We start from the raw sequence: 130,289 nt of genomic DNA on the forward strand, positions 1-130,289 counted from the left end.
GGGAATACCACGGCCCGTCGCCTTGATCCATCTCTGACTTGGCACAGCTTGTGACCATTTGGCATTTCCAGTGGAAACACTCTGAGCCGGTGCCAGCAATGGCACGCTACCAGTGCCCGCATGCTTTCTCTCGCAGGGTTCAAGTCGTCTCTATCATCATAGTTTTACTCTTTATTAAAAGTTAAACAATCATCCAAAACAATAAAAAATGACTACTCGCTACATTTTATTGGCTGTGAATAAAATGGCATTTATTAAGCACCTGCTTAATTACATTTTCATTCAGACCTGCACATAACTCACTCATTATTAACATTAGTCTAAGAGTAGGTGATGTTTATTTTAGATGACAAGAAGAAAAGTACTAAGCTTAATACATTTAACTGTACTGCATGTGTTTTTCTTTGGCTCCAGACAGATTTTCACTGTCCCTTTGTGACCTGACTGTTGCTCGGGGAGACAGGGTCTGTGACCGCTGACTGTGGCCTGTCGGGCTTTGCTCTCTGCAGATGTTCCTAAGCTCTATTTGACTGCTCACTCACAACACTGCCTGCCCTCTGTCACCATGGGATGGCTCAGGCGTGTTCTTTCATTGGGTAATCTCGGGAGGCCATTACCTGCAATGGAGGTTTTTTTTTTTTTGAAGGTTAATGTTTTCCGATACAGTCGGAAGCTACAAGCCAAACTGCGGTTCCAGAATCTACTTTTGGATAATTTTTGATTCAGTTTCATCAGGACCGAGTTCATTTCTTTTCACTGCTGTGGTTGGGTTCATTTTTATTTGTGAGATGGTTCATGCTGGTCAGTATTTTGTGATGCATTTGTTTTACATTTATCTAATGTTTCAGGTTGTGGAGGTTTCTAAGCTTTTTTTATTCAAGAAATCCTATTGCAACCTCCGGACCAAAGACCAAGTTCCATGTTAGGAAGATTAAGATATACTAAATAATAATCACACAGCAAGCAGACAGATATACAGATTCAGTCCCAAATGTTATTAAAATATTAGCCAGGAAACCGAAACAATGAGTGTAATTACATGTAGTTTCTAGCTGTAGTATTTGCACAAAAAATACCAGTATTGATCCTTATTGGACACCGTTTTCAGTATTGCAGAATCGGGATGAGGTAATTATTCTACTTACTATTATTGCTATAATAACACAATTTCCTGTATATTTTTGCAAACGACCACCATCAGTTTTTGTCTCTTGTTTGGATATTAGACGACGCCACGGTTTCAGGTATTTGCTATGTAAAATTTGACATCATGTGTGAAGTGATTCCCCAGTGGGGGAAAAATTCTCAAATTGAGCCTGGATTTGGACATTTTGATTTACAGATGTCGGAAACTTGTGAGGAAATAAGTAAAAACGTGTTTAAATCCAAACTCTAAAATGCAGTTGTTAAAGTAATTTAGGATAAAAGTGGTTTGGCAGGGGAGAGTCCTGGGCCGATACTGTAATTGTGAAATATATAAAAACCTCTATTATTGCATTTTTATAACATTACAGGAATATGTGTTCAAGTCACAGCCTTTGTTGTGTACATGCAAAACTAAGAGTTCAGACAGAAGCTGTATGTCTGGATTTCCAGCTCAACTCTTGCTGCAGTTACTTTCCAGGCCTTTAGGTGGCCAACATGGATTGTGTGTGTGTGTGTGTGTGTGTGTGTGTGTGTGTGTGTGTGTGTGTGTGTGTGTGTGTGTGTGTGTGTGTGTGTGTGGAACTGCAGGCTGAAATGTGCTGCTGCTGTGGCTCTGTAAAAGGACATCAAACGCACTGTATTTCCATAAAAAAATAATTATAGTTCCTCTCATTATGTTGTGGTTTCCTTTTCCTCATGTTAACAGTCCTTATAAAGTTAGAAAAGATGACTCGGATTATATTAATGATATTATCAGAATTAGGAAGCTGCAACATATGTGACAAACTGAAAGGAATTTATGAACATTTTAAAAATAAAGTTTCACACTCTTTTGTCTTGTGTCATGAAAAACATTTTAGTGCAGACGTAGACTTTCATGTGTCATCACTATACTCACTTTACAAAATGTACTTTACCCTGAAGTTATTTCCTCATTATACTCAGATTACTACCACTGCATACGCACTAAGTCGTATATCAAGAAGCTGATCTGGAGTCTTCTCGAAAGGAAAACGTCCTGTCACAATAGCCACAGTAATATTGGGCAGATCTATTACACGTGTACAAGCTAGTTGCAACTCATGCGTCATTAAGTGTTGTAAAAACCCCAAAACATGTGTGGAGGTGAAGCTTTTATCAATTAGATGGAATGTAAATAATTGTTTCGTGGTTAAAGTAATTACACAGCGCCTCGCTCACCGGTGAAGTTAAAAGCAAAGTCAGGACCTCACAAGCTATTTAAGACACTGCGGGCTATGCCTGCACAAACTAAACTCTCAGGGAGCCAAGCACTAAGGAGCCAGTAAAAAAAAAAAACACCCTCATTTAAGAAGCAGTTACTTGGTTCTCTGCCTTGAGATGAAAACATGCCGCTACGCCCCGCCAATCTTATGCAACGTTGTGCATGTACAGTGTGCGAGCTCGGCTAAATGTAAAGTGAAGTCAGCGGCGCTTCTCTGAAGAGTCAATATAAATTACAGGAGGCCTGAACACAACTATAATCATTACGTCTTGGCAGCGGTAAAGCAGCAATTTAGCACTACTGAGGCCTATTTAGCAACTTTGGCCCACACTGACAGGAGAAAATCGATATTTTATTTGCCATGCAAATATCCAGTGCTCAGGGACAACGAAGAGCACTTTCTAATGTTTGTCTCTTTGTTTGCCATTGCACAGATTACCAGCAGTTTGTGTTTGTGGCCTTCTTTAACCTCAAGCTCCAGTGCCTACATGTGGCAGAGTAATTTCTAAATCACACTGCCATTACTGAGCAGCTCTTTTTTTTGCAAAAAAAAAAAAAAAAAATGGATCCACAAGTTCTTCCATGTTACTTTAACCTACTCCAGCTATTACCTGGGGAGACAGAAGTCTTTGATTTCTTTACAGACAAGGAAAAGGTGAAGATTCTTTTTAATATTCTGTTTTTAATCGTTTTTTTTTAACTAGTTTTATATTAAAATGTTTGATCTTGTCGGAATCTGACTTCAAAGACATTTGTGTTTGAATAGAAAAAAAAAACCCCACAGTAGTTGTTACACTATTAAAAAAACACGCCGTGCACTAAATGCCAGATCTTCTCAGAACAAAAGGTTAAAGAAAAGTAATTAATATTTCAAATTCAGGGGTGTGTTTGGTCCTTTTTACATCACAGGTTTTTCTATCAGAGCATGAAATCCTGATTGCAAACATCTCAACTGGTTTCGACAAATATTCCCAGTGGACAAAGTGACATTGCCTGTAATGAACAATTCCAGCCCAGTTAACTGAAATGATCATCTTTATTGAACAACCCCCACACCTGAATCACAGTACTGAAAAATATATGATGCAACTGTTTCAGTAACTCTTACACATTTTGCAGAAGCTGTGTGGCCAGTTTTCTATTTCTATTTAAATTTCAGCATGTTTTAATGGAAACATGAGGTGGAAAGAACATGACGTCTCCACATAGAACAGCTTGAGATACCGTAAACTGCAGCATTGTCACGTAACAACTACGGTATCTTTGGATCTTCAGACAGCAGTAATCACTTCCTAATTGTGTAGATTCTGCGTCAATTGTGCAAGTATCACTGTACACCGAGCAAATTCGCCCAACTTCCCGTATGACTTACTGTTTGCAGACATTGCAAAAAGAATTGAACAACCTCCACAGCTAATTCACAGTACTGACAAATACATGATACATGATGTTTCAGTAACTCTTACACATTTTGCAGAAGCTGTGTGGCCACATACTTTCCACTCAATTTTGCTTTCACAAATGTGGACCGGTGTGGACCGGCTTCTCCTGTCTGCATGCCAAACTGTCCATGGGCAAGACCCTGAACCCCCAAGTTGCCGCTGTCAGGTTCAGATAAATCCCCTTGGATAAAACACGTCTGCCAAATGACTAAATGCAATGTAAATGAGTTACCTCACACATTCCTCACAGCCTTCAAGTAATCACAGCTGAAGACATGTGCCAACTCCTGTAATTTCTCTAAGCAAACCTCCCCCATCAACTACTTCGAGGAACACAGCTGGTGATCAAAGTCAAGCGCACCCCTTACGATCAGCCTTCATGTTTGCCGATGAGATGCCACCACAGAACATAAACCGAATCGGGAAAAATGTAAAAGCACGGAATTTAAAATACAAGACAGAGGCCGACTTGGTTTAAAAGATTAGAAGCACAGACAAACCCTTGGCATCTGATGCTGTCCTTGGTTTCCTTTCCAATGTACACATTGCCCACCATTATGTTTCAGAGATGGTGGTATGTTCAAACCTTGTCCTTTCTGCCTTAAAAGGACATCAGTTGGTCTATGTTTATAGGGTTATGAGATGGGAGAGTTTATTTTAGCTTCGCTCAAGACTTTAAAATGCTTGTCCACTTTGTTTTGGGGAGAGGAGCTCTCATTAAACGAAACAGGCTATTTCAGGGCTGCCTTTAATTCCTAATTTGTGCAGTGTGCTTGGCTGATTTTAAGTCAAGACAAACGTTTGCTTTAGATCGGGGCTGTGCTGATGCTATCAGGGATGTTCACTGGGCCCAAGCATCATTATGATTGATAAAGTGCTGAGATTTTCCTGAAGATGAATGACTGGAAAGTCTCCAAGGCAGAGGACACCCACTGTCATCAGCCAAGACTGGTTTCCTATAGAAAACCTGTGCACTACTAGAGTGAAAACTGACCCTGTCTGTCATGTTTTTATTTTGTTTTCTTTTCCCAGTGACCACATCAGTGGAGTCATTTTTTTACATTTTTTTTTTTTTTTTTAGGAACTGGCTCAGCAGCGCCTGGACATGAATGGGACATTTAGAGGACTGTTGACTGGGACCTGTGTTGAGCCTCACATGTGGTCTGTGACCCTCATTTCAAACAGTGTTGGAAAAAAGAAAAACAGGATGCGTAAAGCGTTTGACTCAGCCCATTTGTGCGTGAGAGTAAAAGTGAGGCAACGGAGCAAGTCCAGGCATGTCGAAAAGAAAATAATATGGTGATGGTCAGAGTCTCCTGTTCCTGCTGGGTTTAGTTCATGATCTAATAACGCTCAGCTCTACAAACACAGAGAAAACTTTAAATGTGGCCTGTTAAGTATTTCTCAACCTTCCTGTGAAACCAGGATTCTTACATCTGTATTCTTTTTGTTTTACCACCGTGCGATTCCAAACTGTTTCTCTTGTTTCTAAATTGTCTTTAAACTAATGTTCCACGACACAAATTATACTGTCTGGTAATTGAATGACTTCTGAGAATGTTTTAGGTAACAGCTAAGATTAGTTCCGCTCATCCATTTTACGTTCATGCTTGAATGAAAGTTAAAAATAGTAAAGTGCTGTGTGTATTTCTAACAGTATGAAAATCTACAGATCATCCATGTGAGAAAAAGTCTCTTCAACGAAAGCACTTGGGAAACTCTACACCCATTCAATACCACATCACCTCTTCAACCTTAGAAAGAAACACAAAGTGCCATAAGAAACCATCAATCTCTGTCTAAAGCGTGACAGAGCCCCTGTGTTTCGCTAAATCTAAAAGCTAACACGGGGCAGCGGTGAGGTTTCTCTCTGTCTATGGATCATGTCCCGACTAGCAGAAGGAAGAAGGCTGTCATTTGGCTAAAATACCAGGTGAAAATGACTGTGTGGGATAGTAACCTACTACAAAAAGAAGGATCTTTTGCTTTGTGAACAAATTTTATAAATGTGCGTCTTTCTTTTTTTCTGAGAACTAAATTAATTAATTAACAGCTATAGCAAATATAACACATCCAATATACAGGATATGAAGAGTCTCTGTATGTTGTATATCTGTCAGTGTGACGGGATCGAGGTCCGCTGGCCACCAAGGGGAGCTCCCACTGAAAGATTACCCACAGACCCCTGGGGGATTATGTGACCTTTATCTCCTAGAGCCATATGGAGCACACATCTGTCACCTGTGCACCACCACATGTTAGTGTCCTGCTATGACATCACAAAGTTAATGTGCAAACTTTCTCTTTGGCACTTTGGCATCCATCACTCCATTTAGCGTGCAGGTACAACAATGTCGAATCAGCACATTAATCTTATCTAACTAGGACGATCGAGAGCTGTGTATTAAAACGTTTCACAGTCTGGTTTCTTATTTTACGTTTAAGCAGCTTCTTAGCGTGTGGAGACACATCACATTAGACACAACTCAGACACAAACCTGATAACATTGTGGAGTTTAAAGACTCTTTTCTGTTGAATTTTGCAGTTTGAGTTTTCAATGAAGTCGGACACGTTTATGTGTTGAATCATACACAGTATCAGATCACACTGCCTTCAGGTCAACATCTGGTAAAAATAATACAGTTTCCAGTCATTATTCCAAATTGTCTAGTTGTTATTTTAGTAGCACGGTGCTGTATTCAGACAATTCTGCCTTCACCTTAATTTTTATACGTGACACTTTCCACTTTCACTTCGGTGATTGCAAAACCCAGAAACCATCACAACTCGGTCAGTTTGTCCAACTCATCAAAATGAACCTTTTCATGTGATGCATTTGTGAAAATGGTTTATTCAATTCGTGCCACTGACTCACATTTCTTTGTAAAGGAACATAATCTCTTCTGTTTAATCAAACCATGTCACTTTGACTGTTCTGGCTTGGAGCCCAAGCATCTTCAGTTTTAGTCAAAGAAAATACTTAACTCCCTGGAAGTTTTATTTTTGCTCCTCAGAATATTAAAATAAAGGACTAAAATAAAAAGAGGTCTGCCTTCCTCTTAGTGTGACTTCATCATCAGAGACGCTCAAAGTGTAATTCCAGGCTTAACGAAACACACTACCCACAGTCAATGACATGGGCATCAGTGACTTTTGCCCTTGTGTTCTGTTAGGGATGCATTTCCCTCATGGCCATTTGTGAGGGGGTTGATGTTAGCAGCATTAGCTGGCAGAGGCTTGTCCGAGTTAATCCTCGACTCTCCGTACATCTACAGCCCCACGTGGCCTGTGGTATGACCATGTGGTGGATTGGTTCTATATAAATAAAGTTGAATTGAATTGAAAGAATGGAATTGTAGGAGATATTTTTTGACATTAATGTGCTTTCTCTAGCTTTCAAGTGCTTGAGCGTGAGGTATTCAGTCAGATGGCATCTACTGTACTAAGCTCTTTGTCAAGGAACATGATACATTTGAGGAAGAGGAGGTGACAACTTCTCACCTGATAATATCTTTGTACAGATGATTATTGAATGCGATACGACTGTCTCCAACAATTAAGAGACAAACTGCAATCACAATGTTTTCAGAGTGCATTAGGTTAGTAACACAATGAGGAAATGTTGACAATTCACGTGACTGGCCAGTTACAAATGTAGTCTGTCGACACCGAACATATCATCCATCCATTATCTCCCACCGCTTATCCTATTTGGGTTGCCGCGGGGACTGGAGCCTACCCAGGCTGTCATTCAGCGGGAGGCGGTGCACATCCTGGACGTCCCGTTCTCGGTACCCAGCCACATTTTTGCATTTCATTCATTCAAAAATAGGTTGTATTAGAGCGTAACGTGTTTACAGTTTAGTTGCAGGAGACAGGGCTGACAACTTGCACGGTGACTTATACAGCTGTTTCAGTATCCTTTATACTGCAGGACGACAGTTTGCCTGTGATTCTCAGTTTTGGATAGTTTTTGCTTATCCCCTACTCTGACATAATTGATGTACCTATTTGGATGTTCGATGTGCAGTGGAGTTCAGGAAAAACCTTTTATCTTGGTGTGATCGTGTGAAGTGGTTGAAAACATAACGTAAGACGGAGGCTGAAATGGGAGACATCTGTCAGATTATTAAACTGGTGGTATATTTAACAGGGAAGTGGTCCCTGCTTTGTAAATGGCTTCCTGATCCATAATTATTACTACACTACAAGTCGAGGGGCCTTACATTCCCAGCAACAACAGCCGGTTCTCTCCAAACCACTCCTGCAGCAGCCTATAATTATCAAAACATGACATTGCACTGGTCAGTGTGGCCTTTCCATCAATATATGGTGGATCAATTAGGGCTGCTGGGGATGTCATCTGCGAGGAGCTGCTATATTTTTCCCATCGGTCGGCGCTCAAAGACCCCACCCACATTGAAATGTCCTCAAGTTGCGATCAATCCAAGCTGCATGTTGAAATTTATAGCCAGTGGCCAGTTACAGGAGATGGATGTTTGCAAATGTGAGGGCTTTGCAGTAGTTGTAGTGAATCTTCTAAGATTTCCTTTAGGAGATACAATAATATCTCTTGAAGCAAAAACAGGACGGAGCTATAACGCTTTCTTTTTATCTGCAGGGATACTTTGACATTTTCAAATATAGTTGTTTTCATTTTACACCAGACATCTGTGCTTTATTGTGTCTAAGAGGGCTTGTTGACATCATTAAAATTCTGCATACAGGCACAGTTAACTATCTGCTTTCAGCAAGGTGTGGCCCATGGTTTTATTGGGGGCATACAAACAGCACCTCCAAGGCCCTTTAGGGAAATAATGGAGATTAGATCCAAAAATATAACAACAAGTAACATTCCCCGATTTCTTGAGTGAGTTGGAATCATGATGTAACCTTTTGTGGTAGGTTGTGATTCATATATTTGAAGATACTGCTTATGTGGACTTACTTAAGAGTGTTGTCTAGGAAAAGTCAGCAGTGATGTGAAATGACAGAGATAAGTGGAAACTTCCAAACCACTGTTGTTGCTGCCATCGGCTAAAGTGCTGGTGGTTGAGATTTGAGATAGGGCCAGAGGGGTTTTTAGGCTCTTGGGAACGGACAAGTATGACAGATGGAACGCGTTCTCAATATTGTGCGACGCAAGCAGAAAGAAAGCAAGTGAGCAAACGTCCAAACTTGGATTTAAAGTGCAGACACCAGCCACACATGTATTTGTAGTCTGAAGTCACTGAAAGCTTTTATGACTTAATAATGTGAGAAATGCACAAGAGCCAAACGTTACTAATGCCATGTTAGTAGTCAGCAGCTTAGCATAGTTTAACCCCCCAAAAATGAATTAGTAAGCTGTAGATGTACCAGTAATATATATTTCATGTCAACAAAATAGTGAGTGATGTGTCCTTTTGTGAAGGAACCATTAGAACATTTTATAATTTCTTAACATTATATGTATGGATGTGTGGGATGTTCCCTCTTTTCTTCTTTACAGATCTGCATGTGAAAAGGCCAAATGAGCAGTTTGTTCGACCTGTGATTTGGTTTAGTAGGAGGTGATGTTGGAGATGAGTGTTAGGCTGATTCACGTGTAGAAAAGGCAGAGAGACACTAACTGTGCCTCAGTTTTCTGATGAGAGCAAACGTCGAACTGCCAAACGCACTGAAAGACTTGTTTTTGGTTATTTTGGAGACACCTGAACTGTTAATCAGCTGCTGGTGTAGCGTTTGCACCATCATGGGAAACACAGCTTCTGTTTTTTGGCTTCGGCTCATTACTACACGCTTCCTTAGTTAAGTGACATCTGAGGGTTTGTTTTTCCCAAACAAATGTAAATAAAATTAATAAATAAAAATCGCACCAAGATGCTGCAGTCTAGTCCGACAATCGCCCCTTTGGTTTCACAGCCACGGAGGTAAAGAGCAGAGGGGCATGTGAGTGGAGGGTGGAAGCGTCAAGTGCTGGACTGTAGTTACATAAATATATAAAACCCCCCCACACACACTAAAAGCCAGACCGAATGTCCATGCTGTGTCACATCTTGTGCCAGTGCAGTGAGGTTTCCTCTGAAGAGAAACACTGCACCGTCTAAGGAAGGCAGTCTGTTTAATATTATAAAAACCACACTGGGAGCCGGCGGGTTTATGCAGTAGCATCTGGCGTCACCGCAGTTGCCTGCCGGGGCGCACATTAGATCAGAATAATTGGCCAGGACAACAGCGTGAGATGGACAAATGAGAACCTCCTCCTGGGTGACCTAATGGCCGAGGGGGAGAATGAACGACACTGCTCAGTGTCTAATAAGGAGCACGGAGAATAAAGAAGAAATAGATAAGGCTTCCAGTTTGAGGTTTTATGGAACACTTGTGATGGGGAGGAAATAAAGAAAGCGACTTACAAGTGTTACACTGGGCCAAATACCTTCAAATAAGCAGGATGTTTAGTGCGGATACTTTTAATTATTACGCATGCCAATTTATAAGATCTGGGTTGAAAATCTCTGTGTTGTATTTTCTGGTGTTGAAATATTTCATGATATTGGCGACACGTCTTGACTTGTATCTATTAATAAAACACTGTTCCACAAGTGGTATCCAAGCAAGGCTAATTAGGATGGCGAATATTTCAATGTCTAACTCCAGTTTGATCCAAGTTTACTGTTAATGCTCCTTGGCAATGAGTCTTTATGCAGTATTTGCCTTTAAGATATTTCCCAGATATGACTCCTGGACCTAGTTTGAAGGAAGCATACAAGTCATTTCTGGTATCAACAATAAATCTAGAGTGACGTCAGTGGAAGAAGACAGTCAGATATGACTAACTCTACACGAAGATGTATTTCACAGCATATTGCCTTCTATACTTCCATCGACCCATCTATTATCTGGTACCACTTATCTTAAGTTTTTAAACTAACATCAAATTGATATTAGTGGAAGCTGGTTTTCACAATTAGTTTCAAGAGTCTGGTTTGCTACCTTCCGAGTTTGTTCATCATTCCCGATACGTGTACCTCTTATTAGAAATGGAAGACTTTATTTTTGACGTTCGGTACAGTGAAATACACAAACAGTTGCTGCGAAAGTAGAGATAAATAACTGTTTGATACAGAACAGGAAAAGCAACCATGAAACAGTGGAAACCTAACAATGAACAATGGAAATGCAGGCTAACAATACTGTAGTGACAAATGTTGCAAACATGGGATTTTGGCCCAACATTCCCTTTCATTAAACAAATAAATATGTAACACGAACAATTTCACATGTGGCATGAAATGCTTGATGCTAGGCATTCCTGAAGCACTCGACACTGCGGAGATGGTTTAAATGCATCCAGCTGTGCAACATTTGAGCTCATTACGAATTTCTGGTGAAAAAGTACAAAAAACAAAACAAAACAAACAAACAAACAAAAAAAAAAAACCAGAAGAAATGTAAATAGAATATTTACACATATAACAGTCTCGTTAGTGATCCATCTTAGTGATACAATGGCTGCGTTTAACCGCAGATCAAATCTGCAGCAAAACAAGAGAGAAAAATGAAAAAGCACTTTTCTTTTTCTTGATGGTAATAATAGAGGAGCAGAGGGAGGGAGGCAGTCAGAGCCTGCTCGCTTTTAGATATAAGACAAACTCAAACAAAGAAGCTCCCATTTTCCATGACACTATCAGCCCACGCTGGCTGAACTTTAAAAAAAAAAGAAAAAGAAAGACCTCAACAAGAACAGGAAAAACTGCCTCAATGTTCTTATCTCTGAGGAGCTGAAGAAAATGGTCTTCAGAGCATATAGGTAATAGCGCAGATCTGCTCCAGTGAATTTTTGTCTCTCTAAAATGCACTCAGAGCACGTACTCCACAGCAGTCAAATCCATTCAGAAGATTTATTAGATTCCAGTCTGTTCTGCTTCATCCAATTAGGAAAGGACAACAGGATAAAAAGAGAATCTTGTTAGCCCCTAGTAGAAGTGGATGAGATACAGAACTCTGCAACAGTGGCAGAGGTTCATTTTTAATGTCCCGAGTGAGTCCAGTGGCAGCTAGTACACGTGTGGGGTCAGTCCAAGTCATCTTTACACTCACAGGCACACTCCTCGTGGTGATCCAAGGGCACGTCAGTCATGGACTTCTGCAGGCCTTTTCCAGCACTTCTGTGTCTCAGCAGTAGAACCTGGTGAAAACAAGGATGCTGTAATAAAGAGCTTATCATCAAACAAAAGCATATCCAGGTGGTTATTGTTTATACCGAGCACTGATTGTTTTTTCTTTTACAATTTTTTAAAGATTTTCACTGAAGCCCTAAAAGGACAAATTTGACTTTTTGACCCACTGAATAGTTTTTATAATGTTTTCAGAGTTTTCATTACACCGACGACTTAATCGAATTTATTTACTCATTAGTAATACTGAGACACATTATGCATCACTTTCAACTTTTTTTTAAATACAAAATGCTACATAATTTATCTTAATGTGGAGAGGTACAGTTGAACCCTTCTGTAACACAAATTTATTGAACGGCACCGGCAGCAGTGCAGAGGAATTTACTTCTAAAGGCGGAATTATGTTTCATAAATGTCAACGTGGACCTGGGCAAAGAAGAGGATTATGGGTAACTGCATGCTGCAGAGGCTCGCAAAGGCCCCGGACCAAAAACAAATGAAACGAAACGAAAACAATGAAGACAACGCAGAGACAGGAAGACAGATGAGCAGTTAGAGGATCGGTTAGCAGACAAGGTTAGAAAATCTAAGCACAACTTGCCCGTTTTGTTTTTCTCTCCATTTAATAGTTTAGTGTAGTAATGGGGTAACTTTACTTTCCACTTCCTGTTTGCAAAATGTGACACTGCCCCCTTGTGGGCGCGTATATCTGCCGTGCAAGTCTACCAGAAACATGCGATTGTCTTCAAACGTAACAGAATGCAGAAGTATAAGTCTTAGTCTTATTGAGTGAGGTTCACCCCTCTAACCAATCCGAGAAAAGCAACAATTTCTGAGTGATTAGTATGTTTTGACACGAAAGAATACTGGCTACATTTTTTGTTTTTTGTCATTTGTAGCTTAATTTATAAATCTAATAATTTAGCCTAAGCGTAGTGCAAGAAAAAAAGTCACTGCCGTTCATTGTCTTTTCTTCTGGGAGGAAAACTGTTCTAGGTTTCAATGAGCACAAACGCTGTGAAATCACGTCTCCTTGTTTTATCATTTTATCATTTCATCATATTATTTTGTCATTTTTTGTCTTAAATATTATCCATTTTGAGTGTCATCCAACTGCTTTAGTCCAATGTACCAAATTATTCAGGTGATATTGATATTTACCTCATGGTATTTCTTCGTGACCCTGGTGGGAACACACTGGCAGTCGTAGCAGCGGTGTGAGCAGCAGGCACAATTTCCACCGCAGCGCTTCACCAGGACGCAGCTGGGCCAGAAAATGGCATCTGTCCTCTTCAGCTCCTCACGCAAGGACACCGAGAAGTTGCGCGGAGTGCAGCTGTACAGTCGAACTTCCTCCCTCAACACATTGAGATCGGCTCCACCTCAAAGACGCGCAGAAGACTTTATCAGAAACTCTTCACGTTTAAACAAATCTCTCACAAATCTCGGGGATTTGAGGCTTTTCTAACATTATAAAACTATTTCTATTATATTTGATTGTGAATATGTAGTTGGATGCTTTACTGTGTTATTACCTTTCAATGGTTAAAGTTAAAAATGTCCTACCTCTGGCTTTCCTATTATGGATGAAGGATTTCCCTAGGACATGCCATGTGGGTTTGTATAACTCTTCCATATCCAGCTGCCATCGCTCTGGCTCCAGGTACTTCATGACCTCCTCCACAGTGTTGAGCTCTGCCACAGCCTCTGACAACTCCTCAATATCCTGCAGAGCTGGAGGAAGCACCACAGGAACCTCAGGGTCTGATACACTCTGCAGGAAAACAGAGAGAGAGGACACAGAAAGGTCATTTATACATGCAGAAACAGAAATATGCATTAGGCTACAGGTCGAGCTTTAATAGGGTCCACATTTGATGGACCTGTGCACTGGACAATTCTTTAAAATGTGTCACATTAGATACGCAATGCTGCCCCAGCATCACAAGGTTTTGCCACAGAGACACTAGGTAGTTTTCACACCCGAAACCATGTTATTGCCACAACTGCCTGAGGATGCTTACAGGCACTTTTTCTGACATTTAAGAGCTTGTAAGGCCGCTCCACTGTAGGCTGCTAAAAGAGGAAAATTACACAGAGGGAACGACTTTGTCAGCAGTCACATGAAGTGTTTATGTCTATGATGTGAAAAGCTGTTAAGGTATAAAAAGAAAGGGGAGTTTGACTCCAACTGCAACTGTACATTTTCTGTTATGGTGGAAATTGGGTTTCAGTCTCATTAAATGCCCCAGTGGTTTGGACTTAAACAGGGACCGTGACATTCGGGGCCAGCTGGGGTCCAATTTAAACTCTATGTGTTAGAACTGGTAATGTGTGGAAGTGTGACTACAGCCCCTGATGATCACTGGCAGCTATTTTACATGAAAGCCTTCACACACTGGATGTACTGGATTGGAAATTTGATAGCTGATGGAAAAGCTTCTCCTCCAGGAGCCAAAATTAATATTTTAATCTAATATTCCCCTCAAACTCGGTTGACAGCTGCAGCCGACATTATGGAAATGCTGAGTGCCTCCCCACCTCATCAACATTCCCCAAAGGTCCAACAAGTCCTCCAACCTAACAGCCATATACAGACGTCATTTGTCCCTACTCTGACGACTCATAGGAGTAAACAAGCCACAACCATACTGATGACCTTCATCATTGTGGTACCACTAAAAAACATGGCTAGGGAATGGCTGGAAACTGGAATATGTTGCTTGACCAGATGAACCTCGGGGTTACTTTTTTATAGGAACAAGTGCGTGTTTACCAAACACAGCCCATTTCACATCAGAAGTAACATCAGGCAAAACCATATGAACATATCCCCGCTACACAAATGCCAACATGTAATGCTGACCAAACACTGGTACATTTGTCAACTGAATTATTTTAAAAGCAAACCCGCACATGCTTCGTCACTACATCCGTTTTATAAATTCCCATCTGACAGGAATATGTTTTTTACAGTTGTCCTCACCCTTTGTTTTTGTAAAATTAAAGGACAGGATTCTGTGTTTAAAAACAAAAACAACAACAACAAAAAAAAAACCCAGCAGTGACGTCATCCATCTAAATACCAGCGAGGTACCTGTTGCATACACTGCTGTTGAGGGGCAAACGTGAATTAATGGCATCATGTTTTAAGTTGTCGGATGTGATCACATCTGTGTCACCTCCTCTGCACACTTTGCATGACAACATTTGTCCCTCAAGGGCTTGTAGGCGTCTGTATTATTATTATTTTTTTTTCAAGTTCCCAACTCTCCAGGCTCCGGAGCGCAGTCACAAAGAAGATTGATACCTGGGGTGTTGGTCTTCCCACGAGAGAAGAGGCTAATCTGTTAAACCTTTCAGTCCTGTGATGCTGCATTTGTCCAACATGTCAGCTCGCTGGTCTCTCTAATCTTTTGTGACTGACAGGTAGAAGGCAGCACTGTGACACTTACAAAAACTGCAGCTTGTGGAGCATTAAAAACATGTGCCGCTGGGCTTAGCAGAAATGTTTGAATATAAAATAAAAATGAATCAAGGCATTGGTATCTTCCTTTTGATGAGCTATAGTGAAGAATTCGAATGGAAGTCAGTGAGACATCAGGGTTGGGGGGGTATTTCCACATCACTCACACAGCAAAGGATATGTGGTTAAATTCCTATTTACTACTTATTCTAAAAATGCTGGCATTCATGGCAATGCAAAACCACAACACGTTCAAGTTTATGCACAGGAATACGGATGTCAAGCTGCAACTACTCACAAGTGGAGACACACTGAAAGTAGTCCAGCGTTGAGAAGCAGCAAAGATATTTCAAATGGCTAAATTTTCTTTTTTCAGCTCATCTAAATACTTTTAAGTCTAGGCTTAAAACCTTCCTCTTTAATAAAACAGGAGACGTTCCGTGGTACTTAGAAGTCCCTTTGGTTCAGACTTTAAATATTGTAAAATGCCAGTGGTTTGACATGGCGGCACCACAGACTACAAAAATACAGCTGATGCACAGCTGGGTTCGACAGACTTGACTCATTTTAACAAGTCCACCTTAGTGGCTTTTTAACCACTTAAGCATATCTTTGGCTTATTTGGCCCCTACTGAGATAAACAGACACAAATGTAAATGGAACAGCTGTGAAGAAGGAGTCATCTTCTAGAACCACAGAGTTGCAAGCACAAGTGAACTGAGCAACTTCTTCTCTGAGCAAAAGCTGTATTTCCAAGCACCAGATGAAAACTGTGATTCTCGGTAGTCGAGCTTTGGCAGTGGCAAACAGTGCGGACTGGAAGCCATTAACAGCTTGCGAATGTCGACGGTGCAACACTCCCCCCCCCAATTAGTGGCGCTCTGCAAACTTTGCTTCGTAAGTGGAGGCCAAGCAATCCTTTAGAGACACATCAAGATGGTGTGAATAAGGGTATAAGTAGCAGATGAGAACTCCCATTTACGAAATTCGGGATCAGGGGATTTAAACGAACCATCAACTATAACAGGAGGAATTTTAGAGCAACGTCTGTTTGTCCAGTTTGACACAGAACACTTTGTGTAAATCATAGTTTGCTACTGAAAGAGGTCATAACACATACAAAACTAAGTTCAATGATACAGTGCAGAATCACAGTAGTGACTAATGCTCTGAGTTTCAGTACGAATTATTTAAAAGCTGTTCCTAATCACCATAACTAACTCATGATGCCTTTATTTATTGCCATGAGAGGTCATGCCATCGAGGCCAGTGCCTCTGAAGTTATTGTTCTTATTAGTTGTTTATGAGAGCTCAGTTAAAAAGACACATAATTATCATGAAGCAACCGCAAACAAATTTTCCAAAAGTAGACACAAACCATCCACAAATGTAACACAACCACAAACAGACTCAACCCGCCCAAAGGAAAGGGGAAGGGGCGCCTTTTCACTCTCTGTGTCCAGGGACCCCCATTTTCTCCTAATTTGCCCAGACACAAAAACAGGAAGGAGATGTGGAGATGGCCGATGCACTGTGGCCCACTGAGCCCCACTGAGCCCCAAGGTCAACCCAGGTCCTGGTGCAGGTATTTTTATTGCGTCAAGGTGTCTGACAGTACGAAAATAAAGGCTCAATCATCACTAAAGCAAACTAGTTGTTTTCTTATAACAGAAGCTCACTCACTGGCAAGTGCATGTGTTTTACGGGTAAAGAAATTGTCTCGAACTCAACTGTCCCCTGCGTAAATATAGTGTGGTTGCAGTGTTGCAAGGACTGGGGCTGACTTTGTGCACGTACAGACTTGGGTTTTTTTTTTAATCTAAGAGTTCACAACAGCACAACATGAAATTTAAAATGTATTTTTAAACATGATTACAATTTTTTTTCTTTTTTACATGATCAAGAACCTAAGGAAAGTGTGTATGACTGTAGACTGCATGTGGTGACTGTAGACCGAAGTCCTGACTTTCCACTGAAGTATCTTAGAGCAAGGAAGAAGGAAATTAAAAATGCATCAAGAAAAAGGACTGCAGTGCAATAACCGGACTGCTGTATGCAATGTAATATCAAAAGAAAAGCTAAATTAAGCACAAATGTCAAATCGTACAGTTAACGACATGATAAGTCTCTAACCGGAAGGACAATTCAAAACCACTGGCAGTTTAAACTCGAGGTATTAAACATAGACACAAACTTGCATGTCTTATGTTCTTTGGCTGCCTCACCTACCAGGAGTCTCCTGTTAGTCGCAGTTCACATCAATCTTTTATTAAAAAATAGCTGAGCCAACAGCCTGGGGCTGTACTATTCAGAGACACAGCGGAGAGTTCTGTCCTCCAACCAATAAAATGAAATATGTGCAATTATGAATCTCAGTACAGAAGCAGACACTTTAGATAATGTATACAGACGGCGTCGTAGAATGGCCAGATTACAGTGTGCACCCGGGTTATGCATGCTTTGCAAAGAGCACTTGGGGGAATACAACACAACAAAATAGCGTGAAATTTTGTAAGGCACCTCTTATCACTACAAATATTTATGAACCCCCTGTGCCCCGAAGAAATAACCTTGTTTTCAAGCTGCGATTACCTCATTTTTCCATCCCTTTGTTCTTATGAAGCGCAACCACGCGCTCTTATTTCTGGTAACTAAAATGACAGGTTCAGCTAACTATGTTGAGATGACAATTCTGAAATAGCATCTTGGGAGAGGTCTGGAAAACAATGTCTTCTCTTTCACATGGAGCAGCAAACCACTTCCTTGCACAAGAGAGTTTTGAGTAAGCAGCATGGTCTTTTGTGCGTGAAAAAGGCATTTTTCCCTCTCTCGCTAAATGAGAGGTTGGTGTAAAAACAGACCTCAATTTCATCATGGCAGCAGTAAACTTCCTGCATGGTTTTGCTTTAACTAGAAGTTGGTCCTCACTTCCTCTGTCCTATCACGCTCTCTATCAAACTCTCTGTGGACACATTCATGCCGTATGTACAGTATGTAGCTCCTGCTGTTAGCCAGACAAACATAGCAGAGGGAATGTGTAAACCTCTCTTCAATGCATAGCTGGACTTCTCCATGCCAAAGTAGTGAAGCAGTTTAGTTCTGAATTAAGGTCTCACACAGACAATGATATGTGTTTTGTTTCCAGAAAAGTCCCAGAAAATGAGACAATTACAGTGTTTGAAAGCATTTGAAGCCGGTATTGATAGACTCAGGGACAGGGTTGGAAATCTGTAACTCAAGGAGGAGGCAGACGAGGGACTGAACTGTTCCAGGGTCCATTACAGGAAACGCCCATTTTAATTCCTCAGGAAAACACAGGTATTGTTGTGGGTTTGTCTGCAAATCTGGGACCTTACTTGCCACTGTAATTTAGCTCTTCTTTGTTTGAATGAGATGTCTCGGTTTGTGTGCATCTTCATAGCTAAAATAAACGATAGCACAGGTGCCAGATGTTCCAAAGTGCTTAAACATAATTCCTCTCCAGTGGTGCTTAAAACCTCGGGAACACCAAGGCAGACATGGTTGATTGCAAATTAAAGGGACATGTTATGCAACAAGCAAATTATTTTAATTGTGCTTACAGTACATGGAGAGGCACTGCTCACTGCTGTATGAATTCCCTGAGGTTGGAGATGAAGACATATTAATGCTGCAACAACTAAGTGCTCAGCTGCTCACAGTGGCCATTTTTCAGCTGCTGACCACAGATACTGTACTTACCACAGGCAGAAGGGAGTAGCGGATGCAAAATCCTGGCTCGGAGGGAAAGTACTCATCAGAGATGAAGCGGATCCTGATCTGACTGCCTGTGGAAGTGTGACTAGTGGGCATCGACTGTGACCCACACCAGCGACCCAAGATGGACTTCTCAGTCAGATCCTCAATCTCCACAAAGTCGTACCTGAGAATGAGGCACAGATTGAGCAGGACGTGATTATTAGCGCCTCTCTAAGACATCACTCATAGACAGTGCTGCATTGTTAGGATACTGTCTCCTTACATGTTGGAACCCAACTCGCTTCTACATTTTCTATTAGAGCTTCCATTTGCATATTACTTGTTTATCCTTTTTTTTTTTTCTGTCTGTCAGCGCCTTTGTACAACTCTGCTTTACCCCTTTGAAGGTGAGACCTTGAACAGCAGTAAAGGTCCCTGGGGAAATAAAGGTTTCACCTAATCATAAAAATGAGAGAATAAATATATTTAATAGCCGGTTACAGTTTCTCAGAGGTGAGAGATGAGATTAATCACTGTTATTTACTGCCTGAATTAAATAATAAAAAGTAAAGATTTCCAGTGTACTGGGAACTAATCTCAAGTTGGCTGACAGTGCAGCATCAGTGGCTGCTCTCATTCTCTTACTGGGTTCTGGCAGGTTTACACCAATGCTATGCATACTGTCAATGAAATATGTTTTTTAATATACATTACTGTATGTCGATTGTAGGACAGCTGGAGTCACATTGGTGTTTTGCGAGCAATTAGGCTTTTAGTTCTTCATGTAATATTATTCATTGAATGTCTGAGTCTTCAAAAATCTTTTTCCACTTTCACTGTCAGCAGATCCTCATTGATAATAACAGAAATAGCCCACGTAATTGGACTGCTACAGAGTGTCAGGGCAATTCTTTCTGTAGGTTTGAAAAAACATGATGTGATGATTCATCTCTGGTTTAGTACAAGCGGCATGGAGAGAAGAGTGCAACTGCGTGGATGGTTTGTTCCTGTAAAGGATCATCAGAATGTATACATTCAGGTCAGATGGAAAACACAGTAAACTATGTAAGTTTGGGTTTAGACTTTGTGTACACTGCAGCTGCCGTCCATTTAGCCCCTCGCTGTCCGCATGGCTGTGACCACCTCATAAGGGGAAACACTAACAAATATCACCCACAGCGTAAGTCTTGGTTTTCTGTGTGACCTTCTCCTGTTTCCTACCAAAAGAAATCTTGTATTTATATTTGGACATAAAACATAAGTTCATGCATGAAAAATCAGAATGTTTATTTTCTTACAAGAGTTTAAATTATGCAGTAAATTATGCAGTAATATTGCAAATTATGCAGAGATATTTTATTTACTGTGTTTTGACACAGCACATTTTTTGCCTTATCCGTCCTTCAACTGGCTTTTTAGGTTTCAAGCTTTTTTTCGGACCTGGTTTGAAGTGGCTTTTATTGGAAACGCATCTGTCTGTCAGTGGCGTCATGTGAAAATTGTTTACATGAATTCACACAGCTACAATGGACCATCACACGCTTGGAAAAGGGACTAGGCAAAAAAAAACAATTTGAGAAAAGTACGAGCTAAGGAGCCATTGAAGTTGTTGTAGGGGACAAACTTCATGACAGTCCCCCTCGCTCTCCACTGGTCACGCTGCCACATCACAATACCAGTAAACATTATGAAGTGCAGAAGCATATGGCCATGCTCCAGTCTCCTTTGCTGTGCCAAAGCTAACAGCATCCATCCTCAGCACTTAAAACACGCAGTTCAGGAGTTCAGACTTTATTATTTATACCCGTGTGTGTAACCAGTGGCTGTACTGAACTCAATAGTGCCTTGTTTCAACTGACTCTTCACAGTCTGGGATTAATCACTTTGCCATTTGCGTCAACAGGCACGCTAACCTCTCATTCAGCGCTGCCAATTCGGATATTTGCATTTGAAGGACATTGTTTACATTTTGCACAGACTTCACAGATTCTGTTCAAGCTGGTTTCAATAAAACAACACGGAGGGACATGAGCACAACTAAAAATGGGTTTTCTGTGATGTTAAATAAACTGAAGAGGGGGGGTGATATATTTACTGCCTCTGCTGACTTTGATTTGAAAAGCTCTACAGGAAGGTTGTAATCTACTTAAACAAATTTAATGGGAAAATAAAACTGGAGCTGTTCTACAAAACTTTACATTCAAATTTAAAATGTACAGATGTCTGACAGCTGCATGAGCTTTAAAATATATATTTTTATAAATTAAACTGGCATTAAATTTTTTTGGAAAGTGATAAAATATCAATTTAGCTTCTTTCTGTTTTCTTGATGGAGGTCGATGAAAAGAGGTTTCCTCTCTAAAAATCAGCCCTCAGACAGCTCCAGAGCTTTGACAGATGGCTCATCAATAATGCAGGACTCCCTGATTATTACACACGGCCATGTGCTCAGAATAACCATGTCGAACAGCAGTTTCTCAGATTAACAAATGCACTGACACACATACAAATCTGTATGTACAGTCACTGCACACAGTGAAGGAATCTGATGTTCTATATGATTCTGACAGAAATAATCCGCACAGTTCAAGGAAAACTGTGTTTCATACTCAATTCTTTCTCTCGCATAGTTCTACATTAATAATAGAAACAATATCCAACAAGGAGATGATGCAGATTAGCAACACAAACACTGCTTTTCAGTTTTCTCCTTTCAGACTGAGGCAGAGAGCATACGTAAATGCCTCTCTGAGAACAGTCCTGCCTGTGAGCTGTCAAGCACGACTCCGCTGCCATGCCAACCGGCAGCAAGACCAATCCCTCTCCAATAAGCCTCCCCTTCAGTGGATTTGGTAAGAATGCTTTTCATCGTGCCACAGACAAACAGAATAGTAGATGAGCATCTCAACTCCACAGCCTCCCTCACATCTTAGTGAAGGGTTCTTGCTCCGGGCTTTCTACCAGAGCCGAACACATCTCTCACCGTTATTTGTTTTATCTCCAGCCGATGCTGTAAATTACTGGACAGGAGATTGCAGTTTTATTTGCATCGCAACGTGCAGTGACACAAGGGTAAAGGCAGCAAACACTATGTGTGGATGTTCACATGAAGGGTAGAGCTGATATGCAGACTAGGCCAGGGGCATATGTGTGAGTACGGTTACTACATGTGGGGTTGACAGGGTTTGTGTGGGTTTGAAAGACAAAAGAAGGAGAGAGTGTGAGAAATAAAGGAAAACGGGCAGACTTGTGAATGTGTGTCTGTTTCTGCTTGTGATTGCAGGCTGCATTCATCTGACTGCCAGCCCTGCCAAAAGTGTGTATCTTGGGACCCGATCAAAACCTGTTGGGCCTGGGTGGGGGTGGGGGTGGCGGACGAAGAGAATGAAAAATGCGAGAGCTGGAGTGGTAGACGTGGCGATGACTTGCATGACCCTGGAAAAGGATGTTGTGAATGTCTCTCACCCTTCTCCCTTAGGTCGCTGACTAGTGCAGTCTTGTAAAGGCAGGACGATACAAAAGTTGTCAGTCTGCACTGTGCCCCACTGTGGAACTTTCCCTCACAGGGTTTTGACAGCAACACTAACCTCATTTGTCAACGGCGACCCGGCCCACATGTGCTGGGGGGCTCAAGTTACTTGCACTTACATAGAGTTTCTCGACAACAGCTAACACAAGAGAGTACAATCCAAACAATCAGCTAAAACCCATCGCTTACAGGCCACACTTAGAGGCACAATCTTGAACAATTCATTTATCAATGAACTTGGTTTTCAAGAAACTGATACTGGAACAGAAGCTAAGTGATTCATAGCCACAGGTTCTTTAAACTCCCTAATATGTTCAGATAAAATACTTTATCTTTATAGGTTCAACAACTACACTTATCAGCTCTGTAGAGAAATGCTTCTGTTATTTACCTTGTGGTCCATTAGGGGGCTCTCTAGGAATGACTACAGTCACACTCCCCCAGCTGTTCTCCACCTTCAACTGATTGGGGTTCTCCACACTAACCAGTCAGTTGTGATATATTGACAGCAGGGGATTGAGCATAATGCACAGAGTAAATCGATGGCTGGGGCTCAGGATCACCATTTAAATTGAACGGGCAACGGATGCAAACCCAGACAGTGATTGGAAGAAGGCTCCTCGGTGAATGACAGCACGGACAATATATACTGTAAGTGTGTATGTTTATGTATTCAGAGGATGAGGTGCCCGTCTCTGAAAAAAGTCAGGTGAGCAGTTAAAAATATCAGCTACATCAAGTAAAATGTGCAGGTCTGAACCACGTCACAAAGCCTTCTCAGGCAAAACAAATCACTCTGCTGCCGGGTTTTCAGTATTCACAAGCTGCCACAGTGGACCAAAGGCAATTTCACACACACTCATGACCACACGTTGATTCTAAATCTTTAAAGATAAAGACTACAACACAGGCAGGATATGTCCTCAGCTCAGACCCACACATGTCTGGAATTCCAACTGAGGAAGACACATCATCTGATGAGAGCTGGCTAAGCAAGCGCAGGGAATTCCTAATGAAACGCTGCACAAGTTCTGCTTCTAAATGCTGTAGGACCTTATCTTTTTCATCAAGTGTAAAGACAACATTCTCAGATGATTAAAGATGTCTTTTTCTTATCTTTTGAAAATCAACTTTTTTGGAGTTTGGAGCATTAGTATAATCAGTGAGAGGCCCCTTGATCAAAATAATAAAAAAGAAAAGATCCATGTGTACCAATCCCTCTGGTGGATGCTAGCCCTTTGGCACATATTTTATTAGCCCTGAAAGTCAGCCCAGCTGGAGGACAGGAACAAAGAAAGGACAACAACACGTTGCCAAATATTTTCATACATCAATAGTCAGAAGTGATTAGTTTATTTTAATTCCCTGCTATCAGTCAGGATGTCAGCAAGGAACAAATCTTCTCACAATTTCTTACTTTTGTAGGCAGAAAAGGTATTTTCATCTGTGTGTATTAATATTGACATACTAATGTCCATGTAGTATCTGTGTTCTTACTTGCATATGCCATCTTCAGGGTCCTCCAGACCAAACCTCTCATCAAAAATGAGCTGGAGCCGCATCTCGCTGGGGGCCACTAATCTCCAGACTAACTCAGTATTTCTAGGATAAGTGTTTGGGAAGTCTGGACTCTGGATCATTCCCTCTCCAGACACTGATATGATCTTCTCCTGATGGGACTCTTGAACTCCTAAAACAAAACAAAAGAAAGAAACATAACATTATTAAAGAATTGGCCACCTTCATAATTTTCTGCACACACACAAAGCATGCAATAACATACACCCTTATTTGAACCTTTCCAAGAAACTATAAGTGTTAAATACATTCATATTACATTTTTATGAATTGCATGATGGAAATCGCACAAGATTATGTCTGATCATGGTGCGTGAAAAGAAACCTGATCTGCAGCTCAGTCTCACTCAGTGCCCCAATAAACACAAGAGGCTGATGGGCAGATACATGATGGCATGAGTAAGGGAAAGTCTGAAATGGGTGAAAAGTTAAAGTTGTTTTACAGCAACAAATCAGGCTGCCCAAAAGTCAGTTCACAGAAGGAGCTGAGATCATGGGAGACACGAAAGCCAAAAATATCCCAGTCTTTCAAAAGTAACAGAACTTAAAAAGTCTATTACAAAAAAATTTAAAATCCAAAAAACGAATACAGTATTCCATTATCTATAACATCTTGTGTTTAACTGAGTGTTGTTATCGTGGCTCCATGAAACTAAAACATAAGGTCAATGCAAACTATAGCACTTTCTAACAGGATGCTGCCTGATGGGCTTCTCCAAGGTCCTCTGATCAAGCCATTAAAGCCCACTGGGAGCAGCTGCTGCAGGGATTTCATCACAATGACAAAGATTGTCACTCAGTTCCTCCAGGCTCCAGCAGGCCCTGCTCCTTTCAAGAGAAAAATTGCCAGGATGCCTCCACCTGAGACTCACAATCCTTGGAATGACAACACCGGAAGATTGCTTTAAATTAATCTGGTATACATAACATATTAAATACAAAGTTAGCTGTGCTCCAGCGCAGGGCAGGGCTCTGTTGGCAGAAAATGTGCATTTCAGCAACTTTGTCTCATTAACTAACAGGCTAATCACCAAGTGTCACCGAGTTTTAAACAGTTTTATGAAAGTGAGTAAACAACCAAATTCACCGTAACTGCAGGACTAACTGACTTCTAACATCTGTTGGTGATAAAGGAACTTTATTACGTAAGCTAACTGCTCATATTGTCAAATGTCAATATGTCATCTTTTCTATTTCTACGCACACGGCGTGTTTAGGAGTTCATTTAATGCACTTTTGCCAGAGCTTACCATCGCTGCCTCCAATGTGTAAACCAAGCTATTACATAAATATACAGTGGATCTGAAAATGCAGTGCACAGACTAACGGGCGACAAAACCCACACTGACGTTTTAAATATAATTCCACATCCAGCACTTATAAATACACCCACAGAGTGTATTTAAAAAATAACCAAAATTGACAGCACAACAATATGCTAATGTCAACACTGGCTAAATAAACTGTTATTTGTATCAACATGCTGTGTTGAAATTTTGATGACTTTCTTAGAGATTACACTGATGCATTTATCCCACATCAAGCCAGTCCTCTGTTTGTTTAAGCTCTATTTAGTTTTGTACCACTGATGAGCATGCAGTATTCATAAACCAATCCAATATGTCTAGCCATCAGAGGACCCAGCAAGGGTTTAATGTGCTCAGGAGCAGGAGTGTGCCACTGCAAGGTTGTTAATGCATTAAATGGATGAGTAACTGTTTCCCCAGTGCGGCTTATATAGACAAATGTATATATGAAACCCATTTTGAAGTTGATTACCCTTTATTTTGCCATAAATTTGATTTAAGGATATGAATCGTGCCCAGTGGCATAATTTATTCTGAGGTTACTTGCTTGCAATAGAAACAAAAACACAAGCAGGTTAAGTTTGTGCCATGTCCTCACCCTGTATGATGTCAAATACCAATTCCACAGCAACTCTGACTTTCTTCATCATGGATCCAAGGACAACAAATCTGTCTAAAGGAACGGTCACTATAAATATACGAGGAAAGAAGGCTGGTGCCTTCTTAAATGTTTCTTATTGCTTATTTCTTATTATCCATAAACAGACTAAAACTAGCAGTGCGTTGGACTACTAACTATAAGGTCTGTGAATATAGAACGTGGGTCAGCTCTGTCTGAAAATGAATAAAAACGCATCAGTGAACACACACCGTTACGCTGGGTTAATGGGGGAACTACAGTTCTAACAGCTCCACAGACTAATAACAGCCGTCATTAAAAACAGGCCACTGTTCTGACACATGCTTCTGTTTACATTAATTTGCCAACCCTGTCTTCGAAAAATTAAGTTTTTCTACAACTAAACTGCAAATGTAATTACAACTGGATTACAGTTCCTATGAACATAATGAGTTGTGTTGACATTTAATGTAAATGGTGAGTTGCAGATACGTTCTTATTGAAAATAATAGTAAAATGTTACCAGACGCGTATTTTCGAACACTAAGACGTCTGATCTTGGAGTAATACTTTCTGTTTTACGCTCCGCTGAAATAAGCATTCTTGCAGTACAACATTAAAGTATTTTATGGTTTTGTTTACCACTCACAGCGGCTGGTCAGGGTAAGAGAAAGATCCGTTTTTGTTGCTTTTTCAAAAATCGTAAAAAAAAAGTTTTTGCTTGAACCTAAACACACGATGACAGTCCTGCAGTTTCCAGGAATTTTGTTGACTAAATTAGTGGAAATATTCATCATCTATAATAGACTTTCCCTTCATCCATCCATTCTCTGTAACTGCTTATCTTTTTGCGGGTCACAGGGAGAGGGGATCTGTCCCAGGTGTCACTGCGCAAGAGGTCTGGTACACTTGGTACAGGTCTCCAGTCTGTTTAAGGCACAACACAGAGAGACATGCACAGACAGACAAGCCTTTACACTCACATTCAAACCTATGGGAAATTTAGTGTCACCAATTAACTAACATGCATGTCTTTGGACTGTGGGAGGAAACTGGAGTATCCGGAAGTATGCTGCCTATTGAAAGCTGGTATTGCAGTGGGGGATTTGGTTCTTGGTTTCCTTTTCACTTTTCACAATAAAGCTTTTGATGTTTTTAGGAAGGTGTCCAACTCCAATTCATTAAGTCAATGGAATCCAGAATTTTTTAATCAAAATTTAGATTGATGACATCTGGACTTTCCCTCCTGGCATAACAACTAATTCCATCTATCAATTAGAGAAAGCTAATAAAACAACAATGACACTTTTTGACAAAACCCTCACCTTAGATTACACACTACACGCTTTGATGTTTTCACTTGAGTTTGGTGGCAAGCCAGGTGCGAGCAGGCAGAATGATGTGCCAGATGCAAAGAAGAACACAGCCCAGGCATGACTTCTCACTGATCAGGCTCTTTCATAACTGTGTGAGAAGTTTGGCCTCAAGTACAAACTGTCTTACAAAGTAAAAGAAACTTTCTCTTGGCATACATGCAATGCTTGCAAACAGAACATCCTATTATTTTATCCAACATTGGATTAAAAGAAAAATTAGGCCTAAAGCTATATTTTGTGGTTCAGGATGGCACATTTTGTCGTGGGGTTAATAGCAGAATGATACTACGTAAATAACTCTACCTAGCATGTCGTTTTTGCAGTTATTATTTCTTTGATGTAATTGCAAAAAAAATCATGGGAAAAAAAAAAGATTTATTGCTCTATTAATTCATGATGCCAGTTGCTACACACACATTAGCTTTTTATATATATTTCCTGAATCAGGAGCAGGAGCCAATGGCTTTTATGCTATTAAAAGCTTGACCCTCCATCACGACGACATGTTTTTAATTACATCTCCATTACTGTGGGCTGTACTGTAACTGTAACATATATGCTCATTGCAAGTGTGATAGTATGTGTAAGCAATGCATTACGTACAACGCAAAGCCCATGTCCAGTAAAGTTGCGACACTGCATTCTCTTTAATTTATAAAATGATTTACAAATCCTTTGAGTCATTTTTGCATTGTCAATAGTTTAAAGACAACAATTGTTGGAACTCACATATGCGATATGCTTTAAAAAAAAATTAAAAATTTCTCATTTTAAATGTAATGCCAGCAATTCGAAAAGGCTTGGACAGGGGCTACAGAAGACATCAAAAGTTGTGTAATGCTTGTAAAAACACACCTGCAGGATAATCTCACAACTACTGAGGTTATTTGGCAACAGGTTGGTATCATGAATGGATATAAACAGTCAAGTTTTTCTCAGAAGTTGAGGATGGAGTGAGGTTCATCACTCTGTGTTCAACCCATTGAGAATAATGTTCGACAGTTTAACATTGGGCGCGAAATCATACGTGCCAGATCCTCCATATTGGTGACGAGAGGGGAAATTTGACTTTTCATCAAAGACAACATCTGTGATGGCATTGGCACTGGCATCATGGGCCTTGAGGGAAGACTTTGCTTATTAAAGCAACACAGAGCCAAAGCACATTATGAGCGTGCAGTATTGAAACAGCATGAATCCATAGTCCAGTCTTGTTTTGTTGCGACAATTGTCAAATATAGCTCTTAAAATCTACATTTGTAAATCACAGCATTGTCTTTTTTTATTTACATTGTACATAGCATCGCTACTTTGCTGGAAATGGAGTTTGCAGATATCTGCTTTTAGGCCTCTAAATTCACATAATTCCTTCAGGAAATCTTTTAAATGTTGACAGAAAGACATCTTTGATATGACAGTAATTAAGCAGAGAAACTAAAAGGAAAATCTGAGCTTGGTGTTACAGAGAAAGAGGGGAAAGAAGACAAAAAGGCCTTGACATGAGAGCATTAGGTCGTGATGAGAAGGTATTCCAGAGATCTGCATGAATGAAATCACACTTAATCCAGAAAGTCTTCAAATATCCAGCTTAATCCTTACACACTCAACAAGTAATTGCTGCGAAGGTGGGGGAACAATGTGTTTCCTCTTTGGTTCATATCTTTGCATTTGAAGCCTAAGAATTAACCATCTGAATGATTCTTTGCTGCCGATCTTTTGTTCACTTGCATCAAAGCAGAAACTCCTAAAGTGTGAGCTCCTTCAGAGTACATCAGCTGAAAACCAGTGTTTGAACAAGGCAGAATCCAAAAATCTGCCTCCTCCTTTTTCCTTACAGGTTCTCTTTAAAGATTTTATAAACAATACTCTTTTCATGCTTTTCTCTTTTTACCTATCCCATTGATATTTTCTTTCTCTGATTTATCCTCTGTGTACTGCACAGACATGCTACCGGTAGGGCCGGATTCTGGGTGTAACTCTGACTTGAAAATGACCTCACTCTCAGGGTTAGCCATGTCATCTAATGATCAGAGAAGCAGACCCCTAGAGTGAATTACCTCAAACATGACTTTTCCTTGACCTACTTTTTTCCTCTGTGAGGAAAGTAGAGCCGCCTATTAAGGGAGGAAGTGACTCTGAATAAATAGGACCCTATACAGTGCAGCCATTGTGCTTTGTTCACACATTAGTGGGTGAACCATCCATGCTGTTAAACATTAACCTTTACCCTGCCAAAACAAAACCTGAACGAGCGAGCAGAGAGACATGGACATGTGCACACTGTTCCATTAGTGCACACAAGCCTTGGACAGCTATAATGTCAATATTACTTCAATTAGTACTAGTACTACTACTAGTAATCATAATAAGGATATACAACAAGGAAATTAGCAAATGTACGTCCCTACGTCCCTATGTGCATACAGTACATGTACATAGTACATTACATTATTAGATTATTGCATTAATAAATATTGGTGTTCAATAAAAAAACATTCAGCAATATATATCTTTGATATGACATCTACATATATCATTATCATCTATATCTATATCTCCATCTACCTCTATATCTATCTATCTATCCATCTCTCCATCTATCTATCTACATACATACATACATACATATTTCACACTGCATGTGCCCTTAAGTTTGGAGTTTATCTGGGGGTATCTCTTCTCTAAAATCAGGAACATTTACAGTAAGTCACACCACTATTCATCCCTGGGAAAGCAATATCTGGTTGCACTTCAGATATGAGGTCAGACAACATGCCTATTTAAGGCGGTGCGATATTATTTTTCCTTTTATCTGTTTTGGACTAAACTAAAAAAAAAAGAAAAAAGAAAAAAAGAATCAATTCTCAACCGAACTTAAATTGGTGTGGATTACACTGCCACAGGGGATGTATTTTCTCAGTAACTTGGCCAAATTATTATTTTCACACATTAGAGGCTAAAGATTATTCTATTCCAGGGTTCTCCCAGCAGCCTCATGCATCAAAGATAACCATTTACGACAGGTATTTCCTGCCGGATAATTGATGGCTGAGTCACCGTGACAGTAAAACCAAAATGTTTTTAATTTCAGCCTGGTTACATTTCTGATCAAAACAAATGAAAGCCCCTGAGCCAAGGCATAAAAGCCGCTTTGGCCAGGTGATGAAACTGTACCCAACAAAGACTTCCCTTCTTTCAATGCATGCCGCTCATACTCGATGCAATCGCTCCGACATCTGTTGCTTATTAATACGGTGCAGTGGTTGGTGCAGTAAATTCCTGACCCTGCTTAGGATATTTATTGCCTTTTGGTTTACAGTCCATCAGGCAAAAAGGAGGCTGAAAATGGCACGGGAATCTTTCATACGTTTAAAATGTACTTACGTTATGTGGGACCCTTCTGTACTCATTTATTCATCCCAGCATTAGTATATGCATTGAGGTAATGGTCGAAGTGAATGCAGATGGATAACAGAGGTTTTGGACGTACATTTTTCTTTTAAAACGCACACTTCTTATCACACTAATGACTGTTTTATTCTTATCAACATAGCTGCACCTTGTTAAGTTATGGGATCATTTATTCAGTGGAAAGATTTACTGTGAAACAATGTAAGCTATCAATTTTCACATTCATATGAAATGTCTGTGCACTTTTTGTTGTTTTTTGAAATTAATTATTCATATTTCTCTGTGCGTTTAAAGATTTCCATAACCCAGTTTAATTGACAGCATGATTAAAGCTGCACATCCTTGCTCATCTCTGCACATGACTGGATCAGAGACAAGAGGCCATCTCATGGCAGAAACTCCCTACACATTTGATCACACACACTATTGATCATTACAACAATTAACAATCCCAACTACTACAGAAATAACTGGTAGTAAAGCTGTTAACGTATAATTGGTTGGCTTAAAGAGAAGCTCCATCACTCCATCATCATTAGTCACTTGTAAACATCCATGCTTTAAACTCAATTGTGGTGTTTATGTCAAATAGGTCTTAAAACCTGCAGCAGCAGATCTATTAGACATGCAGAATGTGCAAAAGCAGTTGGGCCCCCAATCCTCTAGTGGGCTCGGCAACACTTAGTGCGCTTTTATCCACAGCCGCAACAAGAGCCCTCGACAAGCTGTTTCATCCCTCTGTTTTCATCCCAACAGAAGACCAAAAACGGGAAACATCAGATCAGTTTGTTATTGTCACTTGTTCACCAGAGTACAGAACCTGCTCATGTCTGTTTCACTTTTTAACCTCTTCAACAGCAGCTCCTGCCACCAATAGGTGGACGATTATAACCCGTGAAAGCCATTTAAGTAAAGAGGTCAAAGGTCACAAGAACCCCTTTGGTATACCGTGCCCAGGCACTAAAATGTGATACTGTATTGATCTCTTTAATTAAATGTTCCATTTTCCTGCTGCTGGCTGCATAAAGCGCTAAGCTCACATGACAGAAAAGTGGTCACTCTCTGACCTGACTGAGGGACATCTGTCTACACGTGCTGCAGTAGCAAAGCAGAACATCTGCATCTGATACTTTTAGATACTACTAGTTTGGGCATGTCATGTAATAACTACAGGTTCTCCCGTGGAGGATATGAAAGATAAGTATATAAAACAGGAACAAGACACATTTTGGAAAACAAACAAATGGGTAACAGTATACAGTGTGAGTGTGAGATAAAGCTCTTCGAACTCATCGTTAAAAAGGTCCTTTAGAAAATCTTTATTTCTATATACATATATGGATGAAAAAGAACAGTATGATGAGCCTTAAACTAAACTAAAAACTAAAATACACACAGAGATCCAGTTAATTCTCCCATGAAAATAGCCTGTGTTGACTAACACAAGAAGCCCTGAAGCCCCGGAAGGGCTTAACTTTTATAACTGCTATGAAACATATCCTTAAAAGTGTTATCTAAGAAATGATTACAAATTGTGATAAGGTTTTCTAAAACCACAGCTGCAGGCTGTTAATGATAGCAAAGGTAGTGTGCCAGCACATGTGAAGCTCTGTGAAAAGCACACACACCAAAGCCTTCCAGCCCCTCAGGCTGTGGCCACGTCCAGCACACCGACTGAAACTTGTCACCACACAACAGATTCTTCTCGGGTTACGATGGTTCCCCACCCTTGAATAATTTCTCAGGGCCTCTAATTAGTGCCCGCACTTGTGTTTGGCACCATGAAAAAAGGGAAGATTGAGTGTCAGTCTTTTCACTATGGCCGTCTATTTGTGTTGACCCTCCAGAATTCTGCGTCTGAGCCCTTGAGCCTGGATTTAGTTATGATGGAAGCGCCAAAATCAGTCCTAAAGGGAAGAATAAATACATCAAAGCTCGGTTTCTCTCTTTTTCCTTTATGAAATTAAGTGCGGCAACAACTGCAAGCAATCGTTGTACTGTAAATTGTTCTAATTTAAGATAACAATTAAAATGATTATCATTCACTAGATCACTAGTGTTAGTCGATGCTGCCTATGTTTGTTAACAAAAGCCCCGGCTTTCAACAAAAACTTGTAATGTATGTAAATTCATATTTAACTTTTTGTTTGACTCAGGGTCCACACAATAACGTGAAGACATGTAGATGCCTGTATGTCTGTTTCCTTCTTCAAATGCCAATCAAGCCCTTTGCCTTCATTAACGCAGGATGCCCCATCTACCTCAATTTCCTTGTCAGCTGTCAAACTCAATATCATTGTTAATTATTGTTAAGTGGGTGGACTGATAGTTTAGCACATAAAAAGAAAGTAAAAAAGTCTGTGAAATGTCTCTCGCAAACACTGGGAGACGGGCTTAACCTGCCCTCCTGGCAGGAAACCAGGCGTTGACAGATGAACCACATCTTTTTAAAATGTCTCTCCGCAGCTGTGGACGGCAGCTCCAGGCTGCTTTGTAGTCACATCTGTGAGCTGGGCAGCTGGATGTTTGGAGAAAAATTACAGTTTGATCTGTTGCAAGGCAGATTGGAAGACAGATTTGCTGTACCAGATCCAGACACTGCGATTAAGACAGATCAAAGATCCAGGTTTTGCAATGAACATAGCTGAGAGGATTGATAGCTGATCATAATCCACTTTGTAGCTCCCTGGCTTCAATACAGAAACAATCAAATCTGCAATGAGCAGCTTGGAAGAGGTCAATAATGTTTTCAATTATTGGTTTCTAAATTAATCTGGGACCACAATCTGCGATGGAATCTCAGTAAAGCGTGGCCTGCAACTTGGATAACGGCCAAATGCACACACACTGACTCGTACATCTTCCTCCTGGTGTCAGTTTTTACCAGGTTACTGTACTAAATCAGCTGGTTCTTTTACATTTTCAGAATTGAAACCACTGTAAATTAACTGTTGTTTTCTAACACACAAATTAATTAATTAATTCATTCATTCATTCATTTCAAGTTCTAATGTGATTTGCAGCCATGGCAATATGATTGGATCTAAAGCATCAAACAAAGCAACAAGTAAAACACCATTTTAATTCTGTTAGTTTAAGAATAAAACTCTGTGGTCTAAGAGCCCTGGTTCCACATACAGACTGATTTCTTTGCACGGGTTTCCCTAGATCTATAATTATTGCAACCACACAAAGTCTTTGTAACCAGCTGGACTCAGCTGCTGTGGAGAACCTCGGGTAATGAAAATATATTCCTTTCAACCTCTGTTTACCAAGGGAGTGTTTACTGAGCACAACTCCTCTTTTCCTGCATCATCCTGTTCTCGCTCACACAGATACAGGTCTGATGTTACCTACAACAGAAAGCAGTGAAGAATTTGATTAATTCAATGCACTGAAATTCTCACAGGACTCAATCTGCTGACCACCCCCCAGTCAAAAGCTTGCCTCCCAAACAATTCCGCCGACGCCACTCATGCACCCAGTGGATGGCTTTTCACCATTAATGCCAAAACTAAAAGCATGTCTTTGAAACTCCAGGGAACGATATCTGTGGACACATCCCAGAATAACAACTTGCCAAAGGGCTGGCTTTGCTAAACCAAGCAAGTTTGTACCTGGTTGCTCAGAGCCGAGGAGCAACAATTTGAGGATTAGAAAATGGGAAAATTAGTGTTTCTGAAGAGAAATGTCTGAAAGTGAGGGCAGTGACTTAGTGTCTCCAGGTTAATTCCCAAAAGACGGGGATACAGTTACTGTATAATTGCAATGTTGCTCACTGAGCAGCTCTATGTGGATTCATTCATCCAAGGGGTACCAAAGGATTTGTATTTCAGTCACTATGGCAGCACTGCTTAAGGAAACGGACTTCAGTTCTGGAAAGCACATTAATGACAAGTGAAAGTCAACTAAAAATTCTCACCTCACTCTATCCTTTGTGCTGCCTTAGTCATACTTAACTTAGTAATGGCTTTAAGTCTTACATTTGGTTGCTTTGCATTATATATATATAATTTTACCACAGCTTTAATTGAAAAAACCTCAGGGCAACATCAGGGATTATAGCAGAGGGACATAATGAGTTAGCAAAAAAAAATTCAATCACGTCAATAGTATGAAAAGGACAAATGTAAACTGCTCATTGTAGCCCCATTCCAAAGTAAAATTGACTAAAATTGGCACAAAGTCAGCCTTAATGAATGACGTAAAACTAAACGGCACCAAGTCTGAGAGTATAATGTCTGTACATCACCTCAGCCGGACATCTGATGCAATTATGTGTTGTCTATGTAAGGTGATTACGTCCAAATCATTCAGGTAAACAACAACGATTCTTGTTAGGGAACGAGCCGCCTACATATAAATACCTACAGGAACCCAAATAAAACCCAGCTGCTGTAAAATAAAGAAGAGTGTGATTACAATTTATCTACAGTGTTTTTTTTAGTTAATGAGCTGCTGTCTTGCAACTTATTAAAGCATCAGTTCCTTATTGCACAGGGTGTAATGTGATGTCCCTTAATGTGCCTAAACTGTCAGCATCTCTTGTCTGACCTTCAATCACTTTTGCCTCTATCCACAAACCACCATGACAAATATCTTGCAGGACTGCTGTCATGCTACTGAACTCAGGGGGTCTCATTTTTATGTGCTTGTTTGGAGAATAGTTTGATAAATGCCAAATAAGTGAAGAGGCAGAGCACTTAGCACCCAGCTTGCATTTTTAATAGTCTACACAGGTCATTAAGTATTTCAGTGTCCATCATTTGAGAAAATGCCTCCCAGCAATCCTCTCTGACTGCTCATAAAAAAAAACCTCTCAATCATCTGTATCCATTTGCCACCAAACGTAACCCTGTGGTTCGATGCAGTCCTTATTATGGAAACAGAAACAAGAAATGGAAGTACACACCCAGCCACTTAAAAGCCTTATTTTATCTTTGGAAACTGAATATGCATAAAGCTACGTTTTAGGAACAATAGCCATGTAATTACCAGTGGAGATAAATGGTGGCAAAACAAAAAAAAAGACTTTTTCACCACTTTTTTGTAGAAAATCGTCGTGTGTCTGGGTGATTACTTGTTAAAACAAAACTTATCAATTCCTTCCCACAATTGATGGAATGATAGAAACCCTCACCAGTTTTAAGCATGTGATGAACTACAGTATAGGAACGTGGACACGAATCATAATAAATGATGTTCTACAAATTCTCTGTGGAAGTCAGGATAATTATACAATTTTTTTTCATTACAACTGTCAAGGATCTTTAGTTACAGTTACAGCTGGTGTTCAACACTAGCCCATCACGGAATCATCACGCCTTTGGAATCGCTGCTTCCTTATCGTCAAGACATATCACATGACATACTGTGTGTCACATGGCTGGTTACAATTACAGCAATTGCTTTTACAATACAAAGTCCTGCGTTTGTTGACCAAACTCTCCTCTTTACAAGTGTTTGTGGGTCCAAATACTTACGTTTTCTACGTTTTGTCTTGGGGTTGATTTTGGCTACTGGTACCCATGGTAACGACCCACATAAACATATTTTACAGGAAGAAAGACTCAAATAAGATGTCATAGAAATGGGTTTACTTTTCTCATTTACACTAGTTCATTAAGGTATATTACCTGTTGACTAATCACTCTCAATTATTATGCTTCCTTGGTTGCCACCATTAGTGCAGATTACTTCTGCTGCAACAAACATTATATAATTCTTAATGTAATTTCTGGTGAAATAATGAGAACAATTATCATCTCATCACTGCAATGTGATGTGCAAATTATAGGCACAAATGAACACGACTCATTTGTGTTGTGTAAGTACATGACAAATTCATTATTGAACTTACAATTATATTTGTCATGGCAGTCTTCAGTATATGTAGCATATATTGATTAAATATTCTCACAATAAAACAAAAGTCGGGTAACAAAGTAACACATTTCAACTGTGCTGTGTGTATTGTAAGCTGAGACTCTTTGTAAGAGCAAATTGACAAACCTACTCTGCTCAACATATCGGAAATACTACCAGCAAAAGTGTAGTTATATTTTTTTTAAATGAAGCATGCATGCAAACATGTCAATGATCTGCCTGAGAAAATCCGTCAACACAAGCGTTAAATGACACAAACTGTACCGAACGCAGGCCAACCTAGTCACCCACTTTAAACCTCAGTTAAAGCCTGTCAACAGGTGTGAAGGGAGACAAAGTGTTGAACAAACTTTGGCTGTCAAGGCAGCAAATGAAAGATAGACTTTGACAAACTGACTTGTGCATGAAAGATCTGCCTTGTCAATGGCGTCTAATTAGTCGGTGTGGTTCCAGGCCATTTTAATGCCATCGTCTGTAAAAGGCCTAATTAGAGGCAGCTGAAAAAAATGCAAGATGTGGAGGCAAAAAGAGTAGGAGAAAGAGAAGGAAGAGGCTTAACACCTTTTCCACCAACTTGTTATCATACTCTTCTTACAGAGTCACTCTTACGCTCAGCATTACTCATTCAGAATTTCTCTTTCTTGACTGTTTCACAATCTTCCCTGTGAAGAAATGATAGGAGTGAGAATATCTGAAAAAGGTACAAAGTGGAAAATTTTTAACACTGTGGTCAAACCAATCCACATAGTTAGATGTATTCTGTAAAATAGCCTGCATGCACGTATGTTATTAATTTAATGTAGGCAGATATTGTGTATGTTCATGCATGTTTTTACTGCACTTCTTACAAACCTAAACACAAACTGTGTTGTTTCCTGTGATTACTGTGCACCTAAATGGAGCAGAGCCATAATTAAGATGCTTTTCCTGCTGCGACAAGTCAACATGTCTTCGCTAAGAAATGCTATCCAAACCCTCCAGGATTAAAATTCTGCTTATTATCAGTTGTTTCTGAGCAGTATAGTCAAAATGCATAAGCGAGCAGTTAATTACAGCATGCCCAATACTTCCTTTTAGACTATGACATATTGCTGATGACATGTTTGTGCTGGCCTGGGGAAAAACCTAATCAATTTGCATTTCTTTCAGTTGTAAGCTTGTTTAACATCCTCTGATTACACGGCCCAGTCCCTGTGTGCTCTCCCAGGTCCTTTTTAAACATGCCTGTATTTTCAACACTTGACTGACTTGGTCATATGTTCCATCTCTCATCTAATCCATTGACTACTCTCTGTACACAATGCCTAACCTCAACGACAATGAGTTCCCATTTTAATCATCAAGCAAGTTAGCAAGCAAAAAGCATGGCCAGGGTTGCAGGAACAAATCAGCTACTCACTGAACTCACCGGCACATAGTGCACGAACTTGAAGAAAGCGATTTGCTACTTTAGCGGTTGTCCAAGTAACAAAAGGACCAAATACGAAAAACAAATGCCCACTGGCATATGTTTCAGCACAGGGCTGATGAATGAATAAAGTGAACTCCTACAGTAAGTCAGTCGGTGTAGACAAGTTCTATATTACATATAACAAGGACAACAGCTCCTCATGTTGCTACAGAGTAAACATTGTAACATGTTTATCACAACTTTCTGTACTGAACTTCCCCAAACGGCATTTAACTCTATAACTCTATTACCCTTAGTATCAGCTCTGTTTTATGGGGCGTTATAGCCACACACAGTAAAACTCCAGATCACTAATAGTAGATGTTTCCAGTGCAAGACGCTGTTGCTCCAAGACAAAACACTGTTCCAGTAGCACAGAACAATCCTGTATTACCAAGGAGCTGGTCTGAGTAAGAGGCAATTACTTTCTTATTTTATTGAATTGAGATTACTGCAGATCCTGTTCAGTGTGCAGACAGCTCTACAAAAACACACATGCACAGTTTGCAAAATCATGTTGGTCAGTCATAAGACCTAACAGCTAACGTGCATTTTCATTCCATTTGGGCTGTAGAAATGGATACCCTCTCATGAGGATCCAAGTGGCAGAGCGTATCCAGTCTGCACCGAAAACCCATTTGTGCATTGGGAGAAGCCATAGATTCTCAAAATAGTATGTGTGATTGAGTCACTCTCTCTCTATGCCACTGGCATAGCCTCATATATCACATCTCACCATGTGCTAGGTGACATAATCCAGCTAGCATGAGACGGCGCTGTATCAATGATTACTAGGACAGGTGTGTTTTTTATTTCCTCCCAAAGTGTATTAGAACTGGGAGATTTCAAATCTCCATTTAATAGCCTCTGGTTCTGTTCTCCCTCCCATCCAATGGCACATAAAGAAGACATAGTGGTTGTTTGATTTGAGTTAGTGTGGTAAGTAGTTTAAGTAATGGGAACTGAAAAGGAAAAAAATGTCTCCAGATAAACTTTGAAGAGACGAATATGTAAGTGATGTTGAACCTGTAGGGTGTGCTGCATGCCACAGGAGCAATACACAGAGAAAAAGGCAATGCTTCAAAAACGCACATCAGTTCAGCCAAGCAAGAATTAAATGAATGAGCTCAAGCAAGCCAAGAGACCTGGTGCTCCAGTAATACAGTAGTATTTCTGACTTAATTTAGTATTTAGTAGAGTCCACAAGGGTGCTTGTGGATTCAGTAAAAATCTACCTGAGGGGAAACTGAAAGGTTAAGCCAGTTCTAACTAAATTTAAAAAAAAGGAAAGAAAAAAAAAACAGTGTACCTAAGAATTCAAGACCAACGCTGCAGAGAGAACTGGTGAAATGGATCATGTTTATGTGCCAACGACAGGATGAAGACTGGCACATTGATATGTCATAAAAACAAACTGTAGAGACAAGGCAATCCACAGTGTTCATGGGTTCAGTTTTTTCTTTTTTCTTTCTATCTCTTTTCTTTCCTTTGTACAGTACATATGAACAAGTAAAAAAAAAAGAAAAGAAAAGAAGAATGACATTAACACCGCAGTTACTGTAGCTTTGGCAAATTTAAAAAGCTGCTTAGGAAAGTTTTAACCAAATTAGTTAGTGAGTAATCAAGACCTTATAACTAAGATGTTATTATTTTAATTATTTTATTGTATTATTCTAGCAACCTGATGGTTGTATAATAGAGTATGCATTTGCATGCATTAGGTGCAAAATTTCAAAAGCAAATTTACATAATTACCCAAGTCTAATACAATCTGAGGCAAGATATGCAGCGAGAAATCATCCATCATGACTGTAAATCCTTAGTGTGTTAAGATATGATTAAACACAAGCCTTGGAATAGCAGTGGAATACAAGAGCTGTTTCAAAAATGTTTTGGCATTCAGTTATCAGGGCTTGGCTGGTCCTGTTCCAACAAGCATAATAAACTCTGAAAGTGCAGCATAGACTTTTCACAATTCGCACAAAATTCTGCTGGAATTAGACTGTCATTCTAGCAGGACCGACTCTCCAGTGTTTATTCAAACTGTATAAGGCTGTCCATGCATCAGTAACCCTCAGTGCTTTCTAAAATTAACACACTTAATGATGGTGTTTGATAACCATGAAATGCCTCTGTGCTGCATTAGTAGCTCAGTTTCATACATGTAGAAGCCTTCATCTCATGAAGAAGAGAAAGGAGATATATTAAAATAAGGCCAGTTGAGTTTTTTTTTGTTTTGGGCCACTGTTGCTGGGCAATACTGTATATCGAATTGATAGAGGTTTTTTTGCTTTTAATGATGTGCAAAATGCCACAAACAATATAATAATAATAATAAATAATAAAAATCCGGATTGGTGCTTCATGTACTGTCACACCAATGTCAGGGCCAGAGCCCTGGGGATAGAAGAGTTGCAAAAGTGAGAGGTCAAATCCCATGATTGTTTGAAACTGTAATTAGTAATTTACACTGTAAGTGTAGCGCTATAAACTATTAGCTTTGCTAGCCAACAGCATGGCCACAGTAGGTAAAGACAATGAAATAAAACCGAAGAAAGGTCGTCATGTTACCTCGGGGGTATTGTAAACGCCACAAAGCCCGGCTCCTCTTTCTTCCACTGGTTTTTGTGTGCAGACTTCACTTCAGAGTGTAGGTCGCCTGTGTTTCAGAAGCGTTTACGGCCCAACATGCAGTTTGTATGCGTGGTCGTTCCTTTTTTTTGCTGATGATGCACAGCTGCTTCAAGAGTTATTCTTTACAGTGCTTACAGCATGTAAAACGAGATCAGCCTTTCTAATTGTGAATGGGAAACAGGTGGCCCTTGATTTAATACATAAAACTATTTTTTAATGTACTTTTTTGAGAAAGAAGACATTTTAATGGGGGGCGGCTGTAGCTCAGTTGTCCGCGGCAGTCGTCCACGGACCACAGGGTCAGTGGTTCAATCCCCGGTCCCGGTTATATGTCGAAGTGTCTCTGGGCAAGACACTAGGCAAACGCCAACAGCCCATTCCCATCCCCAGCTGTGCAGTGCCGGTCCAGGCCCGGTAGAAATTGGGGAGGGTTGTGTCAGAAAGGGCATCCGGCATAGAAAGTGTGCCAAATCAACATGCGGACATCGATCTGCTGTGGCGATCCTGAACTCACGGGATAAGCCGAAAGGATAGAAAAAAAAAGATTTAACATTGAAAAAAAAGTCATATTTAAAATGATTTTATTAATTTATTTCCCACAATGCCCCACTTTAGTTCTTAATATCTGGGCTACATCGTCTACAATGTTTCAATGGGATTCTGAAGCTAAAATACTGATAAAAATAAAAACTATTTCATTAGTCGTTTTGGGCCAAAGGAAATGAAATCAAGTAAGTTTGGGTTCGTTTGTTGTTATGATAATAACAACATGTTAATAAATGTTTATGTTTGTTTTAGCTTTTTCAGACTGAAGGAATGTATGGTAGATAATTTGTTACAACTTTTTAAGGTGGAATTCATCTGTCGTGGCATTAACACTTGACTGGAAAACAAAAATGTGCACAATATGTGCACAAAAAGGTGATAAGTTATTGTCTATATTTCATTTAGGACTTGACATAGAGTAACATTGGGATGATTCATTAGATTCTAGTTCATTAACAATGTATCTGGTCCCAGTTTAATTACATTAAACAGTTATGAGTTCTATTAGTTCCAACTTACCAATTTGTTTCTTCCATGTTCTTGTTAAAGATCAATTTTATTGTTTAAACAAAGTCTTATTCTTTCATAAAAAATGCGACTGTGGCATTCTCACTCACTTGCTGTGGGGGTTGGTCTCCCTGCCAGTCAACTGCCCACAAAGCCCACTAAACTGCCAAGCAGAGTCACTACAGGACACTCTGAAATACCTCTCTGATTGGAGGTGATGACATATGCCAAGCTATGCAGACATACCCTCCAGAGACAGTGACCAAGGTCAACTCATCTCGATGCCAAGTCCAGCTTGATTTCCAGTTGCCATAAGACAACCGGTGCTCTCAGGACTACGGAGATCTGTATAAAAGCAGTGCCACACTGGCAGAGTTTCAAAACCTCACAGCCTAAGGTTGATCCAAATGCCTCATAAATGGGAGCTTCTGTTTAAAAGGGAATTGGTTTTGTAGCAACAAGAATGATAATCATTCCTGCCAGCATTTACAGTAGATCAAACAAGCTTTCAGTGCTTCTCTTTTTTATACTATCCTAATTTGCGAAACATACTCCCGTATAGGCAATAAATGCATTTTCTAGCCACGTCATGCTACATTTTGGGTGCAAAATACACAATTGCCATTTTGTAACTCACATTTCGATGCACATGTGATATGCAGAAAGTGACCCTTAAGTCTTCACGACCTGCTAAAAGAAACACTGCTCACTCTCATTTTGTGGACATGTTTTTTTAACCCATTGCATCAGTGCTAGGAAACAATACTGCCTCAGTGAATGACAGGTATTTGCTCTAACAAGCAATCTTGCAATCTTGACTTCAGGCAGACATACTCCACCTTTCATGTTTAGACTGCACTAGGCAGACACTTTACTCTGTCCGTCACAATCAATGCTAGCTTTGGGAATTTTTACAGTTGTTGGCGAGATTTCTAAACTTCTTTACTACACCTTTTCCTGCTGTGGGACTCTCAGAAGCACACTTTTGACTCCACCATTGCTCCGACTGTTTCATGTTGCTCTGTGCCAGCTGCTCAGACTGCAGGTTCTTGAGTCATTGAGCAGAAACAGCTGATAACTTTCACCAGATCCTTCTGCTAAGCAACCTAAATTGTTTTCTGATTTGAGTAATTTCAATCTGTTGATAAGGGACAAACATGATATGAATGTTATCTGTATTTATTTTACTTGTAAGGAAAAGCAGGTGTATAAAATCTTTACAGATACCCATGGAATATCAGCAACACTGATGAACATGCATTTGCAATGAATAAATGACCCAAACATTTGCAATAATATTGCGAAAACTCACGGCGTACTGACAATCCTTATTTGCAAAATGCTAAGACTCTTGCAATTGTTTTTTAACAGAAGGAGGCAGACCACTAGAGAAGCTGAACTGATAAGAGATAAGAAACAGAAAAGATTAAAAGCACCCTGCCAAATCCGAGATGTTGTTTAAAGACATTATTTATCCAGGCAATGTTTGCTGAGCATGAATGGATTTCCTCACCAACTCCCTGATTTCTATTCAGACAGTTCAGACACACCTGGGAGTTGAAAGAGCACCCACTGAACTTCTGCTACTGGCCTCTCAGTCTTTTGGCATTGGGAAGCTTGCTTAAGGGCACCTCAGTAGAAGCTAGTGAAATAAGGGTGTGTCTTATTCACTTTTCCAAATGACAGACCCAATGAACTTTGAGATATCAGCCTTCAGTTTCTTTTCACCTTCTTCAAGATTATGTCCTGTTTAGCTGGATATAGGCCCATTTATAGGCAACATTTATTCAAGTTGATGTGTTGAAAGCAGAAAAAAAAATGAGCATAGTTAAGGATCTGAGCGACTTTGACAAAGACAACCTTTTTATTTTGGATAACTAGGTCAGATTGTCTCCAAAATGGCAGGTCTTGTTTAGGTCTTTCTTGTATGCAGTGGTCAGTATCAGCTCAAAGGGGTCCAGTCCTGTTGCATTGCCACCACGTGGCCAAACAATATATTAATGCAGGTTCAAAGCATCTAGCTCATCCACTTTTTAGAGCCCAAGGTATTAGTACTTACTTTTACCTCCTCATATTATCATTGTCTTTGAGACTAGACTTTACTAGCACTGATTCAGCCAGACTGGGCGTCTGTAGAGAGCAATCCCTCTTCTGCAGAACTTAAACCTGTGACCCAGATCTCTTGAAAACTCCCAGTAGTGGGGGAGCCGGAGGAGTCACTGCCCAAAATGACGAACAGCAGGCAGGCGGTGGCATGCTTTGCTTGCCAAATACAGCACTCCATGTTCAAATAGTGCTGAGAGAGAAAACATAGGCACTGTTATCCTGGGTCCCCCACTCTGGAGTGAGATGTTGAGGGGGGAAAAAAACACTCTTGCCAGGAGACATAGACGTGCCTGTATTTAGTGGCCTCCTGGTGTTATTGTGGAAAACTCCGATAACTGGATTTAGAGATTCTCATTTTTTTAATTTGTGACTTTCAGAATGAATGTTCCTCTGAAGCCAGTTAAAAACCCAGTGCTTAAAACTGCAGTGGCTTAATTGGGAAATCGAGAAATCATTGTATCAGTCCAGAGAAAACTTTCCTCATATATGTTGTCTTCATCTGACAGTAGTGATATGCTCAGTGTAATTGTTGCCTCCCACTGAGCACTTGAAAATTTAGCCATCCATTTTCCTTGATGGTTTTAAGTCAGCCAAGCATAGCGTTTGCTATTGCACTGGCCACTACAATGATTAACGGCATAGTGCTGCATTCACTCACTCAAGCATATCCATCAAAGTACAGATTCTTCTAAGTGGAAACAAGATTTCCCAGGGAAGAAGGTTCAGAAACCATCTGACCTCTATTAAAAAATGAATGGAGGTTCCCAAGGCTAGTTTATTATGTTTCAAGACTTTGAGAGTCACATCTTAATATCAAATTAATACACGTCCATCCAAAGTTAAGCTTAATGGAAGACACTTAAAATAACAAAGTGCAATCTTGAATGCCAGCTGGCTACAGTATGAGAGGTTTCAATGTATTTATCCCCGATATTTTGTCTCATCAATAGAGAATTGATAACATTTTAATAGGCACCTCCACTAATTTGCTATTGCTTTACTTTAAGGTGTAAATCTACATTCATGCTTTTAAAATTCCCTCTCGTTTCCCTTTTTAATGTACTCCATGCTTCAAGCCAAAGAATTCCTCCAGATGACCTGCACCTGGAGGAGTTTTTCAAGAAGGAGAGTTTTTCAGTGAAGACGTCTTTTAATGCCTATAGGCAACATGTCATTGATTCTTGTATTCCAGACAATATTCGTTTCAAATTACCTTAATTGTCAAACTGGAGAAGTTGGAGGATCTACTTTTTGACATCTGTAATTTCCCACAAATTCAAATGTCATTGCTGTTTCTCAGTTTGATACAGTGCTTGGCATTTATATGGGTAGTAATGAATTTACAGCATCCCTCCATAGGTGCTGAATGCATTTTAAGGCTTCTTTCACTTTCGGATTTTTTCAGTCAAAGTGCTAAACTCAACAGTTTAAATTTTGTAATTAAATTGATCCTGTGTGTGTTGTAGTTGCCTTCGCCATTTTATGTAGACATTCCTCGTATCTTGGCTCTCTAACAATTCTCAAGTTAAGAGTTCCATGCATATAAAAGCCTATAAAAACCCACCTGACATCAACTATGTAAAATCAGAATTCGCCTTTTACTTGTGGAAACCTGAATGACTAAAATACCTTCTTACACTTCACTGCCCTGTAAATGTGTTATTGAGCTTTGCTCTCAGCTATATACGAACGGATGAATGATGTACACTTTACGCTCAAAATATTCCTGATGCTTAACAAGGCCACCCACTTTCCTTCCTGTATTTAAATCCCCGCCTTAAACTGCCTATTTGTCTAAATCACAGTCTAATGAATGCACAATGCACATCTGTATCTTCAGCACTCCATGTATGTATACGTGGAAAACTGCATGTGTTTACTCATGACCCCGTGACCCTAATAACCCTGGCCCTCCATCTAATCTCGTAATCTTTAGTGGAACAGCAGCATCTGTGATCATTGGCAGCTTACGAGTGTTGCATACCTTCCTCCAATGTTGCCTGAGGGGGGGATATGTGGGAATATGTCCAGGTAATACAGATCTCCTACAAATGTCCGCAGCCGGAATGTTATAATAAGACCTGGGTTCGTGACTACGGGTGGGCAAGGTGGTGGTGAAAACATGGCCTTGTGTGGGAAAGTGAACCCAAACCACTCATCTCAGAGAAGTGATATGAAAAGTCGCCCCTGAAATTACCTGTGTGATTGGAAAGCTGCAATGCATCTTCAGCTGGATGTGAAGTGTTATTCAACTCTGCCAGCAAATCACAGCCTAATGGAAAAAGGCATTGTAAACACTGTAGCACGGACAAAGGCCATCTCAGTGTAATGAAACAAACTTACATAGGCTATTGGTTATTAAGCTCAACGACAAGGCAATGAAGCTTTATTGTGATGTGCCTGAGTCTATTTGCTTAGACAGGAGAACAACACTGCTTGAACTTGCTCTGAAAATGTCACTCTATCCAATACACGGGCTATAAATGCTGTATTACAACGAACTGCAGTCCAGACTGGTCCAGCAAAATCGTATTGCAAACAGTATATGAAGGATCCTGCTGATTTAGTTTTCCAAACGCCTGACGAGGAAATATATAAAGCTGCGTGGATTACATTTCTTTGTCCTAGTCCAGCATGAGCACAAAGCTCAGGCCATCTGTGGTTCGTGTCCCGCATCACACATGTTATTAGGTTCAGGAAAGTAAAACTTTCTTAAGGTTAGATGAACAACCTTTGTCTTAAGGTTAGACAAAGAATTTGGGTTAAATATCAATGAGCTTTAAATTTTTAACTCAGACCCAACCGATGTATTGAGTTGCTTTAACAAGACTAATTGTTAATCAACCTTAATTTGCAGGATCTAATGTTGTAGGAAATGCCTGTCCTGACACAACTCTCACCAATTTTGTGCTCACAGTGCACTCATTTGTGCAACCCCAACCACTTAGGCTGCACAGTTTTGGGGTCTTGCCAAACGATTCCACAACTGCCTCGTGTATAAACGTACACCTGTTCAACTGCTCGTTAACACAAGTGCCTAATTGGTCAATCACATTACAACATTTTACTGCATTTGGGTATGTAGATGTAGTCGAGAGGATCTTCTAGAGTTCAAACCAGAGTGGAGAAAACAGGTGATTAGAGTGACTTGGCATGGTTGTTAGAGCCAGACAGGTTAATCTGAGAAATTTCTCTGGTTGATGCCAAAGGTCAGAGGAGAATGGCCAGACTGGCGCGAGCTGATAGAGAGGCATCAGTGACAAATTACTTGATGTACGCAGAAGAGCATCTCTAATTGAACAGCTTGTCCAGATTAAAACAAATGGGCTACAGCAGCAGAAGATCATAACGGCTGTCACCCTTATCAGAACAGGAAACTGCAAGAGCTCACCAAAATTGGACAACAGGAGAACTGAAAAATGTGGAAGTAGTCTTAATGGTATTGCTACTTTCAGCAGGATAAAGCGCCAGGTCAGAAAACTAAAATCATCTTAAACTAGTTTCTTCTGAGTTCGTTGTACTCAAAGGGCCTGCAAAGTCACCAGATCTCAATTCAATAAAGCACCTTTGGGATGCGGTGTAACGGTAGATTGAAACTGCATGATCACCTTGTTGAAGCAGTGCCAGACAGAATTGAAGCAGTGATTACAAGATGTACCTAATAAAGTGGCTGACTCAAGGAAATTATTAGTGTATGTATGTAGTTTTTAGGGTGTGGGGCAGTGGTGTAAATTAGTCACTTTGGCCTCATAACAAAGTCTAATACAAAAAAAAAAAAACAGCATTCAGTTTGAAACAAAACTCAACCTGACCCTGCCTCTCCTGCCCTCGCTTCTATTCCATCTCTACTATCATTCCACTCATCCCCTTCCTCCCCCTTAATCCCTCGGGTCTCTTCTGCAGGAACGTCTGAGGTCCATAACTGGCCAATTCCTGAGAATCCATGCAGGACCTCTTTCTTTCCAGCCATCAAGACGTCCCCATCGGGCCTAGAAGGGTAACTGCCAAGTTCACCTTCACTTCCATCATACGATATCTTCAACTTTGTTAAACCTTTAAACTCAGAATGTTGCAGCGGAGTCTTTGCTAGGAAACCAGAGAGTGTAGTTGAAGGGGATTGTTGTATGCATTTTCCTTTAACTAAAACTGTACAATGCATGTTTATAGTATGATGGCAGATTTAATTTTCACTTACAGGCATGTGGCAAAAACATGAAAAAGCCATGTAACCTGATACATGTTATTGTAATAAAATCCTCAACTGTGAATAAAAGGAAATGTTCTTATTATTTATGACCACAGCACACAAAAGTCCCACCCATTCTGTTTGCCTTCTGAGACTTTGGTCCACATAATTTATCGTGACAGATGGTTGCTCCACACAGCACTGGCCCTCAATAGGAGGCTGCCCTGTCTGATATCTTATGGAGTCATCAGCAGCCACTTGCCAAACTTAATATGACTGGGGACCATAACTCACCAGGCAACCACTACTAAACACTGGCTCTCTACCCTCTCTCAGATCAATATCAAATTGTGTAGCAGAACGTCAGCAATCATTGGCCTCCGCCAACACGTTACTGCTGTTTTAAAGAGTTCTTCAACAGTTTAACACCCTCCGCCTCCATGATCCCTGTCCCTGTCCCCTCTCCTCCCTTGTGTTTTCCTTTCTCAGCCATCCTGATTGAACCTGGAGACCCCAGCGGGAGGCTCTGATTTCCCAGCCCTGACTCTTACTGAAGTTTGCACTGCATGTCCTCACACAAATCCAGTGGCTTTATAAGAATGAATAATGAATGAAGTTTGACCAGTGAAACATCTACAGGCATGTTGGAACCTCTGGTTAAACTGTCAGTGTGGCCTACATTTCTATTACCAGAACGTTCTGGTTGTATTGTAATGAGGGCAAAGGTAAAGAACCAGTACAAAAAACAATCGACATAAATGCACGCATCAGGGGAAATAATCATTTTTTTAAGGGAAGTTGGAAAGAAGGTCTGTATGCACATGTGCCCACACACACTCCCTACAACAACAAAGAAGTTAATTGCCAAATTGGCCATGAAGGCAAGAAAACACTGGAGGGTAATTATTTAACAATTTAACTAAAGGTAGGGACACCATTAACTTTTCCCTAACCTGGATGTGACATTAAACATACACAAAACTGGATTTCTAAAATTGATAGTGCAGCTTAGTGCAGTTCAGAGGGTTGGCAGACTACATCGCCTAGAGCCACCACCGCTGTATGAATGGAGCCTTTTTTATGATCAGAGGGAAAACTTCTCCCAGGGGATCTGGAATTTCAGAGGGTTTCCCCCCCCTTAAACATACACGGGTACACTTAAGAGGTAAAAAGGTAATTTTGCACTTCCTACCCCGGATAATAGTGCAATGAATGAAACGCTCTCATTCACTGCAGCGCAAACTCAAGCAAGATGTGCATTTGTAAAGAATGACGTTATGCAGAGAAACAAGTATTTCAAATATCCCCAAATTAACGTAATAAAAATGAACGATCGCCATCAAACGCACTGAGAAACTTACCGTTTTGCTCCTTTACACTTGGAAGGTGAAATTTGCTGACGTGACTTGAATCGGCTTCCGAGCCATATTGTTGGAGAAGCGATGCAAGAAGGAATAATAATGGAAGGATCATTTGGATGAGTTGTGGTTGGCAATCACAAAGGGGTTGGAGACGGGATGGTTTGTATCACCACACGCACGCGTCGTTCACAGGGCACAAGTGCGCTTTTGGACACATTTGGAGAGGATAAACGCAGAGTAGAACCCACATACTCTTAATCATGAGTCCCTTTTGGAGAAAGTGAAATTTTAACTGCCTAAACCAGAACAAATCCTCTCCTGAGCGTCCAAACCTGATGCTGCTGCGCAATGCAAAAGCGCACCTGTTGGTTCTGTGGGCTGTCGGGTATTGAGTTGGAAAAAGTCTAATGTAAGTAATAATGATCCTGGAATTAGCTGTGAAAGCGTCCTTGTGCACGCATATCTTCTATGGCGTTTGGCTAAGGCGCGCGTCAACGGTGCGTCTTTGACTCCGTCTGAATAAATCCCCGCAGATCTTTACGCATTACAGCAAAAGCTCTCACACACACTGTCAGAGAGAGACGGCGAAAGAATCCTGCAACTTGATACAGTCTGTGCGCACAAACCATTCCCAACACCGAGACGAACTCTGATGTCTGGCGAAGTCTTGAGTCATAACTTGGTGGAGACTTGAGATAAAATATCACTGCTCTGCCGGGGCTGGGCTTTTGGAGACTGCCAACTGACGGCACAACAGGTGCTATACATAAAGTACAACTTCCAGCCGAGGAAACTCCCCAGGATGTTAACTATTCCGCTGCTGTCTGACACAACGAGGGGTTTCACCCACTTATTCCAGTTCGAGTCTGATATGAACAGTTCCACTTCGAGCTTCACGTGTTTCCACTAGAAAAGTCTCAAGGCAGAGAAAAGCAACTCAGCACAACCTGTTACAAGGAAAATATTATAGTGTATTGTTTCAGTGTTTGAAATACTTTTGGAAAGAAATACCGCCTTTGGTATTTTTTGACACAGACTAAATTACTCAAACATGGACATTATTGGGTTATCTGCCTAATAATACCACTGTTTGCTCTCTGTGGGTTCATCCAATTTATAACATAAACTGCACATTGTTAAACATTGATGAGTGTTCTCACATCAGAAAAGCTTTATGATTCAAAAGGAAAGTTTCCATAAAAAAGTACATAAGCAGTTGTTTAAAGTCTCTACTCATTTTCCTCATAGAGAGATGAAAGATTCAAATGTGTACCCACACTTTTTAACACACTGTTGTTCGTTCTGCCTTAATGTTTCTCGGGAAAGGAAATGTTTAAGGGCTTCTCAATTTGTCATATCAAAGCAAAGACACTGCTTGGAACAATACTCCCTCCTGTTTCCAATTTCCTTTCTCCCCGGCACACTGTTGTACCTCATCAAGTGCGTTTCATGTGGTTCCTCCCATCCTATTGTTGGCAAAGTCCACCAGTGTATCCCCTCAGTGTATGGCAAGTCTGCTGCAGCACAGACACAACAATCAAAGGGGAGCTATAGACACATATTGAACCCATTGAGCCAGACACATGATGCAATGCTGCAGCAATTTACCCCCTGTCTCACATAACTCAGACACTACTACCTCAAAGAGGGTGCGGGGCAGCCATCCCTCCAGCATCAACATATGAAGGAAGCATTTTGTGATTTTAATCACAGTTAATGGTTGGGGAAAGGAGACGCAGGGCCTTGATACAATCATTTCATAGGACGTGCGTTGCCCCTGTGGAGCAGTGCATATAGAGGTCTTCTCGTGCCTGCTGCAACGGCCAAGGCCCTTTGTGTAAAGGCGAGTATCACATTCCAGCCCTGCAAGGGCCTGCAGCAGATGTCAGCACTCCATATTGTGGAATCCCTCTTTCCTTCACACACACACACACACACACACAGACATTCTCTCCTTGAGGTTTTGTCTGTAAAAGCTTGGGTATTTTGTCTTGTTGTCCACATTTGATTGCTGCTTCCATGGTGGTCCTGTGAAATGTTGAGTCTTTGATACAAAGAATTATAATAAACAAAGGAAATTAGAAACAAGGCAGACCTTTTGGGTCACAGCTAACATACAGAGGCCTGCCAGCCAGGAGGGCTCTGTGTCAACCCGGCAAGTAGCCTGGAGATGGAAACGTATACAATAGAGAATTCACAGTTGTCGGCTCCCGGCAAAATCCCATAGGGCTCTCTTGCCTTTTCAGGACACACACTGTCAAACAAACAAATGCCCTCTCGCAGTCAGTGTGTGTTACACAACTTATCTGTCACAGTGTCTGTGAAAGATCAGTTTGTTCCAGGTGAAATGGAATGAAACACATTGGCTAAATCCAGATTGCAGCTCATTATTGCACCTTGAAGAAAAGGACCTTTCAGATGACTTCATTTATGTGGAAACACCTAGACAGCGGCTGCAGAGTGCTGCGAGGAGTTGTCTGTGGTTTTCATTGTGGGTGGGAAATGTGCCAGCAGAAGAATTCAGAAAGAAATGACTCACGTTTTCTCAGAATTTCTAGCAAATGAAGACGTTTTACTTCTGCTCTTTTGCCTGATGAGTTCTTGTTATTGAAAACCCAGATAGAAGATTGTGTTCATCTTCGCTGTGGCCTTCAGTTTGTGGACATGCTGTTCTATATCACTGAGGCCCTTAACTTGCGTGGGTATTCGAGTGTTGTGGCTAAGGCAGGAATGTGGAAAGTGTGGGATCATGGTGATCAATTGCCCCTTGCTGCATTTGGCTTTGAAACCAGAGCCCCCTGGTGGTGCCCCTGAGGGCTACAGCCAGTTCTATGCCCCCTGGACACTTGCAAATGATTCGGAAAATTTCACAATTGGTACAAAAACATTTGCAGGACGGTTGGACCCTTCATATTCACACATATTTGATTTCCAACATTACTACAGTATATAAGTTACACTGGTGTTTTTCAGTGCATGGTTTGTTGTACAGCAGATACCCCCTGACAGTCACCGGGATGATAAAATCTGGATGCATGGTTTCACATTCACTGAGTATATAACCTGCCAGTGTTACTGGTCAGTAATCTATATTTACTGTCCAATTCAACTGTACACATGTCTGTACAGTATGAATGTATTATGTCATTGCACTGACAGTAGGACTGGACGAAGTAGGACTACATGAAAGAGCATAAACACACCATACAGCTTCATAGAGTTGAATAATCTTATTTTTTCTGCACTGGTGGGAGAAGAATAACAAAATTGTACATTTAAAGCTTGATTCAAGTTGAAGTGCACAAGCAATATCAGTATCAAACCTTCTCCGATTGATATTTTTTTATTAATCTTTATATGTTATTTAAATGTTATTACTGATGCTTCAACATGTAAAAATGAAAATATGGAAAAAAATATCTTAAGCTTTTTCACTGGTTCAAGAATTAATCCGATCATATAAGCCAAAGAGCTTTTAAACTTAGTAGTAATGTGTAAAGAAAGTTTATTTGTGCAGCACCTTTCTAGATGAGACATCTTAAAAAACATATAAGAAAGACAAAACAAAAAGAGACACCTGTACAACACAATTAGATAAAGATGGAAAAAACCTTTGAGTGCACTATGAAATTCATTTGGAGCTTGTCATATTTGTATTCGTTGCAACCTTTTGAACACATTGGACATCACATTTTGGAAAGAACCTCTTTGCTCCTTGAGGATTTCCCTTCTTAAGCCAGAGTGGAGTGAAGTCCAAAAACACTGGGAAGGAGCTCTCCTGCTGAGCAGCCTTCTGGCCTGATGCCTCCGTCATAATCTTGGTTAGAGCTGCTCTTACTAAACATCTGCTGACAGGGAAGACTCAGTTTCCATTATGGCAATCTGCTTATTTAATGATCCCAGGGTCAAATCTACTGCACTGCCAAACTTCATCAACACAATATTGTCCTGGAGGCGCTGGACCAGGCGCTGTGCTGTGATGGATTATATGAGGGTGAACATCTGTATGCCTGCAACTCTGTGCATGTCTACACTTACTGTACTGTGCCTATTGCACACCGGGCACGCACAATGGTCACTGTATGCATTGGAGTGTGCTGCTGAAAGACGCGGAACAGTAAACTGACAGTTTACTAGTGAAAATAAAAGATTTTTCTTTTACAATTTGATGTAGACATAGTAACTGGCTCTTTCATAGGAAAGCCGGATTAGAAGCAAAATGTTTAGGTTCCGTAACTTTTCTGTTTGGCTGTATGTCAATTTTAGACATGTCGTGTCCATTTTAGACGTACATGCATAAAAATGGTGCTTGGTAAATTCAAAATGTCCTGGCAATACAAAGAAAAGGGGATTTCCCCTGAGGAGTGCACATCAGATCTCATTCTGGATTTACACTATGCATAAGTGACAGCCCAACTTAATACATTTTCATTCAGTATTTTCTTTTTCTCATTCATTGTCTTTGCCCAGGTCCCGTAGAAAATGTATCAAACACACATATGCGCAAATCCCATTTAACTGCCTTTTTTTTTCATCCCCCTCCATCAGGATTTACATTAATGTGTCATTCAAACTGACAGCTTTCACATGCTTCTTGTTCTTCTCCCAAGCAATTAATCATGTCACTGATGTAAAGTTATGTCCACTGAGCTCCTCTGGGTTCAGTCAAAGAACAATCCATCATTTCTGAATTGAAAACAAACATGCTACTTTGCAGCACAAAATGAAAAAAACATGATGTTTAGCAGCAAAACCTAGCTGTCTCCCCTAGGAACGGAATTGCATGTGGTTGCCGATCGCACACGTGGCTCCTAGCTAGCGAGCAAACCTTTCACTGCACAAGACAAAAGAATTTTTGTGCCCAAGTGCCTGCCTCTTGATTGTAACACCAGAATGCGCCCCCCCCCCCCCCCCCCCCCGACGTAAATCATTAATCTCTACGCACATGGTGCTGATTAATTTGTGTATGCAAATGGAATGTCTTGTCAGTCAAAATTATACTACAGGGATCATTGTGCAAAGGCCGCCCAAGTTGTTTGACATGGAGTGATGAATGAGATATGGATTAAAACTGTGGGAAATCAGCTCATTTGTTTCTGCAATGGATTTCATTTTCACTGGAAGAACAAAAGACGGGGCTTCCTGTTCAGCTCTTCATTTCAATTCATTTAAACCAAACTCACAGAACGAAAGAAAAATGACACAAACAGTTCTGACATTTGTAAACAGTTCTTCATGTAGAGCAGTTATGCTCGCAGCCAAATCCATGTGCATGTTGGGGTTTATAGAAACAAATGCCAAGTCTGTGGAGGGAATTTTATTTGTGACATACAAAACATTACAAGTGACTTCTATCATCACCTTGAGAATCAACTCAGCTCTTGTTTTGAAAATTAAATTCCCTCAGGTCAAACAGCAGGGAAGGCACCCCTCACCCAAACCAGTTCATTAACATCGGAGAGTAGAGAGGGGCCTCTGTATTAGATCCAAATTTCAGCTCACACTTGCCTACCAACACATATTGTCAGACAAGGACAAACTGTATGTAACCTTTTTTTTTTTTTTTTTAGCTGAGCTTTTCTGCTTTTAAAATCTAAAGCAGAAAACTCATTTTGATACTCACCTCTAGCAGAAAGCTCATCTCTGCGCAGGCTGCTTTGTACTGAGGATGAACATCAATCATGTGCAACATAATGCTGCATAAAAAGTCTTTAGTCTCTGTTTTGCTCACGGAGTCTATATGAATCTAAATACTATGACCACAGCAAGTGACAACATTTGACGAGTTTGCATGTGTTTGTTAAAACAATTCTCCAGTATAAACCATTCATTCGTTTACACATACATTAATTCAAGGGTGCAATCCAAACCACAGGATCACCGACCACCAAAGTAAAAAGCACCATAATGAAACCACTGCAGGAAAACAATCGTACCACAGCTTCCTTTTACTAGCATTCCTGGTTGTCATGACAGAGGAGATTCGCTTTTTTTCTTAGGACATCAAGACATAAATCTACCTCCAATCACACTGCGTCGTTAAAAGCTTCCATCACAGCTAATAAATGAAGCTTTACATTGATTTAAATATTTCTTTAGATCAATAATATGTGAAATCACAGCAGAAAACAGAATTTCACTTGCAGTAAAAGACTAAAGGCAGAAGTTCCTTCTGCTGCATGACAGTGAGCCCAAACATGCAACCAGGACTGTCTTTCAGGGTACATGTCAATTTCCAAGACTTGGAAGGATTAGGTCAGGTTTAGTGTCATAAACCAATGATGGTCAAGCTTAAGATGAAGTGTGGAAAAGCACATATACTCCCAAGCTTTGGCATCTAATGCGAACGTGTATCTTCAGTGACAAGAAGAAAGACAGGAAGTCCTGCAGTGGTCATGGAGCCATAGAGCCATCATCAAAAAACAAACAAACAAAAAAGATTCTGGAACAAACAAACAATCACATAAATGTGTGCTGGGGACAATGGTGCTGTTCAGAGTGGTGACTCCAAATGCTGGGGATGATGCCTAGGGCTTCTTATTTTTACTCGATTTTTATGAATTTAACTGATAAAAGTCGATATGTATAACTACTGCTAAAAACGTATAATGTTATATAACAAGTTGCCTAAACATTTGCACACGACCTGCGTATTTGCATGTACAAATAGACACAGTTTGCACGCTGGTCATTCAACCAGCCCTTTGCAAAACTACTTATACAGTTTGCCATTAAATTCCGTCCAATTTCAAAAAATTATGTTTCCGTAAAGAGTCTATCTTCCGCCCGGTGTTTAATCCCAGTGAACGAGCGCCTCGGCTTAAACCACATCAGTCTGTTATGGCTGTCTGCTTTACGATGTGTGCAGCCGTCACCGTTGACGACCCCCGGTGCCAAGTGTCACCGAGACACTGACTGTCACGTGAATGACAGCGTTTTATTTTTTATTTTTTTGTCCTGCCGTGCGTCACGAGTCAGCGCCCCTCACGGCGTCTGTGGACGCGGAGGCGGGGAGCGGCTGTCCGTGGTGCTGATGGGAGGACTGATGATGCTCCGTGCAGACGCTACTGCGCATGTTGCATGACAGGTACACGCAAGCCTCCATCTTGGGTATCCCGAGCTGAGGCGAAAGGGCAGCAGCCATATACACACAGATTTAGAAAAAAAAAAAACAACAACAACAAACAGCGCGCGGAAATTGAAAAACAAAAAATTGGCAATTTGCCGAGATGTAACTTTTTTTCTTTACTCCTTTTAAAAGCCATTCAACAAATTGCTTCGGTGGAGAGAGCGGAGGGCAGAATGGAAAAGCAAGCGGCTGCTCTGGGAGGCTCTGGTAACGATTTTTTGCAGTCAGCTTCACTGGATCGAGTTTTCCTAAGGAACTGAGAGGTGATAAAGCTGAACGGTAAGTGGGACTGTGTGGTTTGTGTGCGGTGAACGACTTTTGGCTTATTTCCGTTCAGAACGTGCGTTCCCGTGTAGAGATATGTCACGATCGCGTTCATATGTGCTGGCATTTTCTCTCTCCCCCCCCCCGTCATGGTGGTCGCTGTTTGCTATGTTGTACTCTCCCTCCAGTCCCTCTGCTCTTCCGATGCTTCCAGGCTTTCGACAAGTGTCCGCCCCTTTACTTTCTTTTGCTTTGGTTACAAACAAACCCAACGAGACGTGCAGCCACAGGTTGCGAGTGGCCCTTTGGAATAATTCTTCAGGACTGGTTGCATTTGTCTGTTTTGATGAGCACAGGACAGGCCTTTCCTCATGGGTGGGTTCTACATTTGAAATAAAGCAGTCACACATCTAATGTTACCACCAACACTAACAACGTCAGAATAATACTCATCAATTTCTCTACATTGTCTCAGCTATTTCTAGGATTGAGTCATACTCCCACGCTTTTATGGTCCAGAATCCTAAAAATGTGCAGCCCAAGGAAGTCATGTGGGCGAATGCTAATGCTTGTTGACCTTGGACCCATAGGGCTGACCATGTAAGGCTGCTTGAGTCACTGCCGGCCGCTGACAGTGCTGCTGCAGTCTTAACATAGCCAGTAGTAAAAACCCAGCGAGGACAATGTTCCTCAGCGGTGGCACAGAGTTGAGTCAGGCAGTGCCAAGGTCAGGCTCAGCTGAACTCGCATTCCCCGTGCAGAGAATATAATATCACAGTGCACTTGTGATACACACGCCCAAGTGTGCGTTTATTGTGTTTCTATTTATTTTTAATATATGTTGAAAATGTATAACACAGACCGGGTTTGACTAATGCTGACTTTCAATACAGTGGTAGAAGTCGGACAAAATTAAACACGCAACTCTCGTTCAGTAGATGGCAAATCTAACTCGATGAACGTACGGCGGTGGGACCGTCTTCAACATCTTATGGGTAGTACTGAAGGATTTGACCATTTGTAGGAATACAACTATTAAATCATAAACACTTAAGGACCCCTCGTATTTGAAGATGAACCTAAATGAGGTAATTCACAGACTAGGACAGCAGAAGACTAAAAACATATTAAGGTAGAAAGAATTTAAAGGGCGACATCTTTTTTTTTAAAATCAATCTGCCCACAATTATTATAAATGTGGCAACTGTGACAATGGGACAATGACAGTGAGCGAAGCATTACTTGGCTAATATGAGTCACAAAGCAATGAGAACTGGAAATGGCTTCTTAGAAATGTGGTTGGTTGCCAAGTCAAACTTTCACCATCGCCTCAGCTGTTGCCATCTGATATGTGGGTCAGCGCTGATGCATGTGGCAGTGGAAATGCCAACCGAGCTCCCATTTGGTGTGAATTGTCCCCATCAGTGAAGTTCAGGTAGGGCAAGGCGTCTGCACTGAGACACAAAGCGTTGCAGCTGAGCAGGGGAAATAGTTTTTAGCTGTGGAACATGACGATCAACGTGCCGGCGAGCAGCAGACAGAGAGTTACTGAGCCGAGGCAGCGAGGAAGAGAGAGAGAGAGACAGAGAGAGAAAGTGTCTCTGTCTAGACAATAAACTGCTTCAGTGAATATACAGTCTTGCTGGCAGGGCTGGGAGGTGGAGAACTGAGGGTTTGCTGTTGGTCTCAGTGTCCCTGTGCAAGAAATGGACACTGCCTTCCTAGGAAATGATTCACACAGGTACCATGGCTGCCAGCTGATTAATGGCCCCTATCAACAAATGCAAAAATGCTCCACTTTGCGTGTATTTGTACACTGTATGTGTAGTTGTGGTACTGTTACATTATGTGAAACACACAGGGCCACATTATCTCCTACGTTTTAGTCAGAGGGGATTGAAGTTTAACACCACAGCCATCGTCGCTCAAACAGATCATAGGGAGCATAATAAAGAGAATCTGCCACTGAATGCAGAAAACAACAAACAACATCACGGAACCACTTCACTGAGGGTTTCTGATTGCCGGGTAATATTTCGGTCACCTGGCGAGTCCTGAATGCCCATCGTTATTCAGGTGCAATACCCCACTGATTGCATTTCTGCTTGAATTTATTCTGCTTCATTAAACCTTGTCAGAATGAGTACTTTACATTTCATTTACTGAGTTGTCATGCTTGCACAGAAAATAGGAATGGATCATTTCAGGAAAAGGGAAAAGTCAGGAAATACCAGACTCACAAGTGCATATGAATGAGATTTGTTTAATGTGGTGGGAAAACATTTCACTTTGGGTTGCACACCACCAGGCCCGACTACTCAAAATGCTGCGTCTCCTCCTTTTTTATTTCAACTGTATGCTTTTTTCCTCAACAGGCCCAGTGCACACCAGAATGGGCATGAAGAAGCTCGCCATCATTCTCCTGGTCCTCTCTCTTTGCGCAGAAGGCGCATCTGCCAAAGAAAAGGGAACGAAAAAGGGAAAAAAGAAAGGGAAGCAGGTTTACTGTCCATCGTAAGTATAGAACCCAAAACCCTGTCTAACAGGGAAAATACTGAGCCTGGATTAGCTCGTTCATCCGTCCAAAAGCAGTGGGAATGCACAACAGCCCGGACGACACCGCTCCACTGGATGACATTTCATCATTCCAAAAGGCTTCGTCAGCATACAGTACTGTGCAGAAATCTCAGGTCATCATTAGATTTGTCATTTTAGCAAGGATATAATGGCCACGTACATTTATTTCACAGTCTCTTTATTGACAGGTATGTAGTTTGACCCCCCCCTTGCACTTAGTTAATCTTGAACTCTCTTGTCCAAAAATACTTGTGAAAGATTTAGAAAACTGTAAAAATCTGATGGGAGGTTTCTTCTTTGAGAGACTGGAAGAACCTGGCTCAGCGTCTAATCAGGATGCCAAGTTGAACCTTCCACAGTATCTATGGTGGAAAGATAGTAGACATATTAAAGAACGTTACAGCTTCCTTTAAGATTGATAGGGCACTGTTTTAACGCTGGTTGACTGAGACCGTTTGACACCACATGTGCAAAAGTGTGCACTAAACCTTTTCGATGGATCAAGCATTTGTATGTTGCCAATATATGCCACGGTTATGCCATTGTTTGTTCTTTATGTATCGGAGACCTGCACCCCTCTGCTTCCTAAAATGGGAACAGATGGTCCAAGAATGAAATGAGGGAGAAACCGTTTGATGCCGTCCCAGTATTGGCACATATAAGCTGTATGACATATTTCATGTTTAGTTCTGCGGATGCCGTTGTGGATCAAGGGAAGCACTTGGTTTCAGTTTAGCTGTCGTGCTGGAGGTTGTCAGAACGGTCTGTTAAAAGGGAGAAAACGAGAGGTTTAGCGGATGGGAATTATGTGTTTCACTTTGATCACGGGAACCGCAGAACATACACAGACTGCGGAGCATTCCTGCAGAGCCCTTCAACTCATCCTCAGCGCATGATAAGGTTTACATAATGATATGTAAAGTGCTTTGAGAAGGGGAATTCTTTGGCAGGACAATTTCGTTGCCACCCACAAAGAGGCTTTCTGTTTCCTCTTTCTCTCCTGCAAGAACCACTTCTCCCCTTGTTTTGTTTTTTTTTGTTGTTTTTTTTTTAATATTTTTTAATTTTAAACCAGCCAATCTCAGAAAACAAATGTTGTTTGGCTAAACGTCTTTGAAAGTCCCCACTTGACATCATGGTGGTAGTTTCCAGTAGTCTGCTATCTTTGTCTCTATCTTTTGAACAGGTCAAGGGGGGAAAAATTGCTTAGCTTTCAATAAAAAGTGGAAATGCACCTAAAAAATAAACCGTTTGTCTTGACAAGCAGTTTATACTTTTTGCCGCCCACGTGGGAGATTAATTCACCAAAGTAATTTTTTTAAGGCAACTAAAATAAATCTGTGACAACTGGGTAAATCTGTTTCTAGTTGCTGACTTTGCCAATGAATTTCTTTCAACATAAAACGTACATTTTCATGATAGAAGCACAGCGACGTACTGTATCAGGCATTTGAACCATTAATCAATCAAGCTGCACAAGCTGTTGAGGAAGCTGTAGATCAAGAGGGGCAATTCGCCCACTGATCTCAGACCAGAAACACTTGATGACGCAGGGTTCACTGATGATCATCCACGGATGATATGTCCAAGTAGCACCACTTGATGGACACATTATTAGTGATGGACCGTCCTAACCTGTCCCAAATGTTGGTGAAGGTTTGGTTAAGTTTGAAGCTGTCTGCTTGGTTGAGTGGGGAAACGCTGGGAGCATGTAAGCACGTCTTCACTCTTTGTTTTCTAACGACTTTGGTGCTTAATGACATAAAAGAATTGTACGGATGGCACCCAAATAAATGCTACTGTATATAATTGAACAAGAAATTTGGAAATGCTCTGTTTCAGCCTGCATGTTTCATGTCACCTACCCCAGTCGTGATCTGGAAACAGCTCCGAAAAGCTGCGCATCTCACTTCTAAACGTTCCTCCACTCTAACATTGCCTGGGTGGTCCAAATCCTAAAAGCTAATTTAATCCCTAACCAGTAGATTTCTCAGGTTATAGTTTAATCAAAGAGCATAAAGCATAGCAGAGGGAGTACTGTGCATTAGCACACTTCATCTTCCAGGAATTTGAACTGCTAATGTAATCATGGCTACAGTTGCCTCTCTGTTTTTCTTTTTTGTTTGTAGACAGCTGTCATCTGAGGATCTGGCCCGAGTCCCTGCAAATTCTACCAGCAACATCTTGAACAGGTTACTGATCAGCTATGATCCCAGAATAAGGCCCAACTTCAAAGGCAAGTCTCTTTTCCTCCTCATCTGTTTCTATTTTTAATTTTCATGTTTGCTGCAGTGTTGTCATGGTAATAAAAAAAACCCAAAAATGTCTATATTATAAATATAACAAATACGAATTTATGAACATGTATCCAGATTTCTCTTTTGAGGTTGTCCTGGAATATCCTGGAAGTGGTGTTTGACTGTATTTGCCCTTCTGCATATACTGTGCTTGCATAAATGGAATGGCTGCCGTTTTATAATAAGTGTGTAATTCAGTAAAACGGTTCTTTTATTCATTTTTATCTACCAAGTATCCACCTATACAGTATCTAAAGTGCGCTGTAAATATCACCCTGTGGCGAGTACCAGGCTTCAGTCTCACAGAAACAGCCATAAAAATAACAAAGAGGTGACTGGCGGCCTCCACTTCTGAGTGATGGTCTTGCCAGTCTTCAGGTGGATCCTCAGATAGTTTCCATCCTCGGGCACTTGGCAGCAACAGCCGTATCTGGGGCTTGGTGTTTGATGTGGGCAGAATTAGCTCCCTCCCTGACTGCTTACGAATGGTCTAGTGGCCAGGCATCTGCTCTTGATTTCAGGGTGGGCAAAAAGCTCCCCCATCCATGTCATAATTTCCCAAATTACTGCACATCCTAAACTCTGCCTTGCCGGGGATACTCGGCCTCCGCCTATAAAATACTAAGCGGCATTTATACCATATAGAACATTTGAAGATAATAGCAAGTGTTTCGTTAATACTAATGAGTTTGTTTGCAATATCGCATGCCGTGGTATGTGCATTAATTTTGTGAATTTATCCACATGAAATTCCTGAGCCTCCTATAAATGCCTCAAAGAATATAATTTATTCAAAGCAGTGTGAGCAGTCTGCATTCATCAGGGATTTTATTGGTTTATGCAAGAGGCTGAGTGGAAAGCGATGCCAGTATAAATGTTTAGAGCGTTAGCTTAGCAGAAGGACGCAATGATCTTGAAAGGGAATTTTTATTTCTTTGCAGTCTTGATGAAGTCACAAGCACCGGCCATTAACAGGATCACTTTTATGATTGGGAACAATATGTACGTAGAGTAGCAGGGATTCATCAAACATACTGACACTTACGCTGATGTAGCTTTTGTTCAAACTTTCTGGAGCCTCCTTTAAACTCCATGCACCCATCCATGTCTCCTCTTTGTCTCCTTAAATCCAGGAATTCCAGTGGAAGACAGAGTGAACATTTTCATCAACAGCTTTGGCTCGATACAAGAAACGACCATGGTACGACTTTAACTTAATCCTCCTTCAGCCTAACTGTAACGATAATCAATACTTCTGCCAATCAGAAGCAGTGGGTAAGAGCTGAACACTGTTTTGTCTGAGTGTATTTAAGGAAGAATGTGTGAGCGTGTTTCATAGACAGTATCAGACCATTTAGCAGAAAACTGAGGACAGTTTTTTTTTTCGTGCCTCATTTATCTGATGGCTTAATTGCTGATAAAGACATGGAGTTTGAATGCTAATGAACAAATTAAACCCAAGGACGGTGCTGGGTCGACTTTTGATCACTTTGGAAACAATAAAAGGGAACATTCCTGAAGGTTTCTAATAAGCTTGTCTTACCAAGTGTGTTTTAATATGAAGCTGCAGGGAGGAGCAGCAACAGCAACAGTCTCTCTGTAATATTCAATCATGTGGCAAGATAATTGAAATTAATGCAGCGCAGAGTGAAGGAATCCACAGTTTGACTAGATTCTGTCTTATTTCCTGCTTTTTGTAGCACAGATTTATAGTTTATAATCTAGGAAGCTTAATTCCAAAAGATTATTCACATAGACAAGTGAATCCAAAGCAGAAGAATACATGATGTCTGTCACAACATGGTTAACGCTGCCGCCTCACACCTAGAAGGTCATGGGTTCACGTCCCTGGCTGGCTGTGGCCTTTCTGTGTTGAGTTTGCATGTTCTCCCCGTGCTCGCGTGGGTTTCCTCCAGGTAGCCCGGTTTCCTCCCGCAGTCCTCATAGCTGCATGTTAGGTAAATTGGTGACTCTATATTGCCTGTAGCTGTGAATGTGAGTTCGAACGTTTGTCTGTCTCTGTGTTGGCTCTGAGATAGACTAGAGACCTGTCCAGGGTGGACCCTCTCATTCAGTGACAGCTTGGATAGGCTCCAGTCCCCCCACGATCGTAAACAGGAAACGCGGTTACAGATGATGATGATGGATGGATCTGTTATGTGAGATGCAACAACACAAAGTCATACAGATTATGACAGTAGTTGCGAAGGATTTGTTTACGACTTTAAAAACTGTGGCATTTCAAAAACGATTGCCTACTTACAAAAACGTCTAATTTGCAAGTTGCAAAAAAGAAGTGGCAGGTGTTTACAGTAACTAATGAGGCACATTTTACAGCTTTGTTTTGCTTATAAATTTGCCATTTTACAATTATGAACAAATCCAGCTGTGCCCCTGAGATAGACCAGCGATCTGTCCAGGGGGACCTCGCCTCTCACCCTATGACAGCTGGGATGGACTCCAGCCACCTGTAGAACCTGAACAGGATTAGGGGTTAAGATAATGGATGGATGGGCCAGTTGTCTTAACAGCTAAGAGACAGAGAACTAGATATCTGCTCCCAGCCTTCTGTTGCGGGTCAAACGTTAGACGAGGACTGACGAAATAAAAGGGAGGAAAACAAAGACCAGAAAGGAGAGCAAAGACGAGAAAATAGAAAAGTTATCAACCGAGATGAGGATCTTTCCCAAATGGAAGATGGAAAAATGGTGTGATCAAGAGAGGGAAGAATAGTGATGAAGAAAAGTCAGGAATGGGCAAGACTGAGACAGAGATAGAGACACGAGGGACTTACAGAGGGTAGCGTATGTCTTTTCTCTTCCCTCTGGACGCCCAAGGAAACAAAGAGAGAGTTAGAAAGTGAGAAAGGTTCCAAATGAATTTAGGGGGAGAAAGAGGAGACAGCTGGTCACCTCTCCCCTTTAATTTATCACTCTGTGGTGTATCTGATCTCAGGAAACCCTCTCTCATCATTCACACCTCACTCTGTCAAACATCGCTGTAGTTAACACATTTATTTTCGCTTTATGATCGCATTCGTCAGCAGTAGGATTACTAATTCGATGTTGCGACTTAGAATACATTGCAGCTACGCAAGTGTGTTTTTACTGCTTCCCAGCTGGAATTTTCCTCGTTGATTACCGCGAGCGGTTGTGTTAAATCTCTCCGGAATCGAATGCCGCACTGGCAGCTTGACAGCGAACCAGAGGGAAGATACTGTGTATTTCCTCCTCTGGTTTTCAGAAGGGTGCAGGAATCCGCCTGTGCCTCTGTGAGACGGAGAAGAACCAGCAGGCGCTGATTGGGCTGTTGGAGGTTGGGGCCTGAGTTTAGGTTGCATAGAAATGGCCCAGTGCCTTCCATAATAAGATATCAACAATTTGACCACTGCCGTGTCAAATAAAAGAAAATAAAAAAAACACTGTTTACTGGCAGTGTAATAAAGCACATTCTGGGCTATTGCTGAATTTATAAACCATCCCAAGACTTGTGTAAATAAAACGATGCTGGCCGACTATTTGCAATTGTTCTTGTCTATTTGTAATGGATGCACAACAATGAGGAAAGAAACCTTTAATGTGGTTTCATGTCTCCTCCTGGACTTTGTGCTGCAGCATGTACAGGTCTATGGTAAATAATGTGTATTTTGCTTTTATGCAATATCAAATTATTTTGATTTTGACACTAATATAGTAAAGACTTCCACAATAAAGGGTTTAAATTATTGAAATACCCCTGAGTTCATGAATAACTCTAATGTCTGTGTAAATATTGCTTGTGTTAATTCGGTCGTAAGGATTCATTCAAGTCTGAAAAGTGTCCTTCTGACTTAACAGAATTGTTAATAATAGCCAAAGACTGAACTGCAGGTGACATGAATCCCACAGGCCCAAACAGCTGTAAAATGACAAAATCAAGGAAACTTCCTCTTTATGATTTCAACAATCAGTGGCCCCCACATAGTAACAACAATATAACATTTGTGTCCATGTTGTGGATGAGAGCAAGCAGTCAACCAGACACAACTAGAGACAATATCACATAATGAGCATGGGAATGGAAATGAATAGAAATGAATAACTGTCTTGTTTGGGCACCGTATCCAGTGTTCAGTACTTTTCTGGTTTGATTTTGATGTGTTTTGTTGCACAGTTTGACCCCAAAAAAAACCAAAAAAAAAAACCAAACAAACAATAAAAAATGGTTTGCTGTGAATATAGCTTTTAAAAAAGCTCCTGCAATGTTTATTCCAGACCCACTATTTGCATTGTGATAATTGTCTCTTTTGGAAATGGACTTTTTTCTGATGAGCATACTGATAAGTGGGTGATCTTCTTGCACACAGTGGTTGTAAACCTGTGCATCCAAAAGATTCAAAGTGCTCACCACAGTTCGAATACTGTATTTGAAAATAAGCAAAACACTGTAAAGCTATTTGAGTCGCATTCCTTCTCCTTTCTCAGTGTAAGCATAGATAGTCACATTGGAATGACAGATACGGCCTCTGCTGTTAACTTTGTGAGAATGCAAGTTAATGCATTCAACAAAATGTGAGAAAATGGAGGAACTTTAATCTGAAAACAGCAGTGCAGAGCGGGAAGCCATGACAAATGTTGGTATTATCAGACTTTGAACAAGCTATTGCATCAAAATAATTTAAAAGTGTCACAAATGTGGGAATAATGAAGGGGTGGAAGGTGGATGTTATTTTGTTAGCCAGGAATGTGCATGCAACACACACAGCTGGCATTTTAGCAGCTTTACTTGACATGTCATCCATCTTCACATTCAGTTTTAATAGGGTTTTCCGAACACCTAGTCCCACAACAGCCAGAGGGACACCATCAAAGCAGGGACCAAATAAATGCCCCAAAGTTGGAGTGATACTTTCCCACCAAGGAGAAGGTGGAAACTTCTCTAATAAGCTCACTAATGAGGCATTTTGCTGTAGCACATGTTGCTGTATTGATAACATTTGACCCTTGGATGGTGTTGACTGTTAGAGGAGGATGTTTCCTTTCTGCAGCACTTTCTGCAACTCAGCATGTTAAAGTGGTCTGCTGACAGAAATGTCTTTTAACTGAAATCAGTACAAATATTAACAAGGCATTTGGGTGAATATGATGTACTCTGTAAAAGTGCTAGATTGAAACAGGTAAACAATCATTTATAGTGTCTGAATTTAGGGGCTGCATCCGTTGAAGGGTGCAAGGGTTGAACTGTCTGGTTCATGGAGGATTCCCTTTTTGCAAGACCAGCTTTTCCCAGTTGATAGTAGGTAGCTACGCCTGGTGATATCCTGGACCCTAACAAGTTTTATAAAAACCTGAGGTTTTAAGGCCCCTAAAGTTTATTTTAACACCTGTATTGTTATACTCACCAGGCGTGTGTCTGCATTATTCTATTACGGTCACAATTGACGGAGCTTTTTGAATCGGAACACCAATCTCTTCAAAAGCACCGTGCAATATAGACACTGACATTAACGTGAAACAGACGTTAACCTTGCTCGTGCTTCTCTGGCATTGAACCTAACAGGATTACAGAGTCAACATCTTCCTGCGGCAGCGCTGGAATGACCCCAGGCTGAAGCTACCACAGGACTTCAAGTCTGATTCTCTCACTGTTGATCCCAAGATGTTCAAATGTCTCTGGAAACCCGACCTGTTCTTTGCTAATGAGAAGAGCGCCAACTTTCACGATGTCACCCAGGAAAACATTCTGCTATTCATCTTCCGTAATGGAGACGTCCTGATCAGTATGAGGTAATTCATTTTCATTGATTTTTTTAAAAGTCTTGTTTTAAAAGTGAAGCTTCACTCCTATTAATTAAATTAGTGTGTAACTAAGACTAAATAAGTAGTAATATTATTTAAGTCATACTGACATAGATCTATTACCTGGGGACACTTAAGCGATAATGTAATAATTGATTAATTGTGTTCTTGATGCCCTGCAAATCTGCAGTGATAAGTATAGAGCTTCTGTGTGATTTGCTTGTGTCGGTCAGATTAGGCTTTTCGACTTGCTTGTTTTCATTTCACTTTTTTCAATCTTGGTCCATAACTGTTGCGGCTACAGGCTGCGGTAAGACTCAGAAGATAATGAGACTGTTGACAACAGGAAGGCGTTTGATGAGGAACATTTTTGGCTCTATTTTCCTGCAGCCACAGTGACAGCTCTTACACAGATGCAGGTGTTATGTAATTTTCCTCCTCACTAGTCTGTATTTTTTTAGGCTGCTCCCGCTTTAACCAATTTTCCTGGCACCGTGCGAAGAGAGGTTGGGTTTATGCTAATTAGTGGCGCAGTGCAAATTCGGTACCTATTTTGGACCCAAACAGCGTTTGTGACAAAACGTACTCAGATCCCCTGTTACTGTAATCGCGGATGCACCCGTGCCATGTCACAGAGACCCGTCCAAATTAAAATAAAAACACCTCTCAGTTATGTCGGTTATGTCACGCCTCTTTCCATCTGCTGTACGCTTTTGTGAACTCCTAATAATACTGTCTGTGCATGGAAATAATTAAATAGTGCTAAGAAAAGTGACTAACAACAGTATAGTTCTGAATTGCATGTGACATCAGATTTAGCAGACCCATCGATATATGCTGTTCTTTGATGCTCACAGCGACTTGTACAACGTTGGATCCTGTCTGCGCAGTTGGTTAAAGATGTGCATTTATCACACAGCAGCAGGAATGATGTGTGTTTCACATGCAGCCTCTGATTTGACAGAGGGCCCGAGCGTAATTTTGGCGCAGCAACGAGACGTCATTATTTATATTTCTACACACACTCACAGCATTGCTCTGTATCAAGGTACAATAATTGGTTGTTGTAAATAATTGACAGAAAAGCTTTTACTCAAAGATTCTCCTGATTCTAAGACTCCCGCCCTGACTCCCCCTGATCAAGATGTATTCCTCCCAATGATAATGTATTCCACTAGTCTTCCATCTGTCTTGGTGCATCTTGAAAATTGCAGAAAGATCATTAGACACGCCCATAATATTTCAGGACAACAAAGCCCTTTGTCTTCCAAAGGGGCCTAATGCAAACTAGTTGGGGCTTCAGCTAAAGAAAATGCTGTGTTAGGCTTCATTTGTCCCCCAGAGAAAGTCCCTGAAATTTTTAAGTAGTGCAACACGTTTTGCTTATGCTTTGCAAATCACAATAAAAACAAAACATGGAGGGAAAACCCTTAAGTCCTGTGATCTGCCAAGCTACAACCAATGCCATACATACAAGGCTTTTGTGTGGCTGTAAGTGCAAACAAAGAGAAGAAAACTTAAGCAGAGCACAAGGAAAACTACTTATGTCTTTTTTAAATTTTCCTTCAGGTTGTCCATCACCCTCTCTTGTCCGCTGGACCTGACATTGTTCCCTATGGATACACAGAGGTGCAAAATGCAACTGGAAAGCTGTGAGTTATCTGGAATTATTATCACCTAAAATCACCTCATCATTTACCACATTTGCTAGTTGGCATTTGGGGGATCCACTATTTATGATTTGGGAGTGTATTTGTTGTATTTATTAAACAGTTGGTTTGGGGCAAATGAGAGCATTTTGCTTGTGTTTAGAAGCCAGTTTTAATGGCAAGCACTTAGAGAAGCGGAATAAATCACCATATTTTAAGGTTGCTGTGAAAGTCTAACAGCTAATTGAGCTTAACTGCTGTTGCTGCATCTTGTTTACAAAGCAGGTTAGACTTCGATAAGCCAAATAGCTCCATTCTGCTCTAACACCAAACCCAAGATTTACAGCTTTCTACATGTCTGTAGAACACCGACGTCCTTAATGAGCCAGCATATATGGGCAGACATTTCTGGCATGCAGTGTGTACAGTATATATTGCATAAGCATATATACTTTCATAATGCTTAAAGGGTATACATGGTTATTTACACCGATCAGCCTGGTGGTCTTAATAATGTCATGGAGGACAAGGGTCAACATGAGGTGGTATAAATACACAAACTCTGTATTGGCCTAAGAAATCCTCCACTACAATTACCATTTTAAGTTAAAGTACATTTTAAAAGTACTACACAAAGTACTACGGCGAAGTACTACAGCAGATTATCTAGAAGTGTAAAAGTACTACACTAAGAAAACCATATATTTTAATCAACGCTGATTATAGTAATTGTGGTAAAACATGTACAGTAATTCATAACAAAAAAGGGTCAAAGATCCCTGAAGGTAAAGGTGAAAATGATTATAGTCACCTATGTGCTGACAGGTAGTTAACCCATGATGATACATCAGCTTTTAATAGTTCAGAATATTTTTATAAAAGCCACATCATACAGTATCTTTATAATATATGACTTATTATATAACTGCCAGGTGATATTAATGTTGTGAATGCTGTTTCTATGTTGTTTTTTTTCATTCAGTTGGCTACACCACAGATGATCTTCAGTTCATGTGGCAAACAGAAGACCCAGTGCAAATGGATGCCATTGCTCTGCCCCAGTTTGATATAAGACAAGAAGATATTGATTATGGGAACTGCACCAAATACTATGCAGGAACAGGTAGTGTGCATGTTAGAAAATTCCTCCCATTTATTTTGAAAAGCAAGTAAATCAAATATTTCTTTCTCATTAGTCTTAACTCATAGCCAGTGGTCGCCAAAGTATCAAACCACTAATTTTTTTGCCAGCATTTCTGGATTATGGGCACAGACTGATTATTAACTTGATATGTTGGGTCCTTTTAGTTCATGCTATTTCCCATGAATTAAGTACAATGACAATTAGTTACTTGAGTCTCACATGATATGGGACTTGTGCACCCGTTGATAGTTGAACATTTTTTGGTTTATATGGGTGGATTGTTTTCCTCCTGGCTGCAGCCCATCATACAAGTGGTGTTATAGATTCCCTGTCAGAGACATCAGGAGAGGATGATGGGTCTTTTTGTTGGGGTCAGATTAGTTGGATGCTGTTGATTGAAAGACGAAATCTGGGCAGATCAAATCCTGGGCTGTCTGACTTCAATTGCACGTTCTTATCTGACCATAGCTGAGGTCTAAGGGTTTTTCTTTTCTCGTAAACGCTGAAAAGATTATTTCACCCCAATCCTCCTGCTTTCATTCTTCAAGGAAATTAAATGTTAACTCAAGACCCGATAGTATTGTAGGGATGAACTCTGGACTTTGGCTGATGTGGAGACATAATGCGCATTATTTTATGATCGAGAGTGGAGATTCTGTGTTTGCTATTGTCTGATTGGTCAACATATTATTTTATTTCAGAGATTTTGTGATTTTCCACATTTGTGCCTTAAATTCTATTCACAGGCTCCTGTCTAAGTAAACTGATAGTTGCCAAACGGTCTAAAAATATAGATCTTCACTGTGGCGCACACCTTGACTTGTCCTAGAGCACAGGTGTAACCGATACAATTATTGCCAGCATGTGCAAACAAACCTTAGGATTTGTTCTTGCGCTGCAAAGCTTTACTCATCAAAATGATTTGCAAAGCAGAATTTTATTTGTTTTAAGTCATGCATTGTTTACTTTTTAACAGGGTCCTTCCCTGCCTGTCTTAGTACATTGCTTTGTGTCTTGGTGCATTACTCCTTTTTAAAGAGGTACAGATTTCCCCATGGCTACATGACCATATCCAGCATGTTGAGTGGTGTTGATGTAGAGCGTGTCACACTGACCATTCTCCCAGCATGCTGGTAGGGCTAAAAGTACCCAGTATTGCTTTGATCAAATAGAAAACTACAGTAATGCTTCTGGTATTGTGTCATATTCGGAGTACTGCGAGCACGAAACGACCTTTGCTGTGAAATGGAAAATCTCTATATGACCTCAGTGCTCTCACACTTGGGAGGCACATTGCTGGCAATGAGTCAGCCTTTTAACAGGTTGCCATGGTAACTGGCCAGACACAAAGATCACCTCTGTCTGACTGGCCGAGCCTGCTCTGCGACGCAGGCAGCCCTTAGATGCTGTATAAAGCTCACCCATAGATGCCCAGGCTAGTTAAATATTACTTTAGCTCCTCCACTCGACCATCCCAAAAGACCAGAGGCACAGCACTGCTGCGTACGGAAGCTTATTGAAACCACACAAAGATGAAGAAGGAACATTTCGGTCCAGAAATGTATACTGTACTGTTACGAGTGATACATTTCTGGAAGCATTTTGCTTATTCATCCTCCTGCTCAGCCGACTTTTTGTCTTGTTTCCTCTGTTACCAATGGTTGCACACAGCTGTACTCTGCTTTGTGCCTGGACAAAATTTGGCAGATCAGATGCAGCACTTGGCTCTTACTTTTCCTCTAAATACCTAATGTGGGTTTAATAGACCATGTCAGTATTAGGCCATTTATCTCACCTGCTGCATTTTAACTCAGGGGAGTAAATCTTCTGGAGTGAATAAGCTACTGTAAGAGGGGGCAGTGTGGCTCTGACACTTGTCGATCATGGTCCACCACAACATTAAAACCAGCAGGTTCAGTTAATGTTGTACCTGATCAGTATTTTAAACCAACCAGTCTGAGTCTGGGTATAATCCAGACTATATTTACTTACTTACTTACTTAAAGCTGAGCTGGAAAGAAAATTGTAATTCTTAGTCGGAGAAGTCAGTTGCTTCAGACAGCATCATATTTCCCACCTACTTATAAGAAATACAGGTTTGATACAGTTTTAACAGGATCTGTGCTGTTTGTTTGTGTGTATCTAGTTTCACTTATTAAACTACTGTATTAACAAATGCGAAATATGTCACAAACAAGCTACCAGGTTACTAGTGCAGGTGTATTGGAAAAACGGAAGGTTTTCCAGTTCTCTCCATGACTTTGCATGATTAAAACATTAATCATAGATTTTGGCCTCTATGAGGTTAGATTATCTCATCTACAGCTTCAGCTTGGCGATTTACTAGGAAGACATGCAAGGAAGCAGTTTTTAATCTGCAAAAAATTTACACAGAGTGTGATGTTTATGTCTCAATTATTTTCTGACACCGAGCACTGTCTCCTTTCTCTTGCAGGGTACTACACTTGTGTGGAGGTTATCTTCACCCTCAGACGACAGGTCGGCTTCTACATGATGGGTGTCTACGCCCCCACGCTGCTCATCGTAGTCCTCTCCTGGCTGTCCTTCTGGATCAACCCTGATGCGAGTGCTGCCAGGGTCCCCTTGGGTATGACTTTTAAGTCTGTTAATCAGTTCATGTAGCCGCACATGTTCCACTGACATCTGGAGTAAGATCAAAAGGTGTGAGTGGGTGAAATTATGTATATTGACTTAATTGGATGTGAAATATTTGTTGTTAAGAAATCCATGGGGAAAACATGGTGGTTCATGAAATTAAAACCTCTCTGAATGTATGGTTTTAGGGATCACTGATGTTATCACACCATAAAGATCTTTATCTATCGAGCATGGCCCCATGGCCAGTGTTGCTCTGTATGTGATAAACCATTTAGCTGTAGATCACATATGGGAAACAGAGCCATGGTGCTTTTGGCCACTCTGTGGTCAAACAATATGCAGGAATAAAGCAAAGCAGATGAGAGAGACCAAGTACAGCTTCTTCCTTTTTTGGGAAACTCTAACGTTAATCAGTGTGTGCAGCAAGAGTTTTCCAGAAGACAGGGACGACCAGCAGACACTCAGCAGGCCAATGAGGTGCACCTGATCCCTATTAACCCACTTAATGAGGGGGGTGTGCTGAGCCACACCAGGAGCAGTGCTGTCTCTTCCATATCAGAGCACACAATGTGTCTAGCCTGAAGGAAGTCCAGCTAGATTACTACACTGTTAGCCTGAGGCCCTGAGGGGACTGCAAGAGTGGTCCAGAACGGGTAGAGCTGAATCTTAAATGTTGTGGGTTTGTTTATGTGCTGGATAAATCGCAGGCAAGAACCAGATGAGCAGTTCCTGGCATGTGTCTTACTTAGAGTGTCGGTTGTTGGCAAAGCCCTAGTATCCCTCAATCTAATACGTTCATACGCTTTATTCACACGTAAAGTGTTGTCATCACATATTCATGGTTTAGGCATTTTTAAATTTCTTGATATGCTATATACTATTAGTCTGCAAACACAGTAAAACAATGTCCTAAAACAACAAAGGAAATTAAATATTGCTACCAAGCCATAAAAATTAAAACAAGCACAACAGTAAAGTTTGTCTATTAACCAAGAATTAAAGTTCAGAACACAATATAAAATCATTGTTACCTCCTTACTAGATGGCTGTAGTCTTAATTGAGAGTTTTAATTTGTAGCATTGCCCATTACAGTTTACACTGACAGTGGTGGAATTAAAAAAAAAAATTGCTAAAATAAAGTTTGTTTTTTCCATTTCCCACAGAAGTGAATACAAAGACAGCTTCCCATTTTCGAATGACAACCATCATTTTGTCCGCTGAAATTATGATTACCATTTATTTAACTGAAAACTTACTGTGAGCTTGTTGGAACGTCTGTTTCCAGTTTAGCATTTTTTGGGGTGTAACTTCTCTGTGGTGATGATCCAGATCAAATGACACCAAAGTTCAGGGGGAGCTGAAAAACAAAATTACACAAAAACAAAATTTTATGCTCCGTCTACTTTGTTGACTGCATTATAAGACTTTTCAGAGACCCTAGAAAAATGTTCTCTACAGTATTTTTAGCCTATGAACAGACCTCCACCCATTCTCCTCTCACTCTCATTTTACATGCTTGGTTTAAGATTAAGTTTCTTTTCATTCTATTTAAGTTTAATTTATTTAGGTTTTTGTTTTCTACTCCACATGATATGTGTTTGTGGGAAAAAAAAAATCCTTGACACATCTTTTTCCCCCCCTATCCTCCTCCTCAATTCAGCCTGTGTGTGATATGTCGGTGTCACCCACATACAGCATCACAGGGCTGCATGTATACAATAATCTATTGTTATGTCTCTCCAGTCATCCATTCCATCCTTTCCTTCATCCTACCTCCAGTTGTTTACCACCACTTTCATCCCATCATCACTCCAACTCCTCCTGGAAGCCTCTTCTGACTCTTCTCTAAATGGGATCAGTCCAGGTCAGTTAACACCCTGGTGTGGGACTAGTCTCATTTATTGCTCTGTGCTGTGTGTGTCTTAACTTTTATGTGTGTTTAGTGTGCACATTGTACATTTCTATACACAGTAGACGATGTCCATTTCTCTGTTTAACAGCGAATGTGAATAAAGACAACGGTGAACATTTTTTACCATTTCATTACAAAATTATAAGTGGCTATGTTCTCCAGTCTAAAATAAGGACCAGGTTTATTTCAAATGCTTTGTGTTCCATAGTGGAACAGAGTTAACAAAGCCCTTTTAGTTTGACTATGTTACAATAGTGGACTTGTACCATCACAGTCCTTTCTTTCCAAGTTTTTCCAATTCGTAGAGAAGCGGTTTGATTAAAACCGAATTCTCTCTTGATGAGTGACCGTAATGAGGCCTGGAGGCAAAACTCAGTGGTCATTCCGGTGCATTTATTGTCTCTCTGAAGTAGCATTAGTTTAAGAAAAAGGGGAGTGAAACCCTTCATCTGTAGTCGGAACATCCCCTTATGATTCGCCGCAATTATTTCTGCAGCAGCCTAAAAGAAATGCTGCTGTGCAGAGGGAACTCTCCAACCTGTAATCCTGTTGGCTGTGAGAGATAAAACTATTTAAAATTACTCCATCATTAGAGGCTGTTTGAGCTCTTGGATACGTCCTAATAAAAGAGGTAAAGGAACGGTCATGAATCCTAATTGCAGTCATGTTCTCAGAAGCCCTGGGTGGATGTGAGCATTTTATTACAGCTTTAGTGCAGATTGGGAGATTAATTTGTTCTGTATTTTGTGCTTTAAAAAGGAAATGCATCACTTTGCCTTCAGCAGAGGAATCAAATATCAAGTCTCTGTACGAAGGCATATTTCATATTAGTGTTAGTCTGTTAGGAGTCACAGGTGTTCTCTGTTGCATTATTAACCAGTGCTTTTTGGCACAAACCAGTCAGTATTGGAGCTGAAAAACTTGACTTTTGTGAGATACCACAATTAAATCATAAGGTAGGACTGATTAAGACTAATTCTAATCTTTTTATATCCAACGTCCTCTCACTTTGCTTACTGACAAGGTCTCTACCCTCTTTCTGTAGGAATCCTCTCGGTGCTCTCTTTATCCTCTGAATGCACCTCCTTGGCTTCAGAGCTGCCCAAGGTGTCCTACGTCAAGGCCATCGACATCTGGCTCATTGCGTGCCTGCTGTTTGGTTTCGCCTCACTGGTGGAGTATGCAGTGGTTCAGGTCCTACTCAACAGTCCAAAGCGCATCGAGGCCGAGAAGGCCAAGATGGCGTCGAAGGAGAAAGCTACGGGAAAGAGCCCCGCTGCCAGGAACAACACGGTCAACGGGACCGGAGGGACGCCGCTTCATGTCAGCACATTGCATGTCAGTGGATCTGCTTTCATACCTGTGTGTTTGTGTGTATGCTGATCACTGATGCAACTGTCTAAATGTAAGAGTCCTTAAAATAAGTCACAGTGTCCAGCTACCAAAGTTATTAAAACAGGACTGGTGCCTTTCTTGTTTCTTGATGACAAAAATTGACACGGGTTTATGTATAACCGTGTAGTGGTTAGCGCCGCTGGCTCACAACTAGAAGGTTGGTAGGTGGACTCAGTGCACGTTCTCCCAAGCACGGGTTTCCTCTAGGTACTTGTGAGTTGGACTGGTTTTTGACCTGTCAAATTGTGGTTTAAACCCCAAGACCTTAGGGTTAAGTGGCCTACTTTCCTTTTAAGCTAAAGGCTTAGCTTATTAGAGCTTAGTGGTAGGTCACTGGATAAAGCAGTAACGATATTCACGATCCCCAGGTGATGCCCAGTTATACCTCACTTATGGGTTTTCAAGATTCAATTTAAGATTCAAACTACTTTATTGATCCCATAGGGAAATTGTGTGCCTTGGTGAACTTAATCAAAACTGGGTACAGACATTCATGACCTGCAGAAGGTTCATCCAAATATCTAAATTTTCAATTCATCAAACGCTGTGGCTCGAGACCAAGTGTGTGTTCAGTGCTGAATAAGAAATAGCACGTTAAGCAAAATGCTGACATTGTCACTTAGCCTTGCTGTACCTGTAAGTTCACAGGTTGTTACGCTTCTTATTAACACTGGACATAGTTAAAATACGCTTTTGACTAAATAACTATGAATGTAGTTAGTCAAAATTTTAGATTCATATTGAGATAACTAATGCCCCCTTATTGTAAGTATATAAGGAGATTAGGAGAGATACTGTGAGACTGTTTGTACGGCATGCTTGTGTTTATTCATATGATCCTATGTAATTTTCCATCTACAATAAGTTGCATTTCATTTTTCAGGTCCAACATCCTCAGCTGGGTTTGTAGTAGAGATGCACAAGAGGGCTAATCTACATGCAAAACAGAGAAATCCAATCATTAAAATCTGGCATTGTCTCTAACACACACATACAGTTCGGTCAGCATTCTAGACTGATACTCACATGCACATCAGGCGCGCAGTATGTTGTATGGGTCTTCCAATCGTATGCCTAATTGAAATTAATTTACCTCTGAGTCCCCATTAGTCTGGACCACATTTGGTTTGAGAGGATTACATAATTTCATTGAGGTTTAATGGGTTTTCTTGTCAAAACCAAATCAAAATAATGAAGGTTTAATGAGCTCAATGACTTCAGTGAGTAAGCATCCATAGTCTGATTGGATCCTGTTCACCCTGCAGGCCTCCACAGAAGTTGATGAAAGGAATTTTTTTTTGGGGGGGGGGGGGGGTGAAATTAAACTAAGTCCCTGGTTGAATGTTCTTTTAAAAGCATCCAATTGTTTGCTGAGATAGCATGGAGAGGGTATGGATTAGAGGATCCAGATGAGGCAGCAACCATATTAGGCAACATTTGAGAGTGCAGTAAATCTAATTGCTGCAAAGAGCTTGTATTTTCTCCAATAATAATAGAAGTTGTGATTTATCAGCATGAATTCTCTTGTGGCTTTATGATCAAACCGCTCCTTTACTGCTTTTTTCTAAGTGTATTCTGTTTCCAACTGAGTCCGGCAAGGTTTTAGTGGTCCCCTCAGCTTAGATGAAACCATCGTGCAGCGTGGATGTGTTGGCTAAGAGACATCCGAGCTACTGTGCATGTAACCACATATTTCTATGAGTCAAGAGAAAATGGATTATTGTTATGACTTTTCTCAGTGCACGATTGTAGAGAACCACAGTCGGGACACTTTATTCATAAGGATGATTTGCCTAGTTTGATCCACCAGAGAGAGAATTTGGCCTGCTCTCAAACCCCTTCCCATTTGACGGAAAGACTGAAACACAGATTAATAGGAAACTAGACCGCCGGACTGATGGCTGAGATTCAAAAAGAGCTCAGACAGCAGTGGCTGTCTGTGCCATCTGTGCTAATTTCTATTGATGTTGTTGCATCTATACATCTTTCGTTCTGAGAGGCTGCACACACAGTAGATAGATGTACCTGTGGGGAAACAAGCAGGTAGAGACGGTCACAAGCACCAGAATTTAATTTTGCGTTGTATTCTGAGACATAGCCTGGTGTCAGTTTTGGTAGAAAAAAAATTTCCTGAGGTTTTTTTTTTTTTTTTTTAACAGTATTTTTTGATTTGTGATATGTGCCGTATGTGCAACATTTAGGTGGTGTATCATGGCTCTGGTTTTTTAAAATTTACTTATGCCACTTGTTTGTACATAATTCCTTCTTACTATAGTCAAATAAAGTACTCTATGTCAGTCTACAGCGGAGATGAGCTTTAACTGGAATGAATAAATGAATATTAAAGGATTTTTGTAGGACCACTAGTGCCTGCACTGTAGTGTTGGTCTTTTGTTCAGCTTCAACCCACTGTCCTCCCGATACACTGCCTCAGGCTCTGCCAGCAGCACATTCAGACTGTTAGTGCGCTTTCATCTTAGCGGATTTTAGTTTCTCGTACATAAACATATTCTGGGATGAAATGATGCAGGATTTATTGAGCAATTCTGTTTTCGCTCTTGCTCCCAGGTGGCTGAGACTCGCTGCAAGAAGGTGTGCACCTCTAAATCCGACCTGCGGACCAATGACTTCAGCATTGTGGGCTCGCTCCCGCGGGACTTTGAGCTGTCAAATTTTGACTGCTACGGGAAGCCCATCGATAGCAGCATGGGCCTCGGCAAATCGCAGGCCAAGAACAACAAGAAACCTCCGCCTCCGAAACCAGTCATTCCCTCAGCTGCCAAAAGAATCGACCTGTACGCTCGAGCCCTCTTCCCTTTCTCCTTCCTCTTCTTTAATGTGATTTACTGGTCCATATACTTGTGATTACATTCAAATCGTCTTGTATTTTTGATTCCTACTTCACTCCCATCAGTTCTTTATTGATCAGATTTTATTCAACGAATTTAATAATGCGCACATTGACACCAATACAAAATGATTGCTAAAAAATAAATATATAAGTATGATTAGATTTATCTTCACAAAAAACAAAACCAAAAAAAAAAGCATTTGTGTATTAAACAATGATTACAACTTAATCTTTCTTTACATAAATATTAAGCATCTTGTCTTGAAATATTTATTTATCGAAGTGGTTCTTGAGAGGCTAGTCCAGGAGCACAGATGTAACTGCTGTAATGAGTGGTGTATGAACAGATCCACAAACAGAAGATGTATAGATCTATAAAAGAGCAGTTGTAAATAGCTATTTGACTTTCTTTTGCCCCTGCAAAATGTGAGTCTCCCCTCAAGTTTAATATGTTAAAGCATTATTTAAGCTTCGATGCAAAGCCTCCCATTGCGGTTACCTTGCATGTTAAAAAAAATGCATGTATATGAAGATAAAATATAAATATACTTAGAAAGTATTTATTATTCTTATGGTTTGCTCTTGAGAAGACAAGTGGATATGTAAAACACTCCTGTTCTTGCCCAGAAGGTCATTCGACACTGCCAGTCCTCAAACATACAGTACGTAATGTTTGACTTCTCCTACCTGTACCTGTGTGCAAATGGGTCACTAGTGTGCTGTGGCCATGTATTTGTGAAATTTACCAGCAACGACAAATAAATGAGCAAATCTCTTTCAACCGTCTCAGCGCCGTGTATCTTTTTAACTTTAGGAGACGATAGCTGTTTAGTCATACTCAGCCAGCCTGTTTTGGCACCAGAGGGAATTACAGTGGTGCACAACAGTCTTTATTTCCAGTATCTTTAGCCTTTGCCCTGCTGACATGTGCTCAAAACACCACGCAACAACACAACTGGTGCTTCCACAGAGGCATGGCTTCTTCTAATATGCACAAGCAGGGATCTATTATGCATGTTGGAAAATGACCCCTGACATCATCAGTGCAAGTCTTCTCATATGAAATATGTCTCAAGCCTAATGAAGTAAGATTGATGCTGACCTAATGTCACGACAACAGGGTCATATTAATGAAGTTTGAGGCACATTGGCTCAGAAAGGAGAGCTCATTCGCCAGTGCTGGCGTCTGTTAGTTCTTATTGGTGAGCACAAAATCAGAAACAACACTTCCCCCCCCCCCCCCCCCCCCATTTTTTTTTTCTCTGTGGCTGCCATGGTTACAGACATGGGAAAGATGTTTTTATCTGTCATTAGAAAAACCAGAGTGGGAGTCAGACTAGACTCATATGGGGGGAAAAAGCCTCTGAAAACACAGATGGAACATGAATAATCAAGGGACACATATGTTTTCTTTGAATCGTGCAATATTTGTGGTTAATACCCACTTAATATGAAGAATGTTATCAGCTCTGACTGACGCTGAAATAAGATTCTGCATTGCACTGCCCTCCGATGGCCAAGGCTGTATCTGTAATGTGATGAGGAGATAAAATGCTCTCCAAAGAGAAAAACAGATGCAATGGCAGGTTGTGTTTAGAAAAAAGGAGGCAGATTTCTTCTTCATGCTAAAACACAGGTACAGTAAAATGAAAGGTACATAAACTCTTATGAGGAGATATTGTCAGTTGTGAAAATGTATGCAGGTAATAATGTCATACCGTTGCAAATCTGATGTTGAATGTTTAGCACGTTAGTCATTTTCCTTTTCATGTTACATTCCCAGCAATTATTTGACAATTATTTCTGTGTTCCTGATAACAGTGCTGGAAACCTAAAATAATCAGGAAGTGTGGTGATTTATTTCACAGCACCAGAACAGGAACTATATTAAACAGAGCGTTTGGTCACTGGTGTGACTCGTGCCTGTATGTGTGTGCTCCCGCCCCCACATCCCAGCACCCTGCTACTAACATGGTGCAGCAACCTATATCACACGGGGTGCTTTCTAATCCAACATGACCTCTCACCAGGCAGCCACCCAGGCCAACAAGAAAGCCACCATCACCGTCAGGCAATGATTAGTGGGGGAACAGTGGGGGAGGAGAAGCTCATTTCACACATCAGTGTTGTGCTTTTACAATCTCATCTGAGCAGGAAAACGAGTAAACACACAGTAAACAACGATTTTCCTACATGATGAAGAGAATTTCTACAAGTTATATTAAATCATCACATCCAATATCATTAATTATCTACAGTATACGCCTGAAATTTATGTTTTTTTAGTTTCTCTTACTCACTATCATATTTGAATAGTCTCATGAGGAAATCTTCACAAGTTTATCTGAAACCTGAGAGATAATAGGCTGTTTTCCAAATGCCACAGTGGATTTTTAGAGAAGCACACAACTACGGAGCCTGTGTGGTGGAGGATTTTTTTTGCAGAGTTTGAAATGTGGAAGTCTAGTAAGTGTGGAGGATGTCATTTCCTGTCAGGGGGTCAAGGTGGTGAGAAGCTCATCTGTAAAATAGCTGTGACCGTGGGTCTCGTCATTAGAGCTGGTTCTGACCAAACCGGAGAAAAGAGAGAGTGAAAGGAGACAGGGTGATGAGATGGTGCAGGTGAAATATTATCAGCTCTGAAAAGCCTGATAGTGGAGGAAATAGAGGACAGAGGAAGGTAAAAGCAGAGCAGTGGAAGACAGCCGAAGAAGAAGCAAGACAATGTGCACCTTTCAAATTTTAATGCAGCGCTTTCAACTCTTATCAAATGTTCAAGAAGTGAAAACTATTTTTGTAAATATTTTACTTCTTGAAATTGAATTTGTGAATGTGCATGGCCATTGGGGTCATGAACGGAGGCCTGTACTCAGCTCAGTTGGAAACATGAAAACCACCAAGCTGCAAAAAGTTCAAAAAGATGCATCATTAATAGGAGAGAGGGGGATGAAAATAGATGTAAACCATGAAATACAAGCTGTACTATTACACTGGATTGTAATAAAAAAAACAAAACAATTTTAACAGTCACTAACCTCATTTAAACCCATTTACTTACTATGTGGTACCAATCTTTTCCTATTTAAACCTTAATATGCTCTGTGTGATCAGGGCGTTAGTCAGAAGATCAAGACTAAGAAAATGAATGCTGGTAGAAAAGTTTTAAATTGAAATACCTCAAATCGATCAACAGATGAATTGCCATGAAATTCTGAACAGACATTTATGGTGCTCGAACAATTAATTTTAATTATTCTTTTATTTTTAATCTGGCCATCCCCAGATCACAATACGCTCAAATGCACAACCTCAGCCTTAACTGGTATTTTATATTTACCACTGATTTGTAACTGTTTGCATGCAAAACAAAAATGCAGCAGTGAACACAGCAAACGTGACATTATTTAATATCGACATAATAGCAATGGGATCATAAACATGTTAGCATTTAGCTCAAAACAGTACAGTGAGTACAGGTCAAGTTGCATAGCTGTAGAATTTTTCACATCCAGGAAAATATTTTATATAACTTATATAACTTTGTATTTATTAGCACCATAATGCTTTATATTTTCACGATAAAAACAAAAATGTCTGCTATTATTTCTTCAGCCTAGTGTTTCAATTTCAACCCCACGCATGCTATTTTGTATGGAAATGTTACAGTAAATACAGACTTCAATCCAAGATTTCTTCTCAAAATGACTTTGTAATTTGTAGATATGACCGATATGTTACTTCGAGTTTAAGTTATAGGTTTGTTATTACAGTAGCTCACCTGATTTAAAGCTGAAACGCGTTACACATAAGAGGAGCTCAGGGCAACAGTGGTACACATTGAATGCTGCTGATGTAAGGCGACGCAGATAGAGCGCTCAGTCCCAGCAGTCTTTCTGGCCGTGGGGCTGATCTCTTGGCTTAGCGTCTTCTGTGTGTCCTAAGGTCTCGTTATGTATTCACATCACCTCTATACTGTAATGTAAGCTCCAACAGCCCCTAAGTCACTGTAACATCCACAGCTACAGCAATGGGTCCCAAAGAATGGGCTGTTTTCAGTTTTCTGATCAACTGGCGATTATCAAAATCATGAAAAAGCACTGGTTTTGATGTCGTTTTGCACGAACATTCAGTTCCGCTTTTCAGAACTAGCTGCAAATGAATACACGTTACGTCCTGTGGACCCTGTTTGACGTGTTTGCTGATGTAGAAACAAAGTATACACCTCTAAATGCATTCTGCTTGTGGATGTTCCTGGGCTCAGCTGTTTAATGGCATGGTGCAGTTGGCCTCAGTGGTTTGCCTGCAGTCATAGAAATGTTCCATACATGGAAAAACCTGAAGAGTCCCAGTTTACCAAGGGGAAAACTGTGAAATTATATAGTAGATCAAAACGCAGACTATTTACGCATTAGTTAGCATAAATTTTACACGTTTTAACTGCTAATATGAACTATTTCCTGTAGTACAGTACATCTTAGCCTCCTGTTTAGTATTTGGTTAGATTGATACATACTGTATCTTAACACCCCTTTTGGTTGTTTGTCCCTAAACTCATTGCACTAATCTTTTGCCCGAAACACTCACAAATGTGGGATTTAAACCGTGCAAATCCAAAGCATCGGGTGTAGGTTAGGTTAGGGTTAGGCACTGCATGTAGATATTGTAACTTGTAACTTGTAACTTTATTTGCTAAGCGCTTTAAAACAACTAGGTTGACCAAAGTGCTGCACAGGATAAAAACATATAATAAGACAGAAAAAGCACAGAAGTATACAATAGCATAAAACGTATAGCATAAAACAGATAACAATAAATAACGGAGGCTTCAGGTCAGTATCCATTTTAAAACCAAAGTTTATAATCTTAGATTTGACGTATTCCGCCGAGGGTTCCGAGTCTACAGGGGCAGCCCCACTAGATGAATTAGTTCCCAACACAATCACCTCAGTCTTTGAATCGTTTGTTTCTATTTGTTTTTAAATGTAAGAATTTAAGAGCCATTGAGGCCTTAATGTCCTTTAAATATCCCATTAATAAACTAACAGAAAATCCTTCTTACTGAGTGGAACATAGATCTGCCAGTCGTCAGCATAGCAGTGAAGCGAAAAGACCCCGTCTTGTGAGGATGGAGCCCAGGGGCAGCAAAGAATCATGTTAACCTCAAAGAAAAGAGGATAAGGCCTACAATAGAGCCGTGTGGAACCCCACAAGACAGAGGGGCACAAGATGACTGGAAGTCTCCAAGTGAAACACAAAGAGTTCTATCCTTTAAATAGGACCTGAACCAATTTAGAGCTAAGCCCTTTATACCGGCCCAGTGTTCTAAGAGGGAGAGTAAGATATCATGGTCCACTGTATCAAACGCAGAAGTTAAATCGCGTAGTACAAGCACCACACAGTCACCGGAATCGGAGGCTAGAAAATGTCATCAAGCAAACACCAAAGAGCAGACTCAGCACTGTATATTCTAAAATCAAGATTGGAAATGCTCAAATAAGCTAGTTTAAAAATGCTATTAGCTGACTTTAAACAATTTTCTCTAAAATCTTTGATAAAAAAGGCAACCTGGAGATAGGTCTGAAATTAGCAAGAACATGTGAATCTAGCCCAGGTTTCTTGATAAGAGACTGAACTGTGGCATGTTTAAAATTTTAGGGGACCACCCCAGAGGTTAGACCGCCATTAAAGATGGTGAGAACAGATGGCCCTAAAGAATGAAAAAACCTATTCAAAAAGTCGGCGAGGAAGACCGGCAGATTGTCTTTCATCAGACTGATGAAAGACAGCAGAGCATAAAGTGGAGGGGGGGGGGGGGGGGGGGACAAAGGCAGGTAGTGAGACCCTTGTCATTGAGACCTTATTAATAAAAAGAAAGTTTTTATGTAAAAAGTTTTCACAAAACTCATGAGAGGAGTCAAAATAAACAGACTTAAGAGCATTAAGAGTTTTGTCAATCGACTGAAACAGCACACTGGGTTTGTGACGGCTTGAAATAATAATATTAGCAAAGTGTTTCCTTTTAGCTTCTTTTACTGTGGACTGGTTAAGGCGCCAACAGTCTCTCAACATTTGAAAGGACACTTGCAGTTTCTCCTTCTTCCACTTGCGTTAAGTGCTGCGGCACCTCCCGCCTCACAGCACGAGTCCCCGAATATTAGGGTCCGTAAACCAATCGCAGTACTTCTTCATTGGTCTAATGTTCATTGCAGTTGCTAGTTGACAACAAGCAGGCACAAATGACCTACTCTGTCCAATTTCACAAGACAGTTTCTAATGACACTGTTTATCATAGTTTTAAGCCCAAGTTAAGTCCAACTTCTTCTTCTTAAAAAAAATTAACTATGAAATAGTAGAGAAAACAGAAAATACAGCTACACATTCTTTGAAATTATTTCAGACCACAGTATGATACAGAACCTAGAAATGTATTTTCTGCTGTATTGTCTTGGCCCCTCTATTTTCTTGCATATTTACCCAAGTGGATTAAGCATTCATTTATTTTTACTTCAATTTTGATAAACTATGTAGGGTAGCAGATCTCTGGAGATTCTCTACAAACCCATTTTTGAAGGCCCACTGAAAACTTGAAGATCATTTCAAACACTTGAGTAAAACAAAATAGGGAAAGGGAAACTAATTTAGAAAACAGGCTTCCTTTCAGGCTCCCAGTGGACTTCCAGAGAATATGCACGAAAAACATTTATCCTTTGTTTCTCGGTACAACAGCTAATGACAACTAGGGGATCTGCAAAGAAATTGTCTGTCTTCTGCCGGCAAAGGGCACTGTGTAAAACCCCATCACCAGCAGCCGGTGTTAGTCCATCATAAGTGTCTAACTGAAGTACCCTTGAGAGGGACACTAAAACGCTGATCGCTGTAAGTCACTCTAGCTGCCAGAAATGTAAATGCTTTCTAGGAAGATGCTGCATGGGAGTTCTTAGACTTACAAGACTGCATTGTTAAATATTTCTCAAAAGGTCAGTGACTTGGTTTTATCAGCTTTTTTCGCTGTGCAGGACTCAAAGTGCTGAGTTCTTTTGGAAGTCCAAATGTTGTCATTGCAATGTGTAAAATGTGCATGAGTTACTCTCATTTTCCTAAAAAAAACCCAGAAGATTAACCCTGTTCATCATTATGAAAGTTAAATCATCAGGCAGGCTGCAAACCAGATAGTCAAACTGAAAGTACATTTCAGTGTTGCAGCAGCAGAGTGAATGATGATTTCACTGAAAACAGTGAGTGATAGTAGCTGATGCCCTGTGTTGGCTCTCATTTTTGTGTGTAGTTATGCATCATTCTAACTCCTAACAATAATATTGTTAACATACTAAATTCATATGTGCAAATGTTGCTGAACTATATCTGAGAGGACAAAAGCATCGCACACTGCGAGACAATCATGTCACTAGTGGCTTGCTTACACCTCATCTGATCACCTAACAGCCTGTCCCTCACCGTGGTGAGGCAGATGTGATCCCAGGCATCGCCTCTTACATCGGTGGGTACAGTCTTACTAAAACTGGTAGAGATTAAGAGATCATAAAGCGAAAACTGTCCATTCAAAGAGTTAAAAGATTGTCTGCACAGGACCCAGTTTTACATGTGAGGTGCTGTCCATGGTGCTGAAGTCTGACAGACACTGTTGCTTCTAACTGCTGCCGCCCTCCACTCCCCTTCACTGTCGGCCCCATTTGGTCGTTCCCAGACTGCTTTTGCACGCTGGCCAATGATTCATGTACATCTGTCCGTGCGGGCTGAGATATGCATATCATAAAACCAGGGTAAAGGAATGCCATTTATCCCCTGTTGGCCGTGAGGCAGCTCTCATCCATTTAACCCCATTCAAAACGGCACCTACACCCAGCCGTAGACTTAGCATTGGATTTGTGTGCAGCGTGTGGAAATAAGTGCTAGATCAAAGTTAAAGAGGAGATTCATTTGATGGTTGTTCCTGGAGGGCATGAGCGATGGCCTCCAGCTGGTGCACTTGATGAGTTTTCTCAGTAAGAAATGTTGGCTGCTCACATGATTTAGTGATGGCTTGCTTTGCAAGCAGCAGTAAAAGATTTCAAGGTCTCAAACCAAAGTGTCCCTTCAACATATGATTTACAAAACGTGTGGTTTGTTTACTTATTAAAATAATGTTTCTTCACTACTTCCCGGTGGTTCAAACTCTGTTCGGAATATCTGTAGATTATTAAAATCTCGGCCAAACGTATTCAGCACAGCGAGTTCAGTGCAAATAAATCTTTAGCGTAACCATGGAGTTGGTTACTTTTGGACTAATCTGCTGTTTTTAAATGTCAAATACAGATGTCACTAGTATGTTTTTATGTGCCTGATGCATAGTTGCTGCTACTGTTGCTGCATGGGTGTAATGCTAGAAGGTAAGCGAAGGAAACCCTTAAGCCTATGTTGAGATCCTAGGTCTGATCCCAGATCCATATTAGTTTTATAATCCATTTGACCTCCCTGAAGTTATCCTAGGCCAGATTCTTCCTGTTGCTCACTAGATATAAACTCCAGTGCTCATTGAAAAGAAAGCACGTGGTTTTCTTTTTTCAAGCAACCTTCTTCAAATCAGTTTAAATCAGTTGTGTCTGCTTTAATTTTTAATTTTTTTTTTTATTCTGAACAAAACTACTTTAATGTTTTAAGGCCGCCATAGTTTTCTCGCTTTGACCAAAATTAAATAACAAGACTTGCAGATTTCCTTTTTTTTTAATGGGAACTGTATCGATAAAAAACATGAACTGATATTTAATAACCCCAGATAATTATGAATCACCAACGTGTGTGTGCTTTGAGGCTCCCACCTAAAGCTTGGCGTGCGTAAATCGAAGCAAGTCGACAAACTGAAGACTGGAGGTTCCATTTCCCTAGTAGCTGAAGTGTAGTGTGAACTCATTGTCACCAAGTGGTTGCCACTCGGCCCTTTTCGTCTCCGTCCGCCTTCTCATTAAAATTCCTCACTTGTGGGTGTGATGCTGAAAGGATCTCCGGCGCGCCGAGCGGAGACGCGCAGTGTCCCTGTGCGTTCAGAGGAGGTATCAGCTGCCGGTAGGAGGGGAGCAACAAGGACGAGCGGAAGAAGAGACAGCAGATCCTCATTGCGGGCGACCATTCCTTCACTGCCGGTGTCGTTTCATTGGTAGTCCGCAGAAAAACAAAAAAACAGAAAAAACAAAAACCTTTTGCTGCAGATTGTTTTTTTGTTTCCTCCTCAAGACTGAAGCTCCCCAATATGATCTAACATATTTGGACAGAAGTAGGAATATCTAACTCCCCTGGTGGATGTGGACACCTGAACTGTGGACATGGAAAAGATAGTAAATTTATCCATTTCAGTTCTGCTGGTTTTATGGGGATGCGCGCTGGGGGGCTCGCCCAGTGTTCAAATTGGTAGGTATCCATTACTTTGAACGTCAAAACGATGGGAGTGAAAAAGAACGACTTTGCGCCCTGAAACGCTGAGGATCAACGGCTGAAATTGTATCATATTGTAGAGCATGTGCGAGTGTGGCTAATAGCCTATTTGTATTTGGTTTCAGGGGGACTCTTTCCAAGAGGTGCGGATCAAGAGTACAGCGCATTTCGGATAGGGATGGTACAGTTTGGCACCTCGGAATTCAGGTTGACGCCTCACATTGACAATCTGGAAGTGGCCAACAGTTTTGCTGTTACCAATTGTTGTAAGTGATGAACATTTTCCTATCATATCTCAAATTTATTTTTATTATTATTTTGATTTTTTTCCCCATTTGTCAATGCCCACATTGTGCACTTTGAAAACGCGGGTCTTATGAGAAGCCACACACGGGGATCATCAGAGCTGTCTAATCTATATTCTGTCAGCAAACATATCGAGACTGTGAGCTGGGTGGTTGGGGGTGGGGGGGTGGGGGTACCATTACTCTGTAGGCAGAAGAAAGTTGGTTTCCACAGTAACAGTCAGTCACATTCATCCAATTTTCATTCCTTCAGATTCAGAGATCAAACAAGACTGCACTGCAAAAAAATTGATCCTCCTTGTTCTTTTCATCCTTTAAAACGATTTTTTTTTCTTTAAAGTGAGTGGAGAATGAAGTGCGGGGGAGATAATTGTAGCTGATTGCAATAAACACCAACCAGTATTTTGAACAAAATGCCCCTTTTCTGGGCTAAAGATCAGACTTTTACCTTCTGTATTCTGGGACAAAAAGAAACCGTGCGTTTGAAACAGTCTGTGTCGCCATTTGATTGTTTTTTTTCTTTCACGTTTCGGGAAGAAAATTGAGGTAGCACTTGCTGAGATGCTATTTATTTTTTTTTTATAGTGTGCAACCGATGTCGCGTCAGCTCATCCATTGTTGGCTCCCGTAAGAAAAGCTACACACACAGTGGCTGGATGATGCTGGAAAATACATTCATTATATGATGGATAAAAAGCCGAGGCCCCTAATATGGTTTTGGAGTAAAACAGCTAAATCACGACTCCATCATTTCGGGTGGCGGTTTTGATCAGACACGAGAGAGTTCTTAGCAAAATTTATGTTTAATCATTTACATCCTTCATCAAAAAGACCTGCTTTTTTCCCTTTTATTTATATTAATATCTCTAACAGGAGGCAGCTTATCGCCTAGATTTTAAGGTCGCTATTTTTAATAGCCCGCACATTTCATTTGGCGGTTGCCAAGCGACTACTCCTCTCAACAGTCCTTTAAACATAAATCAAACGCGTCTGATTGGTGCGCGCATTGCTCCAATAGATTTCATTACCATATAAAAGCTTCCGGCTTGGAGAGCCCCGCTGCGCCCGACGGATCACAGCGAGTCATTTCGATGCTCTACGTGCACACAAAAGAAGAAAGGTGCTGGATATTCGCTGAGACTTAATAGTTTGTCGGAGACTCTTTACAGTCAACAATTTATTCCTTTCAAATGTGTATGTGTTTACCATTGTTCATCACATATCTTAGAAACACCCAGGGCCTATATTCTGAATAAACCCAGTACCTTTCTCCAGCTTAATTCTAGTGTGTGTGTGTGTGTGTGTGTAGTGTAGTGTTACATAAGCACTAATTAATATTTTTTAAACAAACAGACATCAAACTCATAAACACTTGTTTAATTCAAGTCCAATGAAATGTGCGTTAAACACTATAACTGCTGGCTGTCACACACCCTTTTATAAATTGATTTACAAAACAAATCATGTTGTGTCACAGGCCCAGTGTGTTCTGTATAAATGCACGGAGCTATTATTCTTGTTGAGCTTTTAGTATTTAGTGTGCATGTAATTAACTGACTCGAGCCCCTCCGTGATATTTCATTTTTCAGACTGGTGGGGTTCAGTTGTTGGTTTAACGTTTCCTTAGAAGAGCTGTACACTGTTGCCACGGCCCCGACTAGGAATAAGTTGGTTTAGAAAATGAGGAAGTGGATGGATTAATTTAGATTTGTGATTTTTAGAGACCTGTTGTGCTAAATATTAAAAAAAAAAGAAAAATAAGAATGACAAGATAAAGGGCTTTTTGTTCCTCGCACAGCAAAATATGCTCACATGGACCCTGTCCACATCCTCTAATCAACTACTTGAGTGGGAGATAGAAGCAGGAGGGATGGGAGGGAGGGAGGGGGGCTGCTTGCAAGCCAGTAGATGGCAGTCTGCCTCACAGTCCTGCTCGATCTGTAATTATAGTGCATTAACACCACCACTCTGGTTTTTGTTAAAATCTACTTTTTGAGATGGCGCACAGAGGGGGGGAGGGGGGCATATAGAAGCTGACAAGGCACTTTGAAGGCTAAAAGGTTCTTTCAAGCTCGCTGTTAAGCTCCAGAACTCCTCACACACCCAATTTAAAGGAGCTGCTGCTTTGTGTGAGAGATGCATCAGGTGTGAACTTCTATTTTCCATCCAGAAAGAGCAGGTTTGTTTTAAATACGGAGGGACGAATGGGAAAGAGTGAACCCAAATCCACTTTGAGTGACAGATGTACTCACACTATTGCTTAATGTACACAAGCTGAACCTCCTGAATTTTAAATATGAAAAGTTGGCCCTTAGTTGTTTCAGATACTTGTGGTTTTCTATCATATTACAGTTAATAATAATAAAAAAAATCAGTTTATAATTTAGTCTAATTGACACAAAATTATTTTAATGTATTTTATTTTACTTATTTATTTGTTGTAACATTTTAATATCATTAAATGATGCTTACATGTAGAAAATATTGCTCTCAGTCCCACAGACGTATCACGCTCTGGTTATACTCGCCCTCTGCAACAACATACTTCATCAGTGCAGTGTGTCAGAGTCAGTGGGGGTGGTGGAATGATGCATTCCTCCATCAATAATAGTTCATCTGGACAGAGCCGCATCTGCTCCCAAGACCGGGGGAGTCGTTGTATTGGTGTGCTGTCCACCCAAAGCAATACATTTTAAAGAATTTTGTTTTGGCTCCTAAGAAAAAAGACCCTTTTGTGACCCAGAAACACCTCGCTGTTGTCAAAAATAACTGTTAATTTTTTAGTATATGTTGGGTTTCTGGCGATTTTAAGTTTTGAATTAAATATACTGCACAGTAGAATTTGAGGTCCTAATTAATTTGGTATTTGTTTGAAAAAACTTATAGGTGAGTTATAGTAGGACATATCCTAACACTGCCCATTTCACACATGGAAATCTTCCTCCAGAATGCGGTGGGAGACTGTGCAAAATGTGCCACTGTTTTTTTTAACAACTGTTGTGTTACTTAAACAACGGACACACACACAATCATCATCCTCTCTCACCTCACATGATTTCCCAATTGCACAATACACCTGCACAACTGCAGTACATTAATAATTAATAATTAATAATTCAGAGGATTAAATTTACACCAAAATCAAACCTGTCTATGTCTATGACTGCTTTCAAAGCAAACCACTCTTCCTCCACTGGGACCGGCAGAGCAGTTTGAGGTCACCGACAACTGGCCAGCAATGTAACACTTCAAAGTTCTAGTTTGTCACGGCTGAATTGTGCCATACTGTAATTTCATGCATCTACATGCACATAGCATCAGAGGGACACGCGCATTCATGGACCGTGCTGAATGAGCAAAAGCCAGACCCGACCGTATATGTGCAGCAGGGCATTGGTTATAGCCAATTTATTGTTCACACTTAATTAGGTGCATTCTCCTCCATCTCGTAGGAAGCTGTGAAATATTAAGTGGGCCTGGGAGCTGGCCGGTCAGAAAATGAGGCTGAAGAAACCTCTGTGGAGCTTAGCTTGCCCTCAATACAGCCCCAACCGAGCCCTTATCACTCTGTCCTCAAAAACACAAGGCTGAGATAGCATCAGATACAGCATGATTCAAAGACTCTCAGCTGGAAGCTGCTCTCTGTTTCATATCCACGGATTCCGTTTACTCGCTCCCTTCAAGGCAAGTTGCTAAAATGCATTTTTTACAATAACCCAACACGCACCTGATATCAAAAGTATGCTGATGCTTATTCCATGTTCAGACCAGACTTTCAGTTTTAGAAGCATCTATCACAAAATCTTGTTTTTCTCTCCTTCTGCTTTAGTAGGCAGGGAGAGGAGGGGGGGGGGGTTTGGGGGGGGGGGGGGGGGGTGACTATGGGATGGTGTTGATGGGATGAGAGACTGTTGAACAGACTGTGCTGTGAGCAGGTTGGAATCAGTGATCTCATCTCATGCTCAATAATCATGCGTAGCCACAAAACACGGCATGAAAGGATCTGAGTTTTGAAATATAAAGTCTGGACATGTCCATCAAGAATCCAGCAGTAATACCAGCAGATGAAGCCAGTTACAGTGACCCCTGTAGAGCAATGCATGATGGTCATTCCCTTTTTCACACCCAGAACTCATCCACAACATGCAGTCAGCCAAAAATGGACCTTTAGGCTGCAGACGCCCATGTTTCACACGAACTGATCATAACCACCATTTTAACCACCGTTTGAACCATGTTTTCAGTTACTAGGAGTTAATTTATTTGCAGTATAACAATGTATAAAATTCTCTCCGTCAAAGTACTGTGTCTCTGCACCAGTGCCACAAAAGACTCTCTTTGCATTTCTTTGGTTTCCAAATAAAGATCCAGCGACTGTCTCCTCAGAGCACAGATCCTTATCCTAAAAAGATGTAACGGAGGCTTTATCCTTGGTGCTCTATCTCGATGTCCCCTCCCATATCTTTCATGTGAAAAATCTAAACAACTCATTCTACTGCAGCCTTTTATCAACCTCTAAAGTGTGTACAGTGGCAATGCTAACAACGCCGTTCGCTCTCACGTGAATAAGTCAAGTTTTCGAGTGTAGCTACAGGAGCTGTCAGTAAGGCAGAGGTGAGATCTGTCATAACTGGCAGGTACTGTGTCGTGGAGATGCAGCATAGCCTGAATGAATAGATCAGCTGTCACTGAGATGATGGACAGCATCATTTCATCCAGAAAGACTGTGGTTGCATTGAATGTGGTGGGCATATGATCCAGTAGTCCAGTAGGGAAGAACTTACTATATATGGTTATATTTGCAGCCTTTAGATAACCTGAGGTTCACATTGGAAAATAACTATCAACAGCCAATCACAGCCATTTTACACTAAGACAACACTGAATGAATTAACCAACATGTTCTCATCCCACAGCGTCAGGTGTTGACGCTTCCTAAGGCATCAAATTGCACCACTTCTTCAAGTCCCTTTGCGTATGATATGGATGCCACAGGTACCCTTTGGCGTTATTACTGGAGTCTTCAGGAGCGCCTCCACTTTGATGCCATGGGAACAACGGCATTTGATATATGTAAACTCATTTACTGTAACAGAACAAACAAATTATGTATTTTTTAAAACATACTGTAACTTTCTGAGAAATCTGAGTAGTGATGCCTCATCTTGGCACAAGCACTTTTTACATTTTATGGCCTTTATTGAGACATTTCAGGTAATTTATATTCAGGTTTGAAAAAACTTTCCCTGCTGTTAATTTTACAGAGCAGGTCTAAAATACTGAAATTCAGCTCAGCAAACATTAACTATAAAATGTCAAATCACTATAGGAAACCCAAATTTATACCTGAGACCCAAAGCGCGAAATTATAACTGAAACAAATATGCCAAGCCCCAGGTACGTCTAACACAAAGTGAAGTTTGGTTTTGCTTCTCAGTTGCCAAGGCCTCATACTAGCAAATACGTAGGCTACATGCAGCTGATGTCTGGACATAGGTGGACTTGTGCAGATGACACTACCATGCATCAGAGCCAAATCATGTTCATTTATTTAATACAAAGTGCCAGGGTTGCAGCCTTCAGCACAGTGTGAACGTTGGACTGCGGGAAACCAACTTTAGAAAAGAAAATAACACAGTGTAATCCACGTGGGAAGATAATGAGCTGCAAGTTTGCACATCCAATCTCACCAAACATTTAATGCAGCAAGGCCTCAAACATAGAGACAGGACAGCGTTTGACATTTTGCAGACTCCTCACCCATTTGGGTTTATGTCCTCACCGTATAGGAGACAGTCATTGATCTTTCAGAAATGATCAGTAAATAGCTTTGGGTTTGACTTTAACAATAGGGGATGCAATGACCCCATCACTCTGGGTCAAAAACAAAAACACCCATTTGTAACACCAGCCTCTACATTATGACTCTTAAGTCTTTTATCTTGCAAAAATCTCAAGTTGTGTGTTGTCTTTAGAAGTGCAGTGTTTGAATGCAACATCTTCTCCTTGTTCAGATTCAGATTGGCTCACTACTGCTACACACAGTATCGCTTGGGTGGGTGGTGTAACCAATTTGACTGCACTTTGCAGTGTCACAGGTGGCAGTAAGGAGCCCAAATGAAATAAAATAAAATATTTTTTCCCTAAACACTCGGCAATTCTTGATGAACAGAATCCAAAATTCGAATCAAATTCAGCAACACCCAACACACAGACCTATTAAGCTATTTGTTTGTTTTTATTGACACAGAAATGCTATGCAAAGAAGATCCTTATTTCATAAGAGTTTACTGCCAGCACAAAAATAATTGGATATTAGAATGTTCTTTCACCGGTTTTCAGCAATTTAAGATAAAACTGGAGTAGGTCAGTGTGAATGTGACATTCAAATACTTGTCTATTCAACCAGGAGTGCAATTAGCTGGAAATAAATTGAATCTTCTTTGAATAGGCAAACAACCCTTTCTGTTGAAGAGAGATGCTCATTAGCATTCATAGAAGAAATATTGTCCTTCCCATCATTGTGGTGATTAAGATGTGATCCGGTTGCCTTTTGTGGTCTTACAGAGTGTTCTAGCAAATAGGAATAGTAATGTGTGTGTGTGTGTGTGTGTGTGAGTGGTAAAAGGGGAGAATTAAGAAGGGGGTGGGAGCAAAGACAAAGATAAGGAAACAGGCAATGGTGAATGCAAATGTTTTTCAGTTTTTACAGTGTGATAAGCAGTGTAGAAGAGACACACAGACACGTCCCTCTGTTGTCTGTTGTTAGAATGTTATGTCTCACTGAGAACAATGTAAATGTAAGAGGGGACTGTCTTTAGGCCCCGTGTGTCCTTTAAAAAAGGGCAGGATGACCCAGGCTAAAGCTGGATATAATTTGGGGAAAATCCTGGAGTGTCTGGTTCCTTTCGTTTAAACAGTCTAGTACCGATCTGTAAGAGCATAACATGTATGTACACAGGAAGTGACATTTTAAATCTGCACGCACATGTGGTACTTGGAGAACTGACACTGTGTACCGTCGTGCACATGCAGTCCAACCCCTGTCCCATCCTGTGTCATGTTGACTCACAGAACTTGTCTTTTTGCCTGCTCCTGTCAAAACCCTTTGTTAAAGAAAGTCTTCCTGTACCCCCTTTCAAACAGCCCCGTAAATCAATGTGGAGGGGCTGATGAATATGTTCTCTCCCAGGTTTTGCTCTTTTATTCAGCACTGTCTCTTTTTAACCTGTGCTCAATTTTTCATCTTCATTTAGAGCTTTCATCCACTTGAGACGTGTCTTTGTATTGTCAGTCGCCATGTTAAGTGCTGTCTGTTTTGCAGACAGAGCTATTGTTGTAAGTTCTTCCCCCGTGGCGTGCCTGCTTAAACAAAAAAAGGTCTCATCTGGACTGGTGCCACCACATCTCAGCAGCTGCTGGCTTGTCACTGGCATTTTCTATAATTGTACTGACTCCCCCCACCCCACCCCCCTCCAACCCCACAGTGCATCAGAGGGTGCAAGTTGATAGTACAGTATCGGTATTGCCTGCTGACATTGAAAACCTAAAAGAAAAAACAAATCTCATGGCATTTTGAAATCCATCGATTTGTCAGTGCCACGTTCCCTTACAGTGGCTTGCTTGCTCGCTCAATTCATTTTCTATATTTGGCTTTCAACGCTCATCAAAGAACAGCTTGAAACTCTCTGCATTCAGCAGTCAGTTGTCCATGTGAAGGTGAGAAGCATGATTTAAAAAATAAAAATGTGTCCCGTGGCTTTCTTCACACTGTGTCAATTACCCAGATCCCTTTTTTAGTTGATAACTTTGTGTCTAAATTCAGAATAATTATGAACTTGCAGGATGAGCCAAAAGGAAAAATAATAATAGTTTATTTAAGCAATCATAACTTTAGTTCAGTCTGCACACAGAAAGAAAGAGTGAGATGACTATGGCTTTACATATATATATTTAAATATGCTGTCCATGGCATCTTTGTGTGAGTTCAGAGTAGTGTGGAGTATACTGGAATCTGTGCTTTATGCGTTGCTTTTTCTTTTTGAGGTTCGCTGTGAACCTTGTGGCATTTTGTCGTTTCACCATGTGTAAGGCCTGTAAGTCTGGGGGCACATTTTTTGATCTGTGTATGCAGCAGAGGTTTGAAACAAGACTGGTGTCTGTTTTGAAGGTGGCTATGCGGTTTATGTTTTTGTTTTGGTCTGAGAAGAAGAGGGAAGAGAACAGTCCATTCCCAACTTGCGAGGTCATTGTCAAAGCATTGAAAAGATGTTTACCACGGCTGCAGCCTAAACAAGTATATTTATGCCCTAAAGTGACTCTTCATGTACAAATAACTCAGGAACATATCCAATTAGGTCATTTGCAAAAAAACATTAACATCACAATGACAGTAGCCTGAGACAAAGCACACAAATGAGCACAACCTTTGTGCCATCAGCCACACTACATTTGTAAATAAGTCTTTTAATGAGCTGAGCTGTCAAACACATATGTCCACTTGATCATTTTATTTGTGTGAAGTGTTTTTTCATTGGTGTTTTCTACTTTATGTGACCTGATGGACTGGATGTAAGGAGGGAAGAATCATGGTGTTGTCTGCACTGACACGGCGACTATTCACACATTAGCTTGTAATCAGCAACTGGCATCCAACAAAATAACAAGATAACTTATTAGCAAACTTAAGCATAAAAACATATAATGAATGGTCACTTAAGAGTAATAAATAAATGCTTTCTTTAGCCATTATGAAACTCTAAAATATGCTCATGAAATAATTAGGTAATGCAGGAGACTAAATAATACTAATAACTTATTATAATAAATTATGATGTTATTAAAACAAATGTTACCACTAAACCGCGGAAAAGATAAAAACTTAAAATCATTTAACCAGTTTGAAATAGTGCTGAAACAGAGAACACAAGAAGAATAACACAGGCAATGTAAAATGAACAATGAATGTCAATGAAATAACTAAGGCATTGCAACAAAGTAAAAGCATGAGCATAAAAAATGCTCCTAACAAAAGAATAACAGGCCTGGAGTTTAAAAGAAACACAATTATTAACCGCAGCTTGTATTTTACACTGTGAAACTAAAGCGGGAGAAGCGTCAGGAGTCATGTTGCTTACGGACAGGTGGCATCAGAGTTTGGACTGTGTGCGTTTGGTGCTCAAAATGACACAAGCTGTGGAAAAAGTATCCAACATTTTCTGATTTCAACGTTTCCTGCCTGGAAAGAATTCAGAGAAATACCATCACGTTCGCTATATTATTTGCTGTACCGCCATAAGCTGAACTTCTCTCTGAACTCTTCCCCGCTGAGCAGAAATTTTGGTAAAATACCAGGGTTTCTCAGATTCAGTCATTTTTCTCTTTGTAACCTTTTTATGTCCCTACAAACTACAATTAAATGCTTGGTAATACATCGGTAAAATTTAACAATCTCTCAATAGAAGCAACTGGAACATGAACAAAGAGAAAGAAGTAGACTTCATTTTTCATTGACAACATGATTTCATCAACAACCACATCAGCTGTAGCTATTCAATCAAGAAATGTTTGAAAAATGACTACATTACTATCTAATCAGATTTAATGCTGTGTCACACTGCTACACATGCTATTCACTCGTCATGCATGCAAATAGATTACTTGTGAGCAAATATGAGCATGTCAGAGCCCAGTGTTCTGACAACATGGCGAGTTCTGTTTTGTGTCTGCACAACGAAACACTGTTCTGTCCAAGAGGGCTGCTTGTCCAAAAGAGTCCAAAACAGTGAGGGACACATCAAATCCCATGAATCCCAAGAAAAGACCGCAGCTATAACCCCAGGGATGTTATTTAATAGTTGCTTTATTGTTGAAAACAGGGGCCTCCGGAAGGTCCGTTTTCTTTTCTTATGAAGTGGCCATATTGGGTAATCTCCATCTTTTCACTGGCACCAATTCAAAGTGTGTGAGCTTTGAGAAAGACGCAGTGTCACAGGACTCTGTCTTTCTCTCAGTGGGATTTGTCATGCTGTTGAAAGTTAATGTGCATCTCATCATAAATTTTACATTCAGAATTAAAAAAAAAATACAATTATGGTATATCCCATAGTATCCTTGCTATTACAGTAGAGCATAGTGTAGAATAGATCAGCATAATATAGTTACAGTAGAAACTGTGCAGTGTTCACATTTACCATCCTGCCTGAGGTAAGGTTTAAGTAGCAAATGCACAAATGATATGGCAAATATATTAACCACTAACAAATTCGTGTTATGTTACTGCATAACTTTTAGGTTTGCTGTTCGGTGGCAAAGAAAAATAACTTCTATGAGACAACAAAGGCAAAGGGACAATGTAAGGTGTAGCAGTACAACTTCCACTACTCAGCTGTGGTGGAAACCAGGCCACATTTTTCATTTGGAACAAACTTACTGTATATAACAAACAGGCCCTTATTTCTTGAGAAGGTTCCATCATATTTTGGCACGAAGCACTTGTGTGTTCTGCTCTGATTCGAGTTTGTTTTACAGTGAATGCAAACACAAAACCAATCTTTTCTTATGTCAGACTGTGGGAACTGTCTGGAGGCTGTGATCTATGCGCTCTGATTACTTGTGCCTTTTACAGTGGTTAGCATTCGTCACCTGCACATCGTTTGTCGGGATGAAAAAGTCAAATTCGATGGAGATGGGAAGAAGTGAAAAGAAAGAAAATCCAAACAAATTCCATCGGTTTTCCAGTGTCTTGGTGATACAGTAAACCTGCTAGTTCACAAGGCAGCAAACTCCCAGAGTACAGCTGCACTCACAAAGCTAAAAGTCAACACTCCTTTATTTAATTACTATGGCAGGAGCACTGACCTTATGGGGCGACACTTTACAGAATCGCCACAGAAAGTCCGGACACAGACTCACAGTCACCAACAGAAAGACATGGGGATCAAGATGGCGCCCAAACATCCACCAACAGTGTGATGTTGACCTTCCGTTCTCTATGAAGCCAGTCCAACAACACCATCATGACACATACCCACCAAACTGCTATTACTTTGTCTTTCCTCCATTTTAAATAATGTTCCAGCATAAATTACAGTTGGTTCCATCTTGCCAACGTCACTGTTGGTCCTGATAGACTTTTGGAAACCTCCTAATTAGATACAGAAAAGATGTTATAGATTGATTGTGGTTGTTGTCCACACAGGGCCGAAGTGAAGGTCACAGGAAAAGGAAGAAATTAGGGGTCAAACAGAGATGTAAGAGAGACCTTGTTTGGTGGTGTTGTGGTCATCGAAGAGCATCTTAATTATTAATCACGCTCCTGTGGTACCCCTGTGAGTAATAACACAAAAGAGGGCACGATTGACAAAAAAAAAAACAATAAATAAAACAGGAGACAGTGTGATCACATCTAAATTGTAACCTAATACATTAATATTCAGTTTATTTTTGCAGGTTTAGATATGAAGCCATTTCAACATGGAAATATTAAACACAAAATCATGCATTTATGTCTCTCTTTTTTTTCTCTAAGTTTATTCCTATTCATCTTCAGCAAACACAGAGTGTCTGGTTGCTATGGCAGCTCCACAGTCAGTTGCTGAAAAAAGCTGTTTTTAATAGATGTAACTAATTCTGCTCTGGCAGACTTGAAGATCATTACAACACAGAATAGCAGATCCAAAGTCTGCTTTGGTATTTTTCTAAAGGTCAGTGGATATGCAATATGTTTTATTATAGGAGGCAGATGATATGTAGGCAAAGTAGAGTGTGATGTATGGGCTGGCCTTGCAGAGTCAGTATGGTTGAAGAGTTGAATTGCATTGTGCTTAAATGGATAGACTGGTGTGCTGGTGCTCAACAACAGCACAGCACAGCACAGCTTCCCTTACATGTCCAAAGGTAAGGCCATGTCAGGGCATCTCATGTTTGACCAACGTTAATTGCATCTTTTAAATCTACACACGTTTAAGTGCATGTGTCCTGCAGTGGCCTGTTAAAAGCTCCAATCTTTAACCTTCAACCACTTAATTTAAATGCATGGTGGGTCTCCTGCTCTACATTGTATCAGGAAAGCTAGCACACACAGTGTATTGTGTGTTTTGCAATAATTAGAAGCGCAAGCAAGAGAAAGATTAAAAACTGAAATAGTTTTGACTGCCTCTCGTATATAGTTTTATTTGACAATGGAAACAGTGAGAGCCGAAGAAATTCTTCATTTCAAATGCTGCATCATTCTGCCTTGTTTCTACATGATTTCAATAATTGATTTCACTCACATTTTAAAAAGAAACCTTCTCTACCTCTTCTGCAAAAAGCAGGGACAAAATGAATGTGGGTTTATTTATAGTTTTCAATATGGAAGCGGAGATGGCCTGATTGTGGCTGTAGCGTCTTTTTGTTCGAGTTTGTTCTGGAGGACATGGTAAATGGAGTTATAGTCTCCACTGCCCTCTGTGACATCACTTGGCAGACTTGAAAAATCTCCTCCTGGGCCATGAGATAAAACAACTGCCTTCACCAGCAGACTGTCACTGACTTAAATATATATACTGGGTAGTTTCTGTAAAATGTTTTGACTGTATTTATTTTATTGTTTCACAGTTCGCATCCTTTACTACACAGTTAGCGGTAAGTGGTGTGGATACTACGCTTACTCCACAGCTACACTTTATCGATCACTGCCAAAGATGCTCAGACGGTGTCTCGGCTCCCCACACAGTCGCTCCTCACCCGTTTCCTTATTAAAGGAAAAGTGCACAAAAACACGACAAAAATTCGGGTTGAAACGACGAGTGTTACATTGGGGGCAACGAACACATGCTGGGCCTTTAGAATAGACAGCATTCATAATTCACCGTGTTCTTGTGAAACCTCCATCCTCCGCCCATGACCATCAGAAAGCCTCCAGGAAAAAGGTCAGTAAACAAAAGAAAAGAGGGAGACAGGGAGAAGGCGACACAGAGAAATAGGCAGGAGATGGGAGGAGGGGCAACAGAAGTTGATAAGAACTGAGCTGCACTGTTCTTCTAGAGACCAGCTGCCGGAAGAAGCTCAAAGACAGACAAAAACACTTCCCAGTGAGCCTCACTGGCCCACAGTGACACTTCCCAGAAGTCTTGCTATCGACCACTCAAGAGCGTTATTGAGAGCTGTCACCCAGGCAACAGCCTGTGGTCCTGCAATGCACGTATGCCTCTGTTGCAAATGATAGAATATCATAATTATGAGGTGTAAACGACTAGCTTTATTTTTTTATACAAGGGATTGGCCTTTATATAATCATTTTATATTTAGAAACTATTTCTTCATGTAGTATTTACGCTAGTTTAACATATTGGCTTGAAATCGGACCTGTGGGGCAGAAATTGAACCCATTTGATCTGTTTCTTTGGTAGCTTTTAGCAAAATAACATTCAGAGACTGCACACTACAACACAATTATGTGCAGAGGTAAATATTTTCTGCATTGTAGAGCGAACATGGCTGAAATGCGTTACCCTGGCAACTGCCTACAGAGGGAATGAAACCAGATCACGGCTTTATAGGCTGCAGGCAACCTCTTAGAAGTTATAAAACATGGCCTCCATAAATGTAACAGATTAATGATGAATATTTCTATAAATGTTGCACCTACATTGGGCCTGTCATTATCCTTTAACCCAAAGTTAACCTGATGAGTTCTGTGAATAGAAATTCAGCTTCGTGCTAAACAAAGATAGATACCACCTCTTTGAGAGGTGTAATTATAAAAGAACAATCAAATATTACAGGAGCATTTAAGATTCAAGTTGTTGCCCTTGCCAACCACAGTTGAAGACAGTTTAAGCGGGAAGACTGGAAAAAATCTTTTACTTTAATTGTAATTGTAATTGATGGAGCTTGACTACTAACGGCTTTGTATGTAAGGAGGAGGGCTTTAAGGCTTTAAAATATTCTGTTTATAATCTGGAATAATTTTCATTGACACAATGAGTAGTTCTCAGGTATTGAGTGTTTGATTGGTTTGTCTGTGACTCTGATTCATCAGCTTCCAACCCTGTCTCCTATGATGTATGCACATAGCTTAACACCGAAATGTCAAACACATCACTGATAAACCGTGTTCTTCTGTCCCTCTAAGGTTCGTGGTACAGACATGTTCGCATGAACTTCACGCTCTGACTGTATAGGCGAGGAACAAAAACAACTCTTTTGAGCTGTTCTTCTGCATTCGGTTTGGCTGATATTAAAGAAAATCAGGTTTAACTTGCAAACACAGTGTTATACATACATATTTTAATTAACATGATTAATTTTTAAAAAATGCCCTGTGAAAGCTTCAACACCTAAAGGATTTTCCAACCAAAGCTGAACTGTTTTTGCTAAAATAGCTGAAACGTTTACAAAAAAAATATTTTTACAAATGTTTGAAGAAAAGTAGAACATAAGCAGAGTTGGAGGTTAACTGTTTTGCGTCGCGTAGATGTCACATGAAATAGTAGCATAAAAATCCTGGAAACTGTAGAAATGTAATAGCTGAGTGCGAAGTTTAAGTCAAACACCTGAAGAGAAACAGAATTTATAAAGTACTATGATGATTTCAAATAATAAAGTATGCAGAACCATTTACATCTCAATGTTGAGAAAGCTGAAGAGATAATAATAATTGTCCAATTAGCGAACCTGGACCTAAGACTGCAGGTAGATTAAAACCACAAACTTATTTTACCATTTAAATGGTCAAGTTGAACTGTCAAGCCAAAGACCAGAGTCGGGTTCCTGAGTCCTGTGTCTGGTTTGGTCCAGGCAGGAAAACCACCGATGTTAGAGTTAGAGAAAGATTGTGTATGTGCTTAAAAGCGATAAAACATGTTTTGTTTAAAATTATTAAGATAAGACTGATACAAATTTCCTGTTTTTCAGCAGCCCTAAAATTTTTTCTGATCATAACCAGCTCCTGTACCTGCCTAATGACAACAATAAAAAATGCTTTATAATGGTGTAGTCACACAGACTGGTCATTGTACTGTGGGACTGAAGAAGAACGGCAGAAAACGAAACCAAATATTTTGCAACTTGCCATTCAGACTACATGTCAGCATATTCTCATTATGTTCCGGGTTGGACTTAGGCCTCTTTAATGTTTTTTTTTTTTAAAGCAAACCTAGACCTGGTGAAGACAGAACCGTAAATTGTGCTCATCTCCATCTCCTAAACCTTTTTTACATGTCACTTTAAAACTGATTTGGCGACTGTTTCCAGGCAAAACGTACTGAGATTCTGGGAAACTGCAATTTCGTTCCAAAAACCATTTTGCAAAAAAGATTAAACACAGAGGTGGACGTCTCTAATGTTTGGATTATGTCAAGGGATATGACAGGAAAAAATACAAAATATAGATATTTTGTACAAGCACTTAAGATATTGTTTTAAAAGAGTTTTCAAAAAAAATAATTTTGCAAACAAATGAAACCATAAAGGCAAAAATGAAAGTGAATAACTAGGGCACCTGACACATACAACCAGCTGTGTTTAGGGGCCACATATAGACAACCTTTGGTACAGATGGTGGTGTTGAAGCCTGTTTTTTTCAACTCAGTTAACTCAGCAAAGACTGATACAACTCATTCTGTTAGTATTGTCGATGCAAATCTTAGATATTGTTACCGAAAGGTTATCTGAGCGGGTGTTTGGTATTTTAAGCAGCAAACAAGTACTGCAGTCTACAGGTGGAGCAAAGCAAGGACGAATAGTCCTCTAGTTAATTGATGGCAGATGTCAACATTCTCTCAGAAAGATTAAAAAAACCTGTGGCCAAATATACAGTACTTGGGCGGCTGCACTGTAAATACACTTAGGCATGACGCCCAAGTGTATTGCATGCGTGGGAAATGGGAAACACTGTACTGTAGCCTGGTGCTTGAATGTTTAAAAGTGAAACTGACAGTCAAGTCTGCAAGCTTTGCTACTGCAAATGCCCCTTTAACAGCAAAAGAAAATCATTTAACAAGGTTTCGCAGCCTAACTAAAGTATAAAGCAGAAACAGCGTGATGCAATGAACATTTACACCAACTTTGTACAATGGCTTTAGACTCACTTAAGGGCTCGTAACTAACTACTCATTTGACATTTTGTTATTTTTGATAAATCTGTCATATCTTTCCACAATATAGCAACTTTGTACATTCCACAGCAAACAAGCAGCAATACACCGAGTATAAATACGATTACACCCACTGCTTGAATTTTTACTGCACCCCAAACCAGTTTGGCTAGATCTGACCCAGTGTTTCTCTCATTTCAAATTCAACATTATTAACATTGAATTAAATTGCGTCAGAATTAATATTTTATTTTAAATGCATGCCCTTATATTTGGAGAAATATACGCATTTGCATTCTTGCTAGGATTTAGATGAGAAGCTTCCATCATCAGTAACTTAACTTAGCATAAAGACAGGAAACAAAGGGAAACAGTCAAGCAGCAGCTTCCTGGAGTCTTTGCTGGTGGCCTAGATTTGGTCCCAGTCTGGAAAACAATCTGGCAAACAGTAAATTAGATATAACAGAGCATTGATAGAAACAGCCTAGATAAGTAACCTGCTATATACTGGGACATTAAAGTGATATCAGTCTCATATGTTAACACTTACCAATTGTGATGATTTAGAATTAAATATATTACGCTTTTGCAGATAGGTTGGATATAAAAACAATGAGCTGGATGTTTATAACAAAATGTATTTTATCCATTTCACCTAAAAATAAATGAACAGACATACCATACAGTACAGTATAATATAAGTGCGGTATCTATAAGCAGACATCCATTCAAGCCTAGAAATTCAACACATTTAATGGATTTAGTTGAAAATATAGTCAACTTCTTGTCTTCATGAATACTAAAAGAGATTCTGCATGACAAACCCTTCGGCCCAGTCATATGGGTTGTTTTAGAGGGAACTGACAAACCACCTTTTTTGTTGTTGGATTTTTATATGTATATACAAGGTCAAAGTTTCAAAGCAACTATATCCGTGACAAATGTGGTCAGGTTGCTCTAACAGAGCTTTAAGCCGCCTCGCTGCCTGGTGACAGATCAGTTTTTACATAAAAACCCCAAAGTCCCAAGGCCTTTTCTCTGTGGTGAGAACAGGAGTGTTGGAGAGGGTGAGATATCAAACAGTCATTTTTGTTAGCTGTGACTGGACTGCTGATGATTATCGCCACTGTGAAGAGGTGTGTGTGTGTGTGTTAGGCTGATTCATCTTCTCAATTATGTACTGGGCTGCAGCCTTCTATTATATAATCCCATATTTGGTCTACTAACAATTTGAAAATGAATTTCACATGAATGCAAAAAAGTTTATAGAAATAAACATCAAACAAGCCACTAGAGTCCCCTTTAATGAAATTTCCCACCGATGCACTAGATATTAGGTGTCAGCTAATTTTAGATGATTTATGCAAGCTTAATCTTTGATCAGTCATAATGTAAACAGTGGTGGAGTGGTGACGAAGTCTTCAGTGGTACAGTGGTTAAAACGAGGTCAGCTAATTAGGACAGCTAAATATATTTGACAGGCTGCACCTTCTCCTTGGAAGGTGAACCACAGTGCCAGAGTCACTGCTGTAACAGATTTAACATCCTGGTGCTAATGAGGTGATTAGGACCTTCTGATAGCTGCAGGGTGTCTGATGAGCTCCCACACTGTACATCAGCAGTGCAGAAATATTCAGAAGTTGTTGGAACAACATTTACAGTTGTTACAAAGTAATTTTGTCAAGTCACCACTGTGCCTCTACATCCGCCGTGTTTTCCTTTATTCCTGGTTACAGTTCAACCACTTCAAGCAGTGTAACCTATTATGTAAAATATCGGTTTAACATCAAATAATTCAACAGCCAATATCGTATACTTCACATCTGCAAAACGGGAACTATATTCTTTCATGAACTCAGGAGCAATAATCATATTATTAAACAATACATTTATAAGTTTTTCAGTAAAAGTATCTTAATCTAATAACAATGTCAGGCTGATGCGATTAGGCTGCAATTTATTTAAATAAATAAATGTGACAATTGCAACTTATTCAGGGTTTTCCCATCTACTGCATAATGTTTGGTTGGGAAAAAACCCACCCTAGTGGGTTGTGGTTCACCCTGAGCCAAATAAATCTTAAATGGCATTTACTGTGAACTATCACTCAACGGTGTTTGTGTGAGCAGTGTGTGACAGACGCTAATCACCGTGCTAATTAAACAGCAGGTTCAATATTTATCTGTACCTTCCACTCCGAGTGGTAGACGGGACAGATACTGTGTGTACTCTCTTGGTGTTAAAAGTGCTCCTATCATTTGCTTTGTGCGTTTACATTAAAAGCAGGTTCGGTTTCTGTCTTTCAAGGACACCAGCAAGTGTAGGTCATGTGTTGTTTGCGTTAAAGTTAAATTTAACTTGACTATTAAGGTTTAATTTGATTTTCCTAAAACCACACTCGTAAAGTGTTGTAGCGTGAGGTCATTTCACTGTTTGGATTTACTCTATTATTGTACCACAGTCTACCTAAACAGTTTTTGATATCAGAAGTGGATTTAGATCAAGTAAATTGCAAAATAGTTGCAAAATTGAATTAATCTGGTAAAATACATTTTGTGTCACTTTTATATGTTTTGTTTTAGTTGGTTTGTATGTTTGAGAGATGAAACACATGTTTCATTTAAATGATTAGTAATAGATTTTCCTTGATAAATAGCAAGTGGACCCTTGATGCTGGTACATGATACACGTTACTATGTTTTGTATATCACAAACGCAATTCTGTTCACGATGCTTGTCATTGGTCCTCCAGCAGGACAATGACCCGAAGCACACTTCAAAAAGCACTCAGGAATGGTTAGAATCTGGAGAGTTCTGAAATGGCCAGCAATGAGTCCAGATAGGAATCAACCTGTGGAGAGATCATAAAACAGCAGTTGGGCAGTTTCTTTCAAATCTGAATGACCTGGAGCAGTTTGCAACAGAAGAGTGGCCCAAAATTCCAGTAGAGAGGTGTAAGAAACTCTTTCAAGGTTACAGGAGGCGATTGATTTTTGTTATTTTTGTGTGTGTGTGTGTGTGTGTGTGTGTGTGTGTGTGTTGTTCCAATGCAAACAAAAACAATAAGCACGTGAATACCAGAACATTAGCAATTGGCACAATCATGAGAGAAGGGTGGAATTTTCTGACACAATTGCAAAGGCGCCGATATTTTTGGCCAGGACTGTATAGACAGTCAAGCTTGTTAGTGCTGGACACTGTGCCTGTTGTGGCTTCCTCTAATTTACATTCTGTTCAGGTTTCATGGGCACAAATCAAAGCATTTACCTGAATGAGCACGAGACCACAGCGAGAGATATTTATACATATTTATGCATTTCAAAATCCACTTATTCCATTCCAACGATATACTAAAGAAGTGATTTTCATTGCAAATATTCCAACGTATAAAGTGCTGATGTGAAAACATCATCTTGTATGCACGTTTTAAAAGCTTTTTTGGTAAAGCAGTTGTTGTTGAATACACGTGAAAGGCAGAGTAATCTGCGTACCTATTGTTTGAATTGCTCCACTTTTCTCTTGAATACAACTTATATTGTTGGTTTTGAGCAATACATGTTAGGTTTTACATTGCCCCACTAGCAGACTAAATAATTTTTCATTGCTGACTTAGAAATTTTACACCAACAGACCAGACACACATGCACATTATGTTCTATGCACTATTGTCTGTAGCTACAATGTTAGGATTACAAGTCCCCATTTTGACATTGTGCTTATCTTCCTTTACCATTCCACAGATTTAGTTAAAACTACATTTTATCTTTTGGAACAGAAAGATGGAGAGGGGAAACGTGGCTTCTACCACGGCTTACCAAGCCAGCACTGAACAATAACAAGATTTGTTACATTTTTCTCATGGAGCCTAATTAATATGACCTTGTGAACACAAGGAAAAAACAAATTCATTTCTTTTTTCTTCGTTTAAGAGGGCGATTTCTGAGGGTTTTCATTGAAAAGCAGTCAGATGTGACAGAGGCTTAATGGCGTTTTCCACAACCCTCACTGTTTCTTAGATAAACGTTGTGTCTGGCTTTTCTTCTTTAATTAAACATTTTAAAATTCCTTTTGAAGAAATACACACGTCTCACCTTAAAAAAAACCCCCAAAAACCAAATAACGTTAGCTTTACTCTTCTTGCTGTCACAGTGTAGAGCTAGAAAAATGTGAACAGCCACTGCGTGCGTTGCTTCTGGGTGCAAATGACCATATTTGGTAATAAAGTAACATGTCAAACTCCTCGCTCTGGCATAAGCTGCAGCACAGTCATGGGGATATCCAGTCTGTGAGAATAAGCTTAGTGAGTTTTAATCCCGAGCAAATTCAGCAAGCTCACCAACGAGTGTGTGTCAGCAAAGGAAGCCTTAGAAACACGAAAATGGATGAACGTGACACGCAGAAAGAAAGCAACTCTACAGCTGTATTAGCTTCAGGGGGTGGCAGCGGAGAGTGCTAGAATATATTTATGCTTTTGTATGATGCCATGATAAGATAGGATGTTTGCTTTTCTCCGAGGAAAACGAGCGAGCCTTGCTACACATGTAGAGAAAAAAAGCCTCATAATTATTGCGCATTGCAGCACAAAAATATGACATCAACTTAGAGATGTGACATCCACTTCAGTAACAACTGTAGATCATCTGAAATAAATTGATTAAAGTGTTTTGTCTATACACAGCACCACAAACCGTAAGATCAATATTTTAATATTTTACTTTTCAAGACAACTTATCGATGCATTGTTTAGGATGACCTTAGAGCCCGGTACACAGAAGCCATGACTTATCTTCTCACTACATCATGTATCACACTTGATCATGCTTTGGTTTGTTAAAGTGATATAATGATCATGAAAACAACAAATAATCGAGACTGAATGGATCTTGATTCATCAATTCACCTGAATTTTTCACTGTTGTCATTTGTCCATCAGTTCCGTCAGTTGTTACTCATGAACAATGCCAAGCCTTATTTAACATGCAAACTAATCTCTATTGTGAAGGATGTTTAATTCCCCTTAACTGAATTGTACGAAATAATTTTCCTGTTAGACTGTGACAGTTAGCAGGGGACCCGCTCTGGGTTCCATTAGCTCCCAGAAAGATAAAAGGCGTAATTATATTAGGGAGGTCTGATCTATCTGTGGACACATCATCGGCCACTGTCATCTCCTTAAAAGGGTGGCAAAAGATTAGGAAGGGTGCCACAAACGGATGGAGTTGATCAGACGGCTGTGAACAGTTAGTCTCGGACGGCTGTGATGAACATTTAAGTACTTGAGTCTAACCACCGGTTCAGATTTTGGAAGCACAGAAATACTGGCAATAGATAAAAGCCAGCCTTGCCCCCGCTTGCAGTATTTTGGCTGTTCTTGACAAGTTTGCATGTTTTGCAACGCTTAGGGTTAAAAGGCATTGAGGGGTGAAGTAGCCCTAAGGATGGAAAAGCTGGCTTTTGATTAGGAGGTGAATGGATTGAATACTTAAGACTAAGCAGAATTACACCCCAGAAAGAGTCGTAAAGGCCTAACATCCAGAAGAAAAAAGAACTTCTTCTACTATGTTGTGGCAGTCTGTGAGCGTTGACTGCTATTATACTAGTATTATATTTTTATCAATTAACTGTTTAGATAGGTCCAATTTATTTAACTCTGACTTGGTATTTTACCGATTGTCAGCCTGTAAAACCTATTTGCCACACTGAACATTTCATAAAATATATTGTGCCAAAACACGTGAACATGTTGTAAAATATCCAGACTGCATCATTGCAAAATGTAGATTGTCTGGTTATGGTTTTATACAAAGGATCCACAGTGACTTTAGAGACACAGTGACCCAAATCATGCCCTTTTCAGCTCAGGCTTCCATTGGGAAGGCCATGTGGTGAAAAGATCTGGGGAAAATCAACGTCCAGACCCTGATAAGGGGATAAGCCGAAGGAGGAAAAAAGGGTTGGAAGTTTTTCTAGTTGGAAGTTTGGTCACAGACTGACTCCAACCCTCAGACACCATCATTGGGTCAAATACAATTTCATGTAATACAATGATCTTTTCATAAATACTGGTCGAATCTATGAATTTTACATGAAATGTACAGTAGTGTGCATCTCACACTGTACTACACTGTAGGAATTTTAATGAGATGACACAGGGCAAATAAAGTACGGTTTTTATACCATGCTTGCTAGGATCTGATGTATGGACTCCGCTTTCCTTTGTCAGCAACTTATGCCGTGACATTGTAGAAGAGGAAATGTCTCATTCAGTTAATTACTTTGAAGGACACATATTTCTCAGTCAATAAACCTGATTAAATTGTATGCAATGAATACACAAGCAACATGCCAGTTTCCAGGCCTGAGAAATAGCCAGCCATCGCAGGATTTCTTTGATATTCAGTCTTCATGTTTACTTTCAGTCTACTAAATTGTGTTCTGCTCTGCGCATATGGATTGGTAGAGTTCAGCAAAGGTACTGTGTGTATGTTTTAGCTATTATATAAGCTACACTCATCTTACACACATCTGAGCAGCAGAGTGCTGTACCATTTCTCGAGGTGGGAATCAAAGAACACTTGGTGGAGCACAGATATCCCATACAAAGAACGAATGCAAAGCTTTGATGAATATTCCTCTTACTCTATCATAAAGTCATAGGGCAAATTATAAAAGTTTAAAATGCAGTGAATCCTTTGAATATTGAATACAATCACTACTGTGGCAAAGCTTTTTGAAGGCCATCCATTAATCAGGTGAAAGAGAAAGTGAACAAGATATCCCATAATAGTTGTGTGTGTGGCCGTAATGTGCACTTTAATAAACATGAGGATTTTAATAAACATCCTGGAGATTTACATTGTTGTGAATTATGGCAGAGAATTGGGAAAGAATCTTAGGTAAATGTCAGACAAAGGCTTCAACAAGGTGATCTGTGGCTGTTCTAATAAAAAATATTCCTGGCATGAAAGTAAACAATAGCTGTAGACATCAAGATTTAGAGGGTGTGGGCTCAATGTTAACACATGTCTTTTCTGTGCTTCAGTCTGTTCACAGTTCTCAAGAGGGGTGTACGCCATTTTTGGATTCTATGACAAGAAGTCTGTAAACACCATTACATCATTTTGCGGGACGCTCCATGTCTCCTTCATAACGCCCAGTTTCCCTCTGGATGGAAATCAGCAGTTCATTATCCAGATGAGACCTGACATCAAGGGGCCCCTCCTCAGCCTCATTGAGTACTACAAATGGGACAAGTTTGCCTACCTGTATGACAGTGATCGAGGTAAGATATAACCACAGTTGTATTGTTTCTGAAAACATGTTTCGAGTTCTGATTCAAAAAGGTGCTTTGTTACCATTAGCACATGTGCTTTTTTTTCGAGAAAGAATATATGCAAAACACACTGCAGGTAGAGAGAGAGAGCAAAATTGGCATTTAGGTTCATGACAACCTGGATGTCACCTAAACTCAACTTTAACACCTTGTGAGTAGAGTCTTGCTTAATGTCTCAAGGTGAGGGGAGGCAGTAAGAGTCATCTTTGACTCTTGCAGAGTTTGATTTCCACACTCTCTTCATAGAAGCATCATTTTATTGCTTTTTGTGTGCATGATATGAACACAGTGATCCAGCAGGTAAATTACTACTGACTCCAAAGCTCATACAGTATTCTGCTGATTGCAGTGCTGCCAAATCTATTGTTTAGTCTGCAATTATGCACAAAGTCGCTTTGTAATTATTTTAATATTGTTGCAAATAAAAATATAAAAAAGCAAAACCTCTAACCTGAGGTTCTAATGCCTGAATATCTTAATATTTAGGCTGAAATACATGTAAAACTTGATTCTGGTCAAAATGAGGATTCTCCTTGGCTTAAGAGTTGCTTTTTGTACCCAGGAACAAATAATTTATGCATAAAACAACAAAATGTGTTCACACCCAGAGGCACTAAAATGTTTAGATAAACAAAAGAAGATGAGTTTGGAGTTGCTATTACTGGTTTGTTAAACTGTAATAGAAGCGATTGATTTGGATTTTATCAGTGGCCTGGTGGCTCATGGGGTAGAGCATCAGGTGGGATACAGTAGGCCGCAGGATCGAATCCCCCCACACCAGGTGTGGCCCCGCCTAGCCGACAAGGGCTGCCATGGTGCCGGTCCCGAGCCCGGATAAAATTGGGGGGTTGCAGCAGGAACGGCATCCGACACAAAACACTCATGCAAAATCAATGTGCGGAACGTGTTCCTGCTGCCACCCTCCCAATTTACCTGGGCTCTGAAGACGTTCCGCGCATTGACCCCTGAAGGGACAGGCCGAAAGCCGTTGAACTTTTGATTTCTCCCAGGTGATTAAAACAATAACTATTTTTTTTTTCTGCATCTGCAAATTTTGTACATTAAGCATGTTAGCTAATAAAATCCTTAGGTCTTCCAAAAGACTTGGATTGGACCTGATGGCGATGGATCACTTTACGAAACTTTAAATACACAAGATTCAAACCAAGCCTTTATAAATGAAATAAAAACATAATTGTATTCATGGAAATGTTAACAGCTTCTATCTAATATCTAAATATTAATTAAACATTAATATTACAGTACTTAGGAGGTTTATTTTCCATGAATGTACAATTGAGCAGTAAACTGATAACTGGACCAGAGAGCTACTGTGTGCAATCATCACAATCATGCTACAAACACACATCCAGTGCGTTAGTGTATTTTGACTGGTGCATGTTAATGACCCTACCTCAGTGTTAAACCCCACCAACAGATCAATCTCTTAAACAGATAAATAGCATTTATTTTTCAACAGTCTGTAACCATTAATCCCTTTCATAAGTTATTCTTTCCTGAGACAGTGTACAACAAGGGTTCTCAATTCCAGTCCTCATGGACCCCTGCCCCTGCCTGTAACCAACTATCCTTCCAACTATCCTACCAATTCACTTGGTCTTCCTCCACACCACCTTGATCTCAAATAGCATCTTCCAGCTTCGAATTGACTGATCACACCTCATTCAGGTAATCGCCAGAGGGTAGGACAGGGATAGTTGGAAAACAAGCAGGGCAGGAGTCCTTGGGGATCAGAACTGAGAACCTCTAAAGTAGACATCTTAAAATACTGTAAGGTTAAATTTTTCATCATACATTTTTCTTCATTGTTTTAATTGTTCTACACATAAAACATGGCTCACAAGCCTGGACACTTGTACATACAACGCAGCTTTATAAAATGTCAGCAGGCTGCACAAAAGAAATGTGTAAAGCGTAAAACTGATAACAGCAAGAAGGTTAAAGAAGACACAATTGCTGCTTGTGTGTTATCTTCCTTTGCCTTGTCATACAACTCATTTTGTAGCGTCATTGTGATTCTGTACTCGCACTTGAAGAACAATGCAGCTTTTTGTAGTGCTGAGGGACCATCCAGCTCCAAAAAGGGAATCTTTTATTCAGATAGAGTTCCTTTCTCTTTTAATACTGTTAGTGCAACCAAAGAATAGAATTACGACCTCAGTAATATCCAGTTACAATGGACTAACATTATCAGTGCCTTTTTTTTCTAACAATGGACAGCTTTCAGGATACACTTCTCAAGCCACGCCATTATTTGTATTTTCAGGATCATGGGGGGGATTTAGGATGGTTTAAAAGACACTTACCTGAACATTTAAATCATACACTAGCTCAAAGCAATACAGTAGTAATAAGTTGAGCAGGTGGGATCGTCACACTGGTGGTTAGGCTGAAGAAGTACTAGAAAGTAAGAAGGGATTTTGTGTTATTCTCATCTGTTACTTGAACACTTTATAAAATCACAGGACTTGATGGGATAGTTTGGGATGTTTGAGGTTAATATTATTATTACCAGTATATGTATAAGTGTTTTACAAGTTTCACCTGGAATCAAACTGTAAGATATTGGGGCCAAAAAGGTCCTTCTCCCATGTGAAATGGACCTTAATGTGCTGCTGAAACTCAGACAAAAGCTCACCAGTCCCACACAGCTAAATCAAGCCAGTGTCTTTTGAAGTTTCAGACTATATATGAAAGAACAATGTTGCTTGCATGACTGCTAAGGACTGATATCTTCTACCAGCCTTTTAGTTTCACATAAAAGAGTGAATAAGAAATGCAGTATTACAGGTGTCCTCAGAGGTTTTTCTTACAGTAAATCTGTTGTAATCATCCTGTGAGAAATATTTCAGTACATACAGTACAGATACAATAATTTACTCTGCAAATGATGTATTTATGTCCACTGCGCGTATCTTAAAAATTAATAAATGCAAAAGCAAATCACGTTCTAATCGAGTTCATATTTGAAAGGAAAAAACCGACAGGGTCTGGATGACTAGCATGTGAAATGCTGAGCGACTCTGAGATGTCACAGACTCAAAAACGTAATCCGAACAAAGAGTTGGTGAGAGTTTTGTGAAACTAATTGTGTCCCCAGGCTACAAGCTTTAAATACACTCTAGCTATTGATTCTGGAAATTTGTTTCCAGGTGAACAAGTGAAAAGCTGGGGTTACAACAACAGTCCTACAGCTGTACAGCAGAAGGCCTTCCAACACTACTACTTGCAAAGAGTCACTTTCAAGGGAGACAAAAGAGGAACATTTGTCTTAAATGTATTGATTTAACTTAGTTGGACAATGTAAAAATACATGAGTCCTAGCTGAACAGCGTGGCCTGTTGTCACACTGTATGCATCTCAGTATTATATTGCAAGACCAGCTTCAAAATTGTTTTTTTGCCTTTGCATAAAAATACCTTTGTCAAATATCGTCAGCTGTGTAATGCATGTTATTATTATTAATTCAGATTTAGAGTACAGTGTGCATCCCCTTATACTGTATTCCATTTCAGTGTGAGGAGATTCAAACTTAACCCTAAACCTAAACATTAGAACAGTAGCAACACATTCAGGGCGTACAAATGTTCCTTTATCTTCCGAAGTAACACAAATGGTTAAATAAAATGTTTTAATAAAATAAAGAAAGGTACGCTGTTGCCCATAAAGTTGGAATAATTTTGTTTTCACTCACATTTCTGAAAAGGTTAATTGTGGTTTAATTTTCACTGTGATCTGTTTGGAAGAGACTGATCAATAAAGTTTTGAGAAGATATACACTTTATCTATCAGGAATAAATCACATTATCGCAAAGTTTATCAGAAGAGATAAAAAAACCATTCAATTCCAGCTTTATGGGCAACTGTGTATATAGGGCAAAGCTCTGCATCTTCATTGATAAGGTAATTAAAAATAAATCTTTCGAACATTTGTATTAGCTGTTGATGAAAAAAATCTTTCAAACTAAAAGGGATGCAACTTCTGCACATGCACAAAACTTCTACAGTAGCTGTCACACATTCCACATGCTCGTCTGGGTTTTTTTTATCTTTCAACCTTCCTTGCCGTGTCTGGCTTACTGTGGCTGACAAAAACACGTGAACTGTTCTTCTTCAAAATGAGAGCGTGCTGCTTAAGACTGTCATTGTGCTAGTGTTGGCGCTGACCTGCTGTCCCCACTGTACGACTCTGATGGCACTAAACGGTCTGTTGTGCATATTTCATCGTGGCATGGCTGTCTAATTAGGTCGGTGTGATCCACTCATTCCCATGGCAACCAATCTGTGGAGAGAGAGAGACATAAAGAGAGAGAGACTGTAGGTGACTGAGCACATAATGCAAGGACGTGTATGTGTGGGAGTTTCTCAGGAAAAGGAGGCTGTGGTGTTGCCACTGGTTATGATGAATTTCATTAACACATTGAGACTAATGGATCAACCAGCACCATTGTCATTCGTTGTCAGTAAGTCAGTTTATGAGATAAAACTGGTGATGGATGTGCGCATGTGGGTGGACAGGCGCCCTGAGTGTTCTCTTTTGCATTCCTTTAGCGCACTGAATGCAGACAGACACCAAATTTTTATTGTTTTGATACATTTACAAGAAAAAAAGACAGGCATAAGAAAATTGAAGAAAATCCATTGGAAAATATTAGTAGACATTTACCATGATCAAAACAAAAGTCCCCAACCACTTTCTTATTTTTTCTTACTGGCCCTGTGTGTGTGTATTTACATGGTTCGGTAGTTTTAGTTATTTGGTTTTCAACATTCACATCAAAAAATATTTAACAGATTCTATGGAAGCCTTAAAAACAATGTGCAAATTAGTACAAAAAAATGTTGAGTTGAATATGTAAGCTGTAAAGAGGCAAGTTTGGTAAGTCACAGATTGAGAACTGCAGCTTGCATAAGGAAAGATATACAGTAAGTCTGTCTGTCAGCTCTGTCAGTCACATACTGCAGTGAGTCATCATTGCACATTTGCAGGTGGTGTGTCTTCACACTGATGATAATAGGCAGAGTGGCTGGCAACGTTTTTAAGTCCTGTGGCAGATTGTCAGAGTGACAACGGGCTTCAGAACTGAAGCCATATCCTCTGCGATTCCCCAATGGGCTGCTGTTACCAACCTAGTTCACCTAGTTACCAACCGGGCTTGAGGGGATTTCCATTGGGTACTCTAGTTTCCTCCTACGGTCTAAAAACATGGTGTTAGCTTAACGGGTGAGTTTAAATTGCCTTCTGTTGTTGATATAAGTAGGTAGTGTAGCCCGTCTACTCTCTTTTAGGTGTACAAGGGGCCCTGAGTTCTTTTACTTAGCTCTAAACACATTTTTGATTACTTGAATATTTTTTATAGTCTTGAGTTTCACCTGTAAAAGCAGATTATTACTAACTTCAAATACACTAGTTTACTCACCCTTTAAGTAATCTTTGTAGAACTGGGATATCTATCTGAAATTATTGAAGCAATAACATCACAAACAGTATAGTTTAAACTTAAATCCCTATTTAATTGAAAAGTATATATATATATATATATATATATATATATATATATTAAATGTTTACATTCCTTATTCCCAAATAAAATATATTCTCAAATATATGGCACAGTATCAAAACAAAAAATTACATTTTTTGCTGTTTAAACTCAGTCACAGATGTTTAACTGTCCTTTTATCAAAAACTCAATTAATAAAACCAAAAAATAGTTGCAGGCCTGAGTCGGTGCTGGGGGGCGCTTCACTCAAACAAGAGCAACAAACCAAATAAAATGTGATACCTTTTTCACAGGTGAGCAATATATCCAACCAATCCTGCGACTCCCTCTGTCATTGTCTCCGAGTCAGACGTCTGTAGAGCCTGTCCAAATGTGTCTCTGTCCTCAGCAACAGTTCAACACGACACGTGTAGCTGGGTTAGCTTGGTTAGCTAGCTGCCTCCCTCGGTTGACGCTGTTACTACTCCTCATCGGACTGATGAGCAGGTCCTCTCCTGATAAACACTCCATATTTCTCGCTGAAATAACTTAGTCCATCAGAAAAAACTATACACTTGTTGATTATCGAGCTGACAATGTAAAACTGTTACCACAGGTTACTAGTGTACAGCTTCAAACTTTTTCCTTCCAATTAGCTCGTTAACGTCGTCTCGCTCTCTCCTGATCACGTTCTCAGCGCATGTTCACATTCACTTCCGTTAACAAAATAAAATCCTACGGTATCGCCTCAAAAAGATCCCACATGCAACAAAACATTTTAAACATTTTAACCCATGAATTCAACATTTTATATCAGAAACATTTTACAACAAATATGAGAAAATATATAATTTGACCCAGTTTTACCTATTTATCTGTGCATTTGTAAATAATTATCTAACAAACCTTGTTTATTTATCTAGTTAAATCACTTACTAATATATTTTAAATATTTAAATTTATCACTGGGCTACAGTAGCTTGGTGGAGGAGTGGTTAGCACTGCTGCCTCACAGGTAGAAGTTCCCTGATTCGAATTTACCTGCCAACTGCTGCATTTCTATTTGGAGTTTTCATGTCCTCCATGTGATTGTGTGGGTGTCCTCCAGGACTCCAGTTTCCTCTCACAGTCCAGAGAAGCGCATGTTAGGTGCAGTAATGTGCGGCTCTCAATTGCTACTAGGTGTAAACATGAGTGTGAAAGGTTGTCTGTCTCTGTATGTCTTTCTGGGTTGACCCTGAGATCCCCTCTTGCCCAATGGCAGCTGGGATAGGCCTCAGCCCCCCACAGCCCTGAACAGCATAAGCGGTTAAAGGTAATGCATAGATGCATGGGTACATGTGATGGTGGGTGTGTTGTAGTGTTGGCTCCCAGCCTTGATACCACATGTCATTTTAAACAGAAATTAGAAATGTGTCAAACACCAATAAACTTAACTATGTTAGTGCCTAAACAGGAATCATGAGCAAGGACCACACATTTAAATGAAATATAACTTATTGTTTATTTGGGAATTAGCACCTGACAGAGGGAATGACTTTAGGATGCGAGAGCTGTGGTGTGGGGGATGCTTCAGCTTGGCTCTTCCAGTCCTTCCATAGTCAGCAGACCACCGATGGATTTTGCCAGTGCTTGGATACTCCAGCTACTTCGAATCTGTATGTGTGAACACACTTTTAGGTGGTGGTCACACTGAGCATGGTTCACTTGTATTGTGCCTGGGATTGTCCCCCCTCCTCTCTCCCTCATTGGCCCACATTGTGCAATAGTTACACTGTAACAGATAGTGTCTCCATAGAGTGTTGGCCACCTGTTAGCAACACTTGGTGTGTGATGGTGTGCGGTTGCTGCGTTCAGGGACAACCAGAATGTTGGTAATCATTGGTCACTGTCTAATATGCACTTGCTTTGGATAGGTGCTATTTTTGTGGTACTGTTTTACAGTGGCTCCCAGTGTTACATACTGTACAATGTTTACAAAATGTAAAAGGACAACAGTAAAATGATATTTTTTTTTATTCAGTGCCATAATCCTAGGGAAACAACATACAGTTTTAATATGCTTATTGAATTATGGTTTGTCATGAGTCCATGTATGGCTAAATAATTTTTTCGACCACCTGACTAATACCATTACCTAGAGTAAAGCATGGTGGTGGCAGCATCATGCTGTGGGGATGTTTTTCAGCGGCAGGAATGGAGAGACTAGTCAGGATCGAGGGAAAGATGAATGCAGCAATGTACAGAAATGTCCTTGATGAAAACCTGGTTCAGAGCACTCTGGACCTCAGACTGTGGCGATGGTCAATCTTTCAACAGGACAATGACCCTAAGCACACAGCCAAGATAACAAAGGAGCGGCTATAGAACAACTCTGTGAATGTCCTTTAGTGGCCCAGCCAGAGCTCAGACTTGAACCCAATTGAACCTCTCTGGAGACATCTAGAAATGGCTGTGTACTGAGACTCCACATCCAACCTGATAGAGCTAAAGAGATACTGCAAGGAACAATGGGAGAAACTGCCTAAAAATAGGTGAGCCAAGCTTGTAGCATCATACTCAAAAAGGCTTAATTGGCATCGGCTGTAATTGTTGCAAAAGGTGCTTTAACAAAGTATTAACCAAAGGCTGGGAATTCTTACGTACGTGTGATTTGTTTGTTTTTTATTTTTAATAAGTTTGGAAAAACTTCAAACAAACTTCTTTCATGTTGTCATTATGAGGTATTGTTTGTCAAATTGTTAGGAAAATAATGAATTTGATTCATTTTGGAATAAGCCTTTAACATAACAAAATGTGGGAAAAAAGAAGCGCATTATCCCCCATCACTAAGTATAAAAACTCAGTGTAAAAATCATTTACTATAATTTTAAGAAGCAATTAAATCCTAAAGTACAGAATTACATTAACATTCATGGCAAAAGGACAGTTCAAATTGACTCATCATCTAAAATTATAATTCAACCTTCAAGCACTAATGTAGACAATCAACATTTACTTCAGCACTTTCCTTTTGTCCTTGCAGTATCTTCCCTGTAAATCAGTGTGGATTCTGATTATGCCATTTAATAAACATCGATGAAACATTCAAATCTAAGCAGATCATAATGTCTTTACTTAATTATGATGTATGGTTCATTCAAATAAATGTGCAAGCCTCTATTTTCATCTTTTATCTTCTTACCATCGTAAAGCCTTGGGAAATTGATTACATCTGTAATTCACCTCACTGCAGCAAGGCTGGATAAAACACTCAACCCTTTTTATCAAAGCTATTTCTAACTGCCCTCTACAGACCAGGGATCAATATCAACAAAGATTTAGTTGTGAAACTAGAAACAGCGAGTGATAGGAATTTAAGTTCCTATGGAGACTGTGGCATAGTCTCACTTCAGATTGGTAGACAGGTTCTGGGTGGAATTGAATTGAATATAGCAGCTTTGTGTTAGTGCCTTCATCATCGCGTTTCACATGTTATGTAGGGATGCAACTTAAACAAGACTTTTGTGTAAACACTTCCACAAAAGTGCTATGTCTTCACTGGAAATGGAAATGGTAATGACTTAGCTGAGCTGGATGGCCCATGTGGAACTGTCATTCTTGACTTTGGAGTTTGCCAGTTTCAAAAATCTGAATTCATCATTCACATATTCTGCTTCTTTACCCTTTGACCACGATCACTATAAGCAAATAACATTTAGATATTTGTCATCGTACTGAGTATAAATTCTTCCAAGAGCTGCAGGACATTTTTATGATCGGCTTGGAACTTTTTTGTTGACTAATTCACATTTTTTACATTTATAGAAAGAAAAGAAAAAAACTCCAAACAAAGGCAAGTTCAATAGTTCCACAAAAATGCAATTATAAAGCAGCGATATGAAACTTCTGTCGTTGATGCAGTCAAGTATGTTGTTAGACCCACTTTCCTCCCACATATTGGTCAGGTTCATGCCAGAACACCTGTGACTCACTTTGATTAGCTCTTTACATAAAACACTGAGTCACCTCCAGAGTTTGACTGAGCAGGGATGTTCTTTGAATACACTAGGTCAACTGTTGTGTTTGCTCGGTTCCTACAGTATGTCTTCCCTCATTTGTGGCTACGTGTACTATTGTTGTGTCCATACAAACATCCCACATCAATAGTTCAGACCATGAATAAACTTGTTATTGTTAGAAGACTATTTCGGGGAAATTGGGAATTCAACACAAAGCTTGAACCAGCAGGACAACGAGACAAAGATACATATACTGTATCTTGTTGTTTATGTCCTCAGGGATTTCACTCACCTTTTTGCGATTGTTGCGTCTTGAAATGATTTTCCTAATTCATTCTTAGACTATAGGGTGGTTAAACATTTATTCCCATTTGCCTTCAAAAAGTCAGCAGTTTATATGAATAACATGGATAAATAAGTTTGACAGATAATGTTTTATTAGTATTTATTATTTTATAATTTCATTCCATCCTCAGGTCTGACAACGCTGCAGGTTGTTCTGGACACAGCAGCAGAGAAGAAGTGGCAGGTGACAGCCATCAATGTGGGAAATCTGAAAGATGAGAGGAAGGATGAGGCCTACCGCTCACTATTCCAGGATCTGGAGAACAAAAAGGAGAGGAGGGTGATCCTGGACTGCGAACAGGATAAAGTTAAAGACATCATGGAGCAGGTACAGTGGAGGCTTTTTTTCATTATTCTGGTATTAGGGAGAGGAAAATTACACCAGGATTGTCTAAAGATAAGACAATGAAAGTGAGCATCATGTATGTATCATGTATGTTTGTTTTTTTAATTTTATTTTTATATTCTACTAGCAACACGTTCGCATTATGAGTTTGTGAGTTCTGTTTTTCACTGATAAGCTAAATTGGGATTTACATTAAGTAAAATAATAGAGGAATTATGCCCATATCGTTGAATTTGCTTGATGATTATACAGTGATATCTCGCAAATAGCATAGGCTAACAGTAGCCACTATATTAACAGTCATTTCAGAAGAAATACTGGCAAAATTGCTAAATGTATTGAACTGAGCAAGAAGAAACGTTATGGCCTATTAATTTTATAATTGTACTATCAAGTGTGAGATAGTAATGTCTAATTTTACACAGTTAAAGCACAGAATTGGTACAGTTATCTTTAAATTTGGCCTTTAACCTTTGTGGAACCGCCAAGTAGAAAGCAGAGTATCACCTTATGTGGAAGTAGCACTGGGACGTGTAAATAACGCTTGGAAAGTACCTGCAGTAACTCTAAAAAAAGTGAGAGAAATGCTAACAGCCCCATTGTCCTTTGTTACTCTAGGACAAAAGGGATATTTAGCTAAAATATGTGCATATAATAGCACACTCACTCAACATTGTCACATAGACCCAGCAGCCCAGCAGATGTAGAAAGGCACCATAACAATCATACTAATTGTTCATTTAGGTTTGTAAACAAAAATGCAATTAAATGGGAAAAAAGATGCACATAAACAGGTTATTTTTACCCTCTCTTTTACCCATGAGAGAGCCTTATTGATTAGCATTTAAAGCGTGCCAACATCTGTTTACCCGAATGCTGGACGAAATCAATGTCTGAGGCTGTTGTGCCTGTTTATTGGAAAAAAAAAAACAGAATTCGTTCAGGTGCAGGTTTTCTGCTGCAAGTCACAGACATTTACAAAGCAGATGCAAGACGTTATGATAATTTAAATCGGCTCCAAGTAGCCGCTCTGACAAACGGAGGTGCCAGTCAAGCAGCAGGATTAGTTTCCGGTGTGTCATTTATACTAGGTATTAAAATGCTACATGGCTATAAAGATATTTCTGTTGTTTTCTCCGTTCTCCTGGCACTCTACTGATAAGGGACGTGGCTTTGGAATTGGATATCTCCGTTGAGCAGAATCTGTGACTTTTTTGTTTTTGCATGATATTGACCAGAATGTTAGCAGTGGGAATGACAAATGAACATCTGTGACTATAATGGTACCTTCGTATACTTTGGATGTTACTATTATCATACATTTTTATTATCTCGAGCAGCTCTACATTATTCATTTAGAAAAGAAAAGAAATACTTTTATAAATATATTAGAACTTTATCGGCAAATACAAAATGGTATAGAAGTCACGGCTACAGTGAGTTGTTTGCTTCAGATGTGTCTATTTAACACAAAGGGCGGATTGTTATACTATTATGCTTCTTTACAGGTCATCACGATTGGCAGACACGTGAAAGGCTACCACTACATTATAGCCAATCTGGTAAGTTTAAAGAGACAGATTTTGTTTTTATGTTAACTTCTTTTTATGTTCTTAAAAAAATTGTATGAATTAGTGATTACACGGAGTCAATAACCGGTTTATTCTTTTGATGTTTTCAGGGTTTTGTTGATGGAGATCTATCCAAAATCCAGTACGGCGGTGCCAATGTGTCCGGTTTTCAGATTGTTGATTTTGAAGATCCTTTGGTGTCCAAGTTTGACCAGAGGTGGGAAGCCCTAGAGGAAAAGGAGTATCCTGGCGCAGACAGTAAAATAAGGGTGAGTTTTGGCATGAACACAGTCCTGAGTAGTCAGAACAGAGCTTCACAGTTTTCCTTCCTTATTGGTTAAAAATTCCTTTTTAAGCAGTGGGACGAGCCAGAACTAGTAGTGTGTTTTTTTAAACATAAAGGGTAAATTATGCTGTCCGTCTGTTACAGTTTGGTCAGGGTTAAGGCTAAGGTTTAATGCTACCACCCTTTCGTAATCATTTCTCATTGTCTTGCCCTAGTACACTTCAGCGTTGACCTACGATGCCGTGCAGGTAATGACAGAAGCCTTTCGCTACCTGCACAAGCAGCGCATCGACTTTACTAGGAGAGCCAACAATGGTGACTGCCTGGCCAACCCTGCTGTACCCTGGGCTCAGGGAGTCGAGATTGAGCGAGCGCTGAAACAGGTAACCCACGGCACATATGTCTTTTTGTTGCCAAAGACTCGTTGCCATAGTAACAGAAGAGCTCTCTTTGACAGCTCCTCTTCAGAAGAGAAACAGGTCTACCCACAGACTGTCCTCTGAGCTTTGATGCAAGGCAAGATTAGTGTCACTCCTGCTGAGAAATGCAGCTTGACAGACAAAGTGAAGGCAAAGTGGATTGTTTCCCCTTCTTTGGATGTTTCAGAGGTTATAGCTTGTAAGGTTTTAGAATACATGGCAACATTGAGATTCTGCTTTTGAAATCAAAGCGCAACTGATATCTGATCTTGATGCACTCATTCAGAAAACATTGACTCTGAAGTTGCATAATGAGTGCTACCTTGCATTTATCTTAGATTTCTATGATATGAAACACCACACCGACAGGGTGTTGAAATGTATTTTTTATGCATGTACCTCTACCACCTCTACCTCTACCTGTTCATATAAGCTGGGTTAAAGTCCCTGACCTCTTGCTATTGGCCATGAGGAACTAGGGTCTCGGTTGTGTTCAGGGTGCCATTTTGTGATCATTGAATCCCCTGTAGTTAATGTCTCAGGGGTCCACGTCCACAGTTGTTCACTTTTTGGCCTTGAGGTCGGAGCGTACACGTGGTACACGGACAGCGACTGAGAGTAACTGGGTCTCGATTAGTCAGTTGATAAACCTGTTTAAGGGCTGTAAATGAAAGGTTTCTTCTAAATCAACTAATATTACTCTCAAAACCTCTTCACCAATGTTTGACCGCATAAAATCACATGCAGTGTGGTCGTAACGGCCCAAGACACCCCGAAAGTGACAGATATGTACGACTTTTCATAAGAAGTAGACTTCAAATTTTCACAGCTGTGCCTAGAGGGCAGAACAAGCTTCTTTCCTGATATTACTCTCCCTTTCCTATAAAACTGGTGCCATGTTTCAAAATAATCCCAAAGGGGGTTCCATCCAAAACTACAAAGCAGTGGAAATTCATAAGGAAGCAATTTGTGTTCAGGTTTTTTCAGGAGGCCTTATCCCTGACACAGTGTGCTCTCAAAAGATATTTTCCTCTGATAATGTTCTGAAGGAATATAGGCAATCAAATCAAACTCTGATCCAAGTTGAGTGAACAAATTGGCCTCATGCCATTTAAGTCTAATCAGGGCCGGTGGCAGACTGCACAAAATTAATGTACAATAAATACAATTTTATCCGACAGTACCAGTCCTCATTGGGGTTTAGGCTCTAACGATAGACTAATTTCAAAGCAAGATTATTTGTGAAGACAAAAGAGACTCAGTTGGGAGTCAAGCAAAAGGAAAACACTGACAATCACATCAAGACCGCAAAGATTAAAATCAAAACCAGTAATTTAGTTATTCCCTGAACAGCAGGCTCTCCCATCTTTTTCATCAGTTGATTGGCAGGCGTGCACATCAAAACTGCACTGTATTTAACAAAAAGAATCTCAGTGTTCACTTGTGTCTGTCAAATTTAAAGGAGGCTATATGATTTCAGGTGACTCAACACGCACTAATCTATGTCCACACTGCCGTCCTCTCTGTGTCCTCTATGTCCTCTCTGCCGTCTGAACATTGAAAATGTCCTCACATTTTATAAGCGCTTTGCAGCTCAGGATCACAGTATGAACTTTGTAGAAGAGGAGAGAACAGCAGAAAGTGCTTTGCAGAACTTGCAAGAGAAAGTTGAGGGCCAAGATATCGCTTTCATTGTAGTTTGATTAGTTTAATTTTGTTTGTTTTTTGGCAAAAAAAAAAAACAATTGACAGGATTTTTAATTATGTTACATTTGCTGCACTGACCAGGAGTGTACATACTCATGTTGTGCATTAGCTTGTAGACCCAATGCCATTCTAAGATTAGGACTTCCATTCACTAAGCTTCCAAGATAAATCACTATCACAGATTTTCTTTAAATCGTATTCTTCATAGCAGGGTTTTAACCCTTTGGTCTCCATTGTAGCTGAAATGAATTTCTTATTGAATTAGTGACAGTACAATGTTAAGAGAAATGTTTTTAGTCCTTACAGTTGTTCAGATTGTCTCCTTCCACATTAACTCACAGTTGCCTGTTTCAGTCAGAATGCAGCTGATTAATTATTCGAGACGCAACAAAAACCTGTCTTAAATGGTGTAAAACTCGGTCTTAACAGTTTCATTTTATGCTTCTCAGGTGCGTGTGGAAGGACTCACAGGAAACATTCAGTTCGATCAGCATGGCAAGAGAGTCAACTACTCAGTGAATGTAATGGAATTAAAGAGCAATGGTCCAGTAAAGGTAAGCACTGGAAAGTACCATTCACTTTCATGTGGTTAAGTGCATTTGTAATGAAGTGCAGTTGTGTGGACGGTTTGAATTCGGGTTTCGTATTGTTCAAACAAATTGCGACTCCAGATCCACCCAACTGTCCTCATGAATTTTGTTTTTGTCCCAACAGATTGGATACTGGAATGAGGTGGACAAAATGGCTGTGACCAAATCTGATATCTTATCAAATGAAACAACAGGCATGGAAAACAAAACCGTTATCGTCACCACCATCTTGGTAAGTATTTCAGTGTGAAATACTCTGTAGGATTTTTGTCTTCACAGTGGCAACTCACTCTAACAGCAGGATATGAACTTCTTGCTGTGAAAGTTTGCTTTGTTTAAGACAGTGTCCTCTTGTATGTATTCAAGGATATGTCCTCTGTGAAAACATTTTTTTGAAGTTGCTTTTTTACATTGGCATTCACTCCTCATGTGCTGAGCAGTGTTTTTTGTTTCTCGTTTATTCTGTCCTTCAGGAAGCACCATATGTAATGCTGAAAAAGAATGCCGAACTTTTTGTAGACAACGAGCGCTACGAGGGTTACTGCGTAGATCTGGCTGCTGAGATAGCAAAGCACTGCGGCTTTAAATATCAGCTGAAAATAGTGGGTGATGGGAAATATGGAGCCAGAGATGCAGAGACGAAAATCTGGAATGGGATGGTTGGAGAGTTGGTGTACGGGGTGAGTTGTCAATTTCAATTTAGAATGCTAACTATAAAGTGAAAAGAATATTACTCCAATATTTGAATACCTTTGATTCAAAGTTTTAAGAATTCATAGGCTGAAGTTTTGCTTATTTTAAAATGTAAAAGATTTGACAATTAAAAGATAACATTTACCAGCCTTATATCAATTAGAGCCCTAATTCCAATAGCTTTTAACCCTTTTTTCTTAAATTTCCAACCTTGATTTTTATAGAAAGCAGACATTGCAGTGGCTCCTCTGACCATTACTTTGGTACGAGAGGAGGTGATCGACTTCTCCAAACCATTCATGTCTCTGGGAATCTCCATTATGATCAAGAAGCCTCAGAAATCCAAACCAGGAGTCTTCTCTTTCCTGGATCCACTGGCCTATGAGATCTGGATGTGTATTGTGTTTGCCTACATCGGTGTCAGTGTGGTGCTGTTCCTCGTCAGCCGTTTTAGCCCATATGAATGGCACACTGAGGAATACGAGGACGGACAGATCCAGACCAATGAGTCGACTAACGAGTTTGGCATATTCAACAGCTTGTGGTTCTCCCTCGGAGCCTTTATGCGACAAGGCTGTGACATATCACCCAGGTAGGTTAGAAAAGTCGACGACTGCCATGAGGCTCATCAATTCATTACCCAAGAATAACTTTGAATGTGAATATGCTTTTTTCAGTAACCAACAGCCATCCATCTGTATTAGTCTTTAGTCAGAAATGATCATTAAAACCCTCATGTGACCTTATGGTCACATTATTGGATTTTGGCATACATGCAAGTTCAGTTTTGCATCCTGCGCTACGATGGAAAATATTAGTGGCAAAAGTTCTCGCCTTATTGCTCATGCTGTCAATTTGCATTCTTTACATACGTCCTGGAAATCCCGTTTTAGGCTGACATTTATAAAAGGAGTTATGTAAATGGTTTCCTAATATCAGTACATTTGCACTGTATATTTAGAGAGGTGTTCTGTGAGTCTGTGTCTGAGTCACGGGAGGCATTGACAGTACTGCTCCATCTTAAAATAAGTTATGGCCCATATCTTCACACAGTGAACATCACAGTGTTCAAAGATTTTATGTACTGTAGTTTTGAAGGAACAAGTACAACAACCACACTGTGGTTTGAAACAAAAGCTGCAGCTGGTAAAGGTGGAACAGTCTTTACTTGACAGGGGCTTAATCAATACATCGTAAATATCATTTTTATAGGAATATACATCTGTAATAAGTAGTAAGTAAAGTTGCAAAATAAATGTAATGCAGTAAAATATTTACTTCAGAATTGTAGTGCAGTTAAAGTAACACCAAAGTAAAATACCCATGTGTACAACTACCTCAGAACTGTACTGAAATACAATACTTTTGTAAACCCTTGTGTGTACAGTATAATTATAGTATGTATATGTAGCAATATATTTAATAACTTTTAAGGGCAGAAGCTTGTACCGGCAGTCATGCTAGTAACATTAGTCATGTAGTCTACAGACCGTATCAAACACGTGACTTGACTTGTGTCTCTATAGAGACACTGCAATTATATAAGTTTATTGAATTTCTAGAAATAAACCAAGGCCAATGCAAGCGCTTTATCTATTCAAAAAAATATTGAACTTGTCGTGACTTTCTGTTCAAGAAAATTACTGTATGATGAAAATTGAAAAGATTTTGTGAAGGCACACAGTGAATGTTAAGACTCAAAGGTGAACGAGTTGTTAAAATAGACTGTTAAATCATCCCATTCAGCTGTGAAAAGGGTTTGATTAATTATTTTATTCTTTTTTTTTTGTCTGATAGATCTCTGTCCGGCCGTATTGTTGGTGGCGTGTGGTGGTTCTTCACTTTAATCATCATCTCCTCCTACACGGCCAACCTGGCTGCTTTTCTGACTGTGGAGAGGATGGTTTCTCCCATTGAGAGTGCAGAGGACCTAGCAAAACAGACTGAGATAGCCTATGGGACTCTGGACTCTGGCTCTACCAAAGAGTTTTTTAGGGTACATTACAACTTTTTATGTATTCTTTATGTATTGCATATATTTAACAGCATTAGTCAGTAGCTGTCAATATGTGAATTAAAAAAAAGGCCCCAATGGATTAACAGCAGGTTGTTTCTGTCATTGTCTTTTCTCAGCGCTCGAAAATTGCCTTGTTTGATAAAATGTGGACGTACATGCGCAGTGCCGAGCCATCTGTGTTTGTCAAAACCACCGCTGAGGGGGTTTTGAGGGTCCGCAAGTCCAAGGGGAAATATGCCTACCTGCTCGAGTCCACCATGAATGAGTACATCGAGCAGCGAAAGCCCTGCGACACCATGAAGGTGGGAGGCAACCTGGACTCCAAAGGTTACGGGATCGCCACGCCGAAAGGATCCTCATTAAGGTGGGTGGAATA

The 130,289-nt window shown here is 40.1% G+C and overlaps 3 protein-coding genes and 2 long non-coding RNA genes across 14 annotated transcripts in view; 3 read left to right on the plus strand and 2 right to left on the minus strand.

Annotated features, from left to right (window-relative positions):
* Positions 1–558: 558 nt before the first annotated feature.
* On the plus strand, positions 559–5,355 carry LOC137133899 (uncharacterized). Its single transcript, XR_010915340.1, has 2 exons — positions 559–801; positions 4,913–5,355. It is a non-coding gene; the product is annotated as an uncharacterized lncRNA (long non-coding RNA).
* Positions 5,356–10,843: 5,488 nt separating this feature from the next.
* Positions 10,844–50,474, minus strand: pdgfc (platelet derived growth factor c). The gene is made up of 6 exons (XM_067518020.1): positions 49,674–50,474; positions 24,204–24,396; positions 19,181–19,361; positions 13,561–13,768; positions 13,156–13,376; positions 10,844–12,002 (listed from the first exon to the last, which is right to left on the minus strand). Exons 1-6 carry the CDS (start codon positions 49,783–49,785, stop codon positions 11,889–11,891), a joined length of 1,029 nt encoding a protein of 342 aa, XP_067374121.1. The 5' UTR covers positions 49,786–50,474; the 3' UTR covers positions 10,844–11,888.
* Positions 50,475–56,513: 6,039 nt separating this feature from the next.
* On the plus strand, positions 56,514–80,069 carry glrbb (glycine receptor, beta b). 4 transcript variants are annotated; one of them, XM_067518028.1, is made up of 11 exons: positions 56,514–56,760; positions 56,935–57,081; positions 59,442–59,580; positions 61,773–61,879; positions 63,074–63,141; positions 67,479–67,705; positions 69,287–69,369; positions 70,349–70,489; positions 72,966–73,118; positions 76,088–76,380; positions 79,006–80,069. In XM_067518028.1, exons 3-11 carry the CDS (start codon positions 59,459–59,461, stop codon positions 79,300–79,302), a joined length of 1,491 nt encoding a protein of 496 aa, XP_067374129.1. In that variant the 5' UTR covers positions 56,514–56,760; positions 56,935–57,081; positions 59,442–59,458; the 3' UTR covers positions 79,303–80,069. The 4 variants fall into 4 exon arrangements, with proteins under 4 accessions (XP_067374129.1, XP_067374128.1, XP_067374131.1 ...); XM_067518027.1 differs by lacking the exon at positions 56,514–56,760 and having other exon boundaries at positions 56,767–57,081; XM_067518030.1 differs by lacking the exons at positions 56,514–56,760; positions 79,006–80,069 and adding an exon at positions 74,874–74,994 and having other exon boundaries at positions 56,767–57,081; positions 76,088–76,226.
* An 8,235-nt stretch (positions 80,070–88,304) lies between these two features.
* The window catches only part of gria2b (glutamate receptor, ionotropic, AMPA 2b), a 48,320-nt gene continuing 6,335 nt past the window's right edge, over positions 88,305–130,289 (plus strand). For 6 of the 7 annotated variants that reach the window (XR_010915342.1, XR_010915341.1, XM_067518022.1 and 3 more), the window contains exons 1-13: positions 88,306–88,690; positions 88,840–88,980; positions 112,144–112,383; positions 122,416–122,612; positions 124,139–124,192; positions 124,312–124,470; positions 124,703–124,870; positions 127,063–127,167; positions 127,328–127,435; positions 127,677–127,883; positions 128,121–128,488; positions 129,694–129,892; positions 130,030–130,277. Coding sequence is in view for 5 of the 7 variants with exons in the window: in XM_067518022.1 (XP_067374123.1) it covers positions 88,606–88,690; positions 88,840–88,980; positions 112,144–112,383; positions 122,416–122,612; positions 124,139–124,192; positions 124,312–124,470; positions 124,703–124,870; positions 127,063–127,167; positions 127,328–127,435; positions 127,677–127,883; positions 128,121–128,488; positions 129,694–129,892; positions 130,030–130,277 (2,279 nt within the window). In the remaining 2 variants the exon portion in view is untranslated. Of the gene's footprint in view, positions 88,691–88,839; positions 88,981–112,143; positions 112,384–122,415; positions 122,613–124,138; positions 124,193–124,311; positions 124,471–124,702; positions 124,871–127,062; positions 127,168–127,327; positions 127,436–127,676; positions 127,884–128,120; positions 128,489–129,693; positions 129,893–130,029; positions 130,278–130,289 lie in introns of all 7 variants that reach the window. The other variant, XM_067518025.1, reaches the window with a different exon arrangement.
* Positions 112,379–118,660, minus strand: LOC137133903 (uncharacterized). The gene is made up of 3 exons (XR_010915343.1): positions 118,242–118,660; positions 116,623–116,737; positions 112,379–114,855 (listed from the first exon to the last, which is right to left on the minus strand). It is a non-coding gene; the product is annotated as an uncharacterized lncRNA (long non-coding RNA).

Source organism: Channa argus, chromosome 10, assembly GCF_033026475.1.
Source record: "Channa argus isolate prfri chromosome 10, Channa argus male v1.0, whole genome shotgun sequence".
In the NCBI taxonomy this organism is placed as follows: domain Eukaryota; kingdom Metazoa; phylum Chordata; class Actinopteri; order Anabantiformes; family Channidae; genus Channa; species Channa argus.

What these genes read in the sequence shown, in the direction of transcription:
- glrbb (XM_067518028.1), top strand. Translation starts at nt 59,459, where the DNA reads ATGGGCATGAAGAAGCTCGCCATCATTCTCCTGGTCCTCTCTCTTTGC. An exon ending in AATAAGGCCCAACTTCAAAG is followed by an intron (nt 61,880 to 63,073) that starts GCAAGTCTCTTT and finishes CCTTAAATCCAG; the next exon opens with GAATTCCAGTGGAAGACAGA. An exon ending in TGCTGCCAGGGTCCCCTTGG is followed by an intron (nt 73,119 to 76,087) that starts GTATGACTTTTA and finishes CTCTTTCTGTAG; the next exon opens with GAATCCTCTCGGTGCTCTCT.
- pdgfc (XM_067518020.1), bottom strand. Translation starts at nt 49,785, where the DNA reads ATGATCCTTCCATTATTATTCCTTCTTGCATCGCTTCTCCAACAATAT. An exon ending in GCTACTCCCTTCTGCCTGTG is followed by an intron (nt 13,769 to 19,180) that starts GTAAGTACAGTA and finishes GTTTTCCTGCAG; the next exon opens with AGTGTATCAGACCCTGAGGT. An exon ending in CCATAATAGGAAAGCCAGAG is followed by an intron (nt 13,377 to 13,560) that starts GTAGGACATTTT and finishes CGCGTCTTTGAG; the next exon opens with GTGGAGCCGATCTCAATGTG.